Below are 144,179 nucleotides of genomic sequence, written 5' to 3'. Positions count from 1 at the left end.
CAAAAAATTCCTAGAAACGAATGAAAATGAAAACACAACAACTCAAAACCTATGAGATGCAGCAAAAGCAATGCTAAGAGGGAAGTTTGTAACTCAAAACACAAGAAAAACATCTAATAGGCTACCTAACTTTACACCTAAAACAACTGGAAAAAGAACAAAAAGTCCCCAAAGGATTTTTTGGAAAAAAAGCATAAAGATCAGAGCAGAAATAAATGAAATAAACAATAGTAAAATTAATAAAATTAAAAGCTGGTTCACTGAGAAGATAAAATTGACAAACCTTTAACTAGATTTATCCAGGAAAAAAGAAAGAAGAATCAAATCAACAAAACTAGAAATGAGAAAGGAGAGTTTACAACAAACAATGCAGAAACACAAAGGATTATGAGACTATTATGAGCAACTACATGGCAGTAATATGAACGACCTGGAAATAATGGACAGATTCTTAGAAAAGTTCAATCTTTCAAGACTGAACTGGGAAGAAATAGAAGCTATGAACAATCCAATTCAGTTCAGTTCAGTCGCTCAGTCGTGTCCGACTCTTTGCGACCAAACTGAACTGAACTAGATTGTTCATAGCTTCTATTTCTTCCCAGTTCAGTCTTGAAAGATTGAACTTTTCTAAGAATCTGTCCACTTACAAGCATTAAAATTGAAACTTTGATCAAAAATCTCTCCAAAAACTAAAGTCCAGGGCCAGATGGCTTCACAGGTGAATTCTACCAAACATTTAGAGAAGAGCTAATGCCTATCCTTCTAAAACTCTTTCAAAAAATTGCAGAGGAAGGAACATTTTCAAGCTCATTCTATGAGATCACTGTCACCTTGATAACAAAATCAGGCAGGACAACACAAAAAGGAAAATTACAGGTCAGTGTCACTGATGAACATAGATGCAGAAATTCTCCTCAAAATTCTAGCAAACAAAATTCAACAACACATTGAAAAGCTCATGTACCAGAATCAAGTGTGGTTTATTCCAGGAATGCAAGAATTCCTCATATATGCAAATTAATCAATGTGATATACCATATTAACAATATTAACAAATTGAAAGATAAAAACCATATGATAATCTCAACAGATGCAGAAAAAGCCTTTGACAAAATTCAGCATCCATTTATGATTAAAAAAAAAAAACTCTTCAAAAAATGGGCATAGAAGGAACCTATCTCAACATAGTAAAGGCCATAGGCAGTGCTGAGGCACAGTGTTAAGGCACATGGTAAAACCACAGCAAACATTATTCTCAATGGTGAAAAACTGAAAGCATTCCCTTTAAGATCAGACATAAGGGATGGGTGCCTACTCTCACCACTATTATTCAACATCGTTTTGGAAATCCTAGCTACAGCAATCAGAGAAGAAAAAGAAATAAAAGGAATACAGACTGGAAATGAAGAAGTAAAACTCTCAGTGTTTGCAGATGGCATGATACTATACATAGAAAACCCTAAAGATACTATTAGAAAATTACTAGAGCTAATCAGTGAATTTATCAAAGTCACAGGATACAAAATCAACACAGAAAAATCACTTGCATTCCTGTATAACAACAATGAAAAATCAGAAAGAGAAATTAAAGAATCAATCCCATTCACCATTGCAACAAAAAGGATAAAATATCTATGAATAAACCTACCTAAGGAGACAAAAGAACTATGCAGAAAATTGTAAGACACTGATGAAAGTAATCAAAGACAACACAAACAGATGGAGAGATACTCTATGTTCCTAAGTTGGAAGAATATTTCATTATTTTTAAAATGATGGAATTATGAAAATGACTGTACTACCAAATGCAATCTACAGATTCAATGTGATCTGTATCAAATTACCAATGGCATTTTTCACAGAACTAGGACAAAAAATTTCACAATTCATATGGAAACAAAAAAGACCCTGAATAACCAAAGCAATACTGAGAAAGAAGAATGGAGCTGGAGGAATCAACATTCCTGACTTCAGATTATACTACAAAGCTACAGTCATCAAGACAGTATGGTGCTGGCACAAAAACAGAAATATAGACCAATGGAACAAGATAGAGAGCCCAGAAATAGACCCACACACCTATGGGTACCTTATTTTTGACAAAGAAGCCAAGAATGTACAATGGGACAAAGATAGTCTCTTCAATAAGTGGTGCTGGGAAAACTGGACAGCTACATGTAAAAGAATGAAATTAGAACATTCCTAACATCATACACAAAGATAACCTCAAAATGGATCAAATATCTAACTGTAAGACCAGAAGCTATAAAACTCTTAAAGGAAAACATAGGCAGAACACTTGGTGACATAAATCAGAGCAAGATCCTCTATTACCCACCTCCTAGAGTGATGGAAATAAAAACAAAAATAAACAAGTGGGACCTAATTAAACTTGAAAGTTTTTGCACAGCAAAGGAAACTATAAGCAAGGTGAAAAGGCAACTTTCAGGATGGGAGAAAATAATAGCAAATGAAACAACTGACAAAGGATTAATTTCCAAAATATACAAGTAGCTCCTACAACTCAGTATCAGAGAAACAAACCCAATCAAAAGGTGGGGAAAAGATCTACACGGACATTTCTCCAAAGAAGACACAGAGATGACTAACAAACTCATGAAAAGATGCTCAACATAGTGCATTATTCAGTTCAGTTCAGTCGCTCAGTCATGTCCGACTCTTTGTGACCCCATTAATCGCTGCACGCCAGGCCTCCCTGTCCATTACCAACTCCCAGAGTTCACTCAAACTCATGTCCATGGAGTCGGTAATGCCATCCAGTCATCTCATCCTCTGTCGTCCCCTTCTCCTCTTGCCCCCAAACCCTCCCAGCATCAAAGTCTTTTCCAATGAGTCAACTCTTAATATAAGGTGGCCAAAGTATTGGAGTTTCAGCTTTAGCATCAGTCCTTCCAATGAACACCCAGGAGTGATCTCCTTTAGGATGGACTGGTTGGATCTCCTTGCAGTCCAAGGGACTCTCAAGAGTCTTCTCCAACACCACAGTTCAAAAGCATCAATTCTTCAGCGTTCAGCTTTCTTCACAGTCCAACTCTCACATCCATACGTGACCACTGGAAAAACCATAGCTTTGACTAGACAGAACTTTGTTGGCAAAGTAATGTCTCTGCTTTTGAATATGCTATCTAGGTTGGTCATAACTTTCCTTCCAAGGAGTAAGTGTCTTTTAATTTCATGGCTGCAGTCACCATCTGCAGTAATTTTGGAGCCCCCAAAAATAAATGGATAAAGAAGCTATAAAACTCTTAGAGGAAAACATAGGCAGAACACTTGATGGCATAAAACAGAGCAAGATCCTCTATTACCCACCTCCTAGAGTGATGGAAATAAAAACAAAAATAAACAAGTGGGACCTAATTAAACTTGAAAGTTTTTGCACAGCAAAGGAAACTATAAGCAAGGTGGAAGCATCTGAATGCAGAGTTCCAAAGAATAGCAAGGAGAGATAAGAAAACCTTCCTCAGTGATCAATGCAAAGAAATAGAGCAAAACAACAGAATGAGAAAGACTAGAGATCTCTTCAAAAAAATTAGAGATAGGACTGATCTCCTTTAGGATGGACTGGTTGGATATCCTTGCAGTCCAAGGGACTCTCAAGAGTCTTCTCCAAAACCACAGGTCAAAAGCATCAATTCTTCAGCGTTCAGCTTTCTTCACAGTCCAATTCTCACATCCATACGTGACCACTGGAAGAACCATAGCTTTGACTAGACAGAACTGTTTCCACTGTTTCCACTGTTTCCCCATCTATTTCCCATGAAGTGATGGGACAGATTCCATGATCTTAGTTTTCTGAGTGTTGAGCTTTAAGCCAACTTTTTCACTCTCCTCTTTCACTTTCATCAAGAGGCTTTTTAGTTCCTCTTCACTTTCTACCGTAAGAGTGGTGTCATCTGTATATCTGAGGTTATTGATATTTCTCCTGGCAATCTTGATTCCAGCTTGTGCTTCCAGCCCAGCATTTCTCATGATGTACTCTGCATAGAAGTTCAATAAGCAGGGTGACAATATATAGCTTTGACGTACTCCTTTTCCTATTTGGAACTAGTCGTTGTTTCATGTCCAGTTCTAACTGTTGCTTCCTGACCTGCATACAGACTTCTCAAGAGGCAAGTCAGGTGGCCTGGTATTCCCATCTCTTTCAGAATTTTCCACAGTTTACTGTGATCCACACAGTCAAAGGCTTTGGCTTAGTCAATAAAGCAGAAATAGATGTTTTTCTGGAGCTCTCTTGCTTTTCAATAATCCAGCGGATGTTGGCAATTTGATCTCTGGTTCCTCTGCCTTTTTTAAAACCAGCTTGAACATCAGGGAGTTCATGGTTCAGGTATTGCTGAAGCCTGGCTTGGAGAATTTTGCGCATAACTTTACTAGCGTGTGAGATAAGTGCAATTGTGCAGTAGTTTGAGCATTCTTTGGCATTGCCTTTCTTTGGGACTGAAATGTAAACTGACCTTTTCCAGTCCTGTGGCTACTGCTGAGTTTTCCAAATTTGCTGACATATTGAGAGAGGCACTTTCACAGCATCATCTTTCAGGATTTGAAATAGCTCTATTGGAATTCCATCACCTCCACTAGCTTTGTTCGTAGTGATGCTTTCTAAGGCCCACTTGACTTCACATTTCAGGATGTCTGACTCTAGGTGAGTGAGTACACCATCATGTTTATCTGGGTTGTGAAGATCTTTTTTGTACAGTTCTTCTGTGTATTCTTGCAACTTCTTCTTAATATCTTCTGCTTCTGTTAGTTCCATACCATTTCCGTCCTTTTTCAAGCCCATCTTTGCAGGAAATGTTCCCTTGGTATCTCTAATTTTTTTGAAGAGATCTCTAGTCTTTCCCATTCTGTTGTTTTCCTCTATTTCTTTGCATTGATCGCTGAGGAAGGCTTTCTTATCTCTTCTTGCTATTCTTTGGAACTCTGCATTCAGATGCTTATATCTTTCCTTTTCTCCTTTGCTTTTCGCCTCTCTTCTTTTCACAGCTATTTGTAAGGCCTCCCCAGACAGCCATTTTGCTTTTTTGCATTTCTTTTCCATGGGGATGGTCTTGATCCCTGTCTCCTGTACAATGTCACAAACTTCTGTCCATAGTTCATCAGGCACTCTATCTATCAGATCTAGTCCCTTAAATGTATTTCTCACTTCCACCGTATAATCATAAGGGATTTGATTTAGGTCATACCTGAGTGGTCTAGCAGTTTTCCCTATTTTCTTCAATTTAAGTCTGAATTTGGCAATAAGGAGTTCATGATCTGAGCCACAGTCATCTCCCTGTATTGTTTTTGCTGACTGTATAGAGCTTCTCCATCTTTGGCCGCAAAGAATATAACCAATCTGATTTCGGTGTTGACCATCTGGTGATATCCATGTGTAGAGTCTTCTCTTGTGTTGTTGGAAGAGGGTGTTTGCATTCTCTTGGCAAAAGTCTATTAGACTTTGCCCTGCTTCATTCCACATTCATTCCAAGCCCAAATTTGCCTGTTGCCCCAAGTGTTTCTTGACTTCCTACTTTTGCATTCCAGTCCCCTATAATGAGAAGGACATCTCTTTTGGATGTTGGTTCTAAAAGGTCTTGTAGGTCTTCATAGAACAGTTCAACCTCAGCTTCTCCAGCATTACTGGTTGAGGCATAGGCTTGAATTACCGTGATATTGAATGGCTTGCCTTGGAAATGAACAGAGATCATTCTGTCGTTTTTGAGATTGCATCCAAGTATTGCATTTCAGAATCTTTTGTTGACCATGATGGCTACTCCATTTCTTCTAAGGGATTCCTGCCCACAGTAATAGATATAATGGTCATCTGAGTTAAATTCGCCCATTCCAGTCCATTTTAGTTCGCTGATTCCTAGAATGTCAACATTCACTCTTGCCATCTCCTGTTTGACCACCTCCAATTTTCCTAGATTCATGGACCTGACATCCCAGGTTCCTATGCAATATTGCTCTTTACAGCATTGGACCTTGCTTCTATCACCAGTCACATCCACAGCTCGATGTTGTTTTTACTTTGGCTCCATCCCTTCATTCTTTCTGGAGCTATTTCTCCACTCATCTCCAGTAGCATATTGGGCACCTACCAACCTGGGGAGTTCCTCTTTCAGTATCCTATCATTTTGCCTTTTCATACTGTTCAGGGGTTCTCAAGCAAGAATACTGAAGTGATTTGCCATTCCCTTCTCCGGTAGACCACATTCTGTCAGACCTCTCCACCATGACCCGCCCGTCTTGGGTAGCCCCACATAGCATGGCCTAGTTTCATTGAGTTAGACAAGGCTGTAGTCCATGTGATCAGATTGACTAGTTTTCTGTGATTATGGTTTCAGTGTGTCTGCCCTCTGATGCCCTCTCGCAACATCTACCATCTTACTTGGGTTTCTCTTACCTTGGACATGGGGTATCTCTTCAGGGCTGCTCCAGCAAGGCACAGCCACTACTCCTTACCTTGGACAAGGTCAACCCTCCTGACCTTGAACATGGAGTACCTCCTCTCGGCTCTCCTGCGCCCGCACAGCCGCCGCTCCTTTGACATGGGGTTGCTCCTCTTGGCTGCCGCCCCTGACCTCAGGCGTTCATTTTTAGAGAAATGCAAATCAAAACTACAATGAGATATCAACTCACACTGGTCAGAACGGCCATCATCAAAAATCTATAAGCAATAAATGCTGGAGAGGGTGTTGAGGAAAGAGGACCCTTTTGCACTATTGGTGGGAATGTAAATTGATACAGTCACTATAGAAGATAGTATGAAGATTCCTTAAAAAACTAGGACTGAAACTACCATATGATCCAGCAATCCCATTACTAGACACATACGCTGAGGAAATAAAAACTGAAAAACACACATGTACCCCAATGTTCACTGCAGCACTATTTACAATCACTAGAAATGGAAGCAACCTAGATGTCCATTGACAGATCAATGGATAAAGAAGCTGTGGTACATATATACGATGGAATATTACTCAGCCATAAAAAGGAACACATCTGAGTCAGTTCTAATGAGGTGAATAAACCTAGAGCCTATTATATAGAGTGAAGTAAGTCAGAGAAAGATAAATATCGTACACTAACATATATATATATATGGAATCCAGAAAGATGGTACTAATGAAATTTTTTGCAGGGTAGCTAAGAGTCAGACATGACTGAGCGACTTCACTTTCACTTTTCACTTTCATGCATTGGAGAAGGAAATGGCAACCTACTCCAGTGTTCTTGCCTGGAGAATCCCAGGGATGGGTAACATGGTGGGCTGCTGTCTATGGGGTCGCACAGAGTCAGACATGACTGAAGCGACTTAGCAGTACAGCAGCAATAGAAAAAAACAGACTTATGGACACAGTGGTGGGGGTGGGTGGGGAAGGAAAGAGAGGATGAGATGTATGGAAATTGTGACATGGAAGCTTATATTACTATATACAAAATAGTCAATGGGAATTTGCTGTATGACTCAGGGAACACAGTGTCTCTGTAGCAAACTGGAGGGAGATGGGAGGGAGGTTCCAGAAGGAGGGGAGATATGTATACCTATGGCTGATTCATGGATTCATGTTGATGTTTGGCAGAAACCAACAAAATTCTGTAAAGCAGTTATCTTCCAATTAAAAAAATCAGTCAATAAAAATTAATCATATTATTTCAGTATAGTGGGTAATTGTTTTCCTTGGCTATGTTGTGATTTGAAATATAAACGCATGTTGTTTGGGCTTCCAAGTTTGCCATCCAGAAGCTGTCTTGTGCCAAGGGATGACTCAAGTGTCCCATTCCTTTTCTTCATTTAAATATGAGAAACTTCTCTCATAAGGTACACAGTGACATCACCTGGTCTTCATTTAGCTGAAATGCCTCACCTCTACATTAAATCCTCAACTATTCTTTGTTTTTACACTAGCCTGTAGTCAGGAGACTAGTTCATTACGTTACTTGCTGGCAGGAATTTGTTTCACATTGTCAAATCGACCTCATTTATTAGTTAATAAAAGAGACAAATTGCATGCTATGAAAAAAATTTTAATTGAAAACAATCATTCCAAAGAAAACTTGCATGTTTCTAAGTGGCAAAATAGTTCAACTTGAGTGTAACTGAGAATAAGAGCCAAGCATTTCTGTTTGCATATTAGAACACTTGAGGTCTGGCTACGGACCTTAAATTTTATTTATTTTATTTTATATATTTTTGGCTGTGAGAGGTCTTTGAAGTTGCTTGAGGTTTTCTCTAGTTGGGTGAGCAGGGGTTACTCTCTAGTCAGTGCATGACTTCTCATTGCAGTGGCTTCTATTGCTGCACAGCACAGGCTTTAGGGCATGTCGGCTTCAGTAGGTATGGCTCCTGAGCTCTGCAGCACAGGCTCAACAGTTGTGGCACACTGGGCTTCTTCCCAGATCAGGATTTGAACTCGTGTCTCCTGCATAGGCAGGTTGATTCTTTACCACAGAGCCACCAGGTAAACCCCGGGCTGCTGATCTAATATCAGGCAAACATGCTTCCAATGCATTAAAACTTTAATGTGGCCACTTAAAATGACTGCTTATGGCTTCTATAAAGACAAATGGAGAAGTAGGAATTAAAACTGCATGATGCTGTTTGAGGATAAAGTGATGATAACTGATATGTTTATAGTAATTTTTAAGATCATCATCTAAAAGAAAATATAGGCAAAGAATTTGTAGGGAACACATGAAATTGAAACAGTAGATGACAGTAAAAATGCTAATATGTAAAACTCAGTTCTATTGTTCTATAATAGCCAATATCAGGAGTTTTCTGTAACCAGAAACTGGGAGAAAGCGTATGTACTGTTCAAAAACTATTTTTGACAATAAATGATTAAAAGAAAAAAGAAAGAGAACTTAAAGATCCCCATTAGTCTAAGCCCCCTAGTTGAGAAACATTATTTCATATGAAAAGAATCAAGGTTTACAAATTCTGATACTGTCTGGTGACCTGTTCATTTATCATCCAATTCCATTGTCCTTTCTTCTGTGTCCTCTGCTGTCTTGTCCCAGGGCCAAAGTGTACTTTTAACAAGGTCCTTACTATTGCTCACAGAGATTTTAGGCTTTGCAGCTACACATGCAAAGTCTACTCTAAGTGTTGAGCTAAGAAGACTCGGCTGTCCTGTAACAAGTGCTATAAAGGAATAGATACCAGCTATAGGGCAGGATCACATTAATCCACGTTGATTTCTGTTAATTATGCTAGTTGTTTACCCTGTGACCTTCTCCTCTTGGAGCTAGAGGATTGTGTGTGTGTGTGTGTGTGTGTGTGTGTGCTCAGTCGTGTCTAACTCTTTGTGACCCCATTTACTGTAGCACACCAGGCTCCTCTGTCCATGGAATTTTCCAGGCAAGAGCACTGGAGTGGGTTGCCATTTTCTCCTCCAGAGGATCTTCCCAATCCAGGGATGGGGGACGAGCATGTCTTGAGGCCCCAACGTTGGTAGGTGGATTCTGCACCACCTGGGAAGCAATAAGAGATTTTATTGTTCCCCAAATAAAAAATAGAAAAGAACCAAAGAAGTATATTAAGTCCTTGCCTTCTAAATGTTGTAAAAGCCTCAACTGAAACACTGAGCAAGTTCATCAGCCCTTTTGCTCCCTGCAAGGGGGAATCTTGGACACAGCTGGAGTAAAGTTAGAGGACAACCAGAGAGCAAGATGCTGGTGAGGTGCTCTGAACAGGTTTGCTGTGCCCTGCTTCCCTGTTTTCTGTTAGCTCCAACACTGGGGAGTGGATGGCTAATAGAATAATTTTCCCAACTGTAAGAAGCCCAGAGCAGAGGAGCCAGGGCCTCTGTTTTCTCTCCAGAACCCTGGGAAGTGCTCATTCAGCAGCAGCATCCCATGACAATCTGAGTTAGGCAACAGAGCTGTGATTGCCAAGGGGCTGGGATGTGGGGAAGGATGGATTGGGAGTTGGGGTTAACAGATGCAAACTGTTATGTAGAATAGATAAACAACAAGTTCCTACTGTATAGTGCAGGAACTGTATTAAATGTCTTGTGGTAAGATATAACGGGAAAAAATATGAAGAAGAATGTATATATGTATGTGTCTATCAGTTCAATCAGTTCAGTCACTTAGTCATGTCCAACTCTTTGTAACCCCATAGACTGCAGCACGACAGGCCTCACTGTCCATCACCAACTCCCAGAGCTTACTCAAACTCATGTCCATCGAGTTGGTTATGCCATGCAACCATCTCATCCTCTGTCATTTCCTTCTGTACCCACCTTCAATCTTTCCCAGCATCAGAGTCTTCTCCAGTAAGTCAGTTCTTTGCATCAAGTGTCCAAAGTGTTAGAGCTTCAGCTTCAGCATCAGTGCTTCCAAAGAATATTTGGGACTGATTTCCTCCAGGATTAACTCATTGGATCTCCTTGCAGTCCAAGGGACTCTCAAGAGTCTTCTCCAACACCACACTTCAAAAGCATCAATTCTTCAGCGCCCAGCTTTCTTTATAGTTCAATTCTCACATACATACATGACTACTGGAAAAATCATAGCTTTGACTAGAAGGACCTTTGTTGGCAAAATAATGTCTCTTTTTAATATGCTGTCTAGGTTGGTCATAATCTTTCTTCCAAGGAGCAAGCATATTTTAACAGCGTGACTGTAGTCACCATCTGCAGTGATTTTGGAGTCCCCCAAAATAAACTCTTTCACTTTCCACTGTTTCCCCATTAATTTGTCACGAAATGATGGGACCAGATGCCATGATCTCAGTTTTCTGAATGTTGAGCTTTTAGCCAGTTTTTTTACTCTCCCCTTTCACTTTCATCAAGAGGCTTTTTAGTTCCTCCTCACTTCCTGCCATAAGGATGGTGTCATTTGCATATCTGAGGTTATTGATATTTCTCCTGGCAATCTTGATTCCAGCTTGTGATTCATCCAGCCTGGCATTTCACATTATGTACTCTGAATATCAGTTAAATAAGCAGGGTGACAATATACAGCCTTGATGTACTCCTTTCCTGATTTATAACCAGTCTGTTGTTCTATGTCCAGTTCTAACTGTTGCTTCTTGACCTGCATACAGATTTGTCAGGAGGCAGATCAGGTGGTCTGGTATTCTTGTCTCTAGAAGAATTTTCCACAGTTTGTTGTGATCCACACAGTAAAAGGCTTTGACATAGTCAATAAACCAGAAGTAGATGTTTTTCTGGAACTCTCTTGCTTTTTTGATGATTCAGTGGATGTTGGCAATTTGATCTCTGGTTCCTCTGCCTTTTATAAATCCAATTTGAACATCTGGAAGTTTACAGTTCATGTACTGTTGAAGCCGGGCTTGGATAATTTTGAGCATTACTTTCCTAGCTTGTGAGATGAGTGAAAGTGTGCAGTAATTTGAACTTTCTTTGGCATTGCCTTTCTTTGGGATTGGAATGAAAACAGACCTTTTTTAGTCCTGTGGCCACTGCTGAGTTTTCCAAAGCTGCTGGCATATTGAGTGCAGCACTTTCACAGCATCATCTTTCAGGATTCAACTGCAGTTGAAATAGCTCAACTGGAATTCCATCACCCCCACTAGCTTTGTTTGTACTGATGCTTCATAAGGCCCACTTGACTTAGCATTCCAGGATGTCAGACTCTAAAGTGAGTGATCACACCATCGTGGCTATCTGGGTCATTAAGATCTTTTTATATAGTTCTTCTGTATATTCTTGCCACCTCTTCTTAATATCTTCTGCTTCTGTTAGGTCCATACCATTTCTGTCCTTTATTGAGCCCATCTTTGCATGAAATGTTCTCTTGATATCTCTAATTTTCTTGAAGAGATCTCTAGTCTTTCCCATTCTATTGTTTTCCTCTATTTCTTTGCATTGATCACTGAGGAAGTCTTTCTTATCTCCCCTTGCTGTTCTTTGGAACTCTTCATTCAAATGGGTATATCTTTCCTTTTCTCCTTTGCCTTTTGCTTCTTTTCTTTTCTCAGCTATTTGTAAGGCCTCCTCAGACAACCATTTTGCACTTTTGCATTTTGCAGGGAGGGGGTGGGGGGGAGGGAATGGTCTTGATCAGTGCTTCCTGTACAATGTCACAAACCTCTGTCCATAGTTCTTCAGGCACTCTGTCTATCAGATCTAACCCCTTGAATCTATTTGTGTATGTGTATATAGGAGACATACAAACTGAATCACTTTGTTGCACAATAGAAACTAGCAGAGCATTGTAAACCAACTATACTTCAAGAAAATAAATTAAAAATGAATTGAGATGGCTGCATGGGGAGCAGGGCTGGAGAGTCTCTGGTAGTCACAGAAGCTTTCCCCCAACCCATTTAGCAATGAGAAGGAGTCAGAGGAAGTTGAGAGGAAAGCAGAATTTTTCCATACTCCAAGAAAAGCACAGAAACCAGCTAAATACAAACTGGTGAACCAGAAGTTGTTATATCAGTTCCAAGGGGATGTCATCAAAAGTCTCAGAGGATCTCTCTCTCATGGAGAATGTGACCTCTTAGAAGATGCTGGCATAAAGTGTTGATGCCATAACCAGGTGAGACAATGGCCATGGTAATGAATGTCAGTGTGGACAGGTGTCTAACAAGTAGATGCCTCCCCTGATGCTGTGATGGTACCTGAGCCCCAACATAGATGCCACCTCAGGAAAAGGAGGGCAGAGGACAATCCCCAGTGACTGACACTGGGATGACTTCATGTATCTAGAACTGACTAATCATATTTTTTATTATTTTTCAGCATCTAAATATGGCAGAAATTCAAAAGAATTGAATCATAAATTGAATTAATGAGTTCTCTTCTATAAAAATATTTATCAAGGAAAAATATCCAGAATGAAGGCAAAAAGGTACTATCTCTCTGGGCAAGATGGCGGGGTGAGGGGGGTCAGGGGGACAAGGCTGGTATGAATTTGGGGCAGGTGCACGATAATTAATATAGGTATGGTTCATCATGTAGTTCATGAGAAATCGATGGTTGTAAAAGCTATTTCGGTAATTCACACTGTCCAGTTCAAAATGAACTGGAAAGAAATATTCCAATAAAACGTGACTATGCTGAGATTTACGAACTCGATGACCTACATTGTCCTCCACCGTATTTCCTTTGTTAGGGCTTCCCGGGTGGCACAGTGGTAAAGAATCTGGCTACCAATGCAGGAGAACAGCAGATGAGAGTTTGATCCCTGGGTCGGGAAGATTCCCTGGAGTAGGAAATGGCAGTGCACTGGAGTATTCTTGCCTGGGAAATCCCATGGACAGAGGGGCCTGGTGGGCTACAGTCTATGAGGTTGCAAAGTGTCTGACATGACTGAGGATGCACACGTGCATGTTGCCTTTGTTGACTGCCCTGGAATATTACGATATTGTGATGGCTCCATGCTGAACAATGCCGCAGTAATGGATGCCGCTTCTCTGTTGATAGCTGGTAATGAGTCTTGCCTTTTCACACTGTTCATGGTCGTCTCAAAGCAGGAATACTGAAGTGGTTTGACATTCCCTTCTCCAGTGAACCACATTTTGACAGAACTCTCCACCATGACTCGTCTGTCTTGGGTGGCCCTACATGGCATGGCTGATAGTTTCATTGAGTTAGACAAGGCTCTGGTCCATGCGATCAGTTTACTCCAACACTTTGGCCACCTGATGCAAAGAATTGACTCATTGGAAGAGACCATGATGCTGGGAAAGGTTTAAGGCAGAAGAAGGTGATGACAGAGGATGAGATGGTTGGATGGCATCACCAACTCAATGGACATGAGTTTGAGCAAGCTCCAGGAGTTGGTAATGGACAGGACATGCTGCAGTCCCTGAGGTCGCAAAGAGTCAGACACAACTGAGTGACTGAACTGAACTGAATGAGTCTTGTTCTCAGCCTCAGACCTCTGAACACTTGACTGCTATGGAAATTATGAAACTGAAGCATATTTTGATTCTACAAAGTAAAATTGATTTTTTTTAAGCCAGACTAAAGAATGGTATGAACAGATCCTTGCATTTGTACAAGGTGCAATAGCATAGACAGAGCTCCTATTATTCCAATTTCTTCTCAGCTAAAATACAATATTGAAGTTGTCTGTGAATACATAGTAAAGAAATTTCCAGTGCCCCCAAGAGACTTTACTTCAGAACCCCAACTTACTATTATTAGATCCTTTGATGTCAGCAAATCTGGATGTGAAGTTGATGACCTTAAGGAGAATGTAGCTGGTGGTAGAGTTATAAAAGGAGTATTAAATGTGGGTCGGGAGATAGAAGTCAAACCCAGTGTTGTTTCCAAAGACACTGAAGGAAAATTCATGTTTTTATCACTTTTCGCAGAGCATAGTGATCCTCAGTATGCTGCTCTCGGTGTGTGCTAAGCCGCTTCAGTTGTGCCCGACTCATTGCAACCCTATGACTGTAGCCCACCAGGCTCCTCTCTCCATGGGATTTTCCAAGAAAGAATACTGGAGTGCGTTGCCATGCCCTCCGCCAGGGGATCTTCTCGACCCAGGAATTGAACCCGTATTTCCTGTATCCGCAGGTAGGTTCTTTACCGCTAGGGCTACCTGGGAAACCCTAATATGCTGCTCTAGGAGGTCTTATTGGAGTTTGGACAAAAATTGACCCTACCTTGTGCCAGGCTGACAGAATGATGTGGCAGTTACTTGGTGTGATTGAAACTTTACCTGAGATCTTCACAGAATTGGGAATTTCCTATTTCCTATTTAGACAGCTCCGAGGTGAACAGACGGAAGGAGACAAGAAAGCAGCGAAAGTGCCAAAGCTATCAAAGAATGAAGTGCTTATGGTGAACACAGGATCCCTGTCGACAGGAGGAAGAGTTAGTGCACTCAAGGCTGATTTGGGCAAAACTGTTTTAACTAATTCTGTGTGCATGGAAATAGAAGAAAAAAAAATCACCTTTAGTCAAAGAGTTGGCATTAATTGCTTGCATTTAATTGCTTGGGGTTAAATAAGAAGAGGGGTGACAATCAAGCCGACAATAGATGATGACTGAAGAATTAAATAACAGATATGGATGAAGTCAGAATTTCTCTTAACAACCTAGGGGTATATTTTCAAAGCAATAGTAGGCAATTAACTTCACAGTTCATTACCTTAGTAGTAGCTGTAAGGTTATTCTCATTTTTGAGTGATGAAAATTTAACCTCTAGTACTGAGACAGGGTCTACAATAAATGTAGAAGTTGGCATAATGTTGGATTGAATCTACATTTTACCAGAAATTAATCATTTCTATGTCCAATTTATACAGTGACGGTCTGAAAGTAAACTGCTTGCTACAACCAGACTTTGCTGTAGCACACATTCCATAGAACCTGTTCAAAATAAAATCTTTCTTCTTGGAAAAAAAAAAAAAGATGCTATCTGAGAAAATATCTGGGCTTCTAAATTTTGCTCACTTCAATATAAAACTATTGAATTAAGAATGGTTTCAATTTAGCATTTGCTCTGAGCTTCCTGTATACATTAGTGCCTGCAGAGAGTTTTTCTCAGGTAGTTGAAGTTTACAGAACAGGATTATTTGAAAGTATTAATCATTTCAAACCTATTAACCACAAAATGCAAATCTGAGAAATATTTTGGGCATAACATTTCATAAACACCCTATTCAAAAAGATAAATGTGTCAAATGATAACAAGGCATGATAACTAAAGATAATAATGCTAAGAAAGGAATTAAAGCTCATGAATAAATCAAAAATGAATAATTTTTACATGTCTTTGCAAGGAACAGATTTAATTTCAAATTTTGCTTGTGAGTAACATAAATATAGACATGAGCAAAATTGTAAATGTGGTGTTAACATTTAGAGTTACATAAACTGAAACCAGCAGCCAGCTGGAAAAACAGGCACTCCCAGGACCCCAGAAGCCTCCCTGAAGTTCCCATCTACCCCTCTCAGAGTACCCATTCTCCTAGCTTCTATCACCATAGATTAGCTTTGCCTGTTCTATTCTTTTGTGTCTGTCTTCTTTTGCTTAATATTGTATTTGTGAGATTCAGCAGTGATTTTGTGTGTAGTTACATTTTGTGTATTCTTGTTGCTTTGTTCCTCTATTATATAAATATACTATGACTTTTTATCCACTCTGCTGTTGATGGATGTTGTGATGTTTTCAGCAGGGGGACTTTTATGAGGAGTGCTGTAAGTGAATATATTCTTGTGTGTCTTTGATAAATATATGTATACGTCTATGTTGGGTCTATTCCTATGAGTGGACTTACTGGATCATGTAGTATACATATGGGCTTCCCAGGTGGCACTGTGATAAAGAACCTGCCTGCCCATGCAGGACACCTAAGAGATGTGGGTTCAACCCCTGGATTGGAAAGATCCCCTGGAGGAGGGCATGGCAACCCACTCCAATACGCTTGCCTGGAGAATCCCATGGACAGGGGAGCCTGACAGGCTGCAGTCCATCGGGTCACACAGAGTTGGAAAGGACTGAAGCAACTTAGCATGCACGCACAGTATACATATATTCAGCTGTAGAAGATGCTGCCAAACACTTTGCAAAGCACTGGTACCTTTATGTCCAGGTGCTGCATCAATAGAGCCCCAGACGCTGAGTTTATCCTTACTAACATTTGCCTTTCTTCTCCTACTTCTTCCTGTTCTCTGTCAGAATAAGACAGTCTTCTCTGTCTTCTCCCCCTCCTTCTCCTGCTTCTATCCCCTCTTCCTTCTTTCTCTTCCTTTCCCCTTCCCCCTCTCTTCTCTTTCTCCTTCTCTTTCTCTTCTCCCTCTCCTATCACTCACCCTAGCACTCCTCCTCATCTTCTTCCTTCTTTTTTACCCTTTCTGTCTGGTGGATGTCTACTGGTAACATATCATGGATTTAATTTGCATTTCTTGGTATCTGAACTTAAGCGTGTTTCACATTTGGAGATTCCCTTTTGTGAAACACCATTTAGCAAAATTATGTTGCCTACCTTTTTCTTATAGATATATAGTTCTTTGTAGATTTTGGATATGAGCCCTTTGTCATATACATGTATTTCAAATATATTCTCCCACTTGAAAATTACCATTAAACATGTGATATATATTTTCATTTTAAATACTCTATAAAAAAACAAATTTTCTTTTTCAGTCCTCATCTGCTAAAAGTTTATCATGAAAGAGCATTACATTTTATTAAGTGACTTGCATCTTTCAAGTTGAACATATGCTTTTTCTCCTTTATTCTGTTAAAGTGGGTGAGATATTTATACTGATTGCATTTGAAATGGTAAACCAATTTCAAGCTCTGGAAACAAACTCAACTTGTCCTTTTCTTTACACTCCAGAATTTCATTTGCTAGTATTTTGCTTAAAGTTTTTGCATCTACTGAGAAAGACTGATCCATAATTTTCTTTTCTTTTGGTGTCTTTGCCCAGGATTAATGTCCTCATACAAGATGCCAGTAAATATTCTCTTCTTTTCTCTTCTCTGGTAAAAATTGTAGGATTAATTATTTTTGTTTCCTAAAATGTTTGGAAGAATTCATGCGTGAATCCAGCTGGATCCAGAATTCTCTTCTGGGATGTTTTTAAATTGCAGATTTAATATCTTCAATAAATATAATTTTTTTACTTTTGCTGTCATTTGGGGGAAATTGTATATTGACATAAATTATATATAATGTCTTTTTATGATTTTAATTATCAGTAATATCCATAATGTGGTCCTTTTCCATTCCTGATATTGTAATTTGTGCTTTTTTCTCCTTTTTCTTGACCAGTCTTCTTAGCACTTTATTCTTTTCATTAGTTTTCAAAGAACCTCCTTTGGATTTATTGACTATTTCTATAGTATACCAGTTGTAGAGCATTGTTACTTTATTAATTTTTTTCTCTTTATTATTTCTTTTTTCTTTTTCCTATAATTTGCTATATTTTTAACTTCTCTTTATGGATACTATTAATTTAAACCTTTTGCCTATTTGAATATGTGCATTTAACAATAAATTTCCTTAAAGAGCAGCAGTAGCAGCAGCAATATCTTTACTAACCTTTAGTTTAAAATGTTTTCCAGTTTCTACTGCGATACATTCTTGATCCATATTTAATTTCTAAGCATTTGGAGATTTTTAACTTATCTTTTGTGGTTAATTTTGAGCTTAATTCCACTGTGTTATGAACATAACATATGAATCATACTTTGTATATTTTTTATATTTGAAAAGTTTTCGAGGCCTTGATGGCTCAGTTGGTAAAGAATCTACCTGCAATGAGGGAGACCTGGGTTCAACCCCTGGGTCATATATACATATATATATGTATGTACATATAAGGAAAAGTTTGTTAATCTCTGTTTGTTCAAATCTCTATGTCCTTTCTGATTTTTAATCAGTTACTTAGAGATTCCAGCTAATATTTTTTGTTATGTTTATAGATTTATCTATTTATCCTTTGATTAAAAGGAATTATTTTAAGTCTTATTTCTACCACCACATGAACAGACTCAGAGTATCCTACTGGAGAGTGAGTATTTCGCTGTCATCCCAGTCATTCCAGCTAAGGACTGAGACATGTAAGTGAACCCAGGCATAAACAGATGATCCTGGTCCATACTAGAATGACCACCCAGTTGTTCTCAGTCTAAATTGGTAACTGCAGACTCATGAGCTAGGTAAATATTTTGTTGCTTTAAGCCACTAAGTTTTTGGTTGCTATGTTATGAAGCAATGAAAGTGAAAGCCTCTCAGTCGTGACTCTTTGTGACCCCATGGACTATACAGTCCACGGAATTCTCCAGGCCAGAATACTGGAGTGGGTAACCTTTCCCTTCTCCAGGGTATGAAACAATAGGTAAAATTAATTAGCAAAGTTTTGTAATGTAGGGGCCATGTCAGTATTTCCTTCCTGGGTTTTACTTTCTAATTGGTCTCCTGGGGCATGTTGGAATGTAGTTAAACATTTGAAAGCAATGAGAGGTGGTGTAGATGGAACATGAGGAGACTTTGAGAAAGAGCTATTTCAGACAGAGCATGAGAAGATGATTTTATTGTCAAGGAATGATCAGTAGAGTTGGGGGGATTCCAAATCATCTCCTTCACCATTCCAATTTCCATGGTTCCACTCTTTCTCAGTCTATGCTCTGCTTTCACATGAAGTTGTAAGACAGTTTTCCAAACAACACAATGACACTCCACACTTGAGTTTTGGTATATTTTTCTTGAGACAAAGAAATTCTGTTATGATAATCTGAGAAACTTCCTGGTTCTCTGATCATGCCTTGATGTAAAAACTTATAACATTGAGCACTGAATTTCCTTTCTTTAAGCTTCAAATATATTAGAAGCATCCAACCCTCAGTACCTCTCTTGTATTTCCTGTGCCTTTCACACTGTGCTATGGAAGTAGCCCCTATCTGCCAAAAGTGCTAACACTTACTGCATACAGCTTTAACAATGGTTTAAGTAGCTTTTTGACTTTGCATGTTGTGAATGATAAGTATTTCATTCCTTAATGGCAGTTGGATCTTCACTACCTTCCAACCACCAAATCAGAGAACCAGTCCCTATCAATTGAGGTACCTCCAGTGAAAATTCAGTACAGTCAACTGAATCCATTCAAGCCAGTTTAAGCAGGAAGACTGTCAGTGTAGGAAATTAGATGCTTTTTAAAACTCTGAAGGCTTAGGCTGAGCTTCTAGGAATGACTCCTTAAATGGTCTTGAAGAACTGATCTCTAAGTGAGCTTCTACGTTGACTACAAGCAGGAAGCTCAGAAAAGAAAAAGCTGCCATCACAACTACTGGTTCTAGAATGACTCCCACCCCTGCCCTCTTCCATGACATGGGCAGGTAAATGGATCCACTTACTCTCAGTACTCATAAAACCAGAGATGGTCTTAAAAGACCAGCATCTTCTGTATCTGACAAAGAAATACTCCCATGACACTGTTTTGCAGAACTAGCAGAGAAGAACTTTTCCCTTTCTAGATACCCTAGAATTTGAATCTTCCAAATCTCGTGCAAATATATTTGTTGGCCTAAGCTCTGTGACTAGTTGAACTCCAAGGAATCAGGGACATTCAGCCCCTATCTTCTGACTGCACAAAGTGTATCTGTAGCCCTATGGCATCAGAAACATTTGTGAGGGAACAGAGATAAGCAAGCCCACTGTAGAACCTGACACAAGGGCCAGGGATATGGATGATGCTCAATTCATGTTAACTGTTACTGTTATTGGCCTGGCATTGCTCTTCACAGGAATAAACAGACTACAGAGCAAGGAAGCCTGAAGCTTCTTCAGGACAGAGTAACAACAAACCGTCATGCTGTTTCTCTTTTTAAAAATTTTTTAATTTAATTCTTACTCTTTTATTTATTTTATTTATATTTTTTGGCTGTGCTGCATGGCTTGTGAGATTTTAGTTTCCTGACCAGGGATTGAACCCATAGCCTTTGTATTGCAAATGCAGAGTCATAACCACTGTACCCCAGGGAATTCTTTTTGTTATGAGTGTCATGCTCTGATAAAAGGCATTCCCAAAATAGTAATGCTGAAAGGGGACAGTTTCATACTGTTTCTCTCTCATCATGAACTTCCTTCATAAATTAACTTCCCTATTGAAAAAAAATTTCACTTTCTGTCTCTCCTTTCCTTGTTTTCCCATTTCTGTTTCTTGGTTTTCAGCTCTCCCTCCAACTCTTTCTTGCCCTTTTCCTCCCTCTTTCTCTCTCTTTCATGACTTAAAAATAAAGTTTTTATGTTATTAGAAACATTTTATTGTTTTTCTTCAGTAAAGCCTTTTGGATTTCACTAAAATGAATTAATATTTGTAAAGCATTTAGAATAGTTCGAGACACATAGTAAGCATTGTCTGAATGTTCACTTTTATTTATTTACTGGCTTAAAAGAAGACCTACTTCAGGCATACTCTGGGGTCCATCTTTCATTGTAAGGTTTTTTCTTTTAAATCTTCAGGATTTAAACCATTTTGGATAGGATCCTACCTTCTTACAGTTATAAATAATAACTGTAGATATAATCAAAGCCTAACATTATATTAAGGAGTATGTCAAGGCTATATATTGTCACCCTGCTTATTTAACTTCTATGCAGAGTACATCATGAGAAATGCTGGACTGGAAGAAACACAAGCTGGAATCAAGATTGCCAGGAGAAATAGCAATAACCTCAGATATGCAGATGACACCACCCTTATGGCAGAAAGTGAAGAGGAACTAAAAAGCCTCTTGATGAAAGTGAAAGAGGAGAGTGAAAAAGGTGGCTTAAAGCTCAGCATTCAGAAAACGAAGATCATGGCATCCGGTCCCATCACTTCATGGGAAGTAGATGAGGAAACAGTGGAAACAGTGTCAGACTTTATTTTTTTGGGCTCCAAAATCACTGCAGATGGTGACTGCAGCCATGAAATTAAAAGATGCTTACTCCTTGCAAGAAAAGTTATGACCAACCTAGATAGCATATTCAAAAGCAGAGACATTACTTTGCCGACTAAGGTCCGTCTAGTCAAGGCTATGGTTTTTCCAGTGGTCATGTATGGATGTGAGAGTTGGACTGTGAAGAAGGCTGAGCGCCAAAGAATTGATGCTTTTGAACTGTGGTGTTGGAGAAGACTCTTGAGAGTCCCTTGGAATGCAAGGAGATCCAACCAGTCCATTCTGAAGGAGATCAGTCCTGGGATTTCTTTGGAAGGAATGATGCTAAAGCTGAAACTCCAGTACTTCGGCCACCTCATGAGAAGAGTTGACTCATTGGAAAAGACTCTGATGCTGGGAGGGATTGGGGACAGGAGGAGAAGGGGACAACAGAGGATGAGATGGCTGGATGGCATCACGGACTCTATGGAAGTGAGTCTGTGTGAACTCCGGGAGTTGGTGATGAACAGGGAGGCCTGGCATGCTGCGATTCATGGGGTCTCAAAGAGTCGGACATGACTGAGCGACTGAACTGAACTGAACTGAACATTGTATTAGTTTGTGTACAACATAATGATTAGATATATGTATGCATTACAAAATGATCACCTTAATTAATTTATCCATCACCTCACATAGTTACAATTTCTTCTCTTGTGATGAGAGCATTTAAGATTCGTTCTCTTTGCAACTTCCAGATGCATAATGCAATATTTTTAACTGTAGTCACCGTGCTATACATCATATCTCCAGGACTTATCCTATAACTGGAAGTTTGTATCCTTTGACCACCTTTACTCATTTTGCCCCATCTCCCACCCACAGCATCAGCAATTGCCGGTCTCTTCTCCATATTTTTGAGTTCTTTTTCAGATCCCACATGTAAGTGACATTATACAGTATTTGTCTTTCTCTGACTAACTTATTTCATTTAGTGTAATGTCCTCAAACTCCACCTATGCCTTTGCAATTATTTTATACTAAATCTTGCTCTCAAGTGAAAAACATAAGACGGTGACTTCAGGGTTGCCGGGACAAAGTTTCTAAACCTCTAGCTAATACATTGTAGGGAGAATAAAATGATGCTGAACATTTGGTCTAATTTAATCAATTTAAACCACATTTTATGAATAAAGATAACTCAGTTGCTTTAGGTGCTCAATTTTGCATTTGTTTAACACCTTGTTTCACACTCACCTGCATGGCTGCTTAGCAAGATTGGATACTGACTTCCCAGAAAAACCCAAGATAAATTGAAAGGAAACTACATGCCTATTCATCACAGACATATTCATATATTGGACAATTTTAATAATAACCTAATGTTTTTTTTTAAAGGACTCTGAGAACATCAAGAAAATAGAAGTTCAGTGATAGTGAATAAACACTTTTGAGCCTGAGAGGATGTAGCAGAAACTGAAGGGCCCACATCCTGGGAGGCTCATATCAGGGCAAACTTTGCCTGTAAAGATGTCCTTCAGATTTGTGGGAGACAGAGAGAGTGATTGTGAATGGGAAACCCTGAGTCTGGCTCACTTGAGCCCTTACAGCAATTAGCTGATTTGTTTTTCTGCATTTCAGGCACAGTTAATGTAGTTGTTGCATGGTCTTTTCGTCTACACAATCTTTCCTTATGTTTTCCTCAGCCGTGACCCACCCAGATGGACACTGGGTGCCCAGCTTTCAGCCTCTGAGATGGCAATTTTATCTTTTAAGTCACTTCAAAGGAGCATTTTACAACCCCTGTCTCAGTTTCTTTAAGGTGGGGAAATGATCATTTTAAACAGGGTTGCAATAGACCTCATGTTTGGCACCTTCTTTGTTAGATTTAACCACTTTGGGAATAAAAAGAATGGCAGAGGAGGAGGTTCTCGACAAGAACAGTCATTAGCAGAGCCTGATTCAAGAACTAACAGATTTTGATGTCTGCAAATCACCTCTTACATGAAATTACATAAATTCGCCAGAATGTGAGTTCTTCAACAATGATGATGAAACGCCATCGATGACTTGTGGCCAAGCAAGGGTCCAGCTGTTTTATTCCACGTGACAGGGCTCTCTCCAGCATAGTCAGTGTGACTGACAGATGGCTACCGTATGATCATTAGGGATGATCATTTAGCCCATTTTCCAGGAGAATCCTGGTTTAGGCATATGGTCCCTGCATTCATCCAGTTAATAGCCCCATTCACTCTCATGTGTGTACAGATTTGGATGATAAAGTGTATGGACAACTTCTTTAAAAAACAAGCAAGTGGTCAGGAACAAGTTTCACATGGGTGGCATTATCTGCTCTTGTCCTACAGGGTTCCTGGAGTTCTGAATCAGGAACTTAATGGAATCTTCAGTGACAGGTGTGGGGAAAGTGCTCCCCACTCACCTGTACTCTCCCTCCAGCCTTCCCTTAAAACTGTACAAGACAAGACCACTGGCATCATTTTTCTCTCTTCCCATCTCCTCACTCCTGTCCTTTATTCCCTTTCTGCTGCTATTCCTTTTCTCCTTCTCTCCCTCCCCATCCCCCTCCTCTTACCTCCCCTCCACTCCCCCTCACCGTCCTCCTTCTCTTTCTCCCTCTTTTTTTTCTTCTTCTTCTCCTCCTCCTTCTTTTTCTCCTATTGTTCCAGATTATTTTAAAATTGCATTTTCCATTTTAGGAATCTTTGCTCAGCAATTATAAGACATATTACAGCTGCAATATAAGAAATTATTTGTCTTGATTACATGTTCTCCTGGTTACTTTTTCTATTTCTCCTAGTCTTGCATTTCTTGTATATCTGTCATTCTTCTTGGATTACATTTTTATTTGGGGTAATATTTTTCAGAGGGGTCTGTGGGTGGCAAAATGTCTGAATTGCTTGCGTGTTCAAAATTATCTTCTTTTGTTTTCATACTTGAATGGCAATTCAGCTGGAAAAAATTTACAAATCCTTTTCCCTCAGAATATTTTGGTTATTTCTCCATGGTTTTCTGACTTCTTCACTTGCCAACCAGAAGTCTGGTGCCAGATTCATTATAATGCCTTTGTGATACTCCTTCCCTTCCACCTTCTCTTTTTTCTTTTTTTTTCTGAACCCCTCTCCCACCTCCCTCCCCATATCATCTCTCTGGGTCATCCCAGTGCACCAGCCCCAAACATCCTGTATCCTGTACACACCTTCTCTTTTTTAAAAGTTTGTAGAATTTTTTTTATCCTTGGAATTCATGAAAATCATTGGAATGTGTGTTTTCTTAATACTTGTGTAAAACATGCTAAGCCCTTTTGATCTGAATGTATATCTTTCTTTAGCATATGGAAATTTCTCCCACTGTTTCTTTGATTTTATTTTTCCCTCCCTGCTCTCGGTTCTCTCATTTTATTGGGTAAATATTTGAATGTATATTTATCTGGATACAGCTCCAAGTTTATTAATTTCTCATAGTTTTCGTTTTTATTTTTTTGAATTCTTAAAAAGAGTCCTTAGCCTAAACTTCCAGGTTGCTAAGTGTACCTGTAGTCCTCTCTGTTTCTGTATTCAGTTCTTCTATTGAGTTGTTAGCAACCAGATTTTTAACTCCCAAGAATTACCTTGTGTTTTCTTGCATTCGTTTTGCTTCCCCTGATGATCTTTTTTACTTCTCCCATTTATTGCCCTTTTCTCTGTTTTCTCAAATGGTGTCTGATTCTATAGTAAGTGGGTTGATGTGATGAGTGGGCTTTTTCTGAAGTCCAGAGAGGCTTATCTTTAAGTGTGAGGCTGCATGTCCTCAGAGAAGCCAGAAATGACCTGGGACATTACACCAGTTCTCCCTCTAGCCCCTTGGCTCATGCTGGGCACTTCCTACAAGTAAATCTATTGTCTAGAGAGGTATTTTTAGGACTTTAGACTGGGGTGAATGCTACAGGCAGTGATCTCAAAAGCAGATTCCCATACCCTGTTAGGTTTTGCGGACATCCAAGTCTAGTCTATCTGCTTTATACCATACAGAAATTACCTCATATTCTGGTCTGCTAACATCAGCTTTTTGGTTTACTAGTGCTTCTAAGGATTTGGTTTTTATAACTTCTATGGTATTGAGGAGAAAGCAAGTAAATAAGTTGTCCACCCATTTTTAGCTTTAAGGCACACCAATTCTCCAACTATTCTCATCCCAAAGATTTGCCCAATCTAAGCCATATGGATTGTATGGTTGATAAAGCTGAGCATGAAACACCTCTTATTATGTGCTTCTATTTACTGCTTTCTAATTATGGCTCCAATTTTGCATTTTTTTCCCAATTTCTAACTCATTCATGTTGAAAAAAATCATACAGTATGCTTCCACTGTATTATAAAGACATTATTGCTAAGTTGAGCCAGTCACAAAAAGACAAATATTGCATGATTCCACTTATATGAGGTGTCTAAAGTAGACAAACTCAGAGAGTGGTTGCCAGGGGCTGTGAGGAGGGAGAAAAAGTTGTGCAATGGATACTGAGTTTTAATTTTGCAAGATGAAAAATTGCTAAGATGGAACATTTTACATGTTTGTTAACCACACACAAAAAAATCAGAGCTTTAAATCTCAGTTTGAGAGAAACTTTAAATGTAAATAATCCAGTAAGAAGGAAACGATTGGCTTAAATTTAACCATAGGTGTAAGAGACCAGTGTCAGGCCCTGTTCTAATAGCAGGTTTGCAGAGCAGGAAGGGCTTCCCTAGTGGCTCAGTAGTAAAGAACCCACCTGCCAATGCAAGAGACTCAGGTTTAATCCCGGGGTCAGGAAAATGTCCTGGAGAAGGAAACGGCAACCTACTCCAGTGTTCTTGTCTGGGAAACCCTATAGATGGAGGAGTCTGGCAGGCTAGAGTCCATGGGATTGCGAAAGAGGTAGACACTACTTAGCAGCTAAAACAACAACAACAAAAGATGGCTGATAGCTTGACGCTGTGGGGCTTCTGAAGGGACAAGGTAGGCATAATGTTTTGCCAAAGGGTTAGACAAATGCTGACTGTTACCCTGGAAAGTCAATGGTTGTTCTGATGCTGACACTTGGGAATGAGCAATACACGTTGAGGTGATAGATGACATTTTTGCAAAATTCCTTCAAGGAGTCAAAGGATGTTTGGAAAACAAATCCTATGGAATATTGTACATCGTTCAGGAAGTTATGAGCTTCTTTTGAAGATTATGTTGTGTATATGAATGTGCTCTGAAAAGTTAAAAATATACAAGGTAAAGATTCATGGAAACAAAATCAGCAATATGAAATGGTTTTGACCTGCTTTTCCTTTTTAAGCCCCTTTCATCTAACTTGGCCTAGTCATCTAACTTGCTAAAAGCTAAATTTAAAAAGCCTCTGTGTTACAGGGCAACTCTTTGCACTGCTGTTCTAATAGCATGTTTCCAATTTCATAGCACTGACACCACACTGAGTATCAAGGGGAAGTTATGAAATATCAAAATTCCAAATGACCCAACTAATATATGAAAATTAAGAAATACTCATGCTATCTTTTGATGAAAGATCATGAAAGCAAAAACAGAACACTCAAATTTCTAAGCTGGAGCCTTATTTGGAGCAGGAGAATTTTTGTTATGTGAAGTTAATGATTTTAAACACCAAGTTCAGTTCAGTTCAGTCACTCAGTCATGTCTGACTCTTTGAGACCCCATGGACTGCAGCACATGAGGCTTCACTGTCCATCACCAACTCCCGGAACCTACTCAAACTCATGTCCATTGAGTCGGTGATGCCATCCAATCATCTCACCCTCTGTCGTCCCCTTCTCTTGCCTTCAGTCTTTCCCAGCATCAGGGTCTTTTACATTGAGTCAGTTCTTTGCATCAGGTGGCCAAAGTATTGGAGTTCCAGCTTCAGCATCAGTCCTTCCAGTGACTATTCAGGACTGATTTCCTTTAGAATGGACTGGCTGGATCTCCTTGCAGTCCAAGGGACTCTCAAGAGTCTTCTCCAGCACCAGAGTTCAAAAGCATCAATTCTTTGGTGCTCAACTTTCTTTATAGTCCAACTCTCACATTCATACATGACTATTAGAAAAACCATAACTTTGACTAGACAAACCTTGTTGCAAAGCATTGTCTCTGCTTTTGAATATGCTGTCTAGGTTGGCCATAGCTTCTCTTCCAAGGTGCAAGCATCTTTTAATTTCATAGCTGCAGTCACCATCCGTAGTGATTTTGGAGCCCCCCGAAATAAAGTCTCTCACTGTTTCCATTATTTCCCTGACTATTTACCATAAAGTGATGGGACCGAATGCCATGATCTTAGTTTTCTGAATGTTGAGTTTTAAGCCAACTTTTTCACTCTCCTCTTTCACTTTCATCAGGAGGCTCTCTTTATTTCTTCTTCACTTTTTGCCATAAGGGTGGTGTCATCTGCTTATCTGAAAGGGCAAACTAGTCCAAAAGCCACTTTTTATTTCAGGAGGGTCTTGCTTAAGTGATTTTTTTGTCCTCTTATCTTCTCATTATTATGAATATTTGCTTATAAATGTATTCTCCCAAGTAATCAATATCAAAGTATTTGCAGATTTAGCATCTAGTGAGAGCCCTCTTTCTGGTTTGAAAGTGGCTTTGCCTCTTCATGGCAGAAAGAGAGAGCACACACTTAGATCTCTTCTTCTTTGTATAAGGACACCAATCCCATCATGAGAGTCTCACCCTCAGGACTTCATCTACACTCAATTATCTCCCAACAGTTTTACGTCCAAATAAATATCAGATTTGGAGCTAGAGCATCAATGTATGACTTCGGTAGGGGTAAAAATATTCATTCCATCACAGTGTGTGTGTGTGTTACTGATGAGAGAGAGCTACATGGGGCTGGGATGTGAAGAATTATATAAACCAGGAAGCTATATCCTGGTCCTCTACTTTAATGTGAGATTCTGCCCAAACTTTTGGGCAATCTGTCTTTCAGGGAGATTTTCAAAGTATGGTGGGAATTAGGCAATTTTGAGACTTTTACTTAGCAAATTTTCCTCTAAGTTTTCCTTTAGCTGAAATCTCCTTCGTAGACTCAGTGGGTCTCTGGTTCAGATCATTTGGTTTAATCAGTCCACCAGATGAAGGGCTTTGTTGCCTGGGGGGTCTTTCCCAGGATCCCCTGGCAAGGGCTGGTAGCTACCACTCAAACCCCCGAAGCCTTACTTCTCAATTTTTCTACTCTCCCATCAGCAGAGTTGGAGTTGAAAATAAAACAATATAATTTAGTTAACTCTTATTCTAAACAAGCAGTGAAAATAATTATACAAAGTTCTACTAAATAATACTTCATTTCATAACATTAATAGAAAATGATCTATGTGATAAGCATCCTTTATAAGTAAATAATTATTTGATGAAATAGTCTATCTTCTTTTCATTTTCTTGCACAGCAAGATATAGACTACTGTCATTTAAACAGCAGCTATATCCATTCAACAACCCATCCTGGCCAAGATTTGTACCTTTAGGAAAAGAGAGAGATCTAAAATGGCAACTATTTTTAATTCTCTTTAAGTTGCTGAGTTAGTATAGGCTGAAATTCTGATTATTCATCTGAGGACAGAGGTTTGGTCTGTAGACCAGGTTTAGACAATCTTTTACTCACAGAGTGAAACTTGGTGATTTTCCAAAGTTTTAAGGTAAAAAACTGGCAATAATGGAAAAAAATATGCCCATCACTTTATGGAGAGAAATCAAGTTTTCCTTTGAGATGATGGTACCAGGAACAAGATCATAGAAGAATCAGTCTCATGTAGCTTATTCACAAACAACCCTGATTAAATTCACCACAATCCTGTGCCAGGGAAGCTGAGCTATGAACAGCAAAGAATTGGGGTTCTGGCTTTCTCCCTGCACCCCCAGGGCTGGTGGAAACACTCCAGCTTAGTGACAGTTTCACTTAATGTCAAACTAAGAGTAAACATTGTTGTCTAAGAATCTTGTGTGAGCCAGGATTGAGAATTTACAAAGACCAGGAAGGCCAAGTGCAGTGTGGAGATCTTTTCACTATTACCCCTTCATTCCTGGGCCCTCAATTTCCCTTTTATAATATTTTCTTCTCATGGGTCTACTAACTAACGAATTAGATCAAAATAAGTCTGATTTGGAAAAAATTCGTATTGCAGTGAGTTCATGTTTCATATGGTTACCTTCTGTAACCTTTCTTTGGCTGGTCTGGCCCCCTCCATCCTACCTCCAAAGCACACACACACACACACACACACACACACACACACACACACACATCACCACCACCACCATCATAGAATTAGAGTGGTACATGCTGGCAGTAATCAGACCATTTTGTACTACCATGCATAGGAACTCTAAAAAAATAGAGCCCATGCCCTTTTTATCAAAGAATGTTAACAATGTTTTTTACAAAAGATATATTTTATTAAAGTTAAGATGTTTTAAAATTTTAAGATACACCATTGTTTTATGAACCACTAGAAAAGGAAAATTTCTGTCAAACTAAAACACAATGCTTTATATATTTTCTCTTTTTGTCAGTCTTGGTAGAGGTTTATCAATTTTCAATTTGCCCAAGAATCAGCTTTTATCGATTTTCTCTGTTGTTTTCTTATTTTCTGTTTCATTGATACATACTCTTACCTCTGTTATTTTTCTTCCTTCTGATTTCTTCTGGTTTATTTTGTTCTTTTTTCTCATGTTTCTTAACTTAGGAATTTAACTTATTGACCTGAGACCATTCCTCATTTCTAATGTAAACAATTTAGTGCTGCAAAATTTTCTCTCAGAACTGCTTTAGATGCACCCCACATCTTTTGATATGTTGTTTTTAAAAATTTTAGTCAGTTCTATGTATTTAAATTTTTCTTTGATACTTTTTCTTTGATCCAAGGAGTAAATAGAAGTGTGTTGTTTAATTTCCATATCTTTCTGTTACTGACTTTTAATTGATTCCATTATGGTCCGAAAATACACTTTGCGTGACTTTAACCCTCTTAAATTTGTTGAGGCTTGTTTTATGGTCCATGGTATGGTTTACGTTGGTTAGGATTCTGTAAGTGCTTGAATAAAGTCTATGTATTCTGCTGCTGGTGATGAAGCGTTTCATATCTGCCAATCAGAACCTTTTGGTTGACTATGCTGTTCAGATCTCTATCGTTACTGACTTTCTGTCTAGTAGTTCTGTCAGTCTCTGAGAGATGAATGTGCAGATCTGCCACTGTAACTGTGGGTTCATATTTCTCCTTCAGCTCCATCAGTTTTTACTTCATGTATTTTGAGGCTCTGTGGTGTTGGAGAAGACTCTTGAGAGTCCCTTGGACTGCAAGGAGATCAAGCCAGTCAATCCTAAAGGAAATCAGCAAATGTTGACTTTTTGTTTTTGTCACATATGTTCACAGCCCAGTTCTCTTATTTCCTTCTCTCTTTCTTTCTCACTCTCATCTCTTCCCCCTCCCTCCTCTCTCTTTCTTTCTTTCCCTAGTGCCTCTTTCCTTCCTTTCTTTTGTTCAGATTAGGTGAAAGTGAAATGAAAGTGAAAGTATTAGTCGCTCAGTTCTGTCTGACTGTTTGCAACCCCATGGACTGTAACCCTCCAGACTCCTCTGTCCATGGAATTCTCCAGGCAAGAATACTGGAGTGGGTAGCCATTCCTTTCTTCAGGGAATCTTCCAAACCCAGAGATTGAATGTGGGTCTCCTGCATTTGCAAGAAGATTCTTTATTGTGTGAGCCACCAGGGAAGCCCTCAGATTAGGTGAATTCCATTGCTATTTGCTCAAGTTCACTGATTATATCCTTCATCATCTCCATTCTATTACTGAGAACATCAATGAAATTTTCTTTGAATTTCTGTTATTGTATTTTTCAGTTTGTAATTTGCAGTTGATTCTTTTTTGAACGTCAGTTTCTTTGTTAAGATGTTCCATTGTTTTCCTCTGGTTTCAAGAGAGTTTATAATTGACCATTGAAGCATTTTTATGACGGATGCTTTAAAATCCCTGTCAAATAGTTCCAACATCTGATTCATCTCAGTGTTAGCATCAGTTAATTATCTTTTTCAATCAACTTGTACTTTTCTTGGTTCTTGATATGACTAATGATCTTCAGTTGTGTGTCAGACATCCTATTTAAATCTTTTACTGTAGCGGGCTGTCACTCTCTTTCGATTTGACACATTGATCCTTGTCTACTTTGTGGCTGCAGTACTAGGCACAGTTTAATTTTAAGAATCTTTGTTTATTTGCTCTGCTTGATTTGTGTGATTCTGCTGGGGCTTCTACTGATTCCTGCTGTTGCTGTGGTAAGATAATAAAAGATATTTTTAATCACTGAGTGTGTGGCAATGTGTTATAGCAGGAAAAGGAATCTAATACATGGTTTGTGGAAGGCATGTGCATACATGTTTATGTGGGGAATGGGGAGGTCAATGAGATGAATCATGTTCTTGTGCATAATACTTGCTGTTCCATTCCATCTCTTTACCTGATAACTCCAATTTGTTCTTTAGGATTCAATTTATGGGGTATCTGTTGCCAGAAACCCATGACTACTCCTCTTTCCCAAGGCTGACTTGAGCACTCCCTTTGGTGGTTCCAGGGAATCCTGGGTATATACTAAAGCATTTTCCATTTTGTGTTGTAACTATCTGTGTACATGTTTACCCTCCTCTAGAGTCCTTAAAACTCCTTGAAGATGAGGACTATTCTGTATTCTTGTACCTAGTGTGGAATCTGGCATGTTCTTCACTGAGTAAATGTTTATCCAGTAAATTACTCAACCTGAGCAGCAAGGCCGAGTTTTCCTCAGAAGCGTCTGATGTATCTGCTCACTTCCAGGACAAACTGCTCAAATCATTGCTGCAGTGTATGCTTTGTAACTTTCCCACTGGAGAGAGTTCTTCCAGCACTCATTTGTGACTACTGCCAAATCTTTACATTAAAGATATGATTATGTTACAAGAAAGAATCTTGACATTTCCAGTGATTACAAGCTAAATGATCTTGGGAATTACATTATACAGAAATTATTCCAACAAATATGAGGAAACTAAAGCTCAATAAAATTAAATGACTTATCCAGAACATGGATATAGGACTCAAAACTTGGTCTCCTGGCTATGCTACACTGTTTTCTTCAAGTCATCCTTTTCTCATTCCAGCCCCACCTCTGGTCAGGGTTTGTCCCATCCTTTGAGGGTCTGCTTTAGTCATTAATGACTCTTCCCTGATTATGAATTGCACTTTCGTTTAATTATGCCTTTAGACTCAGCTTAAAATATACAAATGTATAGAAATAGGTAACATGGTTTAATTATTTTCCAGAATAGAATTTGGCAGAAAGCCTTCTCTATTTCTGAAAAGTTTTTTCCTAATGATAAAAGGAATATATAATCTTCATAGAAAATTTAGAAAATAAGAGAAGCATATGAAGATGAAAACTAATTGCCAATCATTTTTCTACTTTTAACATTATCAAATGTTACAAATATCTACTTTTAACATTGGGTCATTTTCATTTTTTTCTATTTCATGCTTTTATAATATATAAAATTGGGATAAGAAAGCTTTTATTCTTTTTTCTTCACTTAATATTATACCATAGTTTTTCATTTTATTAATGAAAATATTTTTTATTAAAATACTTTTGATGACTGCATCATAGTCCAGCCTATGAAGGTACTAGAATTTATTAAATTATTCCACAATTTTATACATTTGGAATATTTCAGAACTGTAAGATACTATATGTTGAAAGAGGACAGAGTATGTAATAGTCAATTCATTTTTCTGATTATTTCCTGAGAACAGAAATTAACTAATCAACAGACATGAATATTGTATATTATAGTTTCATATTGCTGTCATAGCAAACTATCACAAAGTTAGCAGCTTAAAAAGGCACTCATTTATTATCTCACAGATCTTTAGGTCACAAGTCTGGCTGGCCCAACAGAGTATTCTGCTTAGGCTCTCTAGGCTCAAATCAAGGTATTGGTGCCCTAGACTCCTACTTGGAAGCTTAGGAGAAGAATCATCTTATTGTCTTATTTAAGTTGTTGGAAGAATTCATTTCCTTCACACAGGTTTACACGTGATCTCCTCCATTTTCAACTCAACAATGGCAAGTTGAGCCCTTCTTCTGATTTAAATATTTTTTACTTTAGCTGAAGAAAGTTATCTGATTTTAAGGGCTTATGTGACTAGATTATTCAGCACAATCTTCCTATTTTAAGATCTGTACTTCAATTCTTTCTGCCAAATTCAACTTCCCGACATATTTTCGTGTGCCAGGGATTAGAGAGTGAACATCTCTGAGGAGACTGCTATAAGCATTGAGGATCCGTATAAGCATGGCCAGAATGAGCTCCACATAAGGCTAGCAAGAGATTGATTTCTGTCACCAAAATGAGAGTGATGAACTCCTCACAGTCATTAAAACAGAACGTTATCTTTTGTTTATATTAGTACTCTGACAAAGCAATTGTTTTAGTTATGTTTTTACTTGCCTGTAGTTGATTCATAGTGAGATCTAATTATTTGTAAATATGCGTTCACCATTCATTTCTGTATGTGACTTCACGTCTGTTGTCCATTCTTCTGTTAGATTCTTGATAGATCTGTATTATCTCTTCAAACATTGAGGATATATTGGTCTGCATTTTGTAGTAGCTATTATCTTTAGTTGTTTATTCCTTAATGGACAGAATTATATTTTCCTGCTACATAGTTATGTCTCATCATCATTGACTGCCTTTGTGCTTTTTGCCATTGTGTTTTACTTTCCAGTGTGTTTTACTTTCCCTGATGGCTCAGATGGTAAAGAATCCACCTGCAATGCAGGAGACCAGGGTTCAGTCCCTGGGTCTGAAAGATCTCCTAGAGAAGGGCATGGCTATTCACTCTATTATTCTCACCTGCCTTGCCTAAAGAATTCCAAGGACAGAGAAGCCTGGTGGGCTACAGTCCACAGTTGCGTCACGAAGAGTTGGACACAACTGACTGGCTAATACTTATGTTCATATGCAGCAATCAAACAGTTTTTCCTTAAATGTCTCCTCATCACGTTTTTGCTTTCATAATGATTTCTTTTCATTTTGGTTTTTGATGTGAAGAAAAGCTCTAAACTGATTTTACTAAACTAATAACTTGTGCAACATTTTTTATTGACAAAAGACACTCATGAGGATGCATGGTACAGAAGCAAAACTATGCAAACTGCTTCTGTAAATGAAGGAAAATACAGAGTCAAGAGAAAATGCCAGGCCTTCCAAGCTGGTAAATGAGAATCAAATAAACTAATTTCTCTTGTTTCCTCTATAAGTACCTATAGCAAAGGCTGAGGGATCTAATCAAGTTGACTACAAGTAGCTGAAAAGGATTTTGGATGTCCTGGGCCTATATAGGCAGTAATAGGTTTCCAAACTAAGATATAAAGTGACTTAGAAAAAGTTATTTTTATCAAAGATCTGTATAAAACAAAACTAGATTCAGTTCAGTTCAGTCACTCAGTCGTGTCCAACTCTTTGTGACCCCATGAATCGCAGCACGCCAGTCCTCCCTGTCCATCACCAACTCCTGGAGTTCACTAAGACTCAAGTCCATCGAGTCAGTGATACCATCCAGCCATCTCGTCCTCTGTCGTCCCCTTCTCCTCCTGCCCCAAATCCCTCCCAGCATCAGGGTCTTTTCAAATGAGTCAACTCTTCGCATGAGGTGGCCGAAGTACTGGAGTTTCAGCTTTAGCATCCGTCTTTCCAAAGAAATCCCAGGACTGATCTCCTTCAGAATGGACTGGTTGGATCTCCTTGCAGTCCAAGGGATTCTCAAGAGTCTTCTCCAACACCACAGTTCAAAAGCATCAATTTTTCAGCGCTCAGCCTTCTTCACAGTCCAACTCTCACATCGATACATGACCACAGGAAAAACCATAGCCTTGGCTAGATGGACCTTTGTTGGCAAAGTAATGTCTCTGCTTTTGAATATGCTATCTAGGTTGGTCATAACTTTCCTTCCAAGGAGTAAGTGTCTTTTAATTTCATGGCTGCAGTCACCATCTGCAGTGATTTTGGAGCCCAAAAACATAAAGTCTGACACTGTTTCCACTGTTTCCCCATCTATTTCCAATGAAGTGATGGCACCAGATGCCATGATCTTCATTTTCTGAATGTTGAGCTTTAAGCCAACTTTTTCACTCTCCTCTTTCACTTTCATCAAGAGGTTCTTTAGTTCCTCTTTACTTTCTGCCATAAGGGTGGTATCATCTGCATATCTGAGGTTATTGATATTTCTCCTGGCAATCTTGATTCCAGCTTGTGCTTCTTCCAGCCCAGCATTTCTCATGATGTACTCTGCATATAAGTTAAATAAGCAGAGTGACAATATACAGCCTTGACGTACTTCTTTTCATATTTGGAACCAATCTGTTGCTCCATGTCCAGTTCTAACTGTTGCTTCCTGACCTGCATACAGATTTCTCAAGAGGCAGGTCAGGTGGTCTGGTATTCCCATCTCTTTCAGAATTTTCCACAGTTTACTGTGATCCACACAGTCAAAGGCTTTGGCATAGTTAATAAAGCAGAAATAGATGTTTTTCGGGAACTCTCTTGCTTTTTCGATGATCCAGCAGATGTTGGAAATTTGATCTCTGGTTCCTCTGCCTTTTCTAAAACCAGCTTGAACATCTGGAATTTCATGGTTCACGTATTGCTAAAGCCTGGCTTGGAGAATTTTGAGCAATACTTTACTAGTGTGTGAGATGAGTACAATTGTGTGGTAGTTTGAGCATTCTTTGGCATTGCCTTTCTTTGGGATTGGAATGAAAACTGACCTTTTCCAGTCCTGTGGCCACTGTTGAGTTTTCCAAATTTGCAGGTATATTCAGTGAGGCACTTTCACAGCATCATCTTTCAAGATTTGAAATAGCTCAACTGGGATTCCATCACCTCCACTAGCTTTGTTCATAGTGATGCTTTCTAAGGCCCACTTGACTTCACATTCCAGGATGTCTGGCTCTAGGTGAGTGAGCACACCATCGTGATTATCTGGGTCATGAAGATCTTTTTTGTACAGTTCTTCTGTGTACTCTTGCCACCTCTTCTTAATATCTTCTGCTTCTGATAGGTCCATACCATTTCTGTCCTTTATCGAACCCAACTTTGCATGATGGCTTGGATTACTGTGATATTGAATGGTTTGCCTTAGAAACGAACAGAGATCATTCTGTCGTTTTTGAGATTGCATCCAAGTATTGCATTTCAGAATCTTTCGTTGACCATGATGGCTACTCCATTTCTTCTAAGGGATTCCTGCCCACAGTAGTAGATATAATGGTCATCTGAATTAAATTCACCCATTCCAGTCCATTTTAGTTCGCTGATTCCTAGAATGTTGACGTTCACTCTTGCCATCTCTTGTTTGACCACTTCCAATTTGCCTTGATTCATGGACCTGACATTCCAGGTTCCTATGCAATATTGCTCTTTCAGCATCAGACCTTGCTTCTATCACCAGTCACATCCACAACTGGGTGTTGTTTTTGCTTTAGCTCCATCCCTTCATTCTTTCTGGAGTTATTTCTCCACTGATCTCCAGTAGCATATTGGGCACCTACTGACCTGGGGAGTTCCTCTTTCAGTATCCTATCATTTTACTTTTTCATACTATTCATGGGGTTCTCAAAGCAAGAATACTGAAGTGGTTTGCCATTCCCTTCTCCAGTGGACCACATTCTGTCAGACCTCTCCACCATGACCCACCTGTCTTGGGTGGCCCCACGCAGCATGGCTTAGTTTCATTGAGTTAGATAAGGCTGTGGTCCGTGTGATCAGATTGACTAGTTTTCTGTGATTATGGTTTCAGTGTGTTTGCCCTCTGATGCCCTCTCGCAACACCTACCGTCTTACTTGGGTTTCTCTTACCTTGGATGTGGGGAACTAGATTAGCATACATTAAATGAAGCTAGCTACAAGGCAAAATGATATAATAACAAAAAAAAGAATTCTTGTACTCTCCAAATTTGAAAATCTAAACAATTATGACAATTAATTGACCATTCCAATTAATCTCATCCTCATTAAGACAGGAATTGTAAAACACATTTAGGAAAATGTGTAAGCATGCCATAGGCTGGGAAAATACATTTGCAATCTGACAAAGGACATGTATCCAGAATATATAAAGAATTCTGACAAACACACAACAAAAAGGCAACCTAATTTTTAAAATGAGCAAGGGATTTGAACAGACACTTGACAAAAGAAAACATGCGTTATATGCATGAAGAGTTTCCCACACTAGTCATCAGGGAAATGGAAACAAAAATCACGGTGAGATAATTTTCCACACCTACTTGAAGGGCACCAAACTACAAAAGACAATGTCAACTGCTGGCGGGGATGTAAAGCAACTAGAACTTGTGTATATTCCTGGTGAAAATGAAAATGGTAGAACCACTTTGGAGAATGACTTGGAAGTTTCTTAGAAAGTTAAGCATAAGCTTAATGTATGACCTGTCAGTTCCATTTCTACCCAGTCCTCAGCACTCCCATGTTACTTTCCCTTCTCCCAAATATTTCAGATTTTTCTTTAACTATTTTCATCATTCTTCTATTCCTTCTTTTTCCATCCCAGATGAATTCTTCATTAATTCACCATTAAGAGAGTAATTTCTTCCACATTCATTCTAGGATGATACAAAACAAGCATGATTTCAAATTAGCTGTATATTTTGCCAGAATAAGATGGCAACTATTTTCTGAAAGCTATAAATATTAGTTTTATGTCAGAGTAACAATAAAAATGGAACATATACCAATATAAAAGAGACAATATTAAGATTTAAAATACATTTTCACTTATGAATAGTATTTTTCATGCCTTCAACAATAGAAAGAAAATTATATCATAGTCATTTGAAAAATTCATTTATTATATACCAATATACACTTTCTGTAATAAAAAAAAGCTTCCCAATATATTGAACCATCTTATAAATGAAATAAGAAAATAAAATTTTCATCTGTTTATAAATGGGGCTAAATTAACCAGTACAATATACCATATGTATGCCTGTCCTGCAGTCTATGTGAACTCTAATCCTGAAAATGGCCATGAGAAAAAACCGACACCTTATTATTTGGCACTGTAGTATTGCTCTTGAATATAATTTTACATGTTGATACTTTCAAGTGAGTCATTTCAAACTTAAAGCATTCAAAATATATACAGATTTTATAGCTTTTCAGTTTTTTGGATCAATTCATTGTATGTACATTTAAATACATTCAGATCAAACATTTTTAACACTCAGAAGGCACCTTTTTTCCATTTTCTATTTTGATATTCTGTTTAGATGGATTGAAAATAGAACTATATCTTCAAAATGCTATTTGGTAAATAATAGTAAGTCAGAAGTCATGATAGTTTCTAGTAATGCTCAATTTCCCTAACAAAGTGCACCATTTTACAACATTATGCCTCTAGAGAATAATACATAAAACAAATATATATTTAAGTAAGGCACATTCCAGCAAAAACTATTGAAATACGATTTAATATTATCATACTTACATAACACCTGTATTCATACTAGGCTATACTAAAATATACAACAAATGTGCTTGCTACTGATTGAGAGAAAAAAGGAGCAAACTCTAGAAATTCTAGGCAATGAGTACTAATTTTTAAATCCATTTCATGTAACTATGTTGTAAAAGTGAGCAAGAATAGTAATTTGCATCTCTTTGTAGTGTTAGCACTTTTGTTTTTATAGAGAATAGCTCAACATTGTATTGAATAGCAAATCAATGTTAGCAAACACCTATTCAAGCTAAAATGAACTAAATCCTATTTTAGACCTGCTAAATTAAAAGAACTACCTTAGTATTGATAATGCAAATAGGGAACTCATTTTCTTGTAGATGATTATGGTAATATGTAAACACTGAAGAAGAGCATTACCAAACTATTCAATGTATCACTCAGGTTTCAAATTTAAAATATGCCCAATAGACAAATACAAACATGTGGACTTTTGAGCCTAACAACTCAATTCCCTACCCCCACCCCCAATAACATAAACGTTTGACTGTGAAGAGAAAACTACACGTGTAAAAAATAAAAATCAAATGTACCATACATTAAAATTCTGATAACTACAGAATAAGATTATATACATAAACATAAAGCAATCACAGTTTCCTGCACTGAATGTTTATCAAATAAAAATGTATTAAACAATACTGGGTAGTGTAGCTCCACATGAATAGTGGTATTCTAAAAATTCTGAATGAAAATGGAAGACGAGAGGGAGGGCATTGTTCAATGACAAAAGTATGACAAGAGGACTGCGAATAACATTAATAAACAAATGCTTCCAGAACATTCAGTAGAGTGATAAGCATTGTTTTGCTGGTGCTCTATAATTTCAATAAAGCCCCTCTCTATGTTTCATAGGATGTTTTAATATTTACAGAAGAATGATTGAATGAAGAAGTCACTAATTTAATGTCACGAGTGGGATGGGCAAAATTTTCTGTTAGTGTCGAGCATAAAATGCTCCAGCCTGGTGTCTGATCATTCATGTGACTTGTAGAGACAGTTCATAATATATGTCTTTTGCCTCTGTCATTAAATAGACTTGGAGTATTTGGTGCAAGATTGAGGGAAGGCATTAAGTGGTGATAGCTTTGCCATCAGGGCATTTTTGCTTGATGTTCTGAGAATACAGAAATTTGGTACTTTTGGGGGGAGAGGGAAAAGGGTATTATCTGATGATCATTACATGCAGCTACCTTTATTCTGCATACGCAGAAGCAAAAATATATCATCGCACACTGCTCTAGTAAAACCTGGGTGGAAATGTGCACCACAGATTTTAAGCATATAAACAGCCATTTGTGACAAAAATGATGATTTTCTCTTCTGTAGGTGCTTGGTAATATTGCTGGTAAACATCTTTGGAATCTTCCTGTTACTTCCTATGAATAACATTCCAAACAAGATAACTAAAATGTCTCTGGGAGCATAATTGGTAACCATCTCCAACAGGAAAAGATAGTATTTTTCCTTGGGTTAGTGATGCTTGGAATATGGGGGATTGTAAATCCAGTCAATTATAATGAGTGCCATGCTTCCCATCATGAAGATGATGCCAACCACGAAGAAAATAAAAGCCTGTAAGTCAGAAAGAACTTGTTAGGGAACACAGAAATTATACTTCCTTAGTACAGTTTCCTTAGTACAGTTTGCTTATATAAGTTGTTTACTTAAGACAGCCATTTGATTTGCATATTGAATTGTATTATTCTTATAGCTGCTCATGCCTAGCAGTTAATCAATTTAGAACCCTACCTTGGGAAAGAGGGTAAGAATACAATAGTAGAGAGATTTAACCCAAATGTTCAATATAGAAAAATGGTTGATTGATTTGGTACATAAAATAATGGAATATCCTGTAATCCTTACAAACCAAGTAATAGAAAAAGATTAGATGACTTACGGAGTGCTCACAATCTTTTAAGTGAATAGGGGCAGGTTATAAAAGAGTAGCATGTATGATAGGATTACATTTTTTTGAAAACAAACAAAAACAAAGCCTAATGGCACTAGTGGTAAAGAACCCCTGCCAATGCAGGAGACATAATATGAAATGCAGGTCTGATCCCTGGGTCGAGGTGATCCCCTGGAAGAGGGCATGGCAACCCACTGCAGTGTTCTTGCCTAGAGAATCCCCAGAGGACAGAGGAGCGTGGCAGACTACAGTCTATGAGGTCACAAAGAGTCAGACATGACTGAAGAGGCCTGAGCATGCACGCATTATAATGTACATGGCATATTTCTTGAAAAAAAAAAGCCTCAAGGTATATATGTGTGTATTAATATGTAATTTCATATACATATACTAGTTTTTCCAGTAGTCATGTATGGATGTGAGAGTTGGACTATAAAGAGGGCTGAGCGTAGAAGAATTGATGCTTTTGAAACTGGTGTTGAAGAAGACTCTTGAGAGTCCCTTGGACTGCAAGGAGATCCAACCAGTCCATCCTAAAGGAAATCAGTCCTGGGTGTTCACTGGGGGGTCTGATGTTGAAGCTGAGACTCCAATACTTAAGCCACCTGATTCGAAGAGCTGACTCATTTGAAAAGACCCTGATGCTGGGAAAGGCTGAAGGTAGGAGAAGGGGACGACAGAGGATGAGATGGTTGGATGGCATCACCGACTCAATGGACATGAGTTTGGGTAGGCTCTGGGAGTTGGTGTTGGACAGGGAGGCTTGGCGTGCTGCAGCTCATGGGGTCGCAAAGAGTCGGACACGACTGAGAGACTGAACTGAACTGAACTGAACATAAACGTATATGCCTATACTTGTAATATACCTGTAATTACATAAACATTAATATTTGACAATTTTAGCACTAAAAGGGGCCTTATAGACCACCACATAGACAGACTTCCTAATTTTACATAAAAAGAAACAGCGACTGAAATCTTTTTTCACTAAGAAGGATTTGGGATATAATTCTATTCACTTTTATATCTGGTCAGACTGAAAAAGTGACTTACCAAGGTCCCAGTGCTATAAAAGTCAAAGCAGAATGGACTACATAGAGTGGAAATCTGGGGGCAAGATGATGGGAGGAGCTTTTGATACCAACCTTTCCTAAAGCCCCCAAACCATCCTGAGAGGAGAACGACTCACAGGCAAAATTCAGGGTCAGTGAGTCAGAGGCACTTTTCAAGCCTTAATACAAGACTTCATTAAGCAGTCTTCAGTTCAGTTCATTCACTCAGTCGTGTCTGACTCTTTGAGACCCCATGAATCGCAGCACGCCAGGCCTCCCTGTCCATCACCAACTCCCAGAGTTCACTCAGACTTCACGCCCTTCGAGTCAGTAATGCCATCCAGCCATCTCATCTTCGGTTGTCCCCTTCTCCTCCTGCCCCCAATCCCTCCCAGCATCAGAGTATTTTCCAATAAGTCAACTCTTTGCATGAGGTGGCCAAAGTACTGGAGTTTCAGCTTTAGCATCATTTCTTCCAAAGAACACCCAGGACTGATCTCCTTCAGAATGGACTGGTTGGATCTCCTTGCAGTCCAAGGGACTCCCAAGAGTCTTCTCCAACACCACAGTTCAAAAGCATCAGTTCTTCGGTGCTCAGCCTTCTTCACAGTCCAACTCTCACATCCATACATGACCACAGGAAAAACCATAGCCTTGACATTAAGCAGTCTTAGATAATATTTAATATTGAAGAACAATTATTTCTAGTATACATTTTTGTAGTACTATTGTGGGAAAGAAATATATACTCCCCAGGTTAATAGGACTATAAATTATATGGAAAGAGACTAACTGGACAGCAGATGGTTCTGTTCTTGGTCCACAGGGGACAACAAGGTACTGAGGAGGGGAAAACAAAAGCAACATTTTTTGCCTCACAAACCTAATGACTGTGACCAAAATGTTTATATTTTTTCATAACGCTGCTAAGGAGCCTAATTCCTTCCTGCATGTTTTTCTGTAGATAGTGCAACAATAGCTTGGTGGTAGAAGCTATTATAAATGTATGCCTGTGGGCAAACTCCACTAGCATTTGACAGGTAGGAAGGATTTAGCACAAGCTATTTAATATGTGAAGAGAAGAAATCCCAGAATCATCTCAGTGCTAAAAATCTGCACCTCCTTCTTTTCCACCAGAGTTCCAGCCCTCTTTGATTTTCGGTTGTTGTGCATTGATTCAGTTTTTGGAACATGTGCATGCATTTCCTGGTTTACTCTAAGTAGTGGAAACTTACAGGGAGAAATTGTAAACCTTACTTACCCCGACCTTTTGGGGTGACCTAAGAGGTTCTTTCTTGACAAGTTTAAGATAGAAAACTGCTGGAAGGATGAAGATCAGCATAGTGGCAGAAGAAGCCCCTGAGGAGAGACATGGGACAAGTCAGTCTTACTCAACAGGCAGAGATGAAAGGGCATACACTCAAAAGAAACCAAGTCTAAAACTACCCTTAGCAAAGCACAAAAAGCACTACAAGCTCACGGTTTATTGTTCAGTCACTTAGTCATGTCCAACTCTTTGTGACTCCAGGGACTGCAGCATGCCAGGCTTCCCTGTCCTCCACTATCTCCCGGAGTTTACTCAAACTCATGTCCATTGAATTAATGATGCCATCCAACCATCTCATCCTCTGTCGCCCTCTTCTCCTGCCCTCAATCTTTCCCAACATCAGGGTCTTTTCCAATGAGTTGGCTCTTCGCATCATATGGCCAAAGCATTAGCCCATGGATGTTTTTTCAAAACAAAATATATTTATAAATAAAATTAAAATGCACCTAACATCATAGCTGCCTAGTAGATATACATCATACACAATAAACAACAAAAAGGCTGAGTGTTATAGATTTATAGGAAATTAGTAATATAAACACATACTAAGGAAGCTGAATTCCTCACACACCCTTCTGATCCACTTCTAACTTTTCATGTTGCTTGCACCTGTGTTTTTGTATTGTTTTATAAAATTTTATATTGTACTTAAAATGTGAGTAAACCCTCAAATCAGCAGAATGGAAAATTAAACATATTAATGGGTCACCCAGTTAATAGAAATGATATGTTTACAAAGTCAATCTCCTCTTTCTCCAAAGATATCCTTTAATGCTCAGCTGATATTTACAGACCACTTAAGTAGAATCTACCTTCTTTCCTCTTTTTTTTTCCTTGATGCAGAGTTAAGACCTCAGCCCAAACCCTGGGTTCACTCCAACATATGATTTGACTTCTGTAGGGCTAAGTTGCATTGTTTGTCAGAAAAGGCAGCTAGATTAGATGACCTATAAGGTAGGTTTTAGCACCAACATTTTCTGGTCCTGTCCATCAAGTCCAGTGTCACCTGGGAGGAAGGGATAGTGACCAACCGGAGCCCAGTTGGGCTACTAGGAATTCTAGGAGCCTGAGATGGACTGAGATCCTTGACCTCCCATCACTGGTTCCCTGCTCTCCATTTAAGGACAGCTCGAATTGACTAAATAAAAGCCTTTTGGAAACTTACCTATGAATCCAAAGATGTATTTTATAGTTGGCACAAGGATGACCAAAACATTATTAAGAGCAATAATTATGGCTGCAATCAGGAAATGCCTTATCCAGCTGAATGGTCTTTTGGGAAATAACAGTGTGGTCACTGATGTGCGAATCTGCAACAGGAAAGTTCAAAGGCAAGGTCAGTGTTGTTTTTTATTGAAAGTTCAGTTGCAATGTTATGTTAGATTCAAGTACATGCAAATTGATTCAATTATACATATATATTTTACATATTTATACATGTACATGTATATTACATATATTTATATATATATTAACATATTCAATTATACATATAATTATACATATTTATGTATGACTATATATATTCTTTCAGATTCTTTTCCATTATAGATTATTACAAGATATGGACTGCAGTTTCCTCTGATACACAGTAGGTCCTTGTTAGTTATCTATTTTATATGCAGTAGTGTATATATGTTGATCCCAAACACCTAATGTATTTCCCCTCCCACTCCCACTATCACCTTTGGGTCTCTGCTTTGTTTTCATCTACTTTTTCAAATATTCTTATCCCTCTAAAGCATTTTCTTTGTTTTTCTTTACCCCCAGAAAAGATCTTGATGCTGATATTTTTTCCAAAAATTTAAAAAATTGTGGTAAAGTACAGATAACGTAAAATGTATCATCTTAACCATTTAAAAGACTCTAGTTCAGTGGTATTAGGTGCATTCATATTGTTGTGTAAGTTTGATGCTGATTTTTGATGTTTGGGAGGGAATCACTTTTCCTTGGCAATCTATCTTGTGATCACTTTGTCAGTTTTCAGAATTTTTTTCTTGAAAACAATCTCAGTCAGAAAGAGACAAAAGAACAGATAAGATATATAATTCAGAGACACAGAAAAACCCCTGTTGATTTCTAATTATGTCTCATCAGCCCAGATTAAGTATGAAGGGCAAGCACTGAATTTATTTGCATATGATTGTGAGCAGAACTTTTATCAACCTGGCATCTCTTCAATTCACACTTTATTTAACATTTTTACCACCTGGTATTTTAAGAAACATGATACTTTTTGTGTTTACTTCTTTCTCCCCCCCCCGCCCCCGCCACCCCATCACCTCCCCCTCTCCCAGTATAGATTATAAGTGCACAAAAGGCAGAGGAAAAGACCTAACAATCTTAACATTCCTCAGAGTTTCTATCTTAGTGTCTCACATGCAGAAGGCACCAATAAATGTTGATGAATTGAACAGAACAAATCTTTCCCCTCCCTTCAGGATTCTTCTGAGATTTCAGTCCTATTGCAGCAGCTGAAATAAGTAGGTAAAGGGTCAGGGAGGCTCCAATCGTAGCGTGAGCTCAAGTTACCCTGATGTAACTGGATGAAAAAATCCTTGTGGGTAGAGGGAGGGAGAGCCTTTTATGTTTGTACAGCTTAACAAAGTTGAAAATATTCTTATCTTTGGAATCTTTTGGAAGACACTTTTGGACTTAGTGGAATTAGTTTATTGGCTTTGCAATAAATGAGCACTTCAGTTAAGCTAGGACTTCTAATTTTTAGAAATGTGGAATTGATTTTCACTTTAAACTTTTGCTTCTGAAGTCTCTTAATAGTGCGAAGATTGGAATTCACTGAAAAGAGAGAAAAGTAAAATATATTTTGCAGCACACATACAAATAACAAAAACTCTGAGTTCAGTTGCCTCAGTGTCTAATGTAGCATTCTTTTCATGCCAGTCCACAAAAAATTAAAGCCATCTGTTTAGGTTTAAAAGGCAGTTTCATTTCCAGAATGGCAAATCTGCATAGTCTCTGGAAACAGTTTAAGAGTGAGTTTGTAATGGATTTAAAAAATTGGATGAGTGAAAATTACACAACTCTGAAAAGTAGACTGAGGAAACCAAAAGGTTTGACTTTGTTTTTCCCAATAGTTTATAATTCTACATTATGTCTGACAATTAGTGCTTATTCAATGCTGTCCAAACTTAGACGCTTAAAATAAGCTTTCTGTGGTTTTAAGGATTTATTTGTCTGAAAGTGATAAAGTTACAGCATAAACAAGTAGAATACAGGTTATTTTCAGACAGGGGGTCACATGTTTGTGCTTTTTAGTCCTTTGTTGTAATAATGCCTTTAATTGTTTAAGCTAAGTTAGCAAGCCTATATGTACTGGGTGTCTGAATGTAAATAAATACAGTTTCCTAAGATCTCATGGCTCTCAGAAACATTACAATTTGGCTTAATGATGTAAGAGTACAGAAAGTTTACAGGAATAATGGTTGAAATAAATGGTGAAATCTTGTGCTTCAGAATGAACAAGGAATAACAAAATCCTAAAAAGAACTGAAGGCGTATAGAGTTGCCCATGCATTCCTAAAATGGGAGACAGGGCAAAGAGGGAGATGGGAGATTGCTGGTGGTGGTAGGTGGTGGAAAAAATAGAATGAAACTTGCTAGTCATTCCACATTGGAGAAGGAAATGGCAACCCACTCCAGTGTTCTTGCCTGGAGAATCCCAGGGACGGGGGAGCCTGGTGGGCTGCCGTCTCTGGGGTCGCACAGTTGGACACGACTGAAGCGACTTAGCAGCAGCAGCAGCAGTCATTCTACATAAGAACACTGCCTTGCAGGGTGAGCCTGGAATCTTGAGGTCCCCAGCAGCTCTATTTACCTATGTCAGGACAGAGGTGACTCTGGCTTATTACTGACTTATCTCAGTGTCCTTTTCTCTACTGACACAAACTGATAAGAACCTGGAAATGTGGGTCGGATACTGTGGGGACGAAAGGCCCCCCGAGTGATTCCAGACAAGTTCCATGCAGCTCTAGAGAAAACATTTCCAGATTTAATGTTCCGAACAAGAGCCTATTAGGAGGTACTGTGTTTTAATATGGGGGCTCAATGGGAAAGTCATAAATGTGGCGGCCAACTGGAAAGCGGGAGACTTCGTTCTCAACTCTAAAAAAAAAAATCCATTCTATTGCTTAGAAGTGAACCACACTTCACTTTGCAGGATTGTGTAGGACAAAGAGTGTAGGAAATACCGATGGTCACTGTGCTATTCCAGACACAGAAACATCTGCAATATTTCTATGCCTACATCCATATTCACTTCGAAACAGGAAATCTGAAGGCAATATAAGTGAAAAGAATGGTTTTACTAAAATAAAATGAAATAGAAGTAGCTAGAGGATCCGAGACATGATCTCTCTTTTTCCTTAAAGAGAAAAAGGTGCAGAGAGTAGAATTTGAGTCTCTGTGTTTTTTCTGTTTTTCATGAAAATGTGTGCCTTTTATGCATAAAGAGAAGCACAAGTTGAAAATGTCAGTTCCATAATAGACAACCCAGCCCCATATCACCTTCTCCAGCTAAGAAAGAAAAAATGTTGAGCAGCTTGTGGAAAAACTAACCTTAATTCTCTTTATTTGTTCAATAAACACTTTGTGCCTTTTCTAAGAAGGAAAATGCTATCTGGAAAAAAGAAAGATAATAAATGGAGAGATAAAAGGAAAACCCAACCACAACTGACAACAAAACCCTTGTTATCTCTTCTTGGGCTCCTAAGAAAAATGATCAACATATTTGTTGAAAAATGGAGAATACCAAAAATACCTAAAACTGATAGATTTTAATCCAGATTAAATCTAATCCATTTAAGGTTTTGCTTGCTTTATTATTTATGTGTGGGGATGCCAAAACAAAGTAAATAAACATATTGGTCAAGAGTTTCTTAATTCAAAGAAGCTCATCAGGAGAACCACACTATTTGACTCAGCATGCGTCACATGGAAAACTTTGGTTCGAAATTGGAAGAAACTAAGAAATGCAGCACAACCAATTTCTATCATTTTGGGAGAGAAGTGACTAAAATGCAGCCTGAATGAATTTGGCTGGGGCAAGGAGGCCAAACTCGCTTTTATGTCATCCATCAAAACATGGAGGCTTGGTTCAGGTAGCCAAGATCCTCACTCGAACTGTAGTTCATGGCAGATGTTGGCAAGGGAAGAGTCTATGTCTTTTTTGCTAGAAAAGGCAGTTCATACAACTTAAGAAAAGGCAAGCTTCATTTGGAGATGGTCTTCCTTAGCAAACATGGTTGAGCTCATCCTATGCCATTCACTGGACATACCCCTAACCTCTAGGGGAAAATGTGGACAATTATATAGACCATCTCAGTGTAACACTGTAAGGGTGAGGCAGATTTACAAACAAAATGTTTCATAACTGCTAATGTTGAATGAAAATACATATTGAAGGATAGCTGTTAGTTATGCTTTCTGAAATTTGATTCTAATGATCAATTTTGGTTTTAATGGATGGGAAATGCTTCCAGACCACAACGGGAGATACATCTAATGGGAAATGTGTTGCCATTCTTGATGGACAGATTTGTGCCAGCGCCTTATCTGTTATACAGGGGAAGAATTTCTATGGTCAGTCTGGATTGTTAATGTCAAAGTGAAATGATCATCACCAAATGAAAGGCTAACTTCTACTTCCCATGATTATGACTGCAGCCATCAGTGTCATCTGTGAGCCATGTATTAGCTCAACTGTTACCAGCTAGCTGGGTAACCCAACCAAGTCCATTAATCTCCTGAGACCTCGGCTTGAAAGCACCACATTTAGGTCTTATGAATAAAAAATAATGCAGAGGCATGTGACAGATTTCTTTTATAAAATGCTTTGATTCAACAATGATATGAGTGCCCACTGTGAGCCAAAATTTCATCAGGAATATCTTTACACACAAAAAGAAGGGTTCCAGATATTCTTTTCTTGGCGGATGTTGTTTGCTTGAAAATTTTACCCTATGGTACAGCTTCTGTGTACAGCTGTCTTCTCCCTTATACCTACAATGGGGCTGATTTTAGGCTAAAGCTGTGTGCATGACATTTGAAATACTTTCAGATAAATGAGAGACAAGACATTATTTAAAAGTAAACTCTTAGCTGCCGTTGTAATAAAGATCTGATTTCATGCACTCATGAAGAAGGAATGTGCCAACAAATATTTCAGCGCACAAGCTGCATTTAAAGTGACCGCAGTATCATTATATGACTAGCCCTCATCTGTTTGGCCCTGTATGGAACATTCTGTACAGGACAGTGCTGACTACTGTGCTGCTAATTTTCCCCCTAAAATGAATGGTAAATTCAGTGTTTATGAAAGGAGGGAGAGTTGGCAGGAAAGTGCAGACTTGTGTTTCTCCATAGGTAGTGGTTTTAACTTGTAATTCAAGTCTCCACAACCAGCCCTGCTCTATGATCCTGTAACAACTGACCCCAGTGATAAATGCCACGAAGGGACTGTCCCAATATCAGTCCGGCAAGAGGGTATGTATCAGTCTTAGAAGCATTAAAGAGATATATGATGGATAACATGACTACTTTTTTAAAGGAAATTTGGTTGTAGTGTGTCATTTACTTAACATGAATCTCCTTCTCATTCACCTTTAAGAATCAGATTAAATAGGGTGACTTTTGAATGTTAAGGTAGCATAATAGCACTAGGAGGCAAAAAAAAAAAGAAATATCTACAGAACTGTGGTAAAAATGCAATATAATCTGAAAGTGAATGTGGTTTTGGCTTTCAAACTTCAAAAGTTGTATGAATTACTACTCATTTCTACTAATCTATAAGAGAGAAGCTCAAGATCTGCTTTTTTAAATTTTAGTTTAAAAATAAATTTCAATCTCAATAAAACCATAAAACAAATAAATACATAGAAATAAATTTGGTGATTTTTTTTTTCCCTACATTTGAAAAGTACTTCAGTTCAGTTCAGGTCAGTCACTCATTCGTGTCTGACTCTTTGCGACCCCATGAATTGCAGCATGCCAGGCCTCCCTGTCCATCACCAACTCCCGGAGTTCACCCAAACTCACGTTCATCAAGTTGGTGATGCTATCTAGCCATCTCATCCTCTGTCGTCCCCTTCTCCTCCTGCCCCCAACCCCTCCCAGCATCAGAGTCTTTTTCAATGAGTCAAGTCTTCGCAGGAGGTGGCCAAAGTATTGGAATTTCAGCTTAGCATTTAAAAATACTTGTTCTATGGAATTCCCTGGCAGTCCAATGATTCGGTCTCTGTGCTTTCACTGCCAGGGATATGGGCTTGATTCCTGGTCGATGAACTAAAATCTACCAAGCTGGGTGGCTTGGCCAAAATATTTTTTAACTTTTAATAAGCAAATAAATAATAAAAACTAAAAACACTTGCTGTATCTACATAGCACATAGTCAGTAGGTTCAAAAGGCTATATAAAATATAATGTTCTCGGGAACTGCATTTTAATTGAATCCACATCAAGTCAGAGTGTATGTACTAATCTATATAGTCAAGCAGGATTCTTTTATCAAACCCAGGTACTTACAGGGAATAGCACTATGGGCACAGTTAGTGTTACTGCCACAAGGACAGCCAGGCGCACCATGAGGAGAGGGGTGTCAAATGTGTACACTTTGCTGTAAGCATGAAGCAATTCATCTTCAACTTCTCCTGCAAAGAGGAAGTGGAGAATGAGTCCACTGGTGTAGTCAGATTGGCACTGCTCCCCTATGACAACGTTTTATAGGAAGAACACAGCATAGTAGGAAGAACCCAGATCTGAGAATCCAGACACCTCTGCTTTTATCCTGTCTCACCTTATTAGTTGTGTGTGTGTGCTAAGTCACTTCAGTCGTGTCCAACTCTGTGTTCCTATGGACTGTAGCCCACCAGGCTCCTCTGTCCTTGGGATTCTCCAGGCAAGAATACTGGAGTGGGTTGTCATGCCCTTCTTCAGGGGATCTTCCCAACCCAGGGATCGAACCTGCCTCTGCTGCGTCTCCAGCACTGCAGGTGAATTCTTTACTGCTGAGCCACCTTGTGTGATCTTTGTTCAAATGAACAAAGGGTCCTGAAGCTTGTAAAGTTGAAGATTTAATATAAAATTGTTAAGGCTCTTCTCTGGGTCATTGACACTGTGATAACTCTGCTTTACAGAAGCATCACAAAACAGGACAGGCTGAGGTCCTCTGGTTGAAAGGGATGAAAGGACTAAGCTTTATCAGACTGTCACTCACATCTTGCCATCTCCTTCCACTCCCGCCTACCTAGTGAGGCCTGACGCAGCTTCTCCAAACCCAGTATGGAAACCCTAGGACAAATGATCTCTAACACTTTTTCAAGCTCAACAGTTATGACCCCATCATGACTCTGATAGACATATTCTTGGACTTTGTCAAGTTTATGTTTGTCTCACTGAGTTGAGACTCATTAGACTAAGTAACTGCAAGGAAATCAAACCAGTCAATCCTAAAGGAAATCAGTCCTGAATAGTCATTGGAAAGACTGATGCTGAAGCTGAAACTCCAATACTTTGGCCACCTGATGCAAAGAACTGACTCATCGGAAAAGACCCTGATGCTGGGAATGAATGAAGGCAGGAAGAGAAGGGGATGACAGAGGATGAGGTGGCTGGATGGCATCACCAACTCGATGGACTTGAATTTGAGCAAGCTCTGGTAGTTGGTGATAGACAGGGAAGCCTGGTGTGCTGCAGTCCATGGAGTCACAAAGAGTCGACACCACTGAGCAACTAAACTGAACTGAGACTAAGTAACAATGCAAAGATGAAGTAATGCCCTAAGATTAAGATGCTGCCCTTCTGGAAAACACAGTTCATTCAGGATTCCAGGCACACATGATAAGGAAATACTTATAGAATCAGATGCACTCTGATTTTCCCACTCCTTACCTCGAAATCAAAGGAGGATAAAAATACTATCAATGACATTGTCCTGACTTTCATTAATTTACAACCAGCAGAGTTTATGCCCAATCTAAACCAAAGCTTGATTAAAAACCAAATATTAGTCAAAAAGAAAAAAACCCAAGTAAATGGTGCCCTCTCCAGCCTCTTCCTCCCCAACTTGTCTTACAATCAATTTAATTTACTGAGTCAGTCAGAAAAAAATACAAAACTATAGAGAGTTTTATTTTAAAAATATGTGTAAGTTGATAACATTGATTAATATTCATGTTTGATTCCCTGAGATTCATCTCTAGGGCCATGCTTCAGGGAAGAGAAGAACAATCCTGCTCCTTTTGTGTCCACAGAGGAAATATTTTCAGCATAATCTAATGTGACCAGAATCACTTTGTTTTTTGATAGTATGTCCCAGATTGAAAGGAATACTGTCATGTCCTGTTCACTTAGAAACCAGTTACTATAATAGAAAAGAATGAAATTAGCCAGAAAATTTGTCTAATGCTCCAGGCCTCCAGATCTGACTTGACTGGTAGACAAGAAGCAGGTTCTAACTCAAGGACTTTGTACTTTTTCTGCCATTTGCTTGTTAATTAGTTATTCTACCAAAAGAGCTTTATAACATATAGCTGAAATATCCTTTACCCCTTAAGAAAAGGAATTATGATTGAGAGGGTTTTTTTTTTTAAATATGAGGGAATTCACAAATTATTGTAAACTCTTAGGCAATCTAATTCAATTTTTCTTAAGTCATTTTCTTAGGTCAAATGAGGAGGCTAAAATAGCATGTTAATTGAGTATGTGCATCTATAGATCATGCTGTTTATTGAGAGTAATTAAAAGAATTATACCTGCCAAGTTAATGATCTATCCAACTAGGATTTGCACAAAGAGAATGACTTTGACAGAGTGACCTACCATAAAAGGTTAGATAACCAAAGAGGGCAGCAAGCAGATACATGACGAGCATCCCTGTGATGGAGACATTCGACACTGTTTGCATCTTCCTCCGGGACCGACTAAAAAAGATAAAGGACATTGAGCCTTGATTTTCTGAACTGATGAAAATACTACTTTTTTGAAATTTAAAAGCTAAGAAAATAATATATGTCTGTGTTGTTCATTATAAAACCACATTTTTAGTGCAGAAACATCACTGATTTAAATTTGCCTTCAAGAATTATGGAGGATTTGCTTCCATTTTTCTTAAATGCTACTTCTTCAGTTTTAGAAATAACTATTTTCCTAGAAAAGGATCAGCTTATTTTATGTTGATAAGTATGCTTGTCTATTGCATGTTTGAGAGTATAATTGACACAAGGGTCAAACTGGTTTCTAATGCAGAAAACCTTCATACTTCACAGTGAGATAGATTTAAGGGCAAGAATCCACAAGAATCAACAAAATACTCCTTCTAGGAGTCCAGACTACCTGAAAGCTTGATATTTTTACCTGGACAGCTTCTGGAAACCATTCTGGAGGCACCTGGCTGCTTAAACCATCATCAGGCCTCTGGGGTAATTGCTATCACTTCTCTTTCAGCTAAGATCAAGTGTAGATGAACTGCTACAGAGGACTTTCCAAGTAAATCAAATGGAAGTGATCTAAAAGTTTTTCAAGAAGTATATCTGAATATATGGGGCAAGTTATTGTTGTTTAGTGAGTACTGAGTATTGAAGTCTGGGTAAAGAAGATGAGAATTATTATATGACACCCTCCCCTCACGGTAAAAGAAGCAGCTGCTTAGCCAGGCCACCCTAACCATAATTTTTGGTCTGCACGGGTGTGGGTCATTTCCAGCTCGGGTGACATCTTCTTCCCACCAATTTCAAATTCAAATTCCACATGCCTGCCAAAATCCTTGCAGACATGGGCTCCTCCTCCCCCTGGACCCCTCACCTGGATCATTAGGATGAAGGAGTAGGAGAAAAGAAAACAGTGAAGGGGCTGATTCATACCTTTGTGGTTAAAGCACGTTACTGATGAGTGGTTACAGCATAAAATTTCTAGTAAAGACAAAGCTCTAAACTATGCTTCTGTATAAAGCACCTTTCAACATATGAGCACATTTTCAAAGCAAGTTTAAATGTTAAAATGATGGCTGCCTTACTCTTTAAGTTCACTGTAGATAGGAAGGACCTCAGGGTGGCATACAAAAGCAAATGCTAGGATGGGAATTGCATAGGCCGTCTGAAAAACAAAGATAACACCTCATATTTAGCATTCCAACACAGAGGGCTACCTCAGGCCATCTCAGCTTCTGAAATAAAAACTCAGAGACTCCATTGCTAGACCCTTAGAGGCCTCTGGCTCTCACATACCCTGGAGTTGAAGACAAAGTATTTGGGCTGACACTTGTCATCACTGTGTGCTTCAAACTCCACTCCACTGCCATGAAGAGAGCCCTTGGCCTGGCTCTCATCGAGTCCTGCAGCATTCTGGTGGGTGTAATCCATCATGAAGTTCACACCACTACCCTCAGAGTTGTTGAGTAGCATCAGCACATGCACTGGAGCTGTATTGTTGAATGTCAGATTCCCAACACTGTGATCCAGAATAGGCAGAGGACAGGGTATTTGGAATTTCTTGTAAATCACCTAGACCAGATCATTAACAACAACAACAAAGAGTTAGCCCTTTGAGGAAAACAATGAAACAAAAATCCATGTGGTTGGTTTATGGGGTAGATATGAGGGAACTCTGCTGAAGATTCCTCTTAGACTAATGGATGATGGAGACTCCCTGTAGCCTCTGTTCAAAGGAAGGAGTCGGAGCTATGGTTGGCAACAAGACAGTATTTTGTGTGAATCTATCCTAAGCTTCATGCATACTCTTCCATGAGAAAGATGATCATTTTCTTGCTGCATTTCATCTCTTTCATTTCTTCGAACTAATGAAAATAGTCATCAGAAAGTCTTCCTTCCTCCTTTGCCTCTTGGGAGAAATGCTACATAAATGTTGGCATTCATGATATTAGCTGAAATTCCTCCTTTTAGAGGAGAATGGGATAGGGTGGGAAAGGATTTCTTTCTTTAATTCCCCTGTGGTCACCTTCTATTCATGGGTAGAATGAGTAAGAGAAAATGGCTGATTCTAGAGTCTATTCATTTATTTTCTGGGTCTCTTCACTTCTTCTTCCTCCACCTTTTTAAACACTGAGTTATTGTCACATTCCTGCCGAAGTGTTCCTTTTGTCCAACTATAACATCTAGTTTGCCTAGAACATACTATTATCAATGGTATTGACATTCTAACTCAACTATATTTAAACTCATGACTATTCTTCTCTCATTCCAAATGAGAATACAAGAAACTTGCTTGTGATGCAAGAACTATTTCATGCTAATGATGTGCTTGAACAAAAATTAGGACACCATTTCAGGCGCTGAAAGCATCACGTGCCTACCAAGTTACAAGGATCATGTCAAAAATCACTTACCACACTGACAAAAAACACCATGCAAGTAAGAGAAAATCCGCTGGTATAACCAAGGTAACCTAGGAGTTAGGAAAGAAGGTGAATATGGCATCTACAATCAGCTTACCTCTTAGAATATGAAATGAAAATCAAAATGGAAAATGACTTTACCTAAATTTTTAAGAAGAGAAAGTGGAAGAATTATTCCAACAGACACAAATATGATGAGGTAGTTGCCGTTGAGATACCATTCTCTAGAAAAGAAAGACCAGAATATTAGGATCAGAAAAGACCAAGCAGGATGAGTCTATTGATGTTACAGAGAAAACAGAAGACATACCCAGTATTTTCTTCAAGTCCCATGAATGCTCTGATTACTTCAGGTAGTTCATATTTAATGATAAAGAGGTAGCTTGACATGGCTAAAAGGAAAACGTGACAGCTTAGTAGTGTTCATGGCACCAACGTCACAGGCAAGTTGTGAGAAGTCCAGGCATTGGGGAAATCCCAGCTTCTCAGTAATTCCCAGACTGAAAGAGAAGCCACCCACTGTGTATTCTGTATGCCTTCCAAGCTCTTCTTATAAATGGATATTGGGCCCTTTGGCTCTTCCCGATGGACGTTTGCCGACAGTGTTGATGCTGATGCTGTGTTAAATCCAGCTCAGATTTTCAGTGAGGCTGCAGTTTTGAAGCTTTCCTGCTAGTAGTCATCATGGCCTTACATATGTGCCTGTTTGTATCCAAAACTCAGGCAGAGGTTTGACAACCAAAGGTGTCAACCACAAGGGGGGGGGTGGAATTGCAAGGTGGAATTGGGTAGAGTACGTGTCAGTGTGCCCTTAGTAGGTGGACACCAGTTTAGTCCTTTGTGATCTCCAAGAGGGGCACACAATCTCAGACTGCTGATTCCCCACATTGGAGTCATACTAGATTGATAAAGAAGAAAAGTACAAGGGAGGATAGCTTCTCTAACCTTGATCAATGAAGTGTTTTTCTGTATCCTTTGTCCAAACAAGAAATCATAACAAAGTGGCAAAATTTCTTGAGCATCTCTGTAAGTGATGCACGTGTGATCATGTACTCTTCTCAAAATTTGACCTATAAAAACGTGCAAACCCTCTCTCTGGAAAAACATTTATATAGACATGCACAATAAGATACAATTTGGGGGATTTATGCAACATCCCTTTCCAAAGTCCATCCACTCAGTGAAGAATAATACTAATTTGTTATTTCACACATGGTCAAAAGGCTCAACTGAAAATAACACTGACAAGTTTCACATTGCAAGGTTTAAGTGTGTGCTACATCCTTCTAGTGAATTTTTGCTAACACACATTTCAAGCAGCGATCCAAGTTGCAAATTGAACTATTAACAGTTTAAAATATTTCCTTAACCTCAAATAAAAGCAATAATAGTGATACAGTTCCCCATATGGTTTAGCTTTGCACGTGGCCAGCTGAAAAGCCATGTGAAAGAGGAAGATGCATTTTATTGTCTTCATTCCACAGCTGAGGATATAATGATTATGAGAGCTTAAATGACATGTCCAGTATCACACAGCTTGAAAAATGACAGACCACATCCAAAATATAAGCTCCCTAATTTCAGGCCAGTGTTTCTTCTCTATTGTGAAATGAAATGATTTTTACACTATCTGATGTGTCTTCTGTAAACATGACTTGGTTAATCTTTACAAAGACCTTGGCTAAAGCTAAATCTTACAGAAGGTAAATAGAGGAGATATTTCTGATTAACTAGTTCAGTGAGGTACCATCAATTTTAGAGCTGTTAATTGCTGACTTTCAGTGATGTCACCACTGTTAATGTGTTTGGTCTTCAAAAATTCAGAATGATCCAGACCTGTCTGGATAATGTCAACATTATTCTCCTAATGTTGAAACACCCATGGTCAGTGTTAATTTTTCAGGGGATTGAGAGAATTAAACATTCTAAATGTGGAATTGCTAAATACAGAAATACAAATGATTTCTTTTAGGCCACAATAACCATTAATCACATAGGGTAACCAAAGAGAGATTTTCAGGAATGCTGTATGAAATTTCATCTTACTCCTTTAAAGCCATATTGTGTGTGTGTGTGGTGGGGCTTGATTGAGAGACCATGCCATAGTTTATTGCATTGTTTAGAAGCATAATAGTAGCTATACTTGGAACAACAGACAATGCTGTTGCCACTCAGCCTATTGGGATCAGGGCTAAGTATGTGTATGTCCAGTTAGTTCTATGGGCCAAATTAGTATATTAGATTACCCGCAAAGGACTCCTATGACATCCTTAAATTTAAATCTCCTACTGTGAAATGCTTGATATTTAAATTGGACCTGTTCAGTAGCTAAGCCATGCCCAACTTTTGTGACCCAGTGGACTGCAGCACACCAAGCTTCCCTGTCCTTCACTATCTACCAGAGTTTGCTCATACTCATGTCCATTGAGTCAGTGATGCCATCCAATCATCTCATCCTCGTTGCCCCCTTCTTCTCCTGCCCTCAATCTTTCCCAGCATCAGGATGTTTACCAATGAGTCACACCAGGTGGCCAAAGTATTGGAGCTTCAGCTTTAGCATCAGTCCTTCCAATGAATATTGATTTCCTTTAGAATTGATTGATTAAATCTCAATAAGGCTGAAAATTTGAACCAAATGTAAAGCAATTTATTTGGTGGAGGCTGGGGGACTTATATGCTTGGGGCTCAATGCCAGTAAAAAGAATGAAACAATTACTGCCAAATTCTACCTGGGATTGTACTCATACTATATAAAAATATGACAGACATAAATACAAATCATTATGATATGACTGGCTTTTATTTATCTTCTTACTAACTATCCATTAGTAGGAGCAGTTATAGTTAGATAAAAGTTTTTAAAGACATAGCTGCATTTTAGAAATCCTAGATAATTCCAGCGATTTTATTAATCAGAAAGAATGGCCTCCTTGCAAGGTCTCTATACAAGTTCATCTATAGCAGCATTGTTTGCAACAGTAAAAAACTGGAAACATTCCAAAACTGTTCATGAAGTGATTCAGTAAATCAATTACTGTGCATTTGTACAATGGAAAATTCAAAAACCATTATAAAGAGTAACATCAAAAACATTCAAGGCATATTATTAAATAAAAAGCAAGCTGTAAATCAGTGTTATAAGATGACCTTATTTTAACAATAACACTATATTTGTTAAATTTGACAGAGAGGAAAACCTGAAGTGGTTTTTTCCTAAGGATGATTTACACAAACATTTCTTTGTCTATTCATGTAACGTTTCAGGTTTTCACAATTAGCATGTATTTGTCTTATAATTATAAAAATCCCATTTAAGAACAACCAGAAAACTGGCAAGGAATTATGCACTGAACCTGTATTATTATGACCTTGTGAGAATGAACTACTACTCTCATTTACATCGATGGAAAAAATGGACGCAGATTTGTAAAGTGACTTTCCCAAGGTCATCGATAGTGACAGAAACAAACTCAAATTCAGGTGCGTCAGGATCCAAAAGTCTATTCTCTACTCAAAGATTTAAAAACCTCTTGAGATTGTTAGATAGCATCATCGACTCAATGGACATGAGTTTTAGCAAACTCTGGGAGATAATGAAGGACAGGAAGGCCTGGCACACTGCAGTCTATGGGATCAAAAAGAGTTGGACACAACTGAGTGACTGAACAGCAACAACATACCAGTTCTATACAAACAACGTTAGAGGAGCCCAGAGGTGCTAGTACCTAATAGCTTAGAGAACAATCAAACAGTGAGAACCAGAGAATGCATGTGTGGTAAGGCTGGAGGATGGAAAAGCAGGGGAGCTGAATGTAGTTAGTTATGACACAGAACACATAAGGAACAGATGATAGATGGGTAGGGAGAGAGAGAGACAGATCGGTAGGGGGTTTTTCAGGAAAGGTAGGCAAAGGAAAGATGGTTAAGACCTTTATATGTCAGAATAAAGAGTTTAAATTTTATCTTGAAAATAATGAGGGCATGCTGAAGAATTTTATGCATGTGAGAAGCCGGGGTAGATCTGGATTTGAGAAAGTTAATTTGGAGGATGAATTACAAATGGAAGAGGGGAAGCTCAAGACAGAAAGATCAGTTAGATGGCTACTGCAGCAATCTGAAGTGTGGTGGTAAGACTAGAAGGAGAAAGATTCAAAAGATAAACAAGGGAAAGAATGGTTCAGTTCAGTTCAGGACAGTTCAGTTGCTCAGTTGTATCCGACTTTTTGTGACCCAATGGAGAGCAGCACGCCAAGCTTCTCTGTCCAACACCAACTCCCAGAGCTTACTCAAACTCATGTCCAAAGAGTCAGTGATGCCATCCCACCATCTCATCCTCTGTTATCCCCTTCTCCTCCTGCCTTCAATCTTTTCCAACATAACGGTCTTTTCTAATGAGTCAGCTCTTCGTATCAGGTGGCCAAAGTATTGGAGTTTCAGCTTTAGCATCAGTCCTTCCAATGAATATTCAGGACTGATTTCCTTTAGGACTGACTGGTTTGATCCCCTGGCAGTACAAGGGATTCTCAAGAGTCTTCTCCAACACCACACTTCAAAAGCATCAGTTCTTCAGTGCTCAGATTTCTTTATAGTCCAACACTCACATCCATACATAACTACTGAAAAAAACATAGCTTTGACTAGACAGACCTTTGTTGGCAAAGTAATGTCTCTGCTTTTTAATAAGCTGTCTAAGTTGGTCATGACTTGCCTTCCAAGGAGTAAGTGTCTTTTAATTTCATGGCTGCAGTCACCATCTGCAGTGATTTTGGAGCCCCCAAAAAAGTCCCTCACTGTTTCCATTGTTTTCTCATCTATTTGCCATGAAGTGATGGGACCGGATGCCATGATCTTAGTTTTCTGAATGTTGAATTTTAAGACAATTTTTCACTTTCCTCTTTCACTTTCATCAAGAGGCTCTTTAGTTCTTCGCTTTCTGCCATAAGGGTGGTGTCATCTGGATATCTGAGGTTATTGATATTCCCCCTGGCAATCTTGATTCCAGCTTGTGCTTCATCCAGCCCAGCATTTCACATGATGTGCTCTGTATATAAGTTAAATAAGCAGGGTGACAATATACAGCCTTGATGTACTCCTTTCTTGATTTGGAATCAGTCTGTTGTTCCAGGTCCAGTTCTAAATGTTGCTTCTTGACCTGTGTACAAATTTCTCAGGAGGCAGGTCATGTGGTCTAGTATTCCCATCTCTTTCAGAATTTTCCACAGTTTGTTGTGATCCACACAGTTAAAGACTTTGGCATAGTCAATAAAGCAGAAGTAGATATTTCTCTGGAACTCTCTTGCTTTTTCAATGAGCCAATGGATGTTGGCAATTTGATCTCTGGTTCCTCTGCCTTTTCTAAATCCAATTTGTGCATCTGGAAGTTCATGATTCACATACTTTTGAAGCCTGGCTTGGAGAATTTTGAGCATTACTTTGCTAGCATGTGAGATGAGTGCAGTTGTGTGGTAGTTTGAGCATTCTTTGGCATTGCCTTTCTTTGGGATTGGAATGAAAACTGACCTTCTCCAGTCTTGTGGCCACTGCTGAGTTTTCCAAATTTGCTGGCATACTGAATGCAGCACTTTCTCATCATCTTCTTTTAGGATTTGAAATAGCTCCACTGGAATTCCATTACCTCCACTAACTTTGTTTGCTTGGCTCTAGGTGAATGATCATACCATCGTGATTATCTGGGTCGTGAAGATCTTTTTTGTATAGTTCTTCTGTGTATTCTTGCCACCTCTTCTTAACATCTTCTGCTTCTGTTAGGTCCATACCATTTATGACCTTTATTGTGCCCATCTTTGCATGAAATGTTCCCTTGATATCTCTAATTTTCTTGAGGAGAACTTTAGTCTTTCCCATTTCATTGTTTTCCTCTATTTCTTTGTATTGATTACTGAGAAAGCCTTTCTTATCTCCCTGTGCTGTTCTTTGGAACTCTGCATTCAAATGGGTATATTTTTCCTTTTCTCCTTTGCCTTTCCTTTCTCTTCTTTTCTTAAGAGCTGGTATTTCATTGAATGGTCAGGGTTGGGGAGAGAGGGAAATGTTCAGGCTGATCCCCAGATTTCTGGCTTAAGAAACTGGATGCTGCTGGTATTGTTTGTTCACTAAGATGAAAGAACAGAAGGATGGAATAACCAGTTTGGGAACTGGGTAGGAGGTGGGGAAGTAAGTGCCACTATGTGATGATATAGTCTGGATCATGCAAGAGGACTTAGCCACAGGACATCAGAAACATGGATTAAAATGTCTTTAGAAGGTCAAAGACATGAGAGGACCAGTGCAGTTGGTGGGCAAGTATAACCTGGAACATGATTAAAAATATATGCTTCTAAGCTCTCTCTGGAAACGATCATTCAGTAGGAATTATAAGAATCTGTTTTACAATGCTTTCAATGCCTCACCAGATTTTTACCTTAGCACAGCTTCTATGAACACTACCCAGTAGGCTGACTGCACAAGATATGTCTCAATGACCCCCAAATTTACCACATGCCTCAGATACTGAATTTTTCCTTTTGTGAAATATGCTCAATCATATAAATTTATATATATTTGAAATAAAGAAAAATTTTATTCTTTATATTTGTTATAGAATTTATTTCATAGGGTTTATATAGTATTTCACTTCAATATAGATATCGCTGTTTTGGGTTACAGAGAGATAGCAAATCTGTTTAGAAAACTTTACTTATTAAATTTAAAAATGATAAAGCAGGTATTTCTATTTAAATTCTTGTTCATTGCCATTAAATTTTCTTATTTCTTGAACCTCCTTTAGAAAGTTTAAATGGTTTGTTGAAAGCTAGACCCTCTTACCTCCAATGTTCTGCATCGTAATGGAAATGAAAGCTCCGATTTTCCCAGGCCATCCAAATGCCTTTTCACCTAGTTTTTCATAAATTAAAGACCCTATAATCGGAAATGAAAAGAACCTTGTTAAGACACTGCTTTAGTGATGAGGATATTTCTATAATATAATTCTGCACTGGAGCCTCAAACATGCAAATAAACAGCATATAGAAATCACAGATCTCAGGTTCAGTCCCTGGGTTAGGAAGATCCCTGGAGAAGGAAACAGTAAACTGCTCCAGTATTTTTGCCTGGAAAATTCCATGGACAGAGAAGCCTAAGGAGCTATAGTTCATGGGGTCACAAAGAGTCAGACATGACTGAGCGCGAGCCCCTAAATGACCTAAGTGACCACCTATAGAAATCATAAAGCCCAAATACGCAATCTCAAAAGCCATTACAAAATACGGTGAATGTTCTCCAGACAAGGAGTGATGGCTTCATTCATCTTGGCCCCATGCAGCAAGTCAGAACTGTGATTTCCATCATCCACCAAAAGTCTTTTTCTCTATTTGGCTTGAACCTGAGCAGGCTGACTTTCACTTTGACTTGATTTTTCACTTGCCTAGATAACTAAAAGCATGGAGAGGCCATGTGATTGGGATTAGAAGAAAATTAAATGTAAAATGGACTAACACCATCTTATAGGTATGGAGCTAGAGACTGAAATGCCTTTAACCAGAATCAAAATGGCATGTCTGGTGTCTAAGGTGTAGCATACCTCCTTCTTTGGCAGTCTTTAATAAAAGATGAACTGAATAAAGAGAGAGGACTGCCACGGCAAGCAGCATGATTCTGTGAAGGGAATAGAAAGGAGACAATAAGATTTCTGTAAAAAATGAGACATAATAATATATGATGTTACAATACGTTATTACACTGGTCTTTTCAATCATTGACTTTCCAAGAGTATGTGGATTTGGGGAAGCTGAAAGATTCTTTTTCAGAATGTCACAAATACTCTTTAATGCTTCAGAACTGGATTGGCTTTATTTTATGGGCCAAAACGTACTACTGGAAGTCCCTAACACACCTTTTTTAGTGTGTTACTACTACCAGTCGTAGAATTTAGTTTAAACTTTAAATGCTAAAGGTACAGCAAAATTAGCAAATACTATATCTACTTACTCAGTATAAGGGGCATATGCATATGTATATCATATTTGCATGATATTCTCATGAATATTTATAATTGAAGGGCTATTCAATGACCTGACTAAACATCCATCTAAAATCTAGAAACAGAGACGCCAAAGCAAACTCTGAGTTCCATTACTACTGTCTGCGTATTATACGAGAGTGATCAGAGGTGTGAACCAGAAGTCTGGCAAATGCCGGTATAATAGAAGAAACAGAAAAAGGTAAGTCTAGGCTGCAGGGAAACCTTTGTTGTCCTCAGAAAAGAATCGTTTCTGGTTCAGGGCCCTCCACATGTCCACAGGCATATACGGTTTCTTCATGTATTCAGTGATCAGTGCTTTCCAAAAATAAGAACTGAACAGCAGAAAGAGAGTGTAGATAGAAGCAAGTATATAATAAATTAAGGAATAATAGTCATCTTTACCGGAAACTGAAAAAAAAATCTTATTCTTTGTCTGTTTCCTATGATGAGAGCACGCTAAACATTCTCCCCACAACTGATCTAATTCTTTGGTAATTCCTGGGGAAGTTAAGTTTGCAAACATAGATTTAGACAATGAGGTACAAATGTCCTAACAATTCTAGCTCTATTGTGCTCTTATTTATCACAAAATATGTTCACCAGAACTGTCTAATCCATGTCTTATTCATATGTTGTTCCATACAGCTTATGAATTGAGCTGTTTTTAAGAATTATGCAATTCAGATTATATAATTTTATTCCCTGGAAAAATAATGATAATACTCTATATTCTAAACATATACTTGCTTTGGCAGAAAATGCTAAAAGTAAACACCAGTGAAATCCTGTGTCACTTGTTGGGAATTAAGGGAGATTGCTGAATCCATTTTGGGCTACTTGGATACACAAAACACATCTCATGATCTCTAATGATTTAATTGCTTTGGCCAAATTAATCTGTTAAATGTTTACAGGCCTAAAATGAGGCTTTCAGTTTTAAAAGTGGAATATTCTCCTCTCATGAAGATGATCTGTGGCTCTAGAATTGGAGAAAGTATCTCTTACTTCTATTCATCAGTGATCTATGAAAATTTCCTTATTAATTTTAATGGTATGTGTAATTAGTACAGAGAAGGCAGTCTGTTTGTTTCAAAGACAGAGTATATTACAAAAGTATACAGCTACATATATGACTAAACCTCTAGCCATTAAGAATCTGAGAATTTTTTTAAACTACTTTATTTCAAACATGGCTTAGAAAGGTAAAGTTGACATAAAAACCCATTCAGCTAAAAACTATAATCTAACAGTTCAATCAAAGCACTGACACAATATCAGTATTTATAGTCCAGCCTGATCCTTAGCCCTCAAATAGCTATGTGGTTACCTAATCATATGTGATGTTTGGAACATAAATAGCATATATTTATAATATAAATGTTACATTCTTAGACAGTTATTTAAGACTCCAACATTGCACTAGGGATTGTGATCTACATTCACACTGATGCCTGACTAACTTTATTCTTGTGAAGTATTTCACTGCTGCCAACTGTGTGTTTGGAAATATCAGGCTGCACGTAATGCACAAATGTCTGTGGCTGTCTGTCACAAAGAGGTCTCCACCCTCCAGGTCGGCTCTGTGATGCTGCTGCCACCAGGCAGCATTTGACCAAGTTAGGATAAAGCGCATTGGTTTAGGAAGAAGCTTTGGCCACTCTGCAAAAGTTCCCCAAGCCAGGCATTGTTACTAGGTCTTGGGGATACAGACATGAGGTGAAAAAAACAGGACTGAGCCATCTCCAAAGGCTTAATTAACACTTTGGAGATGATAGTCTAGCCAGGGAGAGAGCCATCAAACAAAGGAATCAGACAACTGCCCTAAAATACTAACACTGTGGAAGGCATAACTGAGGTGTGGCTGAGCTGAGTTATGGGGAGTTAACTAGATGTGGAGGAAAGGGAAGAAGGTTCCAAGATCATGTGCAAAGGCCCTGTGGTAAGACAGAATGGCACCTTCAAGGGATGGGGAGCAGACACTGTGCCCATTGTATCTGGCATATAGGGCAACAGATGATGGGACTTGAGATGGGCTCGAGGCATACAGGACCCTGCAGGTCCAGTTTGGGAAGGGATGTTTTTCCTGAGTGTGATAAAGTCAGATTTGCTACTGGAAAAGATCTTTTAAACTATTAAACACCAAATTTCTTTACGATCAATAACTTTGGACTGATAGGGCTGTTCTAGCACTTTGGGGGAAGGGGGCTCAAACATATAAACTTTCTGCCATTTGAATAGAGATGGCTGGTTGAACAAGTACCAAGATTAGACTGCTCTGATTATTTCTCATTGCTGTTTTGTTTCAAAAAGAGAGAGAATATGCTAATACTTTCTCAGATAATTCTTATTCACAAAGATCCAATTTTGTTAATTGAAAGAGCACAAGGTATGCACAGGCTTTAAACTGAGTAATCATTTTTTCACCTCATGTCTGTATCCCCAAGACCTAGTAATCAAATAGATACGTCCAGGCACTTACATGAAAAGTATGATCCCTGTGTTGGCCATGGCGTAGGACAGGCCCAGGATTCCACTGCCCATGATGGCATTACTCAGGTTGAATGAAGACATTCCAAAGGAGGTGGTCCCAGGATGCTTGAAGAAAACGGGATGCATGATAAGCAAACACCTACCAAAGGATGAACCTTTTTTGGATTATTCTTATCCTATATCATCTTTTTTGGAAGAGACTACCACCAAAAATTGAAGATTAAAGTAAAATCACAGCAAATAAATCCATGACTCAACTTCAGTAAAAGCATGTAATTCTCAGTGGAATGTGGTACTTGATTTCAGCGGAGGTCTCAGGAAAAATAAAAAGTGCAGGTTGAGTAATAGAAAGAAGGGAAAGCATGTACAACTGCAGATCACATTTGAGTTAGAATGATTTCTCCAAAAAACAAATAAATTTCATAAATGATTTATGCAGCCATATGGCGAACAGGAAAAACAAGCCCTTATTCCAGTAAGGGCCTGAATAAACAGAGAATGTGCTGATCAAAGCTTGGAAAATTTCAGTCACATTGCTTTCCTGCAGAGACCCAGGTAGATCAGACATCCTCAAGTCCTGTTTACTGCCGGAAAGCAGAGAATCACTTACATGTTCATCGTCATAATCTGCCAACTTCTTTTTCCCCAAAAATCCATTTGTCAGGAATTTCTGACTTTCAGCATCTTCATTAGTAAACTGACTGAACATACACACAAAGGAAAAGAAGACAGTAAAAACAGCTAGTAAATGCTCTGATTTATGTTTATGTATCAGGTGATCTAAGCACTGAATCAGGGGAGGAAAAACAAGACACTTAAAGCTTTTATTTTCCTCTTCTCCTCTTCATACTAGTGTTCCTTCCAGACAAAAGGACTGAGCCCTATTTATGAGTATACTTTGGGAGGGAGGGAGAAAGGTCTGAAGGAAGAAAATATTTTTTGGTTGAAATCTTTTTAAAGCCACATTTTTTCTCCTACATTGACTATGCAAAAAATAGAATAATTAGAGCTAATTTTTGCCATTTCAAGCTCTCCCAAAGAAAGGGAACAGAGCAGTGACTGCGTTTTCTCAACTGTTCATACACCATGACCACAGGATCTTATTAATTCAAAAATTATTTATTAAGTGATTTGGTACTGTGATCTCATCTCTCTTGGTGCTCAAATGTCCTCATAAGGGAAACTTCCATGTCTGATATGAAGCAACTATGGCTCAGAAGAGTAAGACAACATGTCCAGCCCCACCAGACCCCAAGTCTAGGGTCTCCTACAGCTCCATGCAACCCTAGACAGAGCCCTTAGCTGGCATTTGCCTCTTTTTTGATTCCACATTTAATATGCATATCTCTTGCTGAAAAGGAGTTCAATGGTAGCTCTGTGCTATGTTTAGTTGTGTGCAAGAATGTGTATTTTAATTACTCTGAAAGTGTACTTGGTTGTGTTTGACAATTAATGAATGAAACTAAGAAGACCTTTTAAAGAAACCCAATGAGTCAGCAGAAGAGTTGAGAGGGCTGTAAGATGCAGGATTAAAGAGCAGGACTTTGAGACATCACTGTCCACACAGATCAGGGCTTCCCTGGCGGCTCCGTCAGTAAAGAATCTGCCTGCAATGCAGGAGGTGTGGGTTCAACTCCTGGGTCGGAAAGATCCCCTGGAAAAGGGCATGGCAACTTCACTATTCTTGTCGGGAGAATCCCAAGGACTGAGGAGACTGGCGGGCTATAGTCCATAGGGCCGCAAAGAGTCAGACACAACTGAAGAGACCAAGCAGCACAAATCCACTAAGCACTGGGTTAGTGGTCTACTTGGTGCAGGCTGGAAGCTGCACATCCCATGGCAGCACTGGTTGGCAGCTGAAGCTGTATGCCGGAGATATGAAGGATGTGAGGGTATGAAGATTTGAGGATACGAAGCTAGTACCAGTCACGTTTCTGAACGTTTGACTAATGAGTTCAGCTGCCACCACTGCATTTTGAAACTGGAAAATGTCACATAGGCCTTCGATGATAGGAAATGCTCAAATATGCTTGCTTTTTTAAAAGTGCTTCATTATTAGATAAGTTGCAACTTTAAGGCATTTCTTGCATGAGAGAGTAAGATAAAATAATTGGAGTTTTTTAAAAGTAACCCTTAGAAATAAAAAAGGTAAAATAATTATTATAGATCTGTGCAAATTATCTCTTAGAAGTTAAGCCTGAAAATATCTTATGAGAAAGAGGGACAAAGAGGCTACTTTTTGAGAACAGAGAACAATATAAAGTGCAGATAGAACTAGACAGATCACGAAGACAAAATCACAAAGTTTCATGCACTTTTCTAAAACCCGGGATGTGGCTTTTCTTGAACCACGTGGTGTACAAGTTAGGAATATTTCCTGTCATTTTTCTCCTATCTCTTGAAGGAAGAATAATGCCCTCAGAGGCTGTTTTCCTCCATCTCTGTACTCCTTCCTCCCTTTTGTGCTTTATTTTAATAGTCTGTAGTTAATATACTTGCTATGTGGAGACTGGTACACAATGTTCATAGTTGAAAACAGAAAAGATAAGATGAAACAGAGCCCCAAATGGGCCTAATGATAATAAAAATAAAGGTGTCATCTAGATTTAAACTCTGGAATATACAACATTTTCTTTTTAACCTTAATCAATAAGCTAGAATCCTTTAGCCCATGAGTAATTTTAAAAGTTTTTAATGTAAAAGTAAATAGACTTTCTCTTTTGAGGCATTGCATGTTCTTATTTTGGCATGAGATGAATTGTAGTCATAAAACATGTCAAGATTGTATAAAATATATGAGAAATGTCCCCAGCATCTTCAGTGATTTAATATCAAGCCTGGCATATATTGAAAACATAAGTATAATGATTCCAAATAAATGCATTATGTTGAATTTCCCCAAAATTTATATTTAAGAGATCAAACCAAATATAAACAAACCCATCTTTTAAAAATGATCATAAAATTGCAAAATAATGACCCACTAGAGTCAGGACTTACAAGCTAAGTCCTTGTAAGTGTTCCAGAACACACTGCCTGAAGCTGACAAAAGCATTCTTGCTCTTTTCATGCCGGCTTTCAGAGGACCAAATCTAATGATTCTGTAGGACTCTTCTTAAGACCCTGTCCCCTTCAGCTCTGCCACTTCCACAGAGCTCATATCTGTATGCACCTTTCTCAGAAACAAAAGAGCCCTTGGATTTGATCAATTTCCTGAGTAATGAAGTGGAGTGGAAAAAAACAAGAGTTGACTGAGTATCATCTATCTCAAAGGCACTCATTTAATCCTCAGCAAAGTAGGTGTTGGTTTGCCATTTTGCATTTTCCACTGAAGCTCAAAGAAGATAAATATCTTCTCCAAAGTCAGATGACTCCTCTGCTGATTCCAAAGCCCTGGTTCTACCATGTTGTGCCTCCTCAAGAGTAAGTCAGAAAGAGAAAGACAAATATTGTACATGAACATACATATATATGGAATCTGGGCTTCCCATGTGGTACTAGTGGTAAAGAACCCGCCTCCCAATGCAGGAGACACAGGAGACCTGGGTTTGATCTCTGGGTCAAGAGGATCCTCTGGAGGAGGGCACAGCAACCCACTCCAGTATTCCTGCCTGGAGAATCCCACGAACAGAGGAGCCTGGTGGGTTATAGTCCATAGGGTCACAAAGAGGCAGACACGACTGAAGTGACTTAGTGTGCACACACATATGGAATTTAGAAAGATAATACTGATGAGCCTACTTGTTAGACAGCAAAGGAGACACGGACATAAAGAGCAGAGTTTTGGACACAGTGCGGGAAGGAGAGTGTGAGATGAATGGAGAGAGTATCACTGAAACCTATATGTTACCATATATAAAATGGATGGCCAGTGGGGATTTGCTGTGTGACACAGGGAACCCAAGCGGGTGTTCTGCGACAACCCAGAGGGATGGGACGGGGAGGGAGGTGGGAAGAGTTTCAAGAGGGAGGGGACATATGTATACCCAGGGCTGATTCATATTGATGTATGGCAGAAACAACCATGATATTGTAAAATACCCTCTAATTAAAAGTTTTAAAATATATTACGCTGAAAAAAAAAAAAAAGAGTCACCCAACCCACGAAGAGTCATGTTGACATCTCCATGGCCTCTCTTATCCAACAACACTAATGTTTACTGGGCTGGCTTCCTGGAGGAAGAAGAGTACTTCCTCCTGACACCCTTCCTGGGTGTTGTGAATGCAATAAGATGTCCTGATTTGAGGATAATATTCTCTACTCCAGACCTAGATTAAATAAAAAATTCACTTCTGAATATCTTAAATCATGAATAATTTGTGTTATATAGTATTTTGTAAGAAGTTACTAAACTTATCAAGTAACAGTTGTGCAGCTGCTCTGTTCCAGGCAGTGCCATTAACCTGGTGTAGTGGCATCACAAACATCTGGGTAGGGAGAAGGTGCACAAAGTAGGTGATCACTTCTAACTGGGGGATGGCTTCATAGGAGACCTGATATTGAGCTGAGTCTTGAAGAGAGAGTGCAGCCAGTAGAGAAAAAGGGGGAAGGTGAGTGGGCAATACTTAAATCAGGGCATTCCAGGCAGACAGAGCAGAGTGAATGCAGGAACACGAGTTTTGAGTGGCTCAACAAGGCTAGAAAACAGCACATAAACAGGGCAACGGATGAAGAGGAGAGCTAGGTGAGGGCTGGATCCTGAAAGGCTTCATATGCCAAGCAATGTGTAGTATAATCTTTCTCTCATAGCTACTGAGGAAGCACTCAAAGGGTTTACCTTAGGATAGGACATGAGTCAATTTGAAATTGTAAAAGATTACTTTTGCAAGCAATATGGAGGGCTAGTTGGAAGTGAGTAAATAGTAAGATGGGGACTAATCACGGCTGTTCTAGTGGATGAGTGACAGATGATGAGGGACAAAAGCAAGATGGCAATAGAATGGATATAGACAAGTGGGTGGATTTGAAACATTAATGAGGTAGAAGCAACTGGATATAGTTAAACATTGTACATGCAGTTCGGCAGAAGGGATGAGTCAAAGTTGATACCAAAGGCCCTTTGATTGAGTTGCTGAATGATGCTGATGGCTTTCACCAAGATGAAATTGCTAGAAGAAGGGAAAATTTTGAAGAGGATGACAAGAGTTTATTAGACATCACAAGTGTAACTTAATCAAGGAGGCAATTCAGACACATGAGTCATCCAGTAGAGATGTATAGTAAACAGTTGGATATGATGATCTGAAATTCAGTTGAGAAGTTTAACAGGCTGAAATATGGCATATGTTCAGTGGGTGAAGCCATGACGGTTGTGAATAAACTTGCTCAAAGGACATTTTTAGCCAGAGAAGAATCTCAGCAGAACTCTGGAGATGTAGAAACACTTAACAGAGCAGTCAGAAAAGGAACCTGAGAGAATAACCCAAAAGGTAAGAGAAGTGGTATGTTAATTATAATTTAAATTATTATATATTATTAATAGGAACAAGAACACTGTAACTGAAATTTTAAAGTAATCATACAAAGGACCACACTTGATCTTAGCCAAAAGGCCGAGAAGCAATTATACAAAGGACTGACATACAATAATGATATAACAATGTGTATTTCAGGATCAGAGAGTTGATGTGTTAACATCAACATCATTGTTATCTCTCAAATAGGTAATAAATTCAGTTCTCCCCAACAAAAGTTTTGTTTTCCATGTCCATAAGCCTCTCGTTTTTCCACGGAGCCCCATCATTTTAACCCCATACCTGCTCATTGCTGCCTTTTCTAAATTCCCCATCCCGGTGTAGCTGTCTTGAATACTCTCGCCACTGATGCTCTCATCATCAGGCTCGATGTTGACATTGCTCAGTTCCATGGGGTCCATTTGAGCTGTCAGCGCTTTCTTGTCCACACACAAGCTCCTTCAGTGTAAACAAGATACTGTACCTTCAGCTTGAGGCTCTTCTACTTGGTGTTATGTTTAGAACACTCTGTTCTGCAAACAGAACACAAGATAAGTCATTATAAATTTCTTTAAATTAGATAAATAAATCCAAACCACCTACTTGTGTATGTTCTCTGTAAAAACATGAAGAGTAAATAAATTCCTGAAAAATTCACAAAGTATGTCTCCAAAGTTTCCATTACCCAATACCAAAAAAAAAAAGAAAGAAAGAAAATGAAAGAGAAAAAGGAAAATTCTTAATAAATTGCCAAATTAGCTGGTATTTATAGAATGTTTTTTCAATGGCAGGGGCTTTAATAGTCACTGTAGGAAGAAAAAAACAAATCTTAAGACATGGTAGCAGTCTTCAAGAAACTTTAGGTATTTGTTAGCAAATTGTATTACTTAAATGGGTGACAATGGTAAACTGTTGATAAAGAAAGATCTGCCAAGGTAGAATCTGACAGTGTCTGCACCAACAGTAACACAGAAAATGACTGTGTTAATTTTGCTTTAATCTGTTAATCGGGCATGAAAGAATTAACACCATCAAAATACTTAATAACATGCAACACAAGGTAGCGTCAGGCTCAGGAAGCCACTTTTCAGGTACTTGGATCATGAAACCAAAGTTAAGAGCAGTAACAAAAGTAAGCACAAGTTTATTTTTGAATCAGCCTCAGTCACCATCTATGCAAAGTTGAAATGCATTTTAACAAGAAAGCGATCGAGCTTTTAGACTTTGCTCTGCCTTTAATTCACTGGATCTCAGCACATTTAACTTTTTTTAACCTCATTTTCCTCAATTAAGTGAAAAGGGGTAGACTACTACTGTGCAAAAAAAATTGCTATGAATCCATTAATGCTGATATTCTGAAATTTTTACCATCAGTTTCATTCAGTTCTTATTGAATCAATATATTGGGAAAAATACTATCACTCTTGGAAGGTTTGGTTCTAAAACATACACTACCATTTCATAAGGAAATTCTGAGCAGAAAAACTAACATAAAAATTGCTCCAGTACGCATGGAATCCATAAATTCCCTGGCAAATAAGAACTACTCCATAAATCCAGTGCTGCAGCAGCCCATCTATGGAGGACAACCCTTGATTAAGATGATTTCAAAAGTTGCAAATCACGTATGGAAACTGAAACTCACTAGGAGAGTCAGTAGGCACAAGAAGTAATAATTCACACCTGAGTGACTACAAACTGCAAAGTAATTGAAAACGGACTTTATGATGAAAGAAAACATAAAATGGACTATAACATTCATATAATAAAAAGTAATGAAAGATTTGAAATAAGAAATAACATCGACAGATTATGAACACAATAGAAGATCAGACTGGTTCGAGAAAAAGACAAAAGAATTCTAAAAACAAAATATATAATCATATTAAAAAAAACTCAGCTGGAGGGAGAGTAATGAAACTGGAAGACAGATTGGTGGAAATCACTCAAATTATATCACAAAGAAAGAAAGAAAAATATGAAGTTAAGAGACATGTGGAAGAAAACCAGAAGTAAAAAGTTAAACATGTCTGAATAGTTATTCTAATATGAAAGAATTGTGAGATGAGAGACGAAAAGGACAAAGAATTGTTGAGAACTAAAGAAAGAGAGTAGTTCTCAGGATTCAAAAAAACCACACAGTACTTCCAGCAGGAGGAAGAAAAATGAATATTTTCATTAATAAAAAGTAGTGTAAGTATATAACATCAAAGATAAAGAGAGAAATCTTTGAAGCACCAGAGAGAAGCATACAATTAAGAGAAAAAGTAGAAACTTGTATTAACTGAGTACAAACTTGTCTCAACATCCCACAGTATCATGCAGTATCAGTTTCACTTCCCAATAGCAATCACTAATGAGTTACTGTTTTTACTTCTTCATTTAAAGTAAGTCATTCTAAATTTAAACTATTCACTAAAACCTCTCTGACTTGGTTTATCAACTCTCAACTGACACTTAGGAAATACAAGGAAATTAACATACTTCTTTCTATAGTCCTAATTGCTTCCTCCACACTCCTAATTGTTTCAGCTCATGAAATACTTCTACAATGTTAAGATTCATGATAATGTCATCTATTCTGTAAAACAAATCTCTCATAATTTACCTAAAAAATCAGCATTTACAACATTGCCGTGCTATAATTTACAACATTCAGTTCAGTTCAGTTCAGTTCAGTTGCTCAGTCATGTCCGACTCTTTGCGACCCCGTGAATCACAGCACGCCAGGCCTCCCTGTCCATCACCAACTCCCGGAGTTCACTCAGACTCACGTCCATCGAGTCGGTAATGCCATCCAGTCATCTCATCCTCTGTCACCCCCTTCTCCTCCTGCCCCAAATCCCTCCCAGCATCAGAGTCTTTTCCAATGAGTCAACTCTTCACATGAGGTGGCCAAAGTACTGGAGTTTCAGCTTTAGCATCATTCCTTCCAAAGAAATCCCAGGGCTGATCTCCTTTAGAATGGACTGGTTGGATCTCCTTGCAGTCCAAGGGACTCCCAAGAGTCTTCTCCAACACCACAGTTCAAAAGCATCAATTCTTCGGCGCTCAGCCTTCTTCACAGTCCAACTCTCACATCCATACATGACCACTGGAAAAACCACAGCCTTGACTAGATGGACCTTTGTTGGCAACACTCAACAGTGGCCACAGGACTGGAAAAGGTCAGTTTTCATTCCAATCCCAAAGAAAGGCAATGCCAAAGAATTTACAACATTACAATTGTGTAAATAGTATGCCCAAAGAACCAAGTGGCATATTTGACTACATAATAAAGGCAATATAATCTTATACTACTAAAACTTTCGCTTCCCAGGTGGCGCTAGTGGTGAAGAACCTGCCTGCCAGTGCAGGGGACATAAGAGACTTAGGTTCAATCCCTGGATTGGGAAGATCCCCTGGAGAAGAGTGTGGCAACCCACTCTAGTATTCTTACCTGGAGAATCCCATGGACAGAGGAGCCTGGTGGCCTACAATCCATGGGGTCACAAAGAGTCAGACATGACTAAAACGACTTAGCAGGCATGCACTAGAATTTTGGAAGCAAATTATCCACACTCTATTACTTTCTGAAGGGCTTTCTCCTCCCTCTTCTGGGTCTTATTCAGCTGCCCATGTTTCTTGAATGCCAAGCTATCTCCTTTCTTCAGTTCATTTTGCGTTGTGCTAAAATACTCCCTTGAATAACTTTTTCGTACAATAAGTCCAGAAATAGAATTCCTGAGTTGTTTCATGTTGGAAAATGTCTTTACTTTATTCTCAAACTTTTTTGATTGTTTGAATTCTAGATTCAAAATCATTTTCCTTTACAAGGTTGAAAACCTTTGTCTCTTGACTTTCAGCTTCCTCTGATAAATCAGATTTTCATCTCTTTGTTTTATTTTTTTTTCTTCTGAAAGGTTTTAGAATTTTCTTCTTTAACAAAATCTGAAATTTCTCCAGGATGTAACTAGATATGAGTAGTTTTAAAAATTCATCTTAATCCACACATGGAGAGCCCATTCATTTAAGAGACTTGTATCTTTCTTCTGATAAAAATGTTCTACCATTTTAAAATGTTTCCCTTCCTTTGAAACTTGTATTAGTCATGTACTGGCCCCCTTTATCTCTATTGCCAAGATTTTCTCTTTATTTCCCATTTTGTTACTCAATGTTCAGAGATAGTTCCTCAATTTCCAGAATAACAGATTTGATTTTCAGCTGTATAACACTATGATATAATACATATACATTTGGTCTTCATTCCCATATCTGGCAGAACGCTCCAAATGCAATTACATTACTAATATATGGGTTTTGTATCCAGTTCCTGAAATAGTTCTGGAATGATAAAGATGTTTTTGTTGTTATTGCTGTTGTTGTTATTCATAGCAAGATCCTTTTAACCACACTTGAGTTTATGATAATGAAGTGGCTTTTGTAAAGCCCTTGGATGGAGGCTGGTTGCTAGGGGAACCAACCAATTGATTACAGAGCTAGAACTTCCAACCCTACTTCCAATCAACTGAGAGAGGAGAGAGGGTGTGGGCTGGGTCAATCACATATGGCCAATTATTTAGTCATGTCTAGATATTAAACACCCTAACTGAAGGGGTTTGAAGAGCTTCTGGAGTGGTTATCATACAGAGGTGCTGGGAGGTGGTCCACAAAGAGAGGGCATGAGAGTCCTGAGTCCCTTTCCTCATCCTTTGTCCTGTGCATCTCTGCCATCTGGCAGTCCCTGAATTATATCCTTTTATAATAAACCAGTCATCTAGTAAGCAAACTGTCTTCCTGAGTTCTGTGAGTGATTCTAGAACACGATTAAATCTGACTTATAGCTGACTGGTCAGAAGTACAGGAGGTCTGAACTTGCCCTTGCATCTGAAGCGGAGGCAGTCTGTGGAACGCAGCCCGTAATATGTGGGATCTGATGCTAACTCCAGGAAACAGAGCCAGAATTGACTACATTGTAGGACTCCCTGCTGGTGTGGGAGAATTGGCTGCTTTGGGGAAAACTCACACTTTTGGTACCAGAAGCAAGTATTGGGGGTAGAGTAGAAAACCATTGTTTACTTTTAAGCTGTACCCATTTTCTTTTTCAACCTGCCAGCTAATTATTTTTCACAATCATGTTTTTAATTTCTGATCATTTGTTTATTCTCTTCTTTTTTCATACCATCTCTTTTGTTCATTTTACAGATGCAGTATTTACACAAATCTTTCTAAGGCTATTGATTTCAAGTTTCCAAAAGCTCTTGTTGTTCCCTAAATTGTGTATTTTTTCCTGGAGTTGTTCTATTTGTTCATCTTGGCTCTTCTCTTCCATTTGCCTGCCTTTTCTGAAATTCTTAATGATCCTAGGTTATCGGTTCATATTTATGAATGAAGAGTATATTGGTTAACTTAGAAAGCTAGTACTTGGGGTTTCTCTGAAATCTTACAGGCTCATTCCACTGAGAGATTGCTCCCTTGTAGGTCCTCTGTAAGAATCTGCCTGCAAATGCAGGAGTTGCAGGTTTGATGTCTGGGTGGAGAAGATCCCCTGGAGAAAGGAATGCCTGGGAAATCTCATGGACAGAGGAGCCTGGCAGGCTGCAGTCCACAGGGTTGCAAGAGTTGGACACAACTTAGTGACTAAACAGCAAACAACAGGTCTGGGGTAAGTGGCATCTATGCAGTCAGTCTGTCTGCAGAGCAACTGCAGGACTCCACTCCCAGACATAGCTGGCACTGTAGACAAGGCTCCTCAGGGAGTAAAATGCAATGATGTATTTTCCTCTTGGTGGAGCTTCCATTTTTGCTTGTTATCTCTCTTTGCCTGCTGTGGGGGTCTTAATATCTATTATAGAGTCCATTCTTAGGTTCTCTTTACAGACTAGATTGCAGCCTTATTTTTTTTTTACCAAAAAAGGCAGCCCAAACAGATGAAGAGTCCAAACCAAAGTTCCTTGGTGAACATGTGGTCATTGGTTGCTCATGAATCATGGCTCCTCTTTGTGTATATTGACTTAACTTGGAACTCCTACTAGACTGCCTCTGGAAAAAGCCCAATTACCTGGTTTACCCTGGTTCCTTTTCTCTTTCACAGGTTTTCCACCCCATCTGCTTCCTGGCTTGTAGGAATTCTTAAAACTTCCATTTGTTGCTGATCAGTACAGTTCAGTCAGTCATGTCCGATTCTTTGCAACCCCATGGACTGCATCACGTCAGGCCTCCCTGTCCATCACCAACTCCAGGGGCTTGCTCAAACTCATGTCCATCGAGTTGGTGATGCCATCTAACCATCTCATCCTCTGTCATTCCCTTCTCCTTCTGCCTTCAATCTTTCTCAGCACTAGGGTCTTTTCAAATGAGTCAGTTCTTTGCATCAGGTGGCCAAAGTGTTGGAGTTTCAGTTTCAGCATCAGTCCTTCCAATGAATATTCAGGACTGATTTCCTTTAGGATTAACTGGCTTGATCTCCTTGCAGTCCAAGGGACTCTCAAGAGTCTTCTCCAACACCACAGTTCAAAAACATCAATTCTTTGGCACTCAGCTTTCTTTATAGTCCAACTCTCACATCCATACATGACTACTGGAAAAACCATAGCTTTGACTAGACAAACCTTTGTCAGCAAAGTAATGTCTCTGCTTTTTAATATGCTGTCTAGGTTGGTCAATAGATTTTCTTCCAAGGAACAAACTTCTTTTAATTTCATGGCTGTAGTCACCATCTGCAGTGATTTTGGAGCCCCTCGCCCCCAAAATTAAGTCTCTCACTGTTTCCGTTAATTCCCCATCTACTTGCCATTATGTGTTGGGACCGGATGCAATGATCTTAGTTTTTTAAATGCTGAGTTTTATTATTTTACAGATCTCTTGTGATTTTGTTCCTTTAAGAAGGATCATTTCATTTGAAGTTTCTTTGCTTGAATTCCTCAAGGATAGGTCCTAAACTCCCCTTGTTCCAATCTACTCAAGGCTTCATAAACCATGGACTCTCTAAGTCACAGTTCTGGCCCAGGGCTTCATTCTGACCTCCAGTTACGTGTGTCCAGTGATGTATATACATTTGTTTATCTCAAAGGCAGTTCAAATTCATTGTGCCTAAAATCTAACTTGTGACAGTTCCTCCTTCTTCCAATATTTCCAATCCAAAGAATTTTGTCACCATTTATCCAGATCTTCACATCAGAAATATCAGTCTTCTAATTTCTTATCCTTAACATTTATTCCTTTCTAAAGTCTAGTTGATTTTGCAACAATTAAAGTATTTCTTAAATTAGCCCACTTCCTTCTATTGCTTCCACCATCGGCTTTGTCCAAAATTTTACATTGTCAGTTGCAACAATCATAATTGATACCTTCATCCTTTCTTGCCTACCCTCCCCCTCCTCATTCACTTTCTACAAACAGGCATATTGATCTTTTAAAAACAAAACTTAGATCATGTCACTTATTTGCATAAAATCCTCTATTGTCTCCCCTTTACTCTTAGGATAAAATATAAAATTCTCCACATGCCCACAAGTTCCACATGGTCCCTCTACCCCTAATTTCACTCCTTCCACACTCTTCCCACCTCACTGTTCTAGGTATTCTGGCCTCCTTTCAGTTTCTGGGTCCCCCTGAGTTCTCTACCACCTCAGGCCATTTGTCTGATAAGACAGATTGCATGAAGAATGGCCCCTAATCCTAATTTTGGTCCTGCTCAAAGGGCATCTTCTCACCTAACTTGGAACACAGTTTCACAGCTCGTATCTTTAGCTCTGAAGATTCTATTATGATCTATTTTAAGGGAACAACAGCTAAAAGCACAATTTTAAATGAATTAGGACATTACGAGAAACTAGATACACTGAGTCATTTGCCTGATGCACAAAGTAGGCCCTTTGAAGCATTTAGACTACAGCATAATTGCTAAACCTTAACACATGATTAATCAACATGAAAGTGTATAAAGATGGTATTTATTTATTTAGTCAACAAATACTGAGAATGAACTATAAGCCAGAAACTATGAAAGATAAAGCACGAATAAGACAGAATCCCTATACCTGATGAATTTTGTTTAGTAGAGAAACCAGATTTTGAACAAGCTCTTATATTATAATCTTTACTTTTTTCTCTGAATAAATACTTATTAAACTAATCAATGAATCACTCCCTGGGGAGACTAGAAAAGAACAATGCTATGATTGAAAAATATAGTAACATAATATGTGTGTGTGCTCAGTTGCTCAGTCATGTCTGACTCTTCACGACCTCATGGACTGCAGCCCGGCAGGCTCCTCTGTCCATGGGAAACTTCAGGCAAGAATATTGGAGTGAGTTGCTATTCCCTTCTTCCAGGGGATCTTCCTGACCCAGGGATCAAACCTGGGTCTCCTGCATTGCAGGCAGCTTCCTTACTGTCTAAACCACCAGGGGAGCCCTTTTCATAACATAACATATAATATATTAGTTTTCATAGCCATAGATTCTTCTGCTGCTCCCTATTTCAGTACATGGCACTTCATAAGAAGTGCTCACAGTGAAACAGAGCAGGACCCGATAGTTCTCGCCCTCCTCCCCTTGTCCTCTGCCTGCCTTCTGCCTGTGGAAAACTTTAGTTAAAGAATAAGTTTAATCAGAGAAGTGAGAAATGCAGAAACAAAGGAAAACAGTCAAAGGAGACCAAATAATAATAATAATGTAGTCATTAAGCATAGTCAAGGACCTTCAGTTCTTTCTCAAGGGCTATAGATAATATTCTGAGCCATATCTTGCGAGCTGTCTTGCTGCTGCTGCTGCTGCTAAGTTGCTTCAGTCGTGTCTGACTCTGTGCAACCCCACAGATGGCCGCCCACCAGGCTCCACCGTCCCTGGGATTCTCCAGGAAACAACACTGGAGTGGGCGGCCATTTCCTTCTCCAATGCGTGAAAGTGAAAAGTGAAAGTGCGCTCAGTAAGTATCCGACTCGTTGTGACCCCCTGGTAGGAGCCCTACCAGGCTCCTCCGTCCATGGGATTTTCCAGGCAAGAGAGCTGTCTTACAGATACTCAAACATCAGGTGGAAGAATTAACTAAATGATGACTAGACTGTACCCAAGACATGAGCTGCTGCAATTCTGAGAACAGGCCACAAAGAAATGGGAACAAATGGACCCTGGAACTGAAGATTAACTGTACCTAAAACAACCAAGATGAGACTGACTAGACCACCAAGGATCAATCTGAAGATGACTGTCAGAGCTGACTGTGCTGTTTTTGCGCATAGCTCCCTCTCTCTGTCTATAAAAGCTCTAATCCCCTGCTCTTCAGGGATGGTGGGGGCAGGGGCAGGGAGTTGGCCTTTGGACAGATGTCTGCCCTCCCCCACCCCATCCCAGTTGCCAGCATCTGAAATAAAGCAAACTTTCCTTTCCACCAACCTGCCTATTCATTGGCTTTTGGGGGTCAAGCAGCCGGAGGCCATACACCTTTCAGTAACAATAGGAGGAATCTGGCTGAACTTCCCAGGTGGTCCAGTGGCTAAGACTCTGTGCTCCCAATGCAGGGGGGCCTGGGTTCAATCCCTGGTCAGAGAACTGAATCCCACATGCTGCAATCCTGTGTGTCGCAACTAAGACCCAGTGCAGCCAAATAAATAAAATAAATATTAAAAGAAAAAGAGGAATTTGGTTATCATTATAGATACTTCCCCCTCTCTATACTGCGCCCCCTCTCCCATGTTCAATCTATCACCATATCAATCTTTCTTGCAACATTTATTTAAAATTAATTTATTTTTCTCTCCATGCCCATTATGTTAATCCAAATGACTACATGTTGAAGGACCCAAAATTATTTTTCTCATTACCTTTCAGAATAAAGTCACATTTCCTAACATGCTATAAGGCTCTATATAGTTTAACCCAGACAGAGCTCTTGAGTCCTGCATTGAATCACATGCCCCTTTACTCACTAGATTCACTGGACTTCTTTCATTTCTTCATTGCCACCTCGAGACCTTTTTAACCTGCTGTTCCCTCTGCCTGGAATTCCCTTCCCCACATTCTTAACAAAGTGTCTCCCACAGTTAACTAAAAGAACCTGAAAATCTTTAAATGCCACATGTCTAAATTAGATTCCCCCATGGAACATGGCCTCCTCTTCCTTACAAACTCATCCACTTTGAACTTACATTTTGAGTTGTGTGACTATTTGATAAATATTAATAACTGTCTCCTCTGCTAGGCAAAAACAATTTCATGAAGGCGGGACAAGGCCAGGTTTGTAGACTACACACATTTTCCATTATCTAGCACAGTGCCTGGTGACACGTTTTCGAAGACCAAGGCGATTTTATATGACCTCCTCTATAAATGCAAGTACAATTCTTATTATAGCTTTATAGGTTAACATTTCAAAGTGAAATAGAAATGTTCCCTTCTGGTTCCCAAGAAGAAGAGCAGCTTTGCTATACAAAGAATGTTCAAAATTCTTCAAAAGAAAAACCAGATTTGGTTTGACAGAACTTTCTATAGTCTAGCCTGTCTCACTAATGAAGTTAGGTTTCTCTGAAATAGAGATTTTGCCGAAACAGACTGGATATTTGAGTCCGGTGATCTTCTGCATTGCCATTTTATTTTATTCATTCATGAAGGTGCAAAATCAAACTTTGAAACAAAAGTATTTGGAACACTATCACCATTTAGAAGTCTTTGTTTCATCATACTTATCTGAATGTCCTAAATAGCTGATTCCTTACATTCAACTTTTAGTTATTAAACATTATATATAACATTCCTTTGTAGTGTTATTTATAAACATTTATTTTATCTGATAAATGAAAGCACAAAAGGAGCTAAATTTCCCACCATTGCTATTTGTTTTTCATGCCAGTCCAGTTCTGATGAATCTACTCTGAAGTCTGGGTTCAGGTAGCAGATTTTACCCTTCGGTTGGGTGAGCAGGAAGTTGCTGATCCTACAGCAACTCACTCCACTATTCTTGCCTGGGAAATCCCGTGGACAGAGGAGCCTGGCAGGTTTTGGTTCATGGGGTCACAAGAGTTGGACCCGACTTAGTGACTAAACCACCACCAACCACAACTTCTAAAAGCCAAATTATCTTGCATCCAAGGAGCTGATTTAAATCCACATCCAAAATATATCTTGGATAAATGAATATAGATTTGACAATGAAATGAATCTAATATTACCTTTATGTAAAATTATCTTAAACAATTTCCCCAACAATGTCATTCTAATCACATTTGAAACTCAGATGACTCATTAGTCTCTGGCATGATTTCTCACAGAAATCAGCTTTCATAAAAGCATTCACTGTCAGTCTGAAGGACATCTTACAAAAGAAACTGCCAATAATAGCAAAACTGTATTCACTTGACTTGGGCTTCACTGGTGGCTCAGATGGTAAAGAATCTCCCTGCAAGGCAGGAGACCAGGTTTGATCCCTGGGTCAGGAAGATCCGCTGGAGAAGATAATGGCTATCCAATCCAATATGCTTGCTTGGAGAATGCCATGGACAGAGGAGCCTGCTGGGCTATAGTCACTGGCGTCTCAGAGTCAGACATGACTGAGTGACTAAGCGTGTACACATTCACTTGACAACTTCGTATTGCTGGTACTAATATTTTAGCCTTTTCATTCCCTTCCTCTACTTAGACATAGCTTAGAAATAATATCAAGGGAGAACTGGAAAGTTAAAAGAATTTACCGTATGTTGAGGTCTTGTCCCTTTGGTAAGAATATTACATGCTTGTTAATATAAGAATTAAAGCAGCCTTTGATGAAGTATAAAGGACTATTCATAAAATCCATATACATTATTTCACTTATAAATTTTCTAGGTCTGCTCTTAGAAAAAGACATAGATTCTCTAGTCATCTTAATGTTAAGAAATACCTTAAATTCCTGCATAAATTTTAGTTCCTACTTTTCCAAACAGTAGTTTGTTTCCAGAAGTGTACCTCAATATGTAGCATATTTAATATTACACAGTGAACTTATGCTATCCATGTTAATGCATAATATTTAATAATCTGTCATAAATTATGGCTATATTAAGTTCTAAATGTCTATATTCTATATAATACATACTGGACCACCTGCGGAGGTACTTTTTTCCTTCTGAAATAAACTACTTAACTTTTAAAAAAATAACTCATTTATTAAAAATAATAGCTTCAATAACCCCTAAAGCACACTGTATAACATAGTTTAAGAAAAGTCAAGAGTTGAGCTCTCAAAACTAAATGTTACTTAAATGTTACTGATATAATTCTTAGAAGTAGAAAGACTTTCCAGAAAATCCCAAAACACTATCTAAATATAAATCTGAAAAAATGGCAGATGTTGTCTTGTAAAACAAATGGCTATCTTTTCTAGGAAACATACCTAAATTTTTTTTAGTTTGTCAAGAATAAAACTTAGTCAGTGAATTGTGCATGAATATGATGTATATCATCATTTAAAATATTTTTTCACGGAGTTATAAAACAGTTTCGTTATCACCTAGACATTTAATTAAAATAATCACCATATGCTCTATAAGGAGCTCAAAATACATTGAGAATTCTCCTGCTGTCTGGTAAATACATTTGAGGAGTACAGATCTAATTTTTAGATATCTGATTCCAGCCTTTCTATATCTAAAGCTTTGCTTATATTCTACTGATCTGTCAGTTTCTCCCAGTAAATTTGCTGTAAAAATACTCCTTCACTAAAACGGTTACATAAAAACAAAAGCTAAGACACAAATTTTTTTTTTCTTTTGGAAACGACGCCACCCAAACACTTAGCCTTTCACATCTGCTGTAGTGGTATGATGCTCCTTCTTTGAGTAAACTAAGTTCTGGTGGGTGTTTTCATCTTTAAAATAAAGAAAATCTTTAATAACACTAAGAGTGTACATCTCAAATGGTATACTTTTTCCTAAGACAAACTGTGTCAACTCTTCATTCCAGAGTCTCCTCCCAGGATCTGGGTAAATAATTTCAATATTTGACATTATATTGAATAGATTTTTTATAAGAAAAGTAACAAATAATCAATACCATAAAAATAAGAAATGAAGCATTATTTCAACATCGTAAGTTTTCATGTAAAATCAGCTTTACCTTAATTATTTATCCACTCCTGTGCAATCTTTCCAGAATTGTGTGGCATAGCAGACCCCTGTTGCAGAGTTGACTTATGTGAAATTTTGGGGACCTAGACAATGATTTAAAGACCAGTGGGAGTGAGCTAGACAAGCCAATCACCACCAACCCCTCACCCCAACACCTCCCTCTGTCCAACTTGCGTCACTCTTAAAAAAATAGAGAAGCTAATTCAGTTTACTGTTGTACACTCGGATTGAACACCAGTTACACCAATTTCTGTTTGCTTTAAGAATTTTGGCTTTTATACAACAAAGTAGTCACTTACTGAAAGCTTTACCTTGACCGGTATCTTTCTGTATCAAGATTCTACAGCTTGGTTGACTGATAAATCTGAAATGTTAATTTTTCTAGAGATTTATGAACTGAAGTCAAATTAAAGTAATACCATAATAATGGAATCAGACTACTTAATGAATTATTACAATCAGAAAGTGTAGAAAGTATTAAATAGCAGAAGAGTTATTTTCTTTGGAACCGTCAATTTTATCCAGAGGAAATGTTATATTAGAATAACAGACACTCACAACAGCACCAAGTTACAGAAGGTGACGTGAGGCTAGAAAACATAAGCCCTTTCAGATTCTGCTACCATTTCAAAGGTAGTGTGCTGAGTAAGTAAAACATTATTTGGAGTTTTTAGAGAATTTCTAAACAGACATTTTCTCCCTTTCAAAAAAATCTACTTGATTTTCCATATATCATAAGAGTTAAAATGTATTGGCAAATAATTCATTCTGTTATGAAAATGTATAAAGCAGACAACATTCTGAAAGTTAAGTGAGAAAATAGATTAAAAAATCAGTCCGGAATTAAGAGTTCTTTGCCTTTTTAATATTTATAACATCGATGAGCTCTCCAGTAGCCAATCAAAAGAAATGCTAGATGCTAGATTGCAACAGTTGTGTCAATTTCCTATTTCTGGAAAAAAAAAAAAAAACAACCAACTAAACATTGTTCTTTGAGAAAATCTTATGTTGATGCAAGAAATTAAACATTAAGCAAAGTGTCCAATTATCCATTTCTCTTTTCCTTTGCAAATAGGCTCATTTGGTCTATTAACTTTAACATGGTATGTTTACTTTCATTTGTCTTTTAGTTCTGCTTCTTTATTTTTCAGTTACCTTGTAACTTTATCCATGATCGGATGAAAATTATTATGGTCTAGGGGAAAAATAATAACAAATACACTAATTTGTTGTCAACTGAAGCTCCAATACTTTGGCCACCTGATGCAAAGAGCTGACTCATTGGGAAAGGCCCTGAGATTGGGAAAGATATAAGGCGGAAGGAGAAGGGGACAACAGAGGACGAGATGGTTGGATGACATCACCGACTCAATGGACACGAGTTTGAGCAAACTCCAGGAGACGGTGAAGGATGTGGAAGCCTGATGAGCTACAGTCCATGGGGTTGCAAAGAGTCGGACATGACTGAGCAACTGACCAACAACAACACTAATTTAAATTTCAGATAAATTTAAAGAATATTTCTTTTCAAGTTATTTCCAACTTCAGATTTTCTTCTGTTTGCAAAGTTATCAGATGAGTATAAAATTAAGAAAGCAAAAACCTGAGCTAATTGTTAGAAAATGAAATATTTGTGTTCTAGCAAAATTTCATGTAATAGTACAATTTCATTTCATAGTATTTCTTCATGCAAAATAGGGTGGAGATAAATGAATAAATACCTACAGTTTTACCTCTCAAATTTTAAGTCTTGGCATCCATATAATCCTTATGTTCTTCAAGCTCACTAAGTAATTATAGCAAATTAGCATGCTGGATTAAAATGAAAAGTACACATAAGAGACTTCTATGAAGAGTTTTATATTTTTTTAGGACCTACTCTAATTGCAAAATTCTTGTCAGAAAACTTTCCTGACATTGACTCAAAACTCAAATATACATAGATTAAAAACTAACTTGACAAAAGTTGGCTAAATTAAAATGACTTAGGAACTTTTTTATTGTGCAATTATTTTCTCCCTAGATATCTGACATGTTTGGACATGCAAAGATTAGTGAAGAAATGTATGGTTTGGTCTTGACAAAACTCATAGTAACTTTCTTTTTACAAGGAAAATACAGACTTAAGCATTATAGTTTTATGTTCTGAATATTTCTTAAATCATATCATAATGTAATTTCATATACATTTGACAGTAGGTCTATACTCTTTTGATTTTTAAAACATGAAAATGCCACATAATCTGATAGGATCTAATTTGGTACAAGCATCAGTGTACAAAGAGGTAATGAACCAGAATATGTACAAACTTTTACAAAATGAATAAAATGAAAAATATGTGGATAGTAAATAATGAAGCAAGTCTAAACAATGAAATGACAGACACTATAATCCTTTTGGTAAGGAATTCACAGAAGTGCCACCAAGAACAGAGGTGGTTGAGGTGGAAAGTTGGTGAGACTTGGTTGAAGTGGGAAGTTGGTTTGCAAGGTATAATATATGTCCACTTAAAGAGATACCCAGCTTACAATATGATTACAATATGATTAATATTAGCAGAATTATATCATATACTCCCAGACTCTACAAGATGAAAAGTCCCCAGGGGCTAAGATCATCCAAGATGACTTGAAGGAACCTACTAATCTTGAAGAGGGCCTTAAAGTCTGGGTGAGATTCCAATGGGTAGAGATGAAAGGGAGAGGCATTTTGGATGCAAAATGTAGAAATGCTAGAAGCATATTCTGGCAACAGTGAATACTAGTCTGGGTGCAGCAGAGACTTTTCAGAGAAAAACACATTGGAATGGAATACTTTAGGCTATAAAAGGCATTAAATCTAGAGAACTCAGATTTCTGTGATCAAGATCTCTTGAAAGCTTCTGAAGAAAATCATAGAATCAGCAGGGAAGGATACAGGTGGGATGATAGGGTAGACATGGAGAAGAGTTCAGGAAGGACGCTGAAGAGGCTGACTGATGGCTTGGCTTTGGTGATATTTACCTGTCTGAGAATAATGAAGGAAGAGAAGGCAAATGAAAAGGATTTGAAGTGGGGTCAATGGTAGTTTGACTCTTTCTTGTATTACTGTTTCTATTTATTACTTTCACTAGCTCACAACCGGAGAAAGTAATGGCACCCCACTCCAGTACTCTTGCCTGGAAAATCCCATGGATGGAGGAGCCTGGTAGGCTGCGGTCCATGGGGTCTTTAAGAGTCCGATACGACTGAGCGACTTCCCTTTCACTTTTCACTTGCATGCATTGGAGAAGGAAATGGCAACCCACTCCAGTGTTCTTGCCTGGAGAATCCCAGGGATGGAGGAGCCTGGTGGGCTGCCGTCCATTGGGTCGCACAGAGTTGGACACGACTGAAGCGACTTAGCAGCAGCAGCAGCAGCAGCAGCTCACAATGCATGGTGTGAATTTTATGTGATACTTCTATCAGAAATAAGAAACATGTAATGAAACCTTTATATTTCTTTACATAGAGAAAGAAAATATATAGTGGTAACTCATCTACTTCAGCACCCCATCAATCTATGGTTCTTATTTTCAAACAGTACAGAGAAGATCCTAGAATGTATATCCCAATATGTTATCTAGTAAAAGTACAAACTTTCTGACTCAAACTGATTCAGATCTTACCCATCATGAAATCAGATTTTTTTTTTCCTTGCCTGTATTTAAAAGCACTACTCATCTTGTTTCAAATTTCTACCTTCATCAACATCTTTGAAGGAAAAGATCCAGCTGGATAAAGTTAAAAATTGGTCAACAATATATATATATATATCCTTTAGCCAGACTATCATGGCATTTTGCAATGACATAGGGAAGATAACATCTTGTTCTCATGATTGTACCCAAATTTCTAATTTTAGTAATGGGACAAAATAATACTTGGAAATACAATGTGATTATAGCCAAATTGGAAGAATATGGGTAGAAACAGTAATGACTAAGAAACAAAATCACCTAATTTTTAATAATTTTGTATTGCCTTTGTATCTGTATTCAAGTGCTTTTCTTTGCTCCTACTTTAATTTCCCTTTAGGTCACCTACCTTTTTCCTTGCTTCTGTTTCTTTTTAACTCTTCTGTGCTACATGGTCTTTTTCTAATCTATTTTTAATTGGAAGATAATTGCTTTACAGTGTTGTGTTTGTTTCTATCTTGCGACAATGTGAATCAGCCATAAGCATACGTATATCCCTCCCTCTTAAACCTCCCTTCCATCCCCTCTATCCCACACCTCTAGGTTGTTACAGAGCACAGGGTTGAGCTCTCTGGATTGAGCAAGTTCCCACCAACTATTATTTACTCCTTGGAAGAAAAGTTATGACCAACCTAGATAGCATATTCAAAAGAAGAGACATTACTTTGCCGACTAAGGTCCATCTAGTCAAGGCTATGGTTTTTCCTGTGGTCATGTATGGATGTGAGAGTTGGACTGTGAAGAAGGCTGAGCACCGAAGAATTGATGCTTTTGAACTGTGGTGTTGGAGAAGACTCTTGAGAATCCCTTGGACTGCAAGGAGATCCAACCAGTCCATTCTGAAGGAGATCAGCCCTGGGATTTCTTTGGAAGGAATGATGCTAAAGCTGAAACTCCAGTACTTTGGCCACCTCATGCAAAGAGTTGACTCATTGGAAAAGACTCTGATGCTGGGAGGGATTGGAGGCAGGAGGAGAAGGGGGCGACAGAGGGTGAGATGGCTAGATGGCATCACTGACTCAATGGACGTGAGTCTGAGTGAACTCCGGGAGTTGGTGATGGACAGGGAGGCCTGGTGTGCTGTGATTCATGGGGTCACAAAGAGTCAGACATGACTGAGCAACTGAACTGAACTGAATATATGTTTCAAAGTTATGCTCTCAATTGCTATACTGTCTTTACTAGGCCTTATTCTTCAGTAAGTTATCTTTTACAATTTCTAGGTTTTAGATTTGTGAATCCAAAATTGAATACAGTTGATCAGTTGCCAAGATTATAGATCTGTCCTTATCCTACAATATTAGTGCTTCCAAATACAGACAATATGTGAATTAATCCAATTGTTTTTTTATAGTATTGTAGGTAATCATCTGCAATGACCAAGCCATTCCTAGAAATGGAAGACACTATCATAACTGCAATTAGAAACAAGACTTTGATTACTTCTTTTTAACTTAGGATTTATTCTCTGGCTTTTGGGTTTCTAGCTTCCAGGGACAAAGAGCATTTGTGATCTTTACTGATGTCATTCTTTGGCCTTCCAAATTCTTCATCTTATCTGTCTTAGTATGAATACATTTTTTAAAAAAGAAGAAAAACCATATAGAAATGTTGCAGAATTCTTCCTAAATCATTCAAATCACAGAGTTCGTGTTATCCTGGAGGTGATCTGAGCATGTAGGTCCTTTGATTCATCTGTAGAGAGAGGGAAGCATAGATGTGCTATAGGTCTCTCTCTTCAGAGTTATGAAATTATTAATCTCAACTTACAGAAGAAAATAAGGACTACTAGAAGAAAAAATGTAAATATGACCCTCAAAAACCACATACCAAATTAACTGTAAACATAGAAATACAAATGAATAATTTTCTAATTCCTCTTCGGCAGAGGATTGAAAAATACTTTTTAAATTTTTTAAAAATCCAAAAGCAGATTTCTGAACATTTTTCAATGTTCCTATTTCACAAAATAATACCTCAACACACATATAATACAAGTGACTTTATGAAGAGCTTTATTTGATGATACCTTCTAAAAGTCTAACTTTGGGACCCTCTCAAATATGAGTTCTCAAAAGGCTGCCCAGCCTGGCCCCAAGGAGAGGCTCTGCTTTTCTGTTCAGAAAAAATAAAAAATAAAAAATTCCCTGACCAAGAGAAGGGCAATAACCCACATGTGCTGAGGAAATTGCTTGATGGATGGCATCCCCCTGTCTTGAATCCAGCCTAAACCACCTTTACAGTTATACAATGGAGCATTCTGGAAATGTTTGAATAGTCACCGTGTTGCAAAATTAGCAAACAAGGTTGGGGCAGGTTGACAAATTTACTGACTTGGCCACAGACCTAAATAGAAAATTCCTTTAGCCTCAGCTGATTAAGAAAAAAAAAAAAAAAAACAGACTAGTTAGAAGACAGCTCATGTTGTTCATGTTTTGTTTTCTGCGTTTTGCCTTTGAAGCAACTAAGATCCTTCTGGTCCAATTCATTTCTCGATCCCACACTGAAACGATGCAAAGAAAAGGGTATCTCAAGTTCATTCTAGGCTTCTGCCTGAGCGGCTACACCAAGGTGAAGAAAGATAACGATCTGTGGGGCTTGTGGATAATTATAACTTAAATAATGTACTGAAATTCTAAATGTTGTTATTGTTTAGTTACAAAGTTGTAAACATGAACTGCAGCATGCCAGGTTTTCATGTCCATCACCATTTTTTCCTAGAGTTTGTCCAAGTTCATGTCCACTGAGTCAGTGATGCCATCCAACCATCTCATCCTCTGTTGCCCCCTTCTCCTCTTGCCCTCAATCTTTCCTTGCATCAGGGTCTTTTCCAATGAGTTGGCTCTTCACATCAGGTGGCCAAAGTATTGGAGCTTCAGCTTCAGCTTCAGCACCAGTCCTTCCTTGCTTTATATGATTCCTATCATGTAAAATACCTGCTTGAGAAAACCGCACTACTAGGAGATAATGATTAAATTATAACAGCACTTCCTAAATAAATCACCTTGATAATTAATGTTTTCACATAGAATACAGTATTAACATTGTGCTAAGTTGAGTTGACTGCCTTTCTAACAAATAGCAATTAATGTTTTTAAAACTACATACTATTCGGGCGCAGCACATTAATTTTCATTGCTCTCTCCCTTCCCTTTCCTGTCAAAGCAAATTCCCTTCCAAAACAATTTCTGTACATTTGGATTTTGTAATTTCATCAGTGATTGGACTTTGTAATCCTGGAGTCATCTTGCCTGGATTGGACAACCAACAGTTTCTTAAGCTGGGACCCAATAGGCTGCCAGGCTAGACTGGGAGGAGATAGACAGCAAAGGAGACCAAAAAAAATCACCCAGCAGATTTTTAAAGGGAAGGGGCTCTCCAAAAAGGGGATGACACAAATCCATCCTGTAAGAGAATCACCATCCCTAATAACAAAAGATATGCTCAAGCTGGCCTCTCCAGAACTTTGAAAGCAGGCAAGCAAGTCTACCCTGAGGTGTTCTTCAAAGGAATTTGAGCTGAGTGAGACTTATACTAGTGATGTTGACATTTCTTAATGGACTTTTCTGGGAATGCAGATGATTTCCTGAGTCAGATCTCAGTAAGCAAGGGGGCAGCTCTGTCTCTCTGCTGAGCTGTAAGCAACCCCCAAGGCCAGGTCATGGTGAGGTCAGAGCTCTTCACAGCATGTTGACAGATGTACTGTCCTCTGCTACACGGGTTAGCAGGAGCCAGCATGGCAAGATTCACTGAACTACTTGTACTTTATGGGTTTTATGAGTTAGGAATTATACTTTCTGGAGGGCTGGTTAACACCAGATTTTCTTTAAATATAGGAAAGCTAATTCAGAAAAAGTAAATGTCTTGACCTCATTCAGCAGGACAGCAGTTGAGAGGGACATTTGGGCAGATGGTATACTTAGGAGATATGGGGATAAATTCAAGTATGTCTAGACAGCCAAGTTAGATTAGTTGTAAATTATTTCTTTTGTTTGTTTACCTTAACAGGTTTCTTTACCTATGAACAGGCTATGCCTAGGTATTGCATAAATGTTGAATGAGTGAGTCTTTATTAAAGGTGCTGTCTCAATGTGTACATCCAAAACAATTCTTTAGAACTTATTTAAGGGGTGCAACAAGAAACATTAAATTATTCTAATTGAGCATCATGCCACATATTAAAATGGAGTAGTTCCGTCTTGTGCTCAAAGACAGTTGTGAGATGTTACAGTGAATGTCCATACTACATTCAAGGAGCCATTAGTCCTTTTATAGAGAGCTGGATTCCTGGAATATTAAGCAGTAATCACCAATCATGTGTTCAAAGAATACTCAATAATAAGGGCATGAGGAAATTATAATTATAATAAATTTTGAAAAGCAAGATGCAAAATCTAACAATAATATGTTCCCAGTGTTGCACATATCAGAATATAAAGAGTGTTTATTTCCAGATTGTCAAAATGTCGATAATCTTTCTTTTCTCATCTATATTTTCCCATAAACTAAAGAGTATGGATTACTTTTACTATGAGAAAAACAATAAATACTATTAAAATACTAGGTTTTGTAAAAATTGTTAATCAATCCCAGACATTAGCCACAAACTAAATCTCTATTTTTAGTGAGGATATTTTGGATGCTTGACCAGAAAAAAATCAACTCTCTTAAAAAAAAAAAAAAAAACTTCAGTTCTGAATGGGCATTTGAGTTATTTAAGGTATAGATAATTTTATCCATGTCCAGTTTATTCTGGAGGGATGGATTGTTTTTCTTCCCAATCAGCAAGAGGTACTGTAATAACTCTCAAAGTATTATTGAGAAAAATAGAGATATTTAAATATATTTGGAGTCTCAATGTTTTCTCATTGAGAACTGACTGATAGTCAGTTTCTGTTACAGCCCAGTAAGCAGTCTTCTTCATTTATTCATTCAATAAGTATTATTGAACACCTATGTGCCAGGCTTTAAGGTAGGGGCTAAGGCAAGATAGACAAAAATAGAAGACCTAGTCTCTGTTCTCAAGAAGCCCTGGTCTCTCCAGGGAATCTGCTATGTAGGTCAGGATGCTATAATGAGGTATGTGAAATGCTCAGGGGAATGAGGAGCGGGGGTCAGAGAAGTGCAGCACCCAACTCAGCTTGAAAAGGACAGAGAAGACTTATCGGAGAGGTGAAGCTGGGCTTAGACTGAAAGAATAAACAGGAGCTGGCTAGGATCATTGGCGTGGGGAGCAGACTGCAGGTAGAGAGGCAGCACAAGAAAAAGCAAGAAGGCAAGAAGCAGCTCCCCGCTGTCTGGTGTTCCTGGAATGTTAAAAAAAACTTGACTGGCAAAGTCACTGGTGGTATCACAGGGGTTTAGGGCTCCTTGTTTTTTCTCTATTCTGTTCAGTTCAGATGAGTTCATTTAAAAAGACTGGCCCAGCAATGCCACATAGAGCTCACAATTTCAGATATGTGAAGAAAATGTGCTTTGTCAGGAATGGTGATAGTTTAAGGCTACTGCAAACAGTAATAACCAACAGGGTTCAGTTCAGTTGCTCAGTCATGTCCAACTCTTTGAGACCCCATGAATCACAGCACACCAGGCCTCCCTGTCCATCACCAACTCCCGGAGTTCACTCAGACTCACGTTCATCGAGTCAGTGATGCCATCCAGCCATCTCATCCTCTGTCGTCCCCTTTTCCTCCTGGCCCCAATCCCTCCCAGGATCAAAGTCTTTTCCAGTGAGTCAACTCTTTGCATGAGGTGGCCAAAGTACTGGAGTTTCAGCTTTAGCATCATTCCTTCCAAAGAAATCCCAGGGTTGATCTCCTTTAGAATGGACTGGTTGGATCTCCTTGCAGTCCAAGGGACTCTCAAGAGTCTTCTCCAACACCACAGTTCAGAAGCATCAATTCTTCGGCGCTCAGCCTTCTTCACAGTCTAACTCTCACATCCATACATGACTACTGGAAAAACCATAGCCTTAACTAGACGGACCTTAGTCAGCAAAGTAATGTCTCTGCTTTTGAATATGCTATCTAGGTTGGTCATAACTTTTCTTCCAAGGAGTAAGCGTCTTTTAATTTTATGGCTGCAATCACCATCTACAGTGATTTGGGAGCCCCCAAAAATAAAGTCTGACACTGTTTCCACTGTTTCTCCATCTATTTCCCATGGAGTGGTGAGACCAGATGCCATGATCTTCGTTTTCTGAATGTTGGGCTTAAGCCAGCTTTTTCACTCTCCTCTTTTACTTTTATCAAGAGGCTTTTTAGTTCCTCTTCACTTTCTGCCATAAGGGTGGTGTCATCTGCATATCTGAGGTTTTTGATATTTCTCCTGGCAATCTTGATTCCAGCTTGTGCTTCTTCCAGTCCAGCGTTTCTCATGATGTACTCTGCATATAAGTTAAATAAGTAGGGTGACAATATACAACCTTGACGTACTCCTTTTCCTATTTGGAACCAGTCTGTTGGTCCATGTCCAGTTCTAACTGTTGCTTCCTGGCCTGCATACAGATTTCTCAGGAGGCAGGTTAGGTGGTCTGGTGTTCCCATCTCTTTCAGAATTTCCCACAGTTTATTGTGATCCACACAGTCAAAGGCTTTCCTGCATTGTGTTTAGGTGAGCTGGGGTCACTGCTTTGTGTTTGCACCATCAGGGTTCTTGTATTATAATTTTCCTAAGAACAGAAAAATTCATGTTCATGAGGTATTTTGCTTAAAATGATGTAAATATATGATTTGTTGTTGAGTCACCAAGTTGTATCCGACTCTTCACAACCCCATGGACTGTAGCATGCCAGGCTTCTCTGTCCCTCACCATCTCCTGGAGTTTGTCCAAGTTCATGTCCACTGAATCAGTGATGCTATCCAACCATCTCATCCTCTGTTATCCCCTTCTCCTCCTGCCTTCAATCTTTCCCAGCTTCAGGGTCTTTTCAAATGAGTCATTTCTTCTCATCAGGTGGCCAAATAACTGGAGATTCTGCTTCAGCATCAGTCCTTCCAATGAATATTCAGGGTTGATTTCCTGTAAGATTGACTGGTTTGACTTCCTTGCAGTTCAAGAGACTCTCAAGGATCTTCTCCAACACCACAGTACAAAAGCATCAATTTTTCAGTGCTCTGCCTTCTTTATGGCCCACCTCTCCCATAACTATCGTAATTATAAGACTTACAGGAATTGAATTTTTAACTATAGAAATCTTGACCCTTTCTTTAGTTATTCCTAGATATTTGAAGATTATATTTTAAGTTGTGTCTAAGGTTCAACCTATTTAAACTTCTTTTTTCCTTTTTCAAAGTTTTTATTAATTTAATTGCAAAAAATGTATGTCAGTCATGGTAAAGATGGTATATTTTCTAAAGCTATCAAAACAGAGAGAATTTTGTATCAAAGATGGCTAGAAAGTAGACATAAACTTTTTAATATGGAGAAAATTACAGCAAATTGTATTGGTCAAAAAGAATTCCTACAATCTTTTAAATATTAAAACAGCAGGAAAGTATTATTAATGTGTTTTTGTACTGTCCTGGTAAACTTTCCTTAATTATTTTAAAAATGCAACTAAGTGAGGATTGATAACCAAGTAAATTATATATGAGTAATATACTTAGTAATATTAATGTCCTAACTTTCAAGTGTCTACAGTCTCTAATTCTATTTTTATATTATCTAGTATAGTGTAATAAATAAAAATTGGAAGACTGATACTTGCTTTTTAATGATGGGTGATCTGATTTTTACATGCACATAAGACAATCATGGTAAGGCAAATAATTTTGCTTGTGTCCTTTTTTCAATTTTAAAAGACTGATGACATTTCCTTTGAAACTTATGACTTTTAACAGCTTTCTCAGAGGAAGCCTCAGAGGAGTTCACATTTTCTGTCTTGAAACTGTCTCTGTTCATCCCTTCTAATCTTTGACACCTAAAGAATTTGAATGGCTAAACAAGGTCTCTCTCTTTTGTTAGCTAACACTTTCCATTGCACTTGATTCTAAAGATCTGGGGTCCAGGTCTAAGTCCATCATTTACTAGCTGTGGAACTATCAACTCAGTAAACTCTGTGGGCCTTCGTTTTCTCATTTACAAAGAGTATATAATTCCTGAGGTGACAACAAGACCACCGGAAGAAGTAAATGAAATTCACCCATTCATCTATTGAGGATCTACTGTGCGATGGAAAAACACTTATAACCATGACTATAGTTCATACTGGCAAAACAGTTATTTTTTTCTTCCCATAGAGTCCCTTTTGCCACCGTTTGAACCACAAAACTTAGAAATGTAAATAGATGGCAACTATATTTATATAACTGTCAAAGAAATAGCAAAGTGGTTTTCCACTAGAGACTCTTTGGACGTGAAGTTCTGATCGTTGACATAAACTTCCTATCCTAAATGTTTAGAATTAAATAACTCATCAAAATTTTAGCAGGCTAAAAGGTGAATAACAGAATGAATTGTCTTTAATCTTTTTTTTTTCCTTTCCTTTTCCTGTTTTCTATCAGTCAATTAGCAATCACTCAATTAGGGTGTAAACACTGAACACCTCCTATAACCGGGCCCATAAGTGTTTCCCTGTCTTTAGTCTCTCCTTCTACTTCTAAACATCTGGCTGTTTTTTCTGACAAACCCAAGCCACAAAAATGACTGGAGAGCTTTACAGTTGGGTTGAGATGTACAAGAGTTCTGTGGCTATCTATATATATCTTTTAAATTGTTTATCTATATATATCTTTTAAATTATATATTCTACATTATATATACGAAAGATCTGTATCTACGTTTACATTTATATCTATTAGGATTCACAGTGCATTTTTCCCCTTTTTAAACAAACTTAGCTTTTGTCCTTTGGTTCATATGCTAGAGCACTATAAGTGCATTGTTGTTTTCTCACTGTAATTCCCAATTCTTCTACCAAATATGGAGTTGCCCTATGAAATGGAGAGCACACTGACTCTGGAGTCCAAAGTCAAGGATTCAGATCTAAACCCTATCCTGCTGCCTACTAGTTGAAGGACTTTACAAAGCAGAGTTAATCCCTCCCTCGCTGTGCTGTCTCTGCTTTCTAAAAGCGTTGCTACCATGCCAACATGCTCTCTTAGTATATTTGTCTACAGTAGCTTCTAGACTTTGAAGTCCTTAGGAGCAGACACTGCGTCTCATTTAGTGTAGTTGAATCTAGTACAGGTTCTGGACTTTGACTGCCTAAACTTAAATCTGCCTCTTGTCACTTTATGATCGTCTGACTTTGGGCAAGTTGTTTTTTTATCTCCATGTCTCAGTTTCCTCTTTTGTAAAAAGGAGATAATAATGCCTCCCTCCCCCTGCTGTTGTGGAGATTAACTAAGTCCCTATTTGTAGAACATTTAGAAGGGTTTCTGACACATAATAAATATTATGTATTTGTTATATGTGTATGCTTAAGGAATTGTCTCTAACTTCGAAAGCTAATGTGGTACTTATTTTCTTTGTTGAAAAGTAGATAAATGAATTTAAATATTCTAGAACTCAGTCTTTAAAATTGTGCCTAATAAGAACCATTATGACTGTGAGGATGAAAAGAGATAATGGATATTTAAGCATTATAGAGATAAAAAGTATTTTTGTGGCTGTTTGATTATAAGGGCAATGTGACATTAGCAAAATCATTCGTAGAATTAAATTGGTTTCAACACCTTTTGGTTTGGAAGTGTATTGTCACTGTTCATTAGAGTATTATTTCATCTGTTAAACTATTGATTAGCGCTGTTGAAAAGCTAGAAAACGGCAGGTTTTGACCCTGACCCGTGGAATCTCAGAAAGCAACCTCATAATAAGATACCGTTTGCAATACATGTTTTTGTTTAACATTAACCAACCTGTGAAGCTGAACAGTACACGGTACATATTTACCTCTGAATGTGTCCTCAAGACACAGTGTTTAAACATGCAAATGTGCTGGTAGATCTAGGGAGATTTGATTTGGCTTGCTTTGGATTTTTTTTTTTTTGCTATAAGATTGACAAAACACGAAGACCCCAAAATGTACCAAGACACATGTTTCAGATGCCACAATAAATGATTGACCTTTTGCTTACACTATGGGATTTGAGATTGCTGGCCTTCTTGTACTAATTCTCAAATTGTCCACCCACATAGGTTTGTCTAATCAGAACCAGTTGATTCAAAGGTAAGACCTTTTTAATCATTATGAATCAGTGTCTGGATAAGCCGGCAACATGAATGGATGCCTGGCTCTCTTTGAGGCAGCTTCTTGATCAAAGAAGGACCCCACAACTTCCATTTCCTTATCTCTTAAATGCAGGGAAGTCTTATAAGCATGCACATATGCTACTTCTCACTAATTTCCAGTTAACTTGTATAAGACTGCTTAGAATTTGAGTTGAAGTTTAAATGACTAGCACGTCAAATTTTTTATTTTTTATTACCTCCAGGTCAATTTATTCTCAGAAATTTAGAGATAAGGAAACATATATGCAGGTGTTTTCAAACAGAAAGCTTTATAGAAACAAAAAACAACATTAAAAATCTTTAGTATTCTTATCAAACATTCTTATGCTTTTTGGTATTTTTTCCTAGGTGGTACCTGTAGAAATGGGAATAAACACAATGCTGGTAAAAGTTGGTGTTATCCATTGAAGGGTTAATAGGGTAGCAGAGATGTGCCTGCAAACAGGTCTCTCTGCTCAGGCTTAGCGTCCTTGCATACGAAGCGTTCTGCCAGTCTGGACACAGCCTTGAGTTTAATGGTCCCTTGCAAACAAGGGAGCATTCCCTTCTTGAGATAAGAAGGAGATGAGGGCTTTGTGCAGACTCTGCAATAGACAGAGATTTCACTCCCCTTTGCTGTACGATAATATGTATGCACCTGCACTGTACTGAAAAGGCTTATTCTTACAGTCTGGAATTCTGCCTAAGGAGGGCTTTATAATAAGAAACGGCAATTAGTTTGCCCAGTTCTTGTCCCTCTGGCCAGAGTGTATGTCTCTTGTGTGTATCTTGTATGTTTTATATGTTCTGTGTCATTTCACTCGTAGTAACCAACATCCTCCTGATATTTTACTTTCTTTCCATCTTTTCCTCTTTCAAACAGTTGATCTTCCAGTTGCTGACATAATGAACTGTTCTCACATGAGTGCACTCGTACTGACATCAAGCCCTGTCTTTCTCCTAAACAGAATAATGTTGAAGTATATTTATTATATCAATAATGTCTCGAGACTTAATACTTATCTAGACTACTAAGACTCATGGTCTCAACAATGCTGTTTAATTTTCAGAAGATAAATTTAGTTGTTTTTTAAATCTGCCCATTTGGTGGTGGGATAACAATAAGTAGTCTGTTGTATGGCTCATTGTCCAATGTGTCACCACATAGCCTGGTTTTCCTGTGGCGATTGTTAAGTAAACAAGATTTTTATCACTCCCATGCCCGATTATGAAAAGCATCAACAGGAGCAAGAACTACAATATGAAACAGGAAAAAATGAGACTGCAGTGAGTTGTTGAAAATATCCCCCAAAGACTTTTCTCAGTGTTTTTGGTCATGTTTTTGTCATAGGAAATACAGCTTACATGTTTCTTTTATATCTGGTATAGATAGCATTTACCACACTAATATTAGGATTTAGAAGTATGAGGCAAAGAGATGAAACACATGTTTAGATGTCATCTCACTTCAGCTAGAATGAAAAATGTGAGACTCTATTTTTTTTTCCTAGGATTTTAGCAAATAAAAGTGTTCAGTTTCCATATGCATTGTCACCAAGTTTAGACCTACCCATGAGGAATGTCTAGGCGTATATACAAGTCATTTTCAAAGTGTAGAAACAGGTGCAGTCATATGGCCTCCTGAGTTTCCACCACAAATGCTTAAGAAACTATTTTCTTTCAAAGCAGATTTGGTGGGGGTTTGAGGGGGTGAAATGACTTTTCAGAGATTCTATTTATAAAAAGTTTAAAAGCACCGATCTCGATCTCTATGTATAGCTCTATGGATCAAATGGAAATGGTCTTTGTTTTGTATCTTGAATAGACTGGTAAATTAAGATATTTTATTTTCTATTATATTGCTTTTTCCTTCTTTTTTGTTCTTATTTTTGCATGGAACACAGTAACTTTGGGTGTTCATCTGAAGGACTGATGTTGAAGCTGAAACTCCAATACTTTGGTCACCTGATGTGAAGAGCTGACTCATTTGAAAAAACCCTGATGCTGGGAAAGATTGAGGGCAGGAGGAGAAGGGGACCACAGAGGATGAGATGGTTGGATGGCGTCACCAACTTGATGGACATGGGTTTGGGTGGACTCTGGGGGTTGGTGATGGACAGGGAGGCCTGGTGTGCTGTGGTTCATGTGGTTCGCAAAGAGTCGGACACAACTGAGCAACTGAACTGAACTGAACACAGTAACTTATTAAAGAAGGCATATGCATTTGTTATTTACTTTTCCACAAGTGGGATCATTCATGTACAGAATTTAGAACAGAGCCTAGGATGTAGCAATATAGATACAGATATGTACTGTGCTGTGCTAAGTTACTTCAGTCGTGTTGACTTTTTGCGACCCTATGGACCATAGACTGCCAGGCTCCTCTGCCCAATGGATTTTCCAGGCAAGAATATTGGAGTGGGTTGCCACGCCCTCCTCCAGGGGATCTTCTCAACCCAGAGATTGAACCCTCAGCCTCTTATATGTCCTGCATTTGGAGGCAGATTCTTTACCACGAGTGCCACCTGTATAGAAGTAAACAAATATTAGTTGTTGCTGTTGGTTGTATATTTTTAAGTACATGAACCATATGAAGTAGCCTAGGAATTTAATGTTTTTATGAGAACCCTCTTAAACAGTAGATTATTTTTGACTCAGAAGTGCGATTATCATGTACTAACTAAGTAAAGTTGCTCAGTCGTGTCCGACTCTTTGCGACCCCGCAGACTGTAGCCCACCAGGCTCCTCCATAAACATTTCATTCTGTATTCTTGGCTGAAAACCAGGTGGCAAATTTAATTCCTCAGCCTACTAGCAAACATTCCAGGAATAGCCTCCAAACTTTTGTTATTTGCAATATTCACAGATTCCCCAGGAGAAATAACTTCCTTTCGTGGGCTTCTTTAACAGAATAGCATTGAAACATATATATTACCATATGTGAAACAGATCACCAGTCCAGGTTCGACGCATGAGACAGGGCACTCAGGGCCGGTGCACTGGGATGACTCTGAGGGATGGGATGGGGACGGAGGTGGGAGGGGGGTTCAGGATGGGGAATGCATGTACACCCATGGCTGATTCATGTCAATATATGGCAAAAACCACCACAATATTGTAAAGTAATTAGCCTCAAATTAAATTAATTAATTAAAAATAACAGTCAGCCTTTTAAGCATTAGCATTCATTGCCTTGTGTTAACTTGCCTTGGAGTTAACATTTCAAACATAGGAAAACCTGAAAACATATATATTCATAACAGAAATACTGACATACTCTCGATGCTTCCAGCTACCTCTTCCTGCTGTGATGTCTGTTTACTCTGGTCTGGTATTTATTAAAATATACAAATTTGCCATAGCAACCATTGCAACACAAAGCCTATATGTGTTTCTAAGATAAGGAGAACCTTTTTTTTTTTTCTTAAAGAAACATACAAAAATATACTAGTTGTCCAAGTACAGATTAGATATCCTGCAAAATGGAAATGTGTGTAGAAATAACATTTTTATATGGAACCTTAAGAATATTTTTAAATACTTAAGACTATTTCTAAGTACCTATTATTGCTACCACTATTATTTTTTTTAAAGAAATCTGAAAGTTGTGGTGTATTTGGATATATAACAGTGAATCTGGCAAAGAAGACAGACACAGCAGTGTAAGAATTTGAGTTGATGGCCATCATTTTACAAAAAATACATGATTTGTAAATATAATGCCTTATTTTTATTTTCCATGACATTTGATATTTTGTTTTCAAGTTTATTTGTTAAAAGTGAACATTGTAGAACCTGAAACCCACTCTATATCTTTTTAAAGAAAAAGTAAAAAACATTCCTTCTCTTTTTATGCTGAAAAAGTGATTTGTGCTTTATTGTCATGTGAGCAGGTGACTGGGTCTTTCTTTGGCCTCAATATTTGGTATATTTGTTGGCTTAAATCCCATGAAATTTGAAGCCCAACACATTTGACTATTTCCATGTTTTCCCTATTCAAAAGTGGGTTGCCTCCATCTCTTTTTCTCACTTAATTTTGGTAGAGAAAAAAGGAATTTAAAAAATGTATTTACATAGGTTATTGAATCATTTTTCTAATTTTTTAATAAAACAATAAATCTAGAAACTGAGGACATATACCTATATTAGTTTTATTGAAATAATTACAAAGAGACACAAGTTAGCTTTTTTATTTCAATTCTGATCAAAATTCTTAAAAATTAAGTAGGTAGAAAGCAATAGCTCAGAGGGATTGAGGAAGCTGGTTATAGAATAACCTCTCACCAGCTGAGAGCATTAAACTTCTGAAAAGTCCATGAGAGGAGAATTCCAGGTTGCATAATTCAATATCTTAAGGGAAGATATGTTTTACAGGATTAGGGCCAAGCCTGAGTGAATCCACAAAATACTTTTATACTCATATAAGCAAAAATATCACCAATGATATTATTACATATTTTAAATTGATGATGATAAATACAGTTAAATTCCAACTTCTCACCTTTTGCCCATGAAAATGTCCCTAGAATTGCCAATTTTGCTGTTGCATAGCAGATTATAACAAAAAGTTAAATTTACCCTGGTGGCTCAGTAGTAAAGAATCTGTCTGCCAGTGCAGGAGATGCAGGTTTGATCCCTGGGTCTGGAAAATCCCCTGGAGTAGGAAATGGCAATCACTACAGTTTTCTTGCCTGAGAAATCCAATGGACTGAGGAGCCTAGAGGGTTATAGCCCATGGGGTCAAAAAGGGTCAGACGTGACTTAGCGACTAAACAACAAAATTACTTAATGAGATAATGGAAACTTACTATGAATAGAAGCTAAATGTCCTTTGAAAAGTATTTTCTAGTATATATGGCTAATGTAAGCATAAGGTGTTAATTCTCTTACCTTTTCAACAAATAGGACAAAGGGAACTCAAACTAAAGTTAAACGTTGATAGGTTTTGGGAAAGTTTTGCTTTTGACCTTCACCTTGGAAAATAAAACCTGAATTCTCATCTGGCATAATAGCAGGGAAAGCTTGTAAGTATGACTGTCATAATCCATCTGAGCATCTTCTCTTAAGGGATAATCAAAGGGTTTGGGTCATTCCTCTTCAGGGAGTCTTTTGTCAACTATTGGTGGACTATAGGAGCATGTTGATGGGTTCTGCCACACTAGAGTGTTAAAGAAAGCAGCTTAGTCAAATCGCAAAACCAATGAATCACCTCTGCACGAGTCACATTTTCAATCGCTCCAACCCCATTTCTCCATTTTATTTAAATATTATTTAATATTGATTTTTTCACTTGAAAACTAACTTGTTTTTAGACAAACCAAAGTGCATTGTTCCTTAGACATGATGTTTTTAAATTGGAGGATAACTGCTTTACAATGCTGTGCTGTTTCCTTCTGTGTGACAATGTGAATCAGTCATAAGTATATTTATGTGAATCAGCCATAAGTATATTTATATATCCCCCCTTTTGAACCTATACCCCCGTCCCACCCCTGTAGGTCTAGACGATTTTTTAAGTGTCCTTGGCAATAAAGTTTACCAAAATAGAATGTTTCATTACATAACTTAGCTTATATACTGTATTTCATTTTTATTTCTTATTTGGGAATATTTCAAAGTTATACAAATGTTGGTGAAATAATATGCAGAAACCTTATATATGCACTATCAGCTTCAACAATTATCAGCCATGGTTAATCTCATTACGTGTAAACAACCACTCCATTATTTTAAGGCAAATCCCAAATATGTTAACTTCCAAGTAAATATATCTTTGTATATCAGTAATAGAAAAGTACGCTTCTAAAAATGTACCCACATAGCAGAGCTTTTAAAAATCAAAACAACCCCTACTATTTACTGGTGATGTCTTGCAATCTTAGAGAAAGTTGAGTAAGCACCTGGGTTCGTAGATCAATACACATTTTGAAACCATACTGAAAGGGCACTCCAGGTTGGCCAGATTCTATCTGGAAGAAATGTTCAGTAAATTACAGATACTGTGGGGAAGGATGTTTGTGCAAAACTGCACAAAATGTCGGAGAAGGCGATGGCACCCCACTCCAGTACTCTTGCCTGGAAAATCCCATGGACGGAGGAGCCTGGAAGGCAGCAATCCGTGGGGTCGCTGAGGGTCGGACACAAGTGAGTGACTTCACTTTCACTTTTCATTTTCATGCATTGGAGAAGGAAATGGCAACCCACTCCAGTGTTCTTGCCTGTAGTATCCCAGGGATGGGGGAGCCTGGTGGGCTGCCATCTATGGGGTCACACAGAGTCGGACACGACTGAAGTGACTTAGCAGCAGCAGCAGCACAAAATGTAGGCAGCAGGACAGGACCCTCAAGGAAACAGGCAAAGAAATGACAACAAAGTACAATTTTTCTTTAAAACAGAAGCAATTTACAAGAGTTAGATTGAAGAAGGCAGAAGATTAGAGTTTTAGGGTGATATTTTTAAGGTTGTATAAATTAACAAAATTCAGAATATTGAAAATTCTATCAGATATATGATTGGGGTTTATCATCAAATAAATTATATGAGGTTAAAAAAACAGAGAGAGATAAAGTGTGGTTGAACCTCTGGGTTAAAACAGACTTAGGAGAAATATCAACCAATGAGTGTGTTCACCTGTTTCATTCTGATTCAAACACGGTAAGGGTAAAACAAAAAAAGAGAATCAGGTATTTGAACACTGCCTGAATATTTGATAATATTAAGGAAACATTGGCTTACTTAAGGTGTGATGACATTTTATTTTTAAAGACTTCTTATCTTTTTGAGATACATCCTGAATCATGTATGAACCAAATGGTATGATGACTGGGATCTGCTTAGAAATAATCTGATAATGATTATGGTAGGGGTAGCAGGGAGGAAAGGCTTGGGTACAGGTTAAATGCAACAGACAAGTATTAACAATTGTTGAAGTTAGATGAAGACAGAGTTACAAAATATCATTCTTTCCTTTGAAAAATGTTAGAGATTTCCATATTAAACATGGTTAAGTTTCCTAGTTCAGAACTACTACATGTATTTTCCTTGACATTTCTCCCAGAAGTTTAAAAGCAGAAAGCAGACACTATAAAGTTCTTCAACCAACCAGAAATTTCTATTAACTGGCACCTTTGAATTTGGCCATTACAGATGAAGTTCATGATGGTGAGCCCAGGGCATTCTAAAACATTGAAAGATTAAATTGCATTTGATAAGACTGTGATTTTAAAATGAATCTTGCTATGTTCTAATTCTTTGAAAATCAGCAATCCATAGCAGGTACAATTTCCCCTTAATAAGAACACTGTATTCCTCAGTAATTTAACAGAGCTTTTCCACATCCTTAGTTAAACAAAGGAGACTTTTGAGCAAATGTTCTTCCTCTGTGACTGTGAAATTTGTACAGATCCATGTGCATATGTGCACTTCACCTAATATTGAGAACTCCTTTAGAAGAGGTTGTTATTCTGAAACAACTCTAGAGTTGTTCCAATAGAGTTCCAACCACTCAATAAAAGAGTAATTATTTAAGGTGTGGCCCCAAATAGGAAAAAGTCAGAATTTGTATGGGACCCTTTATTCCAGACTCAGTATATTTTGCTATTTATTTAAAGTATGGCTGTTCTGTCTGTAATTGAATGCTATGGTCTAAACACAGCCTTTTTAGGTCTGTAATTCAAAACACAAAACGAGTTTGTTTAGACATAAGTGTAACCAGAAAAAGAGCTAATAGTTATGCCCTTGATTTGATTGAAGCCATGCTTCAGTAAAATATCAACCAATTTGTAGGGAATCATTAGAACTCTAATAATTTGGTATTATGTAGCTCGAACAACCAGTTAATTCATGGAAATTTTCACTTGTCTGAGGCTACAGTTTGTGTTTGTGAATAGCTTCAAGGATAGATAATTCATCATGAGACTATTTTAATTACTCTTTGTAGCTAATATCTAGGATTTATTCCCTTCTTTATAAAATTCATCCATCACTTGATTATCTCTTACTGCAACTAAAATCTGTGCCAAGCCACACATATTTCCATAGATTTAAGGAGGGAAGAATCATTCTGTTTCCATTTGTTTGTATCCAGTCTCAGTGGGTGGGCAGCTGGAGACTCTCTCTTCTTTGCTGACTCTGTTCCTCCTTGTGATATCAATTAAGGTTGAAAGATTCAGAGAAGTCTAAACAATCAAGTTTTCTTCATTCTCCACTCACATCATTATCACCTGTTAATTTTGTAAAGTCTAAAATCTCTTTTATTTAAGTTCTCACTAGTAATAAACATATTCATGACAGCCCAATATTATGCCAGGCACTTGTATCAAGTCAGTAATACCCTAACCTTTGTTCTTGTTCAGTCGTTAAGTCATGCCCGACTCTTTGTGACCCTGTGGATTGCACCACGCCAGGCTTCCCTGTCCTTCACTCTCTCCTGGAGTTTGCTCCCATTTATGGTCACTGAGTTGATGATGCCATATTATCTCCCCATTTTTCAAGTGGGGCAACTGATGATCAAAAAGATGGAGTAGCTTATCCAAAGACCAAAGCTGGTGAAGGACTGGCTGAGCAGGACACGCATACCCCCACGTCTGACTGCAGAATCCAGTTCAGTGTCCAGAGTACCTACTCCACGTTGGACACTATAGGGTCCCCGTCACCAAGTAATGGAACTAAACTGGAGGGCTCAGCAAGAGAGTTGGGGCAAATAGAGCAGGTGACATAGAGGAAAAATGGTGTGGCTTCCGAGGTGAGGGGGGGTTCCAGGCAGGAGTAATGGTTTCAGAAGTTTGGGCCCAGAAATACCAAAACGACTACAGTCTATTTTATCTCAAATGGGATGTTCGTGCAGAGTTCGAACATGTTCGTGTTCGTGTTCTGTCTGAGGTTGGCCTTGACCACCAGTTAAGGAGTTTGAACATTCTGTAATTCTGGTATAAAAAATAATGTAAAGCATAGGATTTTGTTTCATTTTTCAAAGTGCGGATACTGCTATAGTGTTACAACATTGTTTGAAAGTAACTGTACAGCTAGTACTTGATTTCTATGTACGTTAATATAATACGTGCAGTATTTATATTTTATTTTTCTTTCAGAAAAGCTCTACTTCTTTTCTTTAAAGAACAAAAATTCAAAAACAAACAACCTCCCCATCACCCCTTAAAAAAAATCACTACAGTGCTGGGAACCACAGTTTATGTATGTGCTTATATTTTTGTGTCTGCTCCACCAATGACTGTCATCATTAGTCATATAAGTAAACAGCATTAATATAAGAAAGGTAAACTAAATTCAGTGGGCCTTTTGTTCAGTCTTTCCACTGACAGCCAAGTGTTGGCTTCTTCAAGATTACAGGGTTGAGTTAACTGCCCTACCACATACTGTGTGACCATGTTGTCCAACACAGGAGACGTGACCCAGAAGAACAGCCTGTAAATCAATATGGGATATGTAACATTGATACAAAATAAAATAAATCATAAAGACAGTAAAACAATTATATTTCATTTTTAAAGATTCAAAAAAGCAGATTTGCCTATGAAAGAAGTTATAAGTGATTTTAGCTATGACATTCCTGGTCCTTTCTATGTTTTAGGCTTTGGAACCAGCATCCTATATCTACCTTCCATCCTCAAGCAGAGGATGTAGGATAAGAAATATTTTTCTGGTAACGTAAAGCATAAAAATGGAGATTTAGTGGACAATGCCTTCAGTTAAACTTGGTTCTAGTCAGGGTTCCTGACTGATAGTATTATTTTGTGAATTGTTCTGACTCAGAAAGCCCAAAATGTGAAATTCTAAAAATTTACTTAAAGGAGTATACACTTTCAGATAGTAGTGGATATTTCATTGTTTCCTCTGCTTGGAGGCATGGTAGTATTGGGGTGGGAAGTTGCCTAATTAGGTGTTGACTGATGAGGGGGCCAAGCTTACCTCTTCCAGTCCTACAGAAGTGATGCGCTCCCTTAGTCATTACAGCCACCAGCGTCCAGGTTTGTGGGCATTCAGGTGAGAGGTAACATCCTCTCTTAACACTTAAGTGACCTCTAGGGGATGTTGGCCGGTGGGATGAAAAGCCAGAGTAAGGTAACACTGACTGTCTCTGGACCCTTGATAGTTGCCCTGGGGCCAAAGATGCTATTTTGACTCTCAGTGACCCTGTCAAACTAAAGTGCCATTTGCTGGCATTTCCAGTCATGTGTCTGTCCCTGAGTTATCAGCTATGTGACTGAGCATAAACTGGCAGGGGATTTCCTACTACAGAGGCTTTGTTTTTGTTAGTTTCGAGAAATTGGAGTTACCTAAACTAAACGTAAAATCACAGAATAGATTATTAAATGGGTGTGGAAATTTTGACAGATTCTAGATTTTATAACTTATTGTCTGAAGACATACTTTCTCTGCCCTATTCCTTTTCTCCTTTCCATCCCTCCAATGACCTCCATCTTAAATGGAGATGTAGTTCATACACCTTTTTGCCCTACCATACAAATGTCATTTTTAAGAGAAAAAAATTTAAATTTTACCTTCACACTTCATGTCACCAAGTTCCTTCAGCACCTCTTTAATCCAACTAAAGTTCTAAATAAGTATATCAAGTGAGAAGAAAAAATATAAAAATATACCAGTAAATACAGTCAAACAACTGGAATACTACTTGCCAATAGAAAGGCCCCAACTATGAATATGACAACCCGTTTCCCAGGTGGCGCTGTGGTAAAGAACACACCAGCCAATGCAGGAAACAAAAGAGATGCAATTTTGATCTCTGGGTCAGGAAGATCCCCTGAAGGAGGACATGGCAGCCCACTCCAGTATTCTTGCCTGGAGAATCCCATGGACAGAGGAGGCTGTTGGGATATGGTCCATAGGGCTGCAAAGAGTTGCATACAACTGAAGTGACTTAGCACACATACATGCATGGATACAACAACTTGAATGACTCTCAAGAGCATTATACCAAGTTAAAAAAAATTGATCCCACAAAAGATTCCATATAGTATGATTTCATTTATGTAACATCCTCAAAATGATAACAAATAAATAAAGAGATGGGAAATAGCTGTTTGCCAAGGGTAGAGAGAAAGAGGAGGGTGTGACTACAAAGGTTCTTCATCTCTGTAGCATGGAACCTCTGTCTCTTGGTTGTGATGGTGGTTGCACAAATCTGTGCATGTGATAAAATGACACAGAAACTATATACACATATTGCACCAATGTCACTTTCCTGGCCTTGATATTGTAAAAACATTATGTCCCAGGTAACCACTGCAGGAAACTAGCTTTGAAAGGTACATGGAATCTCTGTGTTACCTTTGCAACTTCCTATGAAACTATAATTGTTTTAAAATATAAACTTATACAAATAAACCAACAGTGTGGACTCCTCTGCACAGCAAGTATAAATACAGCATAGCTAACGATGCCAAAAAAGTATCAGATCTGTTTTAAAGGTGTGCTGTCACTAAAGATCTGCTTCAAAGGCAAGAAGGAGTGAAACCGTGCTGAACTGTGTTCTCGGGGGCTGTCACAGCATCCTCCATTTCTGCAGAGCTGTGAACCATCTGACTGTTTTCCAGGGATGCACAAAGTAGGGTGGAAGCACAAACCCCTTTAGTTGGATCCCATAAACAATCAATGTCAGTTTGGTCATTTAGTCTATAAGAACATTCTGCATCCAGGTACCATATTCCTCTGTCCCCTTTGGAAAAATTCCAGAAAATAAGACCATAGCATGTAGCCCCATGTAGCATGCAGGAAACATTTCTTCAGACAGAAAGGATCACAGTAGCCTCTCTCTTTAAAGAATGCCTCTCTCTCCCCACCTTTTTCAGTTCTTTGCTACGTCTCCCTCCAAGATTGCCTGACTCATTAGCCTGATCTTTCTAGTGAAGTTGTATTCATGGCAAAGCAGGCAAAACTGTGAGCGATGTGGCAACCCAGGCAGGGGTCTCCTGTGGTCCTCCCTGTGCACAGCGACCCAGCTCATGCTCCCCATGAGCCTGCGGGACCTGAGCGTTACCCGCGAACCGCCAGTTGCTCCTGGAGACGCTTCTGGGCGGCCCTCACCAAGTACCAACACTGCGAACACAACAGCAGCCTGATCAGCTGTCGGCCAAAGTTGCCTCCTGGTGAGTTACGTCTTTTTTTCTTTTTCTCATTTAACATTTTTATAGTACTGTGAGTGTCCCCAGTGTTATAAAATTATGCCAAAACAAAGAATGAAGTCCTTGTCCTGAGGTGTAAAAGGCGCGAATGAAGCAAGGAAAAAAAACAGCACAAACACACAGAGTGGGGAGGAAATGTAAGGTAGAATCAATGAAACTTTCAATGGACCGAGAATGGAAAGGCTACGGGCAGGGCTCCAACTCCTCCCCATAAAACAGAATTATAACAGCAGTAGCAACGGTAACATTTGGGGGTGTTTATTGTTATTAATATGTATCATGCAGTATCATTGAATTAATTCTGTAATGCAGGTACTTTTATTATACCTACCTGGAAATAAAGGGTTTAACTGTTAACAAAGTGCCAAATATGCTTCTGAATAAATTAACTCATTTAATTCTCATAAAATCCTTCTGAAATAGGAACTGTTTCACTCACTTTACAGATGAAGAGAATGAAGCAGTCAAGTTAAGTGACTTGCTCAATGTGGCTCAGGTAGAAAGTGAGCGAGCCAGAATTTGAACCTGAGAAGTCAGAAGGTTGGAGCCAAGATCCAAATCCAGGAAGCCCAACTCTGTGATGGCTCCAGGATTCATATCCACAGGCCCTGACTCTCAAACCTGTGTGTTTCATTATGTGCAATGAAGCACAATGAAAAAATAATTTAATTTTAAAATATTTATATTGACTGTTCACAATGCAGATTTATTTTGTAAAGGCCTTTAATATTGCGATGAAAAAGCATTTATTTGAAGAATAAATATTGTTTTTTTTAAAGAAGGGAACATGTTTTCCTCCTTCCTTCCTTCCTTCATTCAATAAACATGCATGAGTGTCTGTTTACACCAGACACTATATGAGGTACCATGGTGACAGCAGTGCCCAAATGAGACAAAAATGACAGAAAACAAGGGAACCGGACATGATGTTCATTTTAATGATGAATACACACTAGACTTATCAGGAGCGCTAGGGACAAATAGCTAACAGGGAATAAAGGAACATTTCAGTCTTATTATACAGCTGCTGCTGCTCAGTCGCTTCAGTCGTGTCCGACTCTGTGCGACCCCATAGAAGGCAGCCCAGCAGGCTCCACCGTCCCTGGGATTCTCCAGGCAAGAACACTGGAGTGGGTTGCCATTTCCTTCTCCAACACATGAAAGTGAAAAGTGAAAGTGAAGTTGCTCAGTCATGTCTGACTCTTAGCGACCCCATGAACTGCAGCCCACCAGCCTCCTCCATCCATGGGATTTTCCAGGCAAGAGTACTGGAGTGGGTTGCCAGTGCCATACAGGGAACGACATTATTCTGGGCTGGACTGTCCCACATGAGTATTATTTAGCCCTCTTTTCATTTCTTCCCTTCTGTTTTCTTCATTGTAGTTACAGCACTTGGAGGAGAACATGTTATCAAATAACACTTAGTATAGACATTTGTTAACGCTTCAAACAGTGCTTTGGGTGACGGCAGGAGTAACGTTAATGATAAGAGCTATCACATATTAAACACTTCTTATGTATTAGGCATTAGTCTAAGAATTTTACATGTTAACTCATTTAATAGATCATGAGATCGATTCTATTATGATCCAAACTTTATAGACAAAGAGATTGAAACTCAGAAAGATTAAGAAACTTACCCAAGGAGATCTAATGCTAAAATGTGGAGGTTTTAATCTGTTAATGGAAATTAGGTTTGGGATTGCTTATAGGTTTCAGTCACTCTTTGAATTCCCTTCCTCATGACAGTGTAAGTGAGTGTTTTACAAGTCTGGAAATGGTGAAGTGGCATGCAGACCTCTGAACCTGCAATGAAAAACTAGTATAAAAGATCCCTAAAGAAAAAAGAGATGATGAGAGTTGAGTTTTCAAAGTCTACTATCAAAAGCTAGAATTTTACTCAGCTTAAACATCTATTTTGGAGATAGGAGAGTGAAATGTATTCCTGTCTTCTCATTTCATTTTTTTAAAATAAATTTTTATTTTCTGATTCTTCTTTAGCATGATAAAATGCAATAATCAACAAAAACTAAAATAAGAAGAGAAACCCACAGCCCTCCGAGCTACTTTTTAAGAAAAGCATAATAAAGCATTAGCTTGGAAGTCTTTTTCATGATTATGTAGATTGTCCCTATAGTTTAATAAAACATCCGAGAACAAGAAAAATAATTTGGTTTTCCCATACAGAGGACAACAAAGTCTGGTCTTCTTATCTGAACTTAGGTTTTAAAACACTAACATTATAAAGAGTTATAGTCCTCTATTATAGGGCCATAATAAAATGATAAAATAATAAAATGTATCACTAATTCTTATTATAGTCGGTCATTTTGTTCCCTGTTAGCACATTTCACTTCTGACATTCAAGAGAGAGGCTGAGCTATGGGACATTTGCAGAGAAATCATGCGAGGACCCAGACCATATACTCCCCCACCCTCCACCTCCCCACACATCCCCACCCCCACCCTCACCTCCTCCCAGCAATCTCCACTGAACTCTTAAATTCCTGAGTGGTCTCTAACTTCTTTCTCTGCTTAGGCCAGTGTTTCTGTTGAGAATCCTCCCCTACTTCCTTCACTTCCTTGTCTGGCTGACTTTTATTTCTGCTTCAAAACCCAGCTGAGGTATCATTTGGTCTAGAAATGTTCTCTGACCCCTTTCCTAAGCCAAGTTTGGTGGCAGAGTGCTCAAGTCTGATTTTTTTTCCCTGGCCCTTCACATGCTGTTAACACAACTGTTTGCTTATTTATTCTTTCCTTCACTAGACTCATCCTTTTACTCCACAAACATTTCTTGAGCACCTAGTATTTGCCTGGGACTCTGGTAGGTGTTAGGGAGACAAGGAGAAAAGAAACTCCCTAATACACTCCCTGGGGGATAATGATATTCAGTGATTGTTTGCAGAATGAATGAATGAAATTAGGTCATTACAAACAGTGGAAAGAAGATCAGAAGATTAGCAGGCACATGAAAGTGATTTGTTTTTTCCATTCTCCCATTTCTCACAGCCCACTCTGTTGTATAACACCTCTCTAAGCCTCTTGATTTCAGTTTTTGCTCTCCTCGTAGTCTTCATCTTATTGCTGTCTTTATAGGAAGCAGGAACTTTGGCATAGGAGGGACCACAGTTCTGATGCCAGCCCTGTCGCTTACTATCTCTGTGATCCCTGGCTCTTTGCTTAATTTCTCTGAGCTGGAATCTCCTCCTCTGTAAGATGGAAATTACAAATACCTATACAGTGGAGTACTGTGTGAATATTAAATGTGATTCACACATAAAAAGGGCTTGACTCTTAGTCTGACTTTGAAGAGTCTTCCTTTCCTTTTTTTTGGCTCTCCTCTTCTTCTATCCCTCATCTTCCTACAAGACATCATCAGGGTAGTAGTAGTATGCGAGATGGTTTCATGTGATACATGGAATTTTCTAGAATATTAATATTACTTATATATATTATACATTTTTAGAATAGTAATATTACTTATACATATTAAAATATATGATCATTAAACTTCATTCAACTTTTGTTTTCTATAGAAATTATTGCTTAGATTTGCAAAAAATAAAAAATAAAACAGAGATTTGTTTTTTAAAAACAGGAAAAGAATCTGAAAAAGAATGGATAGACATATACTCCAAAATAAAATAAAAATTAAACTTAAAAATGAGAAGAAAAAAAATAAAACCAAAAAAATAGTTAGAAAAAATATTGTCAGTACAAAGGATGGCGGGCGGGGGGCGGGGGGGATATGCCTAAAAACCACTGCAGAAATTAACAAAAATGATAATATAAAAGAAGAAAAACCTTTAGCTCAGAAGTTCACAAGCTGCTATATTTATTATGCTTGTCCTGAGAGCTTGATAAACTGAGAAGCCTCTTAAAAATGAAAGAGGAGAGTGAAAATGTTGGCTTAAAACTCAACATTCAAAAAACTAAGATCAAGGCATCCAGTCCCATCACTTCATGACAAATAGATGGGAGAATAATGGAAACAGTGACTCTGTTTTCTTGGGCTCCAAAATCACTGCAGATGGTGACTACAGCCATGCTTTTAAAAGATGCTTTCTCCTTGGAAGAAAAGTTATGACCAACCTAGACAACATATTAAAAAGGAGAGACATTACTTTGCCAGCAAAGGTCCATCTAGTCAAAGCTACGGTTTTTCCAGTAGTCATGTATGGATGTGAGAGCTGGACTATAAAGAAAACTGAGCACTGAAGAATTGATGCTTTTGAACTGTGGTGTTGGAGAAGACTCTTGAGAGTTCCTTGGACTGCAAGAGGTCCAACCAGTCCATCCTAAGGGAAATCAGTCCTGAATATTCGTTGGAAGGACTGATGCTAAAGGTGAAACTCCAATACTTTGGCTACCTGATGTGAAGAACTGACTCATTGGAAAAGAGCCTGATGCTGGGAAAGACTGAAGGCAGGAGGAGAAGGGGACAATAGAGGATGAGATGGTTGGATGGCATCACTGGCACAATGGACATAAGTTTGAGCTAGCTAGTTGGTGATCGACAGGGAGGCTTGGCATGCTGCAGTCCATGGAATCGCAAAGAGTCAGACATGAATGAGCAACTGAACTGAACTGAACTGAACCATAGTTATGCATTTCTCAAATGCCACTTGTAAAAAAAATCCAGTCCTGGGTCTGACAAAGATTAATTCTTAAGCTTCATGGTCATGCTTTTGGCTTTCTTAGGATAGAATTAGTCTCTAATAGACTAAGAAGTCAGTCTTGGGTCTCCAGAACCTGTCTAGTTCTGAGTATGATTAAATGTAAAGTGAAAGAAGATCGTTCTGTACACTTAAGAATAATTAATGCCCAAACAGAACTTCCAAAAATGTTCTATATCTCCCACACTGTGTATCTCCATTTCTTGATCTATAATATAGCTGCTAAGTCACTTCACTCGTGTCCAACTCTTTGCGACCCCATAGACGGCAGCCCACCAGGCTCCCCTGTCCCTGGGATTCTCCAGGCAAGAACACTGGAGTGGGTTGCCATTTCCTTCTCCAACGCATGAAAATGAAAAATGAATGTGAAGTCGCTCAGTTGTGCCCAACTCTTAGCGACCCCATGGACTGCAGCCTTCCAGGCTCCTCTGTCCATGGGATTTTCCAGGCAAGAGTACTGGAGTGGGGTGCCATTGCCTTCTCTGATAATATAGCTAGAATAATATAGTCCAGCTCAATAGGCTAGGGTCAAATGAGGGTCAAATGTTAAAAGAAGCACTTAGAAACATATAGGGAATATAATAATTGATATGTATGCGTGAGCCATTATTATGATGAATCTAAAAGAAACTAGCCTCTTTGGGGCACCTAGCACTCCATCCTCTGGCAGAAGAGCTGACATCCTATGCCCACAGACTGGAAAGTTATTTATCCCTTTACCCAAGTCTTCCTGTTTTTTGAGGTTTTGTGATAAAATCAGCCCATTAGAAGCTTTCTGTCTCTGAACACATATTTGTTGTTGTTTAGTCGCTAAGTCATGTCTCTTTGCCACCCCAGGGTATTCTGTAACTTGGGGAGATCAGATACTCTCTTCAGTGTCTAGATCAGATACTCTCTTCAGTGTCTCTGTGCTGATAATCTTCTACCTAAAAATCTACAGATTTTTCTGTAGATTCATTTGTTAGAATTTGAGACTATATCACATGTGCACATACACACACACAAACGTTTCTTGTGTTCCATATGAGAGAGTCCACCAATCTCACCCACTCCTCAGAGACTTATTTGCAGTATGGGGACCAAAAAAAAAAAAAACCCCACAGGCGAATTTACACCTCCTCCCAGCAAAAGTTAAGGTCAATGAAAAGTTTTAACCAAAGCTGAAACAAACCCAGGCCTTGGAAATTGTGATCTGGGTGTAGGATCTTCTCTTTACAGCATAAGACAGTTTAGTCATAATGATGTCATAATGATTATGTCTGCACTGCCTAGGGAGCGAATAAAGATGAATATAGGAAATCAGGAATTTGGGAAACAGACCATTCATGGTGAAAGGCTGGCCACTCCCTCCTTTCCTTAAGGGTGCCAAAGTGCACCACTACCCAACCAATAACAAAGAAAGCAGGTCCAGCAGGCTTGGGGGATGGGGCACCTGACCAGGAGGCAGTGGAGGTAAGTGCAAGACCAGGTCTTCTTACAGCTCCAGCGCAGAGGTTACCTTCGCTTCTCCTCTCTTCTCAGGGTCTAAGATCCCTCTGAGACAGGTAGAAATACACCTTTTGCACTAAGAGATACACATCAACAGCCAATCTGGCGTCCTCCGGTGAAATCAGGCCCGGGTATTTAAAGGCTCTGCGGAGGACGGCAGGTGGGGATTTCTGGATCATCCCTGGTTTAGTTTACCCAGTTCCTCAAACCAAGTCGGCAACCTGGTGCCCACTTCTGGGTTGATTCCGGTGCACGTGGAAGGGACACTCGCAACCCCTCCCTACTGGATCACTAAGGGGAAGCTAGGGGATGCGCGGTTTCTCCACTTCCAGCCAGCGCTCTCTAGGGCGCACGCCCCTGTGCGAAGAGCCCCTCCCTGCATCTCGCGCGGCTCTGGAGCTGGTCCCCGCGCTCACCCTTCTCCTCTCCCGGACTCCGAGGTGCAACCAGCGTCCCCGCTCCCGTTTCCATCCTCTCTTCCTTCCATTCTTTCTCTCCGTTTTCTCCATTTTCCTTCCTACTCCTACCCCTCTCAGGGTCTGGACCCTTGTCGCTCTCTCCTTCTCCCCTCCTCTTTGGACCTCAACCCTCTTCCCCGACGGCCCCTCTCCGTTTCCTTGGTTCCACTTGTCTTTTCTGCTCGCTTTTCTGCGCCGCTCTTTCCCTGTTTTCTGTGCGCCCCAGGCTTCTCAGTCCGACGGCAAGGAACGCGCTCACCGCCCGCAGCCACGGTCCCCAAATCCAGCGCTGATCTCGCCTTCTTCCTCCCCTAAAGGAGCCTCCCCGGAGTTTCCTGGGTCAAGCCCGAGCTCCCGACCCAGGGAACCGCGCTGGCCTCCCGGGGGGCCCAGCTGTCAGGGAAGATGGGTCTATTTTAGGTCCTGCATCCAGTGTCCCCACCCCGAGGACGCGGGCACTTGTCCCGCGACTCGGGTAACACCTCTCCAGCACGATCCTGAGCTAAGGTGGACCCAGTTCCTCCAGAGGGTCTCGGATCCCCTGGCCAGGCAGGCGGCGGCGCCACGGCTGTGGATGGCGGTCTCAAAACAAGCATCTCGAAATTCGAGCACCCAGGGAACCCGGGCTCGCGGGCGGGGCGTTCCAGCGCAAGCCACCCACTGCCCGCCCCCCAGGAATAGGCCGCCTTGGCACAGTCACTTCTCCTGGCATAGAGACTCACAGGAGCTTTCCCAGCCTGTGCCCTTTACCTCGGTTTGCCCTGGTTTACTTAATTCCTAGTCAGTCCGGTCATTAGCCTGCAGTAACCTACACGCAGTGGGATCCTTTGGAAAACGATAAGGATTTAGGGCCATCAACAAGACACGAGGAGCCACAGCGTCTAACCTAAGCCCCAGAAGGTTGAGAGACCACGCTGCAGACGTGTGCGTGTCCCCATGCGCACTCGAGCGCGCGCGCGCGCACACACACACACACACACACACACACACTTATCCCAGTTGGGATCCAGCCACAGGTTTGCACACTGACAAGTCTTTAAGTCAACGGAAAATATAAACAGCTTCACTCACCCGCCTTTTTCTTCCCTCTCCCGATTGGGATCCAGGGGAAAAGGGTGGATTGAGAGACCCTTCTTTCTTTTCTTTTCGCCTTTCTAAAGAGTGGAAATTTCCATCATGTGATAGGGGGCAGCATCCCCAGTGTCGCGTTTCCTGTGGACCCTCCCTTCCAGCCCCAGCCGCCAATCGTCAGGCGGCAACCTGAGATGTCAAGAAAGCATCCTCCCAGGTGGGGCTGAGCTGTCCAGCTGTCCCCCAAGAGTGAAGCCTGGGACCTGCCAGCCCCTGCTCCAGCTTTCCTGGACCCACGACAGCAGAGGATATCGTGGTGTGAGTTGAGCTTTTCTGTGGGTTTTTTTTTTTAAACGATTAAGTTCCTTCATTAGTCAAGGTTGCATTTATTGGATCTGTCCTATATGTGGAAATACATGTCCATGCTCATTTTGAAGTCTGTAAAAGAGTTTTTCTTTCAGTCAGTGGCCCTAAACTTCCTGTAGGTTTGATGATGTCAAACCTGAATCTGACATAAAGGAAAAAAAATTGAGGAAGGGTTGTAAATGAAAAACCTTTCATTCACAGTAAAAATCACTTAATGCAAAAGCAGTGTAGAAGATAGTTTGCCAGCCCTCAACCATGGCTAGGGGTCTTTTGAGGTCATTTCCCACCCATTCCAGGATTCCACTGTAAGCATAATCCTCAGCATATATGAAGAAAGAATTGGGATTTAATAAATAGCACTACAGTTTCAGTTCTGCTTGTTAAAGGCACCACTTACCATTTTAAGGAAAGCTGTTTACATTGAAACTTTTCTGAGGTTAACCAAAATTCCTGTTTCCAAAAAAGCCTATGCAAGTAACAAATATGTTCACAACCTCCTGTTTATTTAATGCTCATTTGTCACTCTTTAAGGGAGAAAGTGTTCTCCTATAGAGATCTGAGCCCCACAGTTTAACAAACTTATCAGGCAACACAAATTACTTTCTAAATTCTCACATACCCAATTTAACTCTATTCAGAATGGCAAGGTTCACTGTTCAGACTGTGAATATCTAGAACTCTCTTATTTTACAGTTCCCATTAACTAACGCATTAGCAGCATCTCAGCAATTAAAAAAAAAGGATAACAACAAAAACAAATCCATCTAGACAATGCAAATATATAATAATCAGGAGGATTAAAAACTCTCCATTAACACACATACACACACATAAGTTCAGTTCAGTTCATTTCATTTCAGTCGCTCAGTTGTATCCGACTCTGCGACCCCATGAATCGCAGCACGCCAGGCCTCCCTGTCCATCACCAACTCCCAGAGTTCACTCAGACTCACGTCCATTGAGTCAGTGATACCATCCAGCCATCTCATCCTCTGTCATCCCCTTCTCCTCCTGCCCCCAATCCTTCCCAGCATCAAAGTCTTTTCCAATGACTCAACTCTTCGCATGAGGTGGCCAAAGTACTGCAGTTTCAGCTTTAGCATCATTCCTTCCAAAGAACACCCAGGACTGATCTCCTTTAGAATGGACTGGTTGGATCTCCTTGCAAGAGAAGACTCTCAAGAGTCTTCTCCAACACCACAGTTCAAAAGCATCAATTCTTCGGCACTCAGCTTTCTTCATAGTCCAACTCTCACATCCGTACATGACTACTGGAAAACTCATAAATTTGACTAGATGGACCTTCATTGGCAAAGTAATGTCTCTGCTTTTGAATATGCTATTTAGGTTGGTCATAACTTTCCTTCTAAGGAGTAAACATCTTTTAATTTCATGGCTGCAGTCACCATCCACAGTGATTTTGGAGCCCCCCAAAATTAAGTCTGACACAGTTTCTACTGTTTCCCCATCTATTTGCCATGAAGTGATGGGACCAGATGCCATGATCTTCGTTTTCTGAATGTTGAGCTTTAAGCCAACTTTTTAACTCTCCTCTTTCACTTTCATTAAGAGGCTTTTTAGTTCCTCTTCACTTTCTGCCATAAGGGTGGTATCATCTGCATATCTGAGGTTATTGATATTTCTCCTGGCAATCTTGATTCCAGCTTGTGCTTCTTCCATCCCAGCGTTTCTCACGATGTACTCTGCATATAAGTTAAGCTGTGAAAAGAAGGGAAACTAAAAGCAAATGAGAAAAGGAAAGATCTAAGCGTCTGAATGCAGAGCTCCAAAGAATAGCAAGAAGAGATAAGAAAGCCTTCCTCAGCAATCAATGCAAAAATATAGAGGAAAGCAACAGAATGGGAAAGACTAGAGATCTCTTCAAGAAAATTAGAGATACCAAGGGAACATTTCATGCAAAGATGGGCTTGGTAAAGGACAGAGATGGTATGGTCGTAAGATATTAAGAAGAGGTGGCAAGAATACACAGAAGAACTGTACAAAAAAGATCTTCATGACCAGACCAAGAAATTAGAATTCATCAGAATAGTTTTGATGTCTCTTTAAATTTGTTGAAACTAGATTATCTTCACATTATTACACTTTTCCATTGATTCTTGTTTAATAAATATAAGCATCTTTTATAAAAGTACTAAATTGTCAAAATTGGTAAAATTGGAAGAGGATTAATGAGAGATCATAATAGATACATATCTCTCTCTACCTAAATTAGTAAAAGCAAAATCCAAGGTTCCGAAACAAAAAGCCCTTTCAGAGAAAATACAAATAAAGATGGGATCAATGCAGTCCTAAGACTGATACTAGTTCACTATGCAGCTGCTCAACTTTTTAATGAATTGCTTATTTAGTCAGTTCTTGGTGTCCATACCTTAGGTAGTACAGAAAAATAGTGGTTCTTTGCCTAATTTTCTAGAGAACTATAGGTTGTTCATTTACATATGTGCTACTTACTTTAATCATACATGTATTGAAATAAAATGAATTGCATTGTCTATAAAGCCACAAAGTGATGAGCAAAATTCAAATTTGTCATCTTTTGTAGCTATTTTACATTCTTAGAGATTTAGAAGAGCTCTGAGCAATGTCTAGGTGGTATGAGACAACTGGCATGCCATTGTCTTTCCATGATATAATCAAACTCTTGAGCCTTTGATGACTATGCTGAATCTACTTAACAATCCTCAAGGGCTTGTTTTAAACCAGCCTTCGAAAGAGAAGGGAATGGCAATCCCTGGAGAAGGGAATGGCAATCCACTCCAGTATTCTTGCCTGGAGAATCCCATGGACAGAGGAGCCTGGTGGGTTACAGTCCATGGGATCACAAAGAGTCGGACTTGACTAAGCGACTAACACTACTACTACTACTTGTGAGGTTGGTGTTTTTATCTTTACTTTTCAGATGAGAAAACAGAGTGAATGAGTTAAGGGACTTGCCAGAGGCAGAATCAGAGTAAGGATTCAGCTATATATGATTCCAAAGGTCTCCGCCTTCTGTCCCATCATTAGACTTGTCCTAATTTGGGCTCCAGAAGCACATCATAATACATGAGTATAGGCATCACTAGACTTCAAGCTCCTGAGCAACCATTCTCTGTTTATTCTCATCAGTGTTTCTGACATTTGCTGTAGGGTAGCTCTGTACTTATTTATTGGATGAGTGGATGAACAAATGAAGAACATCCCTACAATTTGTATACTGTCACACACTATTTGTGCCTGAGTTATTTGTTAAATAAAGTGATCTGTGATTTATCCCTAGTGATATTTTGCATCTTCTCTCAATTTTTTCTCTGTAGTTAAGAAAAACCATAATTAGGTGCTCAGTTAGAATTTTGGTGCCCAGAGAGACAATTGCTGATTCAGTATGCCAGGCTACCAGTTACTCTGACATGCTTGTGTAACTGGTGTTTGCACAGAGACTGACATTGATTTGTTATTGCCAGGTAACACAATAGCATGGCAGCTTTCAGAAAATACTGAATTACTCTCGAAGCAAATTTTCCCCTTTGCAACATTCCTCTGAGAGCTAGAAACATAGTCATGTCAAACTTAACTTTCTATTTCCTTTATTTGGAAAAATAAAATGAAAGAACTTATCACTAATCCCCCAAAACTAGAGATGTTTAATGAGAATGACCACATTTAAAATAAGTATTAATATATACATGTATGTTTTGTGAATGAATAAGATGTAGAACATGTAAAGTTAAACACTTGGTTTCTGATTTCTGGAACCAGAATCTTTCCTGGATTTGAATTCCAACTTTGATATTTACTAGCTGGTAATTAGTTATTAGTTACATAATAATTAGGTAAATTATTAACTTCTCTATGCCCCAGTTTCCTCATCTGTAATTTGGGACTTCCCAGGTGGTGCTAAAGAACCACCTACAAATGGGAAAGAACCCACCTACCAATGCAGGAGACTTTAGAGACTCAGGTTCAATCCTTGGGTTGGGAAGATCCCCTGGAGGATGGCATGGTAACCCACTCCAGTATTCTTGCCTGAGAAACCCCATGGACAGAGGAGCCTGGAGGGATACAGTCCATAGCATCACAAAGAGTTGGACACAACTGAAATGACTGAGCATGTATTTTTACCTATTCTAGAGTTGTTTCAAAAAATCAAGTAAATCTCGTAAGGCACTTAAATCATCCTTTTTTCACATGGAAAATACTGATTATAGTTGTAGCATCTGTTACTGAAAATTTCTTGTAATTACCCTAAAACTTCATTCTATTCTCCTGGGCCTGTTTCTTCCTTCTTAGTACAAGAGAGTAGACTATTTAATCCTTGCATCCTGTGTGATCTTAACATTCTACAATTGCACAACTTATAGGTATTTACTTCTTTTATTCCCTTGTTACCACAATAAAACCCTAGTTCCCTAAAATTTGCCTTTTGAAGTAATGGAGAACAGGAAACTATCATTAACCTATTATTTAAATTTCTTAAGCTTGAAACGTAAAGCAATACAAAATTTGCAGTTTAATATTGAAATCATGAAAGCATTTAACTTCTAGTCTTCAAATATAAGAGATAGATGTTGTGAAAGAGGTCAAAATTGTATGCTTACTTTTCCATGGCCCTGTTCCAATTCTGCAGTAGGTTTCATTCTTTCTCATTGTGTGATAAATTGTTTACATGGTTCCTCTTGAGACTGTAAGTTCTGTAGATGTGATATCAAAACATGTTTGCTGAATAAATAAATGAGTCAATCAATTGATGCTTCTCTGTTTTACAAAAAGTTGAAAAGCTAAGTGATAATTTTCTTCAAGATAAGGATGGAATTTAATCAAACAAAAACATTTTAAATTCAAATACCACTATGAAGACACTTTTGGAACTCACTGATTTAAAATTATAATCTGGCTTTGTGTGTTGTGCTTAGTCACTCAGTCATGGCTGACTCTTTGCAACCCCATGGACTTCAGCCTACCAGGCTCCTCCACTTATAGGTATTCTCCAGGCAAGAATACTGGAGTGGATTGCCACACCTTCCTCCAGGGGATCTTACCAACCCAGGGATCAAACCCAGGTCTCCCACATTGCAGACAGATTCTTTACTGTCTGAGCCACCAGGGAAGCCCTGGAGGAGGGCATGGCAACCCACTCCAATATTCTTGTCTGGAGGATTCCCATGTATGCAGGAGCCTTACAGTCCATGGGGTCGCAAAGAGTCAGACGTGACAGAGTGACTAAGCACAAAGCCAGGTTATAATTTTATTTTATTTTTTTTACATAATATCCCCTTTTTTATTTTTTTTAACTTCATATATGATATTATACATGGTTCAATGCCATTCTCCTAAATCATCCCACCCTCTCCCTCTCCCACAGAGTCCAAAATACTGTTCTATACATCTGTGTCTCTTTTGTTGTCTCACATACAGGGTCATCATTGCCATCTTTCTAAATTCCATATATATGTGTTAGTATACTGTATTGGTGTTTTTCTTTCTGGCTTACTTCACTCTGTATAATCAGCTCCAGGTTCATCCACCTCATTAGAACTGATTCAAATGTATTCTTTTTAATGGCTGAGTAATACTCCATTGTGTGTATGTACCACAGCTTTCTTATCCATTCCTCTGCTGATGGACATCTAGGTTGCTTCCATGTCCTGGCTATTATAAACAGTGCTGCGATGAACATTGGGGTACACGTGCCTCTTTCAGTTTTGGATTCCTCAGTGTATATGCCCAGCAGGGGGATTGCTGGGTCGTATGGCAGTTCTATTTCCAGTTTTTAAAGGAATCTCCACACTGTTCTCCATAGTGGTTGTACTAGTTTGCATTCCCACCAACAGTGTAAGACGGTTCCCTTTTTTCCACACCTTCTCCAGCATTTATTGCTTGTAGACTTTTGGATAGCTGCCATTCTGACTGGCGTGAAATGGTACCTCATTGTGGTTTTGATTTGCATTTCTCTGATAATGAGTGATGTTGAGCATCTTTTCATGTGTTTGTTAGCCATCTGTATGTCTTCTTTGGAGAAATGTCTGTTTAGTTCTTTAGCCCATTTTTTGATTGGGTCGTATATTTTTCTGGAATTAAGCTGCAGGAGTTGCTTGTATATTTTTGAGATTAGTTCTTCAGTTGCTTCATTTGCTATTATTTTCTCCCATTCTGAAGGCTGTCTTTTCACCTTGCTTAGAGTTTCCTATGTTGTGCAAAAGCTTTTAAGTTTAATTAGGTCCCATTTGTTTATTTTTGCTTTTATTTCCAATATTCTGGGAGATGGGTCATAGAGGATCCTGCTATGATTTATGTTGGAGAGTGTTTTGCCTATGTTCTCCTCTAGGAGTTTTATAGTTTCTGGTCTTACGTTTAGATCTTTAATCCATTTTGAGTTTATTTTTGTGTAAGGTGTTAGAAAGTGTTCTAGTTTCATTCTTTTACAAGTGGTTGACCAGTTTTCCCAGCACCACTTGTTAAAGAGATTGTCCTTTCTCCATTGTATATTCTTTCCTCCTTTGTCAAAGATAGGGTATCCATAGGTGTGTGGATTTATCTCTGGGCTTTCTATTTTGTTCCATTGATCTATATTTCTGTCTTTGTGCCAGTACCATACTGTCTTGATGACTGTGGCTTTGTAGTAGAGCCTGAAGTCAGGCAGGTTGATTCCTCCAGTTCCATTCTTCTTTCTCAAGATTGCTTTGGCTGTTTGAGGTTTTTTATATTTCCATACAAATTGTGAAATTTGGTAGCTTGATAAGGATTGCATTGAATCTATAGATTGCTTGGGTAGTATACTCATTTTCACTATATTGATTCTTCTGATCCATGAACATGGTATATTTCTCCATCTATCAGTGTCCTCTTTGATTTCTTTCACCAGTGTTTTATATTTTTCTATATATATGTCTTTTGTTTCTTTAGGTAGATATATTCCTATGTATTTTATTCTTTTCGTTGCAATGGTGAATGGAATTGTTTCCTTAATTTCTCTATTTTCTCATTATTAGTATATAGGAATGCAAGGGATTTCTGTGTGTTGATTTAATATCCTGCAACTTTACTAAATTCATTGATTAGCTCTAGTAATTTTCTGGTGGAGTCTTAAGGGTTTTCCATGTAGAGGATCATGTCATCTGCAAACAGTGAGAGTTTTACTTCTTCTTTTCCAATCTGGATTCCTTTTATTTCTTTTTCCTCTCTGATTGCTGTGGGAAAAACTTCCAAAACTATGTTGAATAGTAGTGGTGAGAGTGGGCACCCTTCTCTTGTTCCTGACTTTAGGGGAAATGCTTTCAGTTTTTCACCATTGAGGAGAATGTTTGCTGTGGGTTTGTCATATATAGCTTTTATTATGTTGAGGTATGTTCCTTCTATGCCTGCTTTCTGGAGAGTTTTTATTATAAATGGATGTTGAATTTTGTCAAAGGCTTTCTCTGCATCTATTGAGATAATCATATGGCTTTTATTTTTCAGTTTGTTAATGTGGTGAATTACATTGATTGATTTCCAGATATTGAAGAATCCTTGCATCCCTGGGATAAAGCCCACTTGGTCATGGTGTATTATCTTTTTAATGTGTTGTTGGATTCTGATTGCTAGAATTTTGTTAAGTATTTTTGCATCTATGTTCATCAGTGATATTGGCCTGTAGTTTCCTTTTTTTGTGGCATCTTTGTCAGGTTTCGGTTTTAGGGTGATGGTGGCCTCATAGAATTGGAAGTTTACTTCCTCATAGTTTGGAAGTTTACCTTCCTCTGCAATTTTCTGGAAGAGTTTGAGTAGGATAGGTGTTAGCTCTTCTCTAAATTTTTGGTAGAATTCAGCTGTGAAGCCATCTGGACCTGGGCTTTTGTTTGCTGGGATATTTCTGATTACAGTTTCAATATCCATGCTTTGGATGGGTCTGTTAAGATTTTCTATTTCTTCGTGGTTCAGTTTTGGAAAATTGTAGTTTTCTAAGAATTTGTCCAATTCCTTCCAAGTTGTCCATTTTAGTGGCATATAATTGCTAATAGTAGTCTCTTATGATCCTTTGTATTTCTGTGTTGTCTGTTGTGATCTCTCTATTTTCATTTCTAATTTTATTGATTTGATTTTTCTCCCTTTGTTTCTTGATGAGTCTGGCTAATGGTTTGTCAATTTTATGTATCCTCTCAAAGAATCAGATTTTGGCTTTGTTGATTTTTGCTATGGCCTCTTTTGTTTCTTTTGCATTTATTTCTGCCCTAATTTTTTTTTTTTTACTTTATTTTACTTTGCAATACTGTATTGATTTTGCCATACATTGACATGAATCCACCATGGGTGTACATGAGTTCCCAAACATGAACCCCCCTCCCACCTCCCACCCTATATCATCTCTCTGGATCATCCCCGTGCACCAGCCCCAAGCATCCTGTATCCTGCATCAAACATAGACTGGCGACTCGTTTCTTACATGATAGTATACATGTTTCAATGCCACTCTCCCAAATCATCCCACCCTCTCCCTCTCCCTCAGAGTCTGAAAGTCCGCTCTACACATCTGTGTCTCTTTTGCTGTCTCGCATACAGGGTCATCATTACCATCTTTCTAAATTCCATATATATGTGTTAGTATACTGTATTGATGTTTTTCTTTCTGGCTTATTTCACTCTGTATAATCGGCTCCAGGTTCATCCACCTCATTAGAACTGATTCAAATGTATTCTTTTTAATGGCTGAGTAATACTCCATTGTGTATATGTACCACAGCTTTCTTATCCATTCCTCTGCTGATGGACATCTAGCTTGCTTCCATGTCCTGGCTATTATAAACAGTGCTGTGATGAACATTGGGGTACACGTGTCTCTTTCAGTTCTGGTTTCCTCAGTGTGTATGCCCAGCAGTGGGATTGCTGGGTCATAAGGCAGTTCTATTTGCAATTTTTTAAGAAATCTCCACACTGTTCTCCATAGTGGCTGTACTAGTTTGCATTCCCACCAACAGTGTAGGAGGGTTCCCTTTTCTCCACACCCTCTCCAGCATTTATTGCTTGCAGACTTTTGGATCGTAGCCATTCTGACTGGTGTGAAGTGGTACCTCAGATTTCTTTCCTTCTACTAACCCTGGGGTTCTTCATTTCTTCCTTTTCTATTGCTTTAGGTGTAGAGTTAGGTTATTTATTTGACTTTTTTCTTGTTTCTTGAGGTATGCCTGTATTGCTCTGAACTTTCCCCTTAGCACTGATTTTACAGTGTCCCACAGGTTTTGGGTTGTTGTGTTTTCATTTTCATTCCTTTCTATGCATATTTTGATTTCTTTTTTGATTTATTCTGTGATTTGTTGATTATTCAGCAGCATGTTTTTCAGCATCCATATGTTGGAATTTTTAATAGTTTTTCTCCTGTAATTGAGATCTAATCTTACTGCATTGTGGTCAGAAAAGATGCTTGGAATGATTTCAATTTTTTTTAATTTCCCAAGGGTAGATTTATGGCCCAGGATGTGATCTGTCCTGGAGAAGGTTCCGTGTGCACTTGAGAAAAAGGTGAAATTCATTGTTTTGGGGTGAAATGTCCTATAGATATCAATTAGGTCTAACTGGTCTAGTGTATCATTTAAAGTGTGTGTTTCCTTGTTAATTTTCTGTTTAGTTGATCTATCCATAGGTGTGAGTGGGGTATTAAAGTCTCCCACTATTATTGTGTTATTGTTAATTTCCCCTTTCATACTTGTTAGCATTTGTCTTACATATTGCAGTGTTCCTATGTTGGGTGCATATATAACTGTTATATCTTCTTCTTGAATTGATCCTTTGATCATTATGTAGTGTCCTTCTTTGTCTCTTTTCACAGCCTTTGTTTTAAAGTCTATTTTATCTGATATGAGTATTGCTGCACCTACTTTCTTTTGGTCTCTATTTGCATAGAGTATCTTTTTCCAGCCCTTCACTTTCAGTCTGTATGTGTCCCTTGTTTTGAGGTGGGTCTATTGTAGACAACATATATAGGGGTCTTGTTTTTGTATCCATTCAGCCAGTCTTTGTCTTTTGGTTGGGGTATTCAATCCATTTACATTTAAGGTATTTATTGATAAGTATGATCCCATTGCCATTTACTTTATTGTTTTGAGTTCGAGTTTATACACCCTTTCTGTGTTTCCTGTCTAGAGAAGATTCTTTAGCATTTGTTGGAGAGCTGGTTTGGCGGTGCTGAATTCTCTCAGCTTTTGCTTGTCTGTAAAGCTTTTGATTTCCCCTTCATATTTGAATGAGATCCTTGCTGGGTACAGTAATCTGGGCTGTAGGTTATTTTCTTTCATCACTTTAAGTATGTCTTGCCATTCCCTCCTGGCCTGAAGAGTTTCTGTTGAAAGATCAGCTGATACACTTATGGGAATCCCCTTGTGTGTCGTTTGTTGTTTTTCCCTTGCTGCTTTTAATATTTATTCTTTGTGTTTAACTTTTGTTAATTTGATTAATATGTGTCTTGGGGTGTTTCACCTTGGGTTTATCCTGTTTGGGACTCTCTGGGTTTCCCGGACTTGGGTGATTATTTCCTTCCCCATTTTAGGGAAGTTTTCAACTATTATCTCCTCAAGTATTTTCTCATGGTCTTTCTTTTTGTCTTCTTCTTCTTCTGGGACTCCTATGATTCGAATGTTGGGTGTTTAACATTGTCCCAGAGGTCTCTGAGATTGTCCTCTTTCTCTTAATTCATTTTTCTTTTTTCCTCTCTGATTCATTTATTTCTACCATTCTTCTACTTCACTAATCCTATCTCCTGCCTCCATTATTCTACTATTTGTTGCCTCCAGAGTGTTTTTTATCTCATTTATTGCATTGTTCATTATATATTGACTCTTTTTTATTTCTTGTAGGTCCTTCTTAAACCTTTCTTGCATCTTCTCAATCCTTGTTTCCAAGCGATTTATCTGTGATTCCATTTTGATTTTAAGACTTTGAATCATTTTCACTATCATTATTTGGAATTCTTTATCAGGTAGAGTCCCTATCTCTTCCTCTTTTGTTTGGTTTGGTGGGCATTTATCCTGTTACTTTACCTGCTGTGTATTCCTCTATCTCTTCATGACTCATTTCCTCAGGTAAGTCTGTTTATATTGCTGTGTTTGGGGTGGCCTTTCTGTATTCTGGCAGTTTGTGGCGTTCTCTTTATTGTGGAGTTTCCTCTTTGTGGGTGGGGTTGTACAGGTGGCTTGTCAATGTTTCCTGGTTAGAGAAGCTTGTGTCAGTGTTCTGGTGGGTGGATCTGCGTTTCTTCTCTCTGGAGTGCAATGAAGTGTACAGTAATGAGTTATGAGATAACAGTGGGTCTGGAGTAACTTTGAGTAGCCTGTATATTGAGGCTCAGGGCTGTGTTCCTGTGTTGCTGGAGAACTTACATGGTATGTCTTGCTCTGGAACTTGTTGGCCCTTGGGTGGTGCTTGGTTTCAGTGTAAGTATGGAGGCATTTGATGAGTTCCTGTCGATTAATGTTCCCTGGAGTCAGGAGTTCTCTGGTGTTCTCAGGATTTGGACTTAAGCCTCTTACTTCTGGTTTTCAGTCTTATTTTCACAGTAGTCTCAAGACTTCTCCATCTATACAGCACCGTTGATAAAACATCTCCTTTCAAAGACAATGGGCTGCTTTTCTTGGTGCCTGATGTCCTCTGCCAGCATTCAGAAGTTGTTTTGTGGAATTTACTCAGCGTTTAAATGTTCTTTTGATGAATTTGTTGGGTAGAAAGTGGTCTCCCCTTCCTATTCCTCTGCCATCTTAGGACCACCTCCAGGTTATAATTTTAAACCAAATTCCAAAAGTGTCTTCATAGTGGTATTTGAATTTGAAATGTTTTTGTTTGATTAAATTCCATCCTTATTTGAAGAAAATTATCATTTAGCTTTTCAACTTTTTGTAAAACAGAGAAGCATCAATTTATTGATTCATTTATTAATTTTTTCATCAAATGCCTTTACTGGAGGTCTTATTTTACTCCAGCCTGGATGAAGATTCTTCCTAACCTGTGTGGGACATTGGAAGAACTGAGTCTTCTTGGGATTTTCTGTGCCACTCCATATAGCTGTCGCTGACCAAGGGGGATTCCTCCTTCTATGTCACATAGGGGTTCAATGCTTTTCCAGATCCTTCTCTGATTAGGCTATCAACAAAGCAGAATATCCAGACCCTTCTCTTTCATGTCATCCTGCTTGGATAGCCTTCAATAGCTCACAAGTGCAGGACTTTGTAAATATGATAAGTTCTGAGGAGTGAAGCGCATCTCTGAAGGGTATCCCAAGGTGGATGATTCAGGGTTGAAATTATGACTAATTTGACTGCACAAAGGAAGGCTCTGACATGAAGCCTCATGTATGTTGTTTTCACTTGAGACATCTCTTTTCTCTGAACTTTGCCTGCCCACAGGTAGTCCTCTGTTTAAAGCTCATGACCCCATGTCCTTCCTCAGAAAATCCAGTCCTGTCTTCATTTGCTCATCCTCTGATTTAAAAAACATTTACTGGGTATTTCCTAAGTTCTAGCTATGAGTGACAAAATGGTGAGTCAAAACAGACACAATCTTTGTTCTCATGGAGTTTATAATTTGGTAGGAGAAAGCATTTTAATCAAAGTGTTAAGTGTCAGTCACTCAGTTGTGACGACTCTTTGGGACCTCATGGACTGTAGCCTTCCAGGCTCCTCTGTCCATGGAATTCTCCAGGCCAAGAATACTGGAGTGAGTAGCCATTCCCTTCTCCAGGGGGTCTTCCCAACCCCAGGATTCAACCCTGGTCTCCTGCATTGCAGATTCTTTACCATCTGAGCCACCAGGGAAGCCCGAGAGCGAGTCAAAGCAGACACAATCTTTGTTCTCGTGGGGTTTGTGATCTGGTGGGATAAAACAAAATGTGACACTAATACACATAAAATGACAAAGACTGCAGTGAAAGATGGATACACTGACCATAGGGACAGACTTACCTGAGGAAATGAGTCATGAAGATGAAAGTGAACAACTTTAATGTATTCCCATGCATATAGGAAGCCCGTGCCTATGGGGGAGGCAAGGCAGCCTGGTTCTCCTGAGATCGTGGGACGTGCAGATCCACCTCAGGTAGAGGGATCACCTTCGGTACCAAGAGGGATACATTCCCCCTCTCAGTTTTCTTTACTCATTCTCTCCGGAGGTGGACAAACTCCTGTCCCCACAATGGGATAAATGCAAGAACCTGATTCTAGTTCTGTCTCCCAATCAGTGAGAGCTGTGGGCTGGCTGGTTTGTGTTCCTAGATCCTCTGCAAATCCACACATTTCACAGACACATGATTTACTCATCTAGAGACAACCGGAGCTACTCCTCTTTTTGTCTGATCCTTTAGTAACCCAATAGTTCAGGTGGTAAAGAATCCACCTGCAATGCAGGAGACCCCAGTTCTATTTCTGGGTGGGGAAGATCTGCTGGAAGAAGGGATAGGCTACCCACTCCAGTCTTCTTGGGCTTCCCTGTGGCTCAGCTGGTAAAGAACCCATCTGCAATGTGGAAGACCTGGGTCCGATCCCTGGATTGAGAAGATACCCTGGAGAAGGGAGAGGCTACCCACTCCAGTATTCTGGCCTAGAGAATTCCAGGGACTGTATTGTCCATGGGGTTGCAAAGAGTTAGACATGACTGAGCGACTTTCATACATATTCATACTTAGGAATCTGAGAGGATCCTATCCTACCCCTAACAAAATGCTTTCAGCTCTTTTTATGTTCTTCCTTAAGCCAAGCACATCACACTAAACATCATGATACACTAGTTATCAGTTATCCCTTTGCTTTTTGGAAGCAATGATCCAGCTTGATGGGATATTTTTGATAAGAGACCGTCTGTTGATGCTCTAGATAGGAGAGGATGGAATCTGTTAGTTTAATCTGCCATAGAGAGTTCAAGGTAAAAAAAAAAGGGTTCTGGCTTTTATAATAAAGCCAGACTGTAAACTGGTGAGAGCATCTGAGTGGGATAGTAATGAATGAGCCTCAAACTCAGGAACACTGAACACCATTGTTTTGAGGAAGGTCTGGTGCATGAAACAGAGTTTCCCTTAAAACTTAAAAAAAAGAAAAAAAGAAAAGTCCATTTAAAACTGAGATTTACAGTCAGTGCATAAATTTTTCTTAAATCTATGTTGACACATTGCAGCATGTAGTATGTTAGGAAAGACCTGTTGCAATATTTAATGTGTAAAGGACAAAGTCACACCTCAAGCCCAGCTTCTGGGCTCTTTGTTTTTTAACAAAACCCATTTTTATGTTAGCAGTTCCACTTATAACTTCCAAGGAAAATGCCTCCAGATAAACTCGGCCATCCTTGTTCAAAGGTATGAGCTAGTACACAAAAGTGTCAAGGTGATCATGACAATTGGTTTCCAAATGTAAATTTCAAGTATCCTCATCAAATTGAGTCTTCTGTTCATGAACCTAGTATTTTCTTACCTTTGCTCTTGCTTCAAAATCATCTCACCACACAGGGTCCCCACGCTTTAGGCTGGCCTTAGCCAGAGGAATAAATGCGATGGAATGTGACTGACATACTCTTTTACCTTCCCCTTTGAGTATCCTCTGGTCCCTGCCTGAACATGTCCTATTTTCTATCTTTTGCAGGACAAGAAAGAGCCTTCTGCCCATTTAGGAAGGCAAACTCCCTACTTTGCTCCCTGAGGTAATGTCCTAATCTCTGGATACCCCATAAAAATGTAATGCTCTTTCTCTCATTTTATTCAGAAGCTTGTACTTCTTTAGGGCAAGCAGACATTTAAGCATCCAATACACCAAAATCCTCAGAATCACCCACTCTGTGAACAGGCCTTGAAAAGAACTGCTTGATGACAGCCTAAGAGATGTCCTAATATGGGGGAGGTATCACCTATTTGGGTTTCCCCAGTGGCTCAGTGGTAAAGAATCTGCCTGCAGTGCAGGAGACACAGGAGACACGGGTTTGATCCCTGGGTTGAGAAGATCCCCTGGAGGAGGGCATGGCGACCATCTAGTATTCTTGCCTGGAGAATCCCGTGGATAGAGAAGCCTGACAGGTTACAGTCCATAGCGTCAGAAAGAGTCGGAGACAGCTGTAACTGAATACACACCCACATCACCCATTTAGGACTGACCTCAGCACAAAAGTTGACAGTTTGACATACATCTAATGCATCTTCAGCTTTCTCTTGCCCCATAGGATGTGTTGCGGGGGGAGTCCCCACACCCTCACATTCTTATCCTTCTCCATGTCAAAATCTGCTCAGTTGACAGACATAAGTTGTCAACTTCTATGCTGAGGTCAGTCCTAAATAGATGATGTGCATATGTGTTCAGTTACAGCTGTGTCTGACTCTTTGTGACCCTATTACTGTAGCTTGCCAGGCTTCTCTGTCCATGAGATTCTCCAGGCAAGAATACTGGAGTGGGTGGCCATGCCCTCCTCCAGGTGATCTTCTCAACCCAGGGGTTGAACCCATGTCTCCTGTGTCTGCTGCATTGCAGGCAGATTCTTTACCACTGAGCCACTGGGGAAACCCAAATAAGTGATACTTCCCCCATATTAGGACCTCTTAAGCTGTCATCATCGGCATTAAGGTGTGAGGATTTGAGGTCTTATCTTCTGTCTATTTAGCAATGTTTATTCACATGCTGGATAATGTCTAAGATGCAGATACTAGTTAGATATTCGCTGTTCTTAAGAAGCCTTCCCAGGTGGTGCTAGTGGTAAGGAACACGCCTGCCAATGCAGAAGACGCAAGAGAGGCAGGTTCTATCCCTGGATTGAAAAGATCCCCTGGAGGAGGGCATGACAATCCACTCTAGTATTCTTGCCTGGAGAATCCCATGGACAGAGGAGCCTGGTGGGCTTTGGTCCATAGGGTTGCAAAGAGTTGGACACAACTGAAGTCACCTAGCCCACCTACCCTGTTCTTAAGAATTAGCAGTCTAAGGGAGAGGGGTGCACAGGTAAAAATAATTATTCTACGGTAATTTTGGGGGTGGCTGGAGGACAGTGTTAGAAGAACATGTGAAGGAATGTGAAACTAAGCAAGCTCAAGGTTCCAGCTGGGTCATGGTTGGAAAACATCCCGATACCCTCACCCAAAGCAATGTGATAGTGCTTAATGTTAATTATTCCTATTCTCCAACACTTAAAGAGACCCACTTTCCTTGGAATGTTTGCTACTGATAGAATAACCAAACAACCTTTAAGCCAAAGGAATGAATCTCTAAGTGTGGAATTTCGGGAACCGAAAGAAATGTGCTATATCCTTGTTGTTTCTAACTGCTGACAGGTCCACACACAGATTTGTACCAGATCTGTCTGAAGCATGAGGTATATGGAAACTCCCAAACTCCATTCTGAAGAAGTTGATTTGGTAACATCAATTTGTGTCCCTTGAATCTACCTTTTAATGATATACCTTGGATCATCCTAATGTGTGGCCAGGTTTGAAAACTACAATGCTATCTCTTGAAAACCTGAAATTATACTGGGTCAGATCTTGTCTTTTTGTAAGGTTAACTCCCACCCTTCCCCAGGGTCCTAACTTAATGTCAGAGAATAACTTAGGTCGCAAACAGATTGGAGTCTTACTGTTTCAGTGTCCATATCTGTTATATGGATCATACTGGCTTTGGAAATCCAGGTCCATAAACTTTACCTGGGTGGGGCTCATTTTCCTGGGCCTGGAACCAGATGAAAGTTTTGTGTGATGCAGGGTCCCTAAATAGCCACCTGAATGGGAATTCCCCAGAATACTTGTGAAAAATTCCCTCATTCCACCCCCCGCATGCTGAACCGGCATCTCTAGAATGTGAGGAAAACCATATTTTTAACGCATTCCTCAAGTGGTTCTCACTCCCACCAAGACAGAGACTATCTAGACAAGATGCACCCACTGATGAGACAAATTTGAGGATGTGCTGGGAGGGTGGTAGGTCCAGCAGTCTAAATACAGTACTTACAGGGTCTGGTGACAACTCACCATATTATCTCTGCTGCAGCTTCTTCCATGGAGAAGTGAGAGGGCCAGGCAAGTGGAGATGCTGAGCAGGTAATTCTAGAGGGTGGGACAGGGAGGGTGGAGAGAAGCCTTGAGTTAGGAAATTAAAGAAGCAGATCATGAGCAGAAGGACCTTGGTTATAACACTGAGAACTGGGGACTGGTGGCACTTGAATTTGCATATGAATTTGCTCAGTAAGAATGACTAATCTCTGCTCTATAGAGCATCAGCTGTGAGAATTCACTTCCAAGACAGCTCGTTCACATGGCTCACAAGTTGGTGATGACTGTCATCTAGTTTCAACTGGAGCTATGATCTGAGAGCTTCAGTTATTCTCCACGTGGGCCTTGCACATGGAACTGCTTGAGTGCTCTCATTGCCATGGTGACTGATTTCCAAGCGTGAATATTCCAAAGTGTGGAAACTGGAAATGCTATCTGCTTAAGTCAGGGCCTAGAAAAGGGAATGTAGCACCTCTACCATATACCATTCGTCAAGCAGTCATAGAACCTGACCTCATCCTCATCCTCTCAATGAAAAAATGTTAAAACTTTGAGACCTTGTTTAATCTATCACAATGAGAATGGATTGAGTCAAAACAATTAAGAAATATGATCAATTACAATATTGTGTTAATTTCAGATCTACAGCATAGTGATTTAGTTTTCTGCAGATTATATTTCATTAAAGGTTATTATAAGATATTGGGTATAATTCCCTGGGATATTTCAGTAAACCCTGTTGCTTATCTATTTCATATATAGTAGTTTGTGTCTGTTACTCTCATACTGCAAATTTACCGCTCCCCCAATCTCTCTTCTGTTGGTAATCGTAAGTTTGTGTTCTAAATCTGTGAGTCTGTTTTGTATATAGATTCTTTTGTATTATTTTTCCGATTCCACTTGTAAATGGCATTATACAGTATTTGTCTCTCATTTCACTAAGCATAATAGTACCTAAGCACATCCACATTACTGCAAATGACAGTATTTCATTGTTTATTTTATGGCTGATATTCCACTGTATGTATATACTACATCTTTATTTATTCATCTGTTGATAGGCACTCAGCTTTCATGTCTTGGATACTGTAAATAGTGTTGCTATGAACACTGGGTGCATGTATCTTCCACACATTAGTGTTTTTGTTTTTTCTAGATATATACCTAGGAATGGAGTTGCTGAATCATATGGTAGTACTATTTTCAGTTTTAAAGGAACTTCTAAACTGTTTTCCATAGTGACTGAACCAGTTTACATTCCCACCAACAGTGTAAAGGGTTCCCTTTCCTCCATATTCTCTCTAACATTTTTGATGATAGCCATTCTGACAGGGGTGAGGTGATATCTCTTTGTTCTTTTGATTTACGTTTCCCTAATAATTAGTTATGAACATCTTTTCATGTGCCTGTTATCCATCTGCATGTCTTCTCTGGAAAAATATCTATTCAAGTCTTCTACTCATTTTTGTTTGTTTATTTATATTGAGTTGTATGTATCTTTGTATCTGTTTGTATCTTTTGGAAGTTTAACCCCTTGTCAGTTGCATCATTTGCAGATATTTTCCCCATTCTGCAGGCTGTCTTTTCATTTTGTCATTTTGCTGATGGTTTCTTTTGCTATGCAAAAGGTTTTAAGTTTAATTAGATATCATTTGTTTATTTTTGGTTTTACTTCCTTTGCCTTGGGAGACCGACTGACCTAAGAAAAAATTGCTATCATTCATGTCAAAGAATGTTTCAACACAACATTATAGGTCAACTATCAACATTCAGAAAACGAAGATCATGGCATCCGGTCCCATCACTTCGTGGGAAATAGATGGGGAAACAGTGTCAGACTTTATTTTGGGGGGCTCCAGAATCACTGCAGATGGTGACGGCAGCCATGAAATTAAAAGACGCTTACTCCTTGGAAGAAAAGTTATGACCAACCTAGATAGCATATTCAAAAGCAGAGACATTACTTTGCTGACTAAGGTCCGTCTAGTCAAGGCTATGGTTTTTCCTGTGGTCATGTATGGATGTGAGAGTTGGACTGTGAAGAAGGCTGAGCGCTGAAGAATTGATGCGTTTGAACTGTGGTGTTGGAGAAGACTCTTGAGAATCCCTTGGATTGCAAGGAGATCCAACCAGTCCGTTCTGAAGGAGATCAACCCTGGGATTTCTTTGGAAGGAATGATGCTGAAGCTGAAACTCCAGTACTTTGGCCACCTCATGCGAAGAGTTGACTCATTGGAAAAGACTCTGATGCTGGGAGGGATTGGGGGCAAGAGGAGAAGGGGACGACTGAGAATGAGATGGCTGGATGGCATCACAGACTCAATGGAGGTGAGTCTGAGTGAACTCCGGGAGATGGTGATGGACAGGGAGGCCTGGCGTGCTGTGATTCATGAGGTGGCAAAGAGTCGGACACGACTGAGTGACTGAACTGAACTGAACTGATATATGAATTAAAATTTATAAAAGAATGTTTCACCTACATTCTCTTCTAAGAGTTTTATGGTGTTGTGTCTTCATTGAGGTCTTTAAACCATCTTGAGTTTATTTTTGTATAGGTGTGAGGAAATGTTCTAACTTCATTCTTTTACATGTTAACTGTCCAGTTTTCCTAACACCCTTTGTAGAAGAGATGGCCTTTGTCTCAATTGTATATTCTTGACTCCCTTGGTAAAGATTAAGTGACCATAGGTGCGTGGGTCAGTTTATTTCTGGGCTCTTTATTCTCTGCCATTGATCTATGTGTCTGTTTTTATGTCAATCACACACTGAAAGAAACAACAATTTAAAGTCTCTGGAAAATGTCCCAAAAAGCATATAGCAAGTGAAGAAAATTTTACTTATTCAAGAAAATCTACTAAATCTCAGTAAGAAGAGCAAGAGCTTGTGGCTCTTGTACCATGATCCTCTCTTTCACTCCCCAACTCAGTGTAATGGGCGCTCCACATTGGGGGATGTGCCTAAGAAATTGGAGCTTTCCTCAGATCTCAGTGAAGGGATACAATTTCTCACTGGTAGAGCAGAATGCCAGCATTTCTCACCACTCCTGCTTGCAGAGTCTAAATTCCTGGTGAGCACAATCAAGAGATTAGGGGTTCCTTCCTTAATCTAGCCTGCATTTCTGAGAGAGAGTTACACCAAGAATACTGGGAATTGATTATACCAGCTCACTCAGAGAGCAGACGTTCCACACCAACAGAGGCAAGCTGACACCAGAGGTTATCACCTTCACCCAGAACTTGGCTTATAAAGGAGGGGTGACAATCAGAGGGGAGTAGAGAGCTATCCCCACCTGCAGCTCCTGAGCAGGGGCTCAGAGGTTTTGCCTAGAGAGAGAGGCAGTCAGTAAGAGTAGCTCAAAGCTCTTCCTAGAGGAACTGATTTTATTTGAAACAGATTTTGGGGAAGTTTAAGCTCAAGCACTCTTAAAAAATAATGGTGGTTTTGGTGGAAAGCAATTAAGTGGAGGATAATAGCTTTATGAACGTAACAAGTTAAATTGTAGGCCAGTCTGTTTACTGAGAGAACCAGGGAAAGAAAAGCTGAGATCTCTTTAGAGTCAAGAAAAACCTCAAAGACTGGCTTCAAAGACTACTCTTGCAAAGGAACCTGAATTTAACTAGATCATACTGTGGGACAATGGATGCCCTAGGGGATCATCAAAACAACAGAGTGACTGTCCAATGACTAGTGAAGCCTAACATCTGGATGTGATACCAGCAGAGGCACACAGCTTAACAGTGGAATCAGGGAAAGTCAGTCAAAGAGAACTCTGTTAAAAGTACTATGCTGCTGCTGCTGCTGAGTCGCTTCAGTCGTGTCCGACTCTGTGCGACCCCATAGATGTCAGCCCACCAGGCTTCCCCGTCCCTGGGATTGTCCAGGCAAGAACACTGGAGTGGGTGGCCATTTCCTTCTCCAATGCATGAAAGTACTATGCTCCCAGGGTAAACGTATACTTACCCAAGATTGCATCCTTTGAGGAATAACATCAGAGACTACATTTATGGGAAATAGATTTCATTTAAAATATTTCAGTGAGGTCACTAAACAAATGAAAATGCAAACAATAAGGAAAATAAACTCTAGGGAAAAGGGGAGAACAGTATCCAAAATTACTACAAATTTCACCTAAAGTGTCCAGTTTTTAACACACAAAAAAAATATGAGACATAAAACATGAAGGAAAGTATGACCCGTACACAGGAAAAGAAAGCAGACAACAGAAGTTACCTGTGACTGGGTCTAGTTATTGGATTTAACTAAGACTCTACTGCAGCTATTATAAATGTATTCAAAAAATAAAGAAAATTATGTTTAAAGAAAAAAGTATGATGACTATGTCTCATAGAGAATATTAATAAATTGATATAAATTATCCAAAAGAACAAAATGGAAACTTTGGCAACAAAAGGTGAAGGAATTGAAATGAAGAATGTGAAACACAGGCTCATCAGTTTATTTCCATTGGCAGAAGAAATCAGAGAACTTGAAGATAGATCAATAAAGATTATGAAATATCAAGAACAGAGAGAAAAAAAAGAATAAAGAAAATAAACAGAGCTGCAGAGAAACGTGGGATCCTGCTAAAGTGCACCAACATATATATAGCGGAAGAACCAGAGGGAGAGGAGAGAGAGAAAAAAGCAGAAAAAAGAAAAAGCTTAAAACAATAATGGCTGAACATTTACCAGTTTGATTTTTTAAAAAGAAAGAAAATCCATTAACACATTAAGAGGCTCAACAAACTCCTAGGAAGATAAACACCAAGAGATCCACACTTAGACATATCATAGTAAAATTCCTGAAAGCCAAGGACACTGAGAAACTTTTAAAAGATCAAGAAAAAAGCTATTAATTATATATGAGAAAATTGTAAGATTAACAGCCAGCTTCATTGTTCAGGAAAGCTGGAGCCCAGAAGGTAGTGGGATGACATAGTCAAAGTCCTCAAAGAATAAATATGCTAAATAAGAATTTTATATTCAGCAAAACCATTTTCCAAAACTTTAGGTGAAATAAAGACTTTTCAAGAGAAATAAATACTTTTCCATTTTGGGAAACAGTCCAGCAATTCCTAAAAAAGCTAAACAAAGTATTACCATATGACCTAGTGATTCCACTCCTGCAAAAACATGCATCCACCTAAAACTTTTACACTGAAGTTCATAGTATCATTATTCATAATAGTGCAAAAGTGGAAACAACCCAAATGTTCATCGATTGATACATGAATAAATAAAATGTGGTCTGTCCATACAATGGAATATTATTTGTTAAAAAAAGAAACTATTGATATATACTACAACATGGATGAACATTGAAAACATTATGTCAAATAAAAGAAGTTAGCCAAAAAATAAATAAAATAAGAAGCTAATCACACAGCCTGGGTGGGAGGGGAGTTTGGGGGAGAATGAATACATGTATGTGTATGGTTGAGTCCCTTCCCTGTTTGCCTGAAACTATCACAACGTAGTTAATTGGCTATACCCCAATACAAAATAAAAAGTTATTAAAAAAAGAAGTTTGCCATAAAAAATACATATACTATATGACTCTATTTATATGGAATGTTCAAAACAGACAAATGTGTGGAGAGAAAATAGATCGGTCATTTCCCTGGTCTATGTGGGGATGGGGAAATAATGAGTGACTGTTTATGAGTATGGAATTTCTTTTGGGATGTGATGAAAGTGTTCTCAATTTGATTGAACACAAACAAAAACCACAATGAGATATCATCTCACAACTGTTAATATAGCCATTACCAAAAAGAAAAAAGACAACAAATCTTGGCATGGATTTGGACAAAATGGGAAATGTGCACCATCAGTGAGATTGTAAACTGGTACAGGTACCAGTATAGATACTGGTATAGAAAACAGTGTTTAGGACACTCAAAAATTTAAAAATAGAACTAACATATAATTCAGCAATTCCATTTCTAGGAATGTATCCAAAATAAACAAAACTAAATCAAAAAGAATATATGTCCCCTATGTTTTAGTTCAGTTCAGTTCAGTCACTCACTCGTGTCCAACTCTTTTTGACCCCATGGACTGCAACACTCCGGGCTTCTCTGTCCATCATCAACTCCCAGAGCTTACTCAAACTCATATCCATCGAGTCAGTGATGCCATCCATCCATCTCATCCTCTGTCGTCCCCTTCTCCTTCTGCCTTCAATCTTTCCCAGCATCAGGATCTTTTCCAATGAGTCAGTTCTTTGCATCAGGTGGCCAAAGTATTGGAGTTTGTTTCAGCATCAGTTCTTCCAATGAATATTCAGAACCGATTTCCTTTAGGATTGACTGGTTTGATCTCCTTGCCCTAAGTTTATAGCAGCATTATTTACAGCAGTCAGATATGGAAACACATTGTGTCCATTAGTGGCTGAATGGATAAAGAAGTTGTGAGGTATATGTGGGATATAGCCTGCCAGGTTCCTCTGTCTGTGGAATTCTCTAGGCAAGAATACTGGAGCAGGTTGCCATTTCCTTCTCCAGGGGATCTTCCCAACCCAGGAACTGAACCTGGGTCTCCTGCACTGCAGGCAGATTCTTTACCAACTGAGTGAAGAAAGCTGAGCACTGAAGAATTGATGCTTTTGAACTGTGGTGTTGGAGAAGACTCTTGAGAGTCCCTTGGACTGCAGGGAGATCCAACCAGTCCATTCTTTTTTTTTTTTTAATAAATTTATTTATTTTAATTGGAGGCTAATTACTTTACAGTATTGTACTGGTTTTGCCATACATCAACATGCTTTAGCATCAGTTCTTCCAATGAACACCCAGGACTGATCTCCTTTAGGATGGACTGGTTGGATCTCCTTGCAGTCCAAGGGACTCTCAAGAGTCTTCTCCAACACCACAGTTCAAAAGCATCAATTCTTTGGCTCTCAGTTTTCTTTATAGTCCAACTCTCACATCCATACATGACCACTGGAAAAATCATAGCTTTGACTAGACAGACCTCTGTTGACAAAGTAATGTCTCTGCTTTTGACTATGCTGTCTAGGTCAGTCGTAACTTTCCTTCCAGGTACTAAGCATCTTTTAATTTCATGAGTGCAATCACCATCTGCAGTGATTTTGGAGCGCCAAAAACTAAAGTCAGCCAGTTTCTGCTGTTTCTCCATCTATTTGCCGTGAAGTGATGGGACCAGATGCCATGATCTTAGTTTTCTGAATGTTGAGCTTTAAGCCAACTTTTTCACTCTCCTCTTTCACTTTCATCAAGAGGCTCTTTAGTTCTTCTTTGCGTTCTGCCATAAGGGTGGTGGCATCTGCATATCTGAGGTTATTGATATTTCTCCTGGCAATCTTGATTCCAGCTTGTGCTTCATCCAGCCCAGCATTTCTCATGATATACTCTGAATATAAGTTAAATAAGCAGGATGACAGTATACAGCCTTGACATACTCCAATTCAATGGATAGCAATGACTGTATGTAATAGATTATTATTATATATTATAATATAATATAATATATAGGAAAGTTATTTTAGTTAGAATAAAAGTTAAGAGAGTAAATCCTGAGTTCTCATTATAAGCAAAATTTTTCTTCTTTCTTCTCTTTTTACTATATTTGTATGAGATAACTGTTGTTAGCTGAATTTATTATAGTAATCATTTCACAATATATGTAAATCAAACCATGCTGTATGCCTTACACAGCGAAGAACATCAGCTATTTCTTAATAAATAGTTGAGAAAAAATTAATTTTCATTATTGTTGCATAATTGTGTGAATATACTAAAAAACCATTTAATTGTAAACTTTTTATCATATAAATTTCAGATGTATAGCATTATAGTTCAATATCTGTATGCACTACAGAGTGTTCACCACTACAAGTCTACTTACTGTCCATCACAATATACTTGACATCTTTCAGAAAGTTTGTCTACCCCACAACCCCCTTCCCCTCTGGTAACCAGTAATCTGTTATGAATTTCTTCTGTTTGTTTATTGTTTGGGGTTTTTGTTATTGTTTGTTGTTTTTTAGATTCCACATATGCGTGAAATCATATGGTATTTGTCCTTTTGTGTCTCATTTGTTTCACTTGGCATAATACCCTTAAGGTCCATCCATCTGTGGGAGGATTCCATTCTTTTCAGTTTAGTTCAGTTCAGTCACTCAGTCGTGTCCAACTCTTTGCAGCCCCATGAATCGCAGCACGCCAGGCCTCCCTGTCTATCACCAACTCCCAGAGTTCACTCAGACTGACATCCATCCAGTGATGCCAGCCAGCCATCTCATCCTCGGTTGTCTCCTTCTCCTCCTGCCCCCAATTCCTCCCAGCATCAGAGCCTTTTCCAATGAGTCAACTCTTCACATGAGCTGGCCAAAGTACTGGAGTTTCAGCTTTAGCATCATTCCTTCCAAAGAAACCCAGGGCTGATCTCCTTCAGAATGGACTGGTTGGGTCTGTTTGCAGTCCAAGGGACTCT

At 38.8% G+C, this 144,179-nt stretch overlaps 1 protein-coding gene and 1 pseudogene across 2 annotated transcripts; one reads left to right on the top strand and one right to left on the bottom strand.

The window, feature by feature from the left end:
* The first annotated feature begins 12,851 nt into the window (after positions 1–12,851).
* On the top strand, positions 12,852–14,984 carry LOC138436346 (eukaryotic translation initiation factor 2 subunit 3-like; annotated as a pseudogene).
* Positions 14,985–38,215: 23,231 nt separating this feature from the next.
* Positions 38,216–118,555, bottom strand: SLC38A4 (solute carrier family 38 member 4). Of its 2 annotated transcripts, XM_069584497.1 has the most exons (17): positions 118,392–118,510; positions 84,599–84,692; positions 71,831–72,060; positions 66,684–66,774; positions 66,063–66,178; positions 63,143–63,216; positions 62,389–62,481; positions 55,874–55,955; positions 55,705–55,787; positions 55,555–55,613; positions 54,437–54,712; positions 54,226–54,305; positions 53,034–53,134; positions 50,739–50,863; positions 44,365–44,509; positions 43,134–43,231; positions 38,216–40,483 (listed from the first exon to the last, which is right to left on the bottom strand). In XM_069584497.1, the coding sequence occupies exons 3-17, from the start codon at positions 71,947–71,949 to the stop codon at positions 40,382–40,384; spliced, it is 1,644 nt and encodes a 547-aa protein (XP_069440598.1). In that variant the 5' UTR covers positions 71,950–72,060; positions 84,599–84,692; positions 118,392–118,510; the 3' UTR covers positions 38,216–40,381. The 2 variants fall into 2 exon arrangements, with proteins under 2 accessions (XP_069440598.1, XP_069440600.1); XM_069584499.1 differs by lacking the exon at positions 84,599–84,692 and having other exon boundaries at positions 118,392–118,555.
* Positions 118,556–144,179: the final 25,624 nt, after the last annotated feature.

This window comes from Ovis canadensis, chromosome 3 (genome assembly GCF_042477335.2).
Source record: "Ovis canadensis isolate MfBH-ARS-UI-01 breed Bighorn chromosome 3, ARS-UI_OviCan_v2, whole genome shotgun sequence".
Classification (NCBI taxonomy): Eukaryota; Metazoa; Chordata; class Mammalia; order Artiodactyla; family Bovidae; genus Ovis; species Ovis canadensis.
The sequence above is the reverse complement of the archived record's forward strand: the minus strand, read 5'-3'. Positions and strand labels throughout refer to the sequence as shown.

Bases quoted from the DNA above. Each gene is read 5' to 3' on its own strand.
- SLC38A4 (XM_069584499.1), bottom strand. From the start codon at position 71,949: ATGGACCCCATGGAACTGAGCAATGTCAACATCGAGCCTGATGATGAG. The intron at 54,713-55,554 runs GTAAGTGATTTT...GATCTGGTCTAG, and splicing joins TGGTGTTTTTTGTCAGTGTG to GTGATTTACAAGAAATTCCA. The intron at 54,306-54,436 runs GTATGTGAGAGC...TTTGTTTTTCAG, and splicing joins ACTTTGTCTTCAACTCCAGG to ACGGCCTATGCAATTCCCAT.